Source organism: Micropterus salmoides, unplaced genomic scaffold (genome assembly GCF_014851395.1).
Source record: "Micropterus salmoides isolate LMB-PRFRI ecotype aquatic unplaced genomic scaffold, ASM1485139v1 Ms_hic_scaffold_14, whole genome shotgun sequence".
NCBI lineage: Eukaryota > Metazoa > Chordata > Actinopteri > Centrarchiformes > Centrarchidae > Micropterus > Micropterus salmoides.
Genome location: NW_024040485.1, coordinates 25424944 through 25563133, shown reverse-complemented (window position 1 = coordinate 25563133; position 138190 = coordinate 25424944). Strand labels below are relative to the sequence as shown.

The following is a 138190-nucleotide window of genomic DNA, read 5'->3' as shown; positions in this document are numbered from 1 at the left end:
TAGACAGAAATAGAGGGAGGTTTTGAGTGTGTTTGTGCATGCATTAAAAAGACAAGAGAGAGGTCCTTGAAGCAACCTGCACATCTTTTATCACATCTTTAATTAATTGAAGCCCATAATAGAAGCTACTGCAATTCCACTGAATAGACACAGTTGAATGGAAAACATTCAGGAATGAGGAGACAATCTTATGCTGCCTTGCTTTGTATCAATCCTCCCTTGCCATTTCACAGTCATCTGCTTATACAACATATCTGGCGCTACTGTCAATCTTTGCTTTGAGGATGAAATGAGTTGTGTTGAGTGATTGATTCTTACTTTCGTCTCTTCCAACCCCCCCCCCCCCCCTTCTGTCCAGGTTTTGTCTCTGAAGTGCTGCTGTAAAACCACCATGGTCCTCTTGTGGTTCTCAAGACTCGTCCTGATCATCCTGGCCTGCATCCCCCAACCATCTCTGGGATGCCCCTCTGGCTGTCGCTGCTACAGCCTCACAGTGGAGTGCGGATCTCTCGGGATCAAAGAAATTCCACACGGTGTCTCCTCTGTCACCGAGGTCTGTTGGGCAATAGACAATAAGTTAGGGCACTAGCTTCCCCCTCCCGCATCACCGGTTTTGTATCAGTTGACTGCCTCTCTGATCCATTCTTATTACCCTGAAATGATTGTGGTTAATCAATTTGCTGTGACCCTCTTTGATGTAAGCCTGAGGGAGGGGCAGCACTGTTGGCTGTGTAATTATTCATTCTTGCTCTGAAAGTGACTCTTACACACCGTCTGATCATCTGTTGAGAAGATGTTTAACATTACATCGTCTTTTCCTCTTGGGTTCAGGCCCCCCAACATTACTGCAGCTCATGAATATTAATGAAAGCATGTCCCGGATAAATAGTTCCATTAACCTCAATCAGCAGGTCTATCTCGTTGATCATACATTACCTTATGGCCCATGTTTGCTTCTTTGAAAACATCACCAACTAGGAGAGTGCACTCAGTAGATTGCAGATCTCCACCAGGCCTTGTATCACCAAACAGCGTTCAAATGCCAATGTTATTTCAGGTGTTACTGTAAGCACAACACCTTCTTTACTTTTTGCATGGCATTTCATGCCATTTAGTCTAGTTTAGTAAAAAAAAAAAAAGGGATGCCAGAAAAATACTGTAAAATAACAGTAAATAACTAATATTTTAGCAGCTGGGGCACCAGAAAAATAACGTAAATTACTAACTCGTAAAAATACGGTCATATTGCATAATGACACAGTTTGTAACTTTAATTTGACATAAAATCTTGTGTAATTTGGTTTTTTTTAATGTTTCCTCTACTTCAAACTCATCCATGTCTTTATGGACCTTGCTTTGAGCACTGGTGCGCAGTCATATTGGAACAGGAAGGGGCCATCCCCAAACTGTTTCCACAAAGTCGTGAGCATGAAATTGCCCAAAATGTCTTGCTGAAGCATTAACAGTTCCTTTAACTGGAACTAAGGGGCAAAGCCCAACCCCTGAAAAACACCTCCACAGCATAATCCCCCTTCAACCAAACTTTACACTTGGCACAATGCAGTCAGGCAAGTAGGCTACCATTTTCCTGGCAACCGCCAAACCCAGACTCATCCATCAGATTGCCAGACAGAGAAGCGTGATTCGTCACTCCAGAGAACACGTCTCCACTGCTCTAGTGTCCAGCAGCGTGCTTTACACCACTGCGCTCGACTCTTTGCATTGCCCTTGGTGATGTAAGGCTTGGATGCAGTTGCTCAGCCATGGAAACCTATTCCAAGAAGCTCTCTACTCACTGTTCTTGAGCTAATCCACAAGTGAGGCCACATGGCGTTTAGAGGTCTATAGCTATTGAATCTGCAGAAAGTTGGCGACTTCTGTGCACTGTGCGCCTCAGCATGCACTGACTCCGCTTTGTGATTTTATGTGGTCTACCACTACGTAGCTGAGTTTATGTTGTTCCCAATCCCTTCCACTTTGTTATAATGGAGGTGGAATATTTAGTAGTGAGGAAATTTCACGGACTTGTTGCACAGGTGGCGGTACCACACGTGAATTCACTGAGCTCTTGAGAGCGACCCATTCTTTCACAAATGTTTGTAGAAGCAGTCTGCATGCCTAGGTGCTTGATACACCTGTGGCCATGGAAGTGAGTGGAACACCCGAATTCAATGATTTAGAGGGGTGTCCCAATACCTTTGGTAATATAGTGTATATCGTCATATCGCTCAGCCCTATTTATTAATGGCAGTTAGAGTGTAAATCAAACGCTCTCAAGCTTTTTGGATGTGAAGAAGCCAGTGATGATCATCTGCTTTTTGCTTATTGCTCACACTTGATGGAAGAGCTGGTGGTGGAGTGGGAGTGGTTATCTGCTCTGTCATTTTTGCAGCCAGGTAGCCAACATACTTGAATTTGTCCCCAATTCTGTGGAGAGGGCAATAGACTAACACATCTACAGAATTTGGTCTCCATACCATTATTTGGGGAAACTTACTGACCACAGGACTCAATTTGTACCCTTTTAGAGCAAATGCGTGATCAAAGTGTTCTTTTTTCATTAGTAGCTTAATGTTTGTAAAATACATCAACACAAACTGAATATGTATTCCCTTTTCAAGATAAGTTGGAGGCATACCAGGAAAGTGCAGTGGATCTGGTGGCAGTGGTCAATGAGGAGCAAGTGTCTGCAGGAATTCCCTTTTGAGACTCACCACATGTAAATCATCGTAAACCATCAGGTTTAAATGTCTCACAGACTTTAGATAGATATACTGTTGATTTTGTTTGCTGTTGTTGATGTTTTCCAATTGAGCTACCTTAAGAGGTCGAGTGGTTTCTATAGGTCATCAAGAGGTTGTGTTGTGCAAAGTCAGCCGAATCTGAAAATTTTCTTTGGGCTTACATACCAAAAACTTGCAAACAAATCAATTCATTAGGACTGCCAACAAAAACTTGCATATATTCTACAATGAGTGAGCTATGGCCAGCCGGTGTTTGTTGCGTGAATAGGTATTATGCAAACCATTTTAAGAAGATGAGTATAAATTCACATTGAATTTCAGGTAAATTCTCTGCTTGTGTTTTGTTTGTATCACATTCCCAATTGTCTTTCTCTTTGAATATATTTGCATCTATTTTGTACACCAACTTTTCTGGACTTCCCCAACTCCAGTGTACACAGTTGTGCGCTGCCTTCCAAGGCCAGGTGGACCTAATTCATCATTCAGCTGTAGCTCTCCTGGGGAACTAGAGGACAGAAAAGGGACAGGTTTTGATTATACACCAATCACTAAGACTCTCCAATCAAAGTATCTGTAAAGTGGCATTAAATAAAAGTTTACATTTCTTTTTAAACCCCATCAAAAGGTGTGGACACCAGTCATTAATTTAATGTAATTTTACCTTTTTGGGGCAAATATTTACTATGTTAATCTTTATGTTAATTATAATAAAAGTCAACATCTGTGAAATGACAGTAATTATGGCTCTTTTCAATGATCAAAACTGTGTTTTGACAGTTTACCAATGCTTATAGACATTATGCACTGATTAAAATAAAATTTTTTCAATGTTTTTATTTTCCAAAGATTCATAATCTATCTATCTATCTATCTATCTATTGGTGCAGAAAGCAGCCAACGCTGACATTTTTGATCAGATGATTACAACTGGTTTCTGAGATTATAGGGTCAAAACAGAGCCTCTGTCTCTGAGCATACAGACATAAATGTGCACAAAAAAACATTAGGCTAATGTGTCTAGATATACATACACACACATAACCCTCCAGATCCTCTCCAGGCTCATGCCTGGCAGAGATAATGAATGCACATTACCAATCAAGCAAACAGCCATCTATAATGGATCAAACACACACTCCTGTGTAGCTCCAATCCCTCAAACAGTTTTTGTTTGAAGAGGTTTGCTGACAAGGTCTGTGATGTTTGCATTATTTGGCAAAATAACTGAACCACTAAAAAGAGAAAAATGCTGCACAACCTACATTGTCAGTCATTATTATAATGACCCTATACTAGCTCATCCCACATTGTTTGTATTGCCCACATTAAAATATGTCCAAAACTCTGCACAGCCCATTGAGAGCAGATAGTGATCAAGGTAGCCCTTGTTAATGTAATCTCTCCTTGGTGAATCAATTTTTCTACCCAATGAGCACAGCACTGCAACAGGCCGTGCTCACTTTTTTGTATAAAACAAAACACCAATTCAAACAACACATCCCCTCCTCTGTGTCTCTAATAATATCAAGTTGGGATCACTCTGCTAATTTCATTTGCCCCATTTCCCCTACAGACCATCTTCCTCCAGGACAACGCTATAGTGCAGATCCGTCTTCAGGACCTGACTCAGCTGGGCAGCCTCCATTACCTCTACCTTCAGAATAATAGCATCTCAGCCCTGGAGCCTGGGGCGTTTCTTAGCCAAGGGCAGCTGCTGGAGCTAGCACTCAATGGCAACCTCATCCACCTGGTTACCCAAGATATGTTTCGGGGTCTAGAGCACCTCCGGATCCTATACCTCGCTGGGAACCAGATCACTCGAGTGCAGGACTACACCTTCAGGGGACTGCAGGTTGGTGGGCTGAGATAAAGGAATGAATGGATGGATAGATGGATAAATAAAAGAATGATCAGCGATGTTCCAAAAACCTTAACCATAATTCTTTTGGTAAAGTGAGAAAAGCTTAGCGGGTAGTTAAAGTTAATTAAAGCTAGTCCTCAATGGCAAATATCCCAATTCAATATATGGTATACCTTTTAATGGATTATATGGAATGACATCTGCAACTGTATATCCTATTCATAGCAACATGTCTGATTAATCCCTACCTACAGACTGAGACAGGTGGAATTGAATCATCCTGTCTTTACATTTGACATTTCTTTTCCTCCCCCACCTCCTCTAACTTGCATGCTTTCCTTTGCTCATTTATGTCTTCTTCCTGTCTGCAGCGTCTGCAGGAACTCCACCTGCAGGAAAACAGCATAGAGCTGCTAGCAGAGCAAGCTCTTTCTGGCTTGTCATCTCTAGCCCTGCTGGACCTCAGCAGAAATCACCTCCGCACCCTGGGAGCCTCATCCCTCAAACCGCTCGTCAGCCTGCAGGTGCTCCGCGTCACAGGTAGGTAGAGTGAGGACTGAATTCCTAGAGCACATTATGTCTTCCCATAATGTGACATAATTCTCCAAGATTGAATTCAGGTGGAAGTTCCTTGAAAAATGCTTCCTCGCCACAGTTTTGAAAAATTGACACTGCCTGAGAAAGCACTGCCACAGCTAAAACCAACAGACTCTTTTGACACATTTTACATATCAAAGGGGTTCATCCAACCATAAACCTTTAATGAGAAAGAAAAACCATCAAAGACACAATTTTAAAGAATAAATTGAAGGAACAGCCTCTAAAAAAGGAACCTCCTAACTAGGTCATGCAATGGGCACCAAAAAAGCCCAAACAAAGTTTAAATTATCATAAGCAAAATAAATGTGCTTACCAAAGAATATCACCTCAAGGCCCATTTAACAGCTCAGAGCTTTCAAGTCATAATGATCATCATCAATATTATCTTTCTTAGCAGTTGGAGTTTGCTCAGTTTTCATGTATTTGTTGAAATTAAATTAAATTAGATCAAATATCAATTTAAGCACTTCTGGGTTGTATCTGCCATTCTATCTGCAATTTTGGCAAAAAAAAGTTGGGTTTTAAAGTTAATTCCTGACTTTGGAAACAGCAGTTGACACTTTCCTCATCTACAGAGAACCCATGGCGCTGCGATTGTGCTCTGGGCTGGCTGAGAACCTGGATTAGTGAAGACGGACAGCGTCTGTTAAGCTCTGCTGAACAACGTCGGCTGATGTGCTCTGAACCACCTCGTCTCTCCCACCTCAGCCTGGTGGAGGTGGCTCCCAACAGCCTGGTCTGCATCCCCCCTGTGGTGCAGCTCGAGCCCAGCCACCTGACTGTGCGACTAGGGGAGAGCCTCCGAGTCTCCTGCCAGGCCTCTGGATACCCTCAGCCTCAGGTGACCTGGAAGAAAGCATCCCATGGCAAGCCCCAGCTATCACCTCGAGGCCTAGTGCAAGAGCTGGGACCCAATGGTGAGCTCTTCAGGCCTGGGGCTGCAGGAGTGGTGACTGCCCTGCCCAGCAGTGGAGGGATCAAGGTCGGAGGAATCCAGGGGCTTGTACGTGGGACTGAGGAGGGCGGCGAGAGGGACAGTTTTGATCCGGACATGGGCAGCGGCATGTTATTCCTCAGCAATGTGACTGTAGCACATGCTGGGCGTTATGAGTGTGAAGCCTGGAACCCCGGTGGTGTTGCTAGAGTTACCTTTCATCTGGCTGTGAATATGTCTTCTTCTTCATATTCATCCCACTTCTGGCCTCGTGTGAATACGCACTCCTTTGTTTCCTCTTCATCTAACTCCTTCTATCAACCAGAGGTTCTGGATGTTAGCCAGGAACCGCTCTATGAACAGGACAGCATGGACTTCAATGCTTTGGGCCCTGCTACGCAGACTGCCATTGCTGTTGGGATCTCCTTGCTGGCACTCACTGCGGTTCTCCTCTTGATTATGATCTACACTCGTCACCAGCAGTACAGCAAAGAAGAAGGAGGCTCCTACTGTACCAGCAAGGAAGAGAGCATCCTTTATGTGAACGACTACTCTGATGGGCCCACCACCTTTGCACAGCTGGAGGAGTACCGCGATGACCACGGTCATGAGATGTACGTACTCAACAGAACCAAGCCTGTCCTAGGCTCCACTTCTTCCAGGTGTCCAATGATGAGCGGGTTTGTCCAGCAAAAGGGTATGAAGGAGGCTCTCCTGGACCATGAAATGGTCCAGACATTGACCAGATCAGGCGGAATGGGACTTCGCAGAAACCCAGCAGATGGAGGAGAGGGACCCCTTACAACAGACCCAGAAGAGCTGTTCCTCAGTCAGAGTCTCCTCTTCGGATCACAGGTTGCCTACGAGATTCACTGCTAAGAGGTTTTAATTGTGTTTTAACATGAAACAATATGTTAATGGACTTAATCAATGACATTAAAGGAAATCACCTTGGTGCAATGATTTAAAGCATAAGATTAGTATGTGGTCTTCAAATGAGAGGAGAACCAGGATCTTTCAGAGATTTATTGTATGACATAGGAGGGGACAGAGGAATGGACAGTGATATTTAAAGGAAGAATAATGACTGAACCATTCCTTTCGGTCTCTAAAGCAACCCTTTAAAGATAATTATAAGTGGCTAACAGTATCAGACATGGTTAGTGTGACAGATCATCCATATCCTCACAAAAGAGGCTGAGACTGTGCAGCACATAGTGGCAACTAACAATATGGATTAAAACAGTGAGTAAAATTTTGTACTTATTATTTTCTTTAAGCTCTGTTTTGTGTGTTTTGTCAGTGTTTTGTGTAAATATAATGAAGCTAATTTTCACTGTGAAGTACAGTTGTTTTGTGGACTCTGTTGCAGATCTCATTAGAATTAGACCTAAAGCGATCCTCTTACTGAAACTACATTGTCATTACCCATATGTGTGAGTGGGCGTGGGTGGGTGGATTTGTTTAAAGAGGTTTAGTGTGAATGCATCAATCCTTTTTTTTAAACATTTCTACCATAGCATTGTATTCCTTGATGTTAACATTTCGTGTTTTTTCTACTTATTTGTTGCAATATTAAAAACAATGAATTAACATTTCCATTGCCTGAAACTGAATCTGTAGTGGATTAATTCCATCAGTCTGTAACAACCATTCTAATGTGAATATTTTACATTTTGTCTTTGGTTTCTACATAATAAAATGTATTTTAAAAGATTCAGTGTTTCTTTACTTACAAGGTCAACTGGTTGTTTTAACACAGCTGTTCTGCTAATTCTATAGTCAAACATACTGTAAAAGCGTATTGTTTTTCTCTGTCTTCTTATTCTTCCCTTTAACCCATGAAATGTAGTAGGTGAGTGTGAAAGATGTGTTTTCATAGAGAGACTGAGGGTTTCACTCACTGTGCAGAGGTCAGTCTGCTCCCTGCTTCCAGTATTTATGCGAAGCTAGGCTAACTGCCCCCTGGCTCGAGGTTTGTGCTGAATGTGCAGCCAACTCTCAGAAACAAACTGTATTTCACAAAACTCAACTATTACTTTGAATATAGGTAGGTATTGATAATAGTGGCAAATCAAAATAGAATAAATAAAACACTTCTTGTGTAATGTTCTTTGCAAGCAGAGGCATCCTGTAGTGCCTACTAGAGTTCAGCTTGATTGACAGAGAAATGTTATTAACTGACATTTCTGTAAAAACTCGGCAGTGAATTTCAGATGACACTATGTATTCAACAACAGCAGCTTCACAGCAGACAGTTGAGCTAATACCAGGGACAAAAGTAGAACATTCCCCAAACACAGAAAAAAACTGACCTGACCAAAGCCCATCACAATAGCTCCTCATCACAGATGAAGATCTCACACGAGGATACCCTTATTCCACGTGTCTTATGAAGCAAATATATTTGCTTTGTGTCTGCTGTGATACAAGTCCCAGGCCGTGTCCTCACATGTCCAAAAACGTCTTGCTTACAATAGCTGTCAAAATGTTCAGGGGAGACCAGTCAATAGTTGTTTCATTTTTACAGTGTGCACCTCCTAATCACTCCACATTATTTTCATTGATTCTCACCAGTGTACCTGCAGGCATGTGCTGTTGATTAGAGACCCCCATAATTGATTTAACTGCCAGAAAATTATGCAAAAGTATTACTAATGATAACAGTAATGTGAAAACCAAGGTTTTAATGTACTGCTGCTGTTAAGAGCACCCCATTAAGAAGCATAGTACTTGTTTTACCTTTTCCAAAATGCACTAGCACTTTGCAATGCCACCAAGGTCATTGTATATGGAATGTGTAAGTGGATTATTCAACCACTTGTGATGCAGAAATGTGTCCATGGCTTAAGATTTAGTTTTTAAGAATTTTTGAGTTGAGTTGAGTCAACATCTAAATATGTTTGCTTGTGGGGGGAGGTTACAGTTTTGGTTTGGGGCATTAAAACCATTCAAGGACAGTTGTCAGCACATCGATTCAAATTATTTTCTTTAAAAAAGAGAAAGCAAGATAACGCAGTAGCACTGTAAAGGGGATGCATACCAATCGTTATTGCTTGGATTCTGTACCAATCAAATTTTGATTTCCCTCTTCATAGCAAAGGTTGCCTGCAGTCCCATCAATCAACACAGAAATAGTAAGACCTCATGGTACTGATGCTGATCTACCTTCTTTCAAGTATCCGTTCTCATCTCTTTTCGAACATGGTTCAAAACAAGGGAATAAATTTTTGTATGAGGTCAAATAGGAGATGTCTGGAACTGAATTATTGATGCATTTCTACCTGGCCTCCACAGTGGCTTTTCCCAGAAGGAGGGTTTGTACCAATTTCTTCCTAATGTTCGATGCCACTGACTTTGTGCACAGATGTCAGATGTCGTCCTTGCATTTTTGTTTTGGATTAATGCAGCTTTGATCCACGTTGAATGATGTTGAAACTATGTTTGGCACTGAGCAGCCATTCAAATCAATTCATATTTAACAGTTTTACTTGCATAAAATATATGTTAGAGAAGGGATCCAAATGATTGAATGCATGTGTGCACCTTCAGAAAAAGTGCAGCCAGAGTAGATTCAGTAATAGCAGCAATCAACCTCCTAGTGTGTTGATTCAAGTCTTACAACTGTGTTTTTCAAGGTATGATTTGATTACAGTCCCCAACAGAAATGGTTTACTAGAATGTTCAATTTTATGCATGGTCCTTTCTATTAAAGGCATGAATGAACAGCATGTGATTTATCACTCAGGATTACATGATTGAAAGACGGAAAATCAATTCAAGTCAAAACTATATTTTTTAAACCAATAATATGTCTGTCAAACAGACGACAGATATCAAAATCTAAGAAATGTCTATTTTTCCCCCCACAGAAAGCCTTCAGGGCTGGCAGAGCCTGTGCATAGAAAAAATGTCAATGAATCTGAAACTTGAGTGTCTTGCTTCATATCTGCAGAGCAATTCCATTTTCTTCTGTTGTGCTTTCTGTTCTAAAGGGCCTGAGTTCTTGGTTTGTACCAACAGACTGTATATTACAGATATTATATTATTATTATCATGAGTGTCTCATATTAATTAGTTGTCATTCTGCATTTCACAGTTTTTCACCAGCTTAGCACAATTCAGCAGTGATTCCCAACCAGGAGTATGCTACTACCACAAATAGTGCCAGGTGATATGCAGAGTAGGTACGTCAGTTGTAGGGTAGCTCCACCACTTGCAAAAAATAAATCACTTTTTGATTAGAAAAATATAATATTACATATTTAGTCAGCTGCAACACTAACCACTAGTTTTTAACACTTTAAAAATTTTGCTAAAATCTGGCTTGTTGCCTCTTAACTTCTGGCTGCTATTGGTGGCCATTAAATATCAGTCACACAGCCTGCTATACATTCCTCGAAGCAGGGAACTCATGTCCACATTTATTAGGCAGTCATAAGGCCTGACACCACCACATCCACCTTTGTGAGATTAGAAAACAATATTCAGTACTTGCCGTTAACCTGGTTACAGCAAACTCATAGCTTAGCTACTGTGTGCTGGAATCTAATTTATTAACATGAATTAAAACACATATTTTCACCTTTGTAATAAAATATATTTAATTGTTAATAAGCTCCTGTCATGGAAACACTGGACTGTATGTCTAACCAGGCGAGACAATGTTTTGGATGAGCATGACTGGGAATCATTGTAATACACAGAGGTATAGTGGTATTTGGTCCGGACACACCATGACGCACAAGCATGTAATATGCAAACTCCAGCAACACTACCCCTCTGGTAATACAGTATATGTAAGGTATTGCACATAGGGATAAAGAGTAAAACTTGCAAATAAATTATTTCCTATCCCAGTTCATTGTTTTCAGCCGACTGTAAATAAAATGTAGGTGAAACCTGTAATTGTCTTAGTGACACTGATGGAAATTATATACTAGCACCAGCGCATGTCCTTCATCCCTCACCGTCACGGTGGCTGCTCCCTTCCCATCATCCCTCAGCAGGCAAATGTCACTGTAGTGAAATGTAGCTCTTCTGATAGCTGCCAAGGCTTAGTGGCTAAGGCCGTGTTCAGTGGTTCAAGTATTGAGCCAGTGATGCTGCGTTCCTCTGCTCCACTCAGTCTAATGCTGACCACTGACACAAATGGGCCATAGAAACAAGCATAATCCATATGTTAAAAGAGGTTAACAAAAAAGTAAATCGCTTTGTCACTGCTACACTATTGTTAGGTAAAAAATCTTAAGAAATGTTATCTTTTTAAGAAGTATAACATCCTTTTTTGATGGATCATACACAATTTTGAGTTCATCTAATTCTACTGCGATTTAAAAAGGTTTTTCAAAAAGACTAGAAGTAGAACGTATAATTTTGCAGATCACCGTGTCATTTTTCAACAGAGGCATAAGCATTAAAATGACAAACAGGAGTTTTGACAGAACAAAAATAACAATCCTTTGCAAATAAATAGCAAATGTCATAATGTCTCTATATCTTTTTCCTTTAGGTGGACCACCCCAAGTGGAGTGGTACACCTAAATTAAAACAAATGCAGAATTTTTGGTAATTAGATCCTTGCAATGAATTTGGAAACAACATTTTCAAGGATTTATTAAATTGTTGGACTACCAGACTGCTTTGAAGGTTGGGAGATCCACTGGTAATATTTTGAAAGTACCAATGGATCAAATGACTATGTGTAATGCAAAAGGGGTCGCTGGTAGTGACAAAACCAAAGAGAATTACATCCTGACTCTTTCTGTCTCTCTCTCTCTGTCCCTCCCGCCCTTGTACCTGGACTGATTATGCAACAAGGCATTCTTTTTTAAAATGACCACAATGACTGAAAAAGTGTCTAATGCTCAGATTACATGTTCTTGTAATCTTTTCAGCAGTCTGCCAAAGTTCTACATAGTGCTAGCATCCCCCAGGCAGAGGGAGTGGGTGGTGAATCTGCAATGATATCAGTGATATAAATGCATACAGCATGTAAATATCATATGCAGAACAATGTTTTATTATTCAGTATTCTATAATCATACAAAATGTTTCTGCTTCACTGTAGCTCAGCAATGAGAAAGTGAACCAAGAGCACTACAGAAAGCGCATTGTCCCAGAATCATTAGGCCCCTGCTGAGCTGCAGCTGTATTAAAATGTAAAATTACTGTGTCATTTTCTTGACTGTAACATTAAACCCATGGGCACCATCAGCCTCTAAATGAACCAAACTCACATTAATATCCACTTGTACATTATTGTACAGGTCAAAATTGAGCTGTTGCACCGATAAATTGTACAGTGCCAATGGTATAACAGAAGCATGAAATAGATATTGATCCTGGTGTGTGCTTCTATTTTCTTCACCATTCACTCTCTAGCAGGGGCTGTAGATGTGAGACATTTACTATAGACAAGGGTAATTATTCTACAACACTCTACTTATATGTTCTTTCATTTTGACTATAGCAGTTTATGGTAAAAGTACAAGTACACTTTCACATGTTAAATTAAAAATATTATATTTTCAAACCATGTTTTGAAGACTTGTGCAGTTTGCAAAATATGAAAGCATCATGTTAGTCAAGTAACTTTTAACTTATGATCTATTTACTCCACAATGCAGAATATTTGAGGAGTTTGATAGCCTTTTGTAGATGCAGCTTCTGCCAGCAGTGCACATTCAGCAAGTGAATCTTTTTTCTGGTGCAGAGAGGTTTTTATATGCAAATAACCAATGTCAGGGAATCATATATATTTGATAGGATTCTGAAATCCAACATTATCAGTGAGCACACTGTTAGGACTTAATTCAAACTTGTCAAAGTCAGACTCTAAGGCTGACGGTTATCTGTCGATACCTTTAAAGTTAAAAAAATGTTAAATGTTTCACACATCATTGATTTATGTAATTCAAGGGCACTGTTCAGTCAAGCAAATAGATATTAACTCTACTTTTCGTGTTTTTCTGTCTCTGAATATGGAAGGCACTCAGTATTCAAATTTTTACTTTTAATAGTAGTTAGCAGTTGTCTTCTTCCAATAAAATTGCATGAGCCAGCAGCTGATTTAAGAAGTTTATGTTTTATTCAGTTAAGTTCCATTTTGTGTATTGTATGTCTGCTAAAATGGGAAATAGGCCCAAACATTCTTTCTGGGCACATCATATTTTCTGATGTGTAAGGAAGCAAGCGCATAATTATGTAAAATGGATGGTGAATATTGTCTTTTTCTTCTTTTGGGGGGGAAAGTAGAGTCAGCGTCATATGCACGATAAGCTTCTGTCCACACTCAGTGCACATTGTTATCGCTATGCATTTTCTGCAGATGACGAGAACACAATTCTTCTTGACCCAGTTGGACCACATTGCAGGAATGCTGCTTAATGTTGGCAATGACATTTAAAATCACAATCCCCATTGTTGAAGGAGCTGAACCCTGACATAGAGCATAAGTAGATGGCCAAAACAGTCTCTTTTACTGTGCCATTTTCCAAGACTCTTTCAATAGGAAGCCTCTATCCTGCTACTATTAAAGGAATTCAGTTTGACCTCAATTAAATGCCGCAAGAACTTAAAATGAATGTCTGCTCTGTAGCAGAATATAAACATTTTTATTACACATTATAATGCAATCTGTCAAAATCTGTCTTGTTAGTGGCACATGTAAAAGTACGTGTACGATTTTGACAGAATGTTTGTTTAAAACATGATGAGTGTGAAAAGGGAACAGTTCTGACATCATTGCAAATACATCTATGTATTGTGTTGCGGAGATATCTGAAGTTAGCATGCTAACCAGAAAGCCTCAGCCCGTCCTGTCTTGTAATACCACTTGTGCCTGAGAGGACGACAAAGCAGAGCTGCTCCGAGGGCTTGTCAATCAATGCTGCTGCACAAGCTGCTCTCTCTCTCTCCCTCACCCTCCTCGACCATTCGTTCTTCCTTTACCTCTACTTTTTTGTCTCCTGCCACCACTTGATCGCCCCTGTTGCTGACTGGGCAGACTGGGTGTGAAATTGTTGTTGTACGGAGACACATGGGTGGTGTACCACACAGCACCCCGGAATGCAGCCTGCTTCCTTTTGGCACAACAAATTTTAGAAATAGTTTTACTGCTGTTTGATATTGTGTTTTTTATATTGTGTACTTATTCCATATATTTGAGCGGCTGTGTCTTAACAGAAAGCGACAGGCAGAAGAGAAACCCCTCCCCACAGATCCTCCTATTTGTTTGGGGCATGTGGCCAAGGTACACATTGGACCTTTAAAGCTGCTATTCTCTCAATAACTCAGTGGTTCTATTACCTCAGTGATACTAGACATCAATTTTAAATGTTTACAATGTCCAGGTGTGTACTGGGGTATAAAACAACAATGTAATGTAATTTCTGCAGTACCTTTTGTATGTGCTACAGTTAAGAAAATATGTTCTAGCTATCTTGGTTAAAGCAAGTTAATAGATACAAAAGTGCCTCTTGCAGCACAAGCTGTGGTGGCTGCAAAACTTCCACTGTCAGAGCTAATTGAAATACTTACTATTACTTTACACCGTAAGAGGCTGTAAGAAATAAAGAAAAATGCACCCCACTTGTTCCAGAGACTTCAACCTCATCTCACTGCCCTCAAAATTCAGTTTGCTAAGTTGTCATGGAGATGACAACTTTTACTTATTTTTGTGCCAAAGTCTAGAATAAACTTCATGCTCAACATTGTAATAGTTATAATGACATTATATTGCACCACTACCTTATGTTCTAAATAGGATAGTATTCATGTTTTCTTCTGAACACAATGCATTGTATGTTATCAAGTTATGTTAAATTACTGTGGCCAAAATGAGTATTACAACGAAAACAGATTTTACAGATGAAAAAAAGGGACTTAAAAATTATCCTGGCAAAACTTATCTTTTTCACCTGGCAAATAAGGAACATAGAAAGATCCTCCTGTTCTTAAGTCATAAACAAAAGAAAGAAAACAATTTAGATCAGACTTTTTCTCACTTCCCTTTAAAGGCTTCTGTGGAAAGTGTTACCCTTTACCCAAACAACTAACTAACAAATAACTTTTCTTTTCGCTGGTTTCAAGATGCAGCACAACAATGAAATATCTCAAATCAAACTGACTTTAAAATGTCCTTGTTCGTAAATGCTGGATGCAGCATTTTAAATAAAATGGCATTCTAATCTGACAGATGCGAAGAAAATCTCGATCGATCATGGATCATTCATTGCCTCTGTAATAGTATATATTATGCTCTGATAACATTTTAGCATTTGCGAGGCACATTGTGGTGTTCCTCAGGGATCAATCTTGGGTGTTCTTTGTCTGCTAATCTCTCTAAAACTGTCTCATGAATGTGTGCTAAAAAAAGAAAACGTTTTTATTCAAACTATTAATAAAACTGTTCACAATCGCACTAATCCACTGTTCTTTTTGCTCTGTGTTAAATTAAAAAATGTTTCACCTGAACAGTAACCATGTAAGAATACAGACTGTTGGTGCAAAGTAGGAGAAAACACATCTAAGCAATCATGTAGGAACATAACTAGACATTATTGAATAGGACAGACAAAACTCCAACCCTCCATTCATGGGGGTCCATTCAAGGATCCACTTGGTTTTATTTCATCTGCAGCTTATACTGAATGCCACTCTGTCTTGGCAGTGTATATGGTCTAATTGTTTTTCATAAAGCAGCTCATCTCTGTCTCAAGTTGCTCCCCTGTTTGCTCTTAGCTCTATCAAAACTACATTGGATATTGCATTCTTTTTTACAGATTATAAATGCTGTACCTTGCATCCTTGTTGAAGCTAGAACATCCACATAAACAACTTTTCAAAAAATTCATTCATTCATTATGATGTATCATAATCAAACCTTTCCTAATGCAACTCATCTCTGTCTCAAGACGCTCCTGTGTTTGCTCTTAGCTCTAACCAAACTACACTGGATATCAAATTCTTTTTTTACATAATAAAAGACCGTACCTTGGCCTCCTTGTTGTCCTTGTTGTCCTTGTTGATGTTTTTCCTCACTAGGAGCATCCACATGAACAGCTGGTTTAAAAAAAATTAATTAATTCATTTTGTTAGTTGTTGTGCAAGGTTTGATATAAAATAATGGTTTTGAGATGTACCTTTTACAGAGGGGAGTTCAGGTCCGCACCACTAGAGCAGGAACCCGTGCCCTTTATTTCCAGCTTTGTCATGCTCTCTCAGGGGGTGAGAGGCACTCTGGTAAGGCACAGTGGATCTTGTGGTTGAACAGGATCTGTCAACTAGGTATCATTTAATTTTGTTTTTGTTTTTAACCTACCGTTACTATAGAAACACTGAGGGAAATTATGCCTCCTTCTCCACACAGCTTATTGTGGACCGGTGATAGAGTAACAAGATACAATTTACAATTATAAAGTCATGCTTTACAACCATACAGTCTATGTTTACAACATGCTTAAAATGTATGCATATGAATGAGGGTTTTAGTCGAACAACAATAACAAACAATATCACACCAACAATACTGCACTAGTACTACACTGGTTTATGGACAGTCACGACTGTCCCCAAAACAGCAGTATACTATTAGTTATATTTATGCTAATTTTAATTTAGCATAATAACAAATCATAATCCTCCTGTCCACGTGGGTCTGGGCGAATAAGAATAGTGCAATATTTAATAGGGACTGTGTATGCTTGTGTAAGGCTTGGCTACAGATTGTCACAGAGCAGAGCAGAAGAATCGCCTATCCTTCATCTAGGCCCTCCATGTTTCCCGCTGATGCCTTATTATCTGCAGCAGCTGCGCACAAGGTGAGTACAAATGTATTGATTGTTGATGCCCTCAAATGGCAAGCCTCAAGGGAACGGTTCCAGAAATGTAATTTCCATTACATGTAGACATCAGCAAGAATGTTTTCTTATTGAAGGGAGAGAAATACACAAATAAAGGAATGTTACATGTTGACAACAGCATCCCGTTTATCTTTGCATTTTTCTACAGAATGTCTGTGGTGTTTGGCTAGGAAATAGACACCCACATGCACGCAAACACGCACACATACACACAAGCAATACATAATAGAAAGAACATATTTCATACAGGGTTGACCTCCATCTAGTGGCAGAACTGATTCCGCTTGAAACAGATTTAGATGAATGACTGAGTCCTTGTAATGTGACGACAGCGGGGAGACTCAACTAAACTTAACTGGGCTAGAGAAAAATAGATTAGAACATAATAAATAGAATAGAACAGAGCAGAATAGAATATTGTAGAACATAATAGATACGTAATAGAATAAAATAGGACATAATAGAAAAGAACAGCGATAAATCCAAAGACTCTTCATGATATGAATACCCTGGTGATCAAACATTTGGAGGTTTTCCAAATAATCTCTTTTCATTTAACCTTTATTTAGCATTCTACATAATAACACTAGTAAAACACAAGATATTTACCGCATATGCCTACATGCATGACTGCAAATATTTAATTTCGGCTGTGGCTCAGGGGGTAAGAGCAGTGATCCACTTTTCAGAAGGTCGGTGGTTCGCTCCCCCAGTCTGCATGTTGAAGTATCCTTGGGCAAGGTACTAAACCCCAAATTGCTCACGATGGCTGTTCCATCTGTGTGTGAATGTTATTTCTGTTCTGATGAGCAACTGGCACCTTAGTCTCTGTCATCAGTATGTGTGTGAATAGGTGAATGCGACGTGTAAAGGCACAGTGGGCGGAAGACTAAAAAAGGTGCTATACAAGTACAATCACCATTTAAAAATTAAGAATAAAAGACTCACAACTGCCATGACTTATTAAATGAAATTATCTCCAAGTGGACAATGTATATAGTAATTATAGCCATACAAGTTTCATTATAATGGGATGAAATTAAAGAGGAAAAATTATTATTATGCAGTGGTACTTAAAGAATCATTTTGACGTGTTGCCCTAATTTGACCTATAATTAGCATTTATTTAATCAGGTGAGTCCAACTGAATTTGGAAACTTCTTTTGCAAGGGAGACCTGGCCAAGACTGTAGCATAAAACAAAATCATACAAAGTCAGGCCACAGATTAAACAATACTAAAAATATAACAAACATATAACAATGTCAAAATAAAATAATTTAAAATATATATATCAAAATAGCACTGACAATTAACAAAGGAGACATTTACCATGCATTTCCAATAGTCTGAATTCTGTCAGATATCAGATTCTACACCCTAAATGTCTTTTGTAGAGTATTCAAAATGACTGCGTGAGCAGAAAACAACTTCTGTCCATACATTTGGAACAGAAAGCAGATAAATTGTAAATCTTGTCTGAGAGTATGTTTGCAAAATGAGCTCTGTGAAATACTTTTATTTATACTTTAATTTTCTTAAATATCATGTATGTGGCCATGATAAAGACAAATATTACATCCAATTAAAACAATGTCAGTACTATGCACAGGAAAGACAATATTTTACAGCCACAAAAAAACATTACATGTTACCACTAAGGAATATTTGAAATTTTATTTTTCCAAATAACAAGTATTGCAAACAACAGAATGGCCTTTCCTCACATGAAGGTATGACAAAGTTATAATTAAGAGTTTCCAGCTCTAGTTGGCTCCAAAGCTGTTGGTTTTGGCCGTCTCATTAGCTTGTTCAATTTACAATTCTAACATGTTGTTTGAGGTTCAGTATGAGAACAGACAATTCAAGCATGAAATGTAGAGCTGTTCTCTCTCAGTTAATTTGTGAACTTCTAATGGTTTCTGTCTTCATTTTCTCACTCCTTTCTTAAGAATAAGTATGTCTCATAAGAATGTTCATGTTTTCTGAATTTGCTTCCACAAGTTCCCGGTCAAACAGACTGTATCCATTCATAAATGTGGTAATTAGCCATCTCATTATCTTGTTATGAAATAACACTCCAATCTAGTTCTGCTAAAATACTGTAGAAAAAGAAAACTGAAAATGTACTTCTGTCAGTCCCATGGGCTTTCCATGCAGACAAGATTTACCATCTTGCACTTATTATTCATTCACACTGGACTTATTTCTTCAGTTGGAAGCAACAAACAGTCACAATGCCCACCATCTCGTCTAACTCCATCTTTAACAGAGCCCAGTGTCATCTCTAAACAAGGGGTAGTGGATGTCCTTGACCACGGACGTCATTAGACCAGAAGGGTATATTGTTTCTTGAGCAGCATGATTGGTGTTAATTGTTCACATAATTAAAATCCAATCCAATACATACTGTAAAATATGAGGGATTCTGAGCAGGGCTGTAATATTTTAAATAAAGACTTCTGAGGTCAAGAGTTGATGGCCCCCCAACAAACCCCAAAGAGACCAAAAGAAAACATTTTGTAAATATTATTTATTGAATTAGCTGTTGAAGTATATTTTCTGCAAGTTTTATTGAAATGGTGGAGTGATCCACTGTTTGGCCTCAAGTGTTGACCATAATGAAGAGTTTAAACCACAATTAACCATAAGCTTTTGATACTTATCATGATAATTATCGATATCGAAAGATATGAAACTTTTTATCATGCTAACATTTTTGTCCATATAGTCCAGCCCTGCCTCAATGTCCTTAGTGGTAATCATGACGCTGCTTTTGCCCAAATTAAACAGAAGATCACGTGATTGTATGTTGGTAAATTTGCCTTACATGAGAGGTGCACTCTTCTCCTATACCAGTTGCATATAGAAAGAAGCAAGCAGAAAACAGCGTACATTGCTTAAAATGTGGTTCTATATAACATATTAAAGAAACTTGAAATAAAGCATGTGCTGCATGGACAAAACGAAAGAAATTACATTCATTTATGAAGAGTAACAATAAAAATTGCACTGACTAAGCTCTGTACATATGTACATCCTGGGAATCCTTGTTAATGAAAACGACAGCAGTGTTTTGCAGGTCACCCCCTGAATACTTCTGTGGGAGACAGAAAGAAAATAATTATGATAATTGCTAAAGCATATCCTTGATAATGGTAATTATTTTTAAATAGTATGTAATAAAACAGTGACAGCTATTTTAGTAGGGACTTACATTGAGCCTTGCTTTCGTCTCCAGCACAGGATCCTGCTCTATAAATGATATTAAGAATATTTCAGTCACAAATAATAATAATGCAAATATCTTATGCAAATATATTTAATGCATGTAAAATAGTTCGTAGAGAAGATTAATGGCATGATTCTGCCCAGATTTAATATTAAATGTTTAAAGAAAGGAGAAGTTGCCTTACTGTGCAATTTCCACAACCTTTTCGCCAACATGGCCAAGCCCACAAAGACCATTACAGAAGCACATACCATCAAAGGCTCCCAGATGTGACTACAACACAGATGCAAACACAGTGATCTTATCAGATAGTACAGCTTCAAGAGCAGCTCAGGCTTATACTGCATCTGTTCTTACATAGTAACACAACGGCCAAGATTTTGACAGATAGGCCTACATATTCCCGGGCAAGAATGGGATGATCATTATCTGTGCTTGACTGAGCTGAACTTGAGTGAACTCCATCATGATGGTATGGTGAAGCATCTGTAATGGTTAGTAGTGTGAAAGACTTCACATCATACATGGAAGGTGTGGGAGAGGAGACATTTTGGTGGAAAGCATATTGGTAAGGTTCACTCTTACCTGTAATTGTTCCAGGACTCCTTGGTGATGGGTTTGGGTGGAGGCAGGTATTTGGCAGAGTGATTTGTTGTAGGTGGGAAAGTCACAGACACTGCTGCTGCAGATAAAGATATTATACACTGAAAAATGCGGTACTATTAGCAAAATAGTGTTTGAGGCAGCACCTGCCAAGTTCATAACATCGATATTAGGTATGATAGGTGATTCATAATAATCAATACCTTCTACAGCTGGAGATCTAAGTGCCCCTGCCATCTGTCACAAACACATATTGATTTTTAAAGCTGCGCTTGGTTACTTCTCATTTTAAAAGGTCGTGTAGATGCAGAACTTTTTAATAATTGATTGGCAAGTCTCTCACACCAAAGGGATGTGTCTTATACACTGCACCATCACCACCTAATTTAAAAGGAACTTCTCAGATTTTTTAGTCATGGTAGCGGAATATCTCTGGGGATGGCAACAAAAGTTTGGTAAATATGGTTCGTAATAACGTGCTGCACAAACGACTTATATTGTCATTTTTCTGGTGAGGACAGTCTCCCAAAACAGTAGGTCAGACTCTCCTCTCTGTCTGCTTCTTCAACTGCCTGGCTCAGCTGTCTTGATAAGGATGCACTCTGATCCATCTCCGAGGTAACCCAAGGTCAAGATTATGTTTATTTTGCTTCATTACAGACACACTGACTGGCTCTCTTCAGAATGTTATGCATGTCCTCACTGCTTCAGTGTAGCTTGAGTAAGGGATTTTAGTCTAGCAACCAGTAGGTCAGTTAAGGATAACTTTATATGGAGCACACCATAGACAGTATGGGATAAAACAGGGATAAATATTGTGGACCAGGAAGGCCTCTTAAGATTTGGTGGTTCTACATTGTGTGCTCACTCTTTAGGTCTTTTCTATTGCCTGTCTCTCCAGGTGGGTTTCAGTAAATAACGTTTTGTAAGACATCTTGGGTTTTCTTGAGAACTTCCTCTGAGAGAAGAGTTTACCTGCTCCTAAGAATTTTCATAATATAAGTGTGACATCACTTATAGGTTTCTGAAGAGTGAGTGTGAAGCTTAATGTGATTAGCACCTGTCATAGCCATCTTGGCAATGATGCTCCTAACTCCTGGCTAGCCCATAAAAGGGCAACGGTGGAAAAACAGTCGGTGGAGCTGAGGCTAACCACTTGTGATGGCACCAACCTGTCACTTAAAGAGGCCATGCCCCTAATAATGCACACATTTAAGCTTTAATATAATTTAAATGGATGATTATATTTATATATATTACACCCATACAGTTGTCATGATCAGCAAATTAGCTACAGTGACCAAAACCATTTTTTGTGTCAGGCTGTACACTTGTTTATTTCTACTGTAAATTTGGACATTTTAACATGGGGGTCACTGGGAATTGACTTACTTTTGAAACCAGCCTCAAGTGGCCATTCCAGTAACTGGAGTTTTTTGGCACTTCTGCATTGGATACATTTTTCAATTGTTGCCTCTTGCCAAATACCTGAAAAACTATTAACATTCCCATCAACCTCACCTGTACCTTTTGACAAGTACCAAATAGTAAATGTTAGCATGCTAACAGGCTCAGATGGTGACCAGAGCAGGCATATGTACACGCCCCCTTTTGGGTGAAAACAAGCACTGAGAGAGATCTGTGGCATCAGGACATCCTCATAGAGGATGAAAATAAACTGTGGGTCAATAATAGTGTACTTCTGTAGCAAACACTTCATCACAGGTTAGTAAATGACATGTGTGCTGATTGTGCCAGTAGATTGAAGTCAATCAGTCTTTTTTTGGGGTCTGTTCACTCGAAAGACTGCTGAGAGCAGAGGGTACTTTAATAATTCACATAAACTGAGCTGACCCACCTTCGAATTATGAATGTTGTAAACATCATAAAGTAATGTAGGAAGTGGGACTGGAACCGACCCCTTCTACTTCTCGGTTTGGGGTAAAAAGTTGCGTAATAGACACAAACAGCAAAATAGAGAGAGTGACTTCACTTTTCCACAGCAATGTTACTTTGGACAGTTGATCCGCAAGGAAATAACATAATTGTTTGCCTGAGGATTTGGGCTATTGGCTAAAAAGCAAAATAGTATTTTTATTTTATGCTATTAAATTAAGACACAGAGTCGCTAGTTTGGCTGCAGACTCTTGGGCCGCTCATAGTGACGAAACCACAGAGACTGATCACCTGACTGCAGTTCTATTCTACTTCGGTTTTGGTTCACTCTCACTGCTCTCATAAACCTCACTTAAGCAGCAGCTGTTTTTCACTAAAAAGGCTCTCATAAACCTACTGTATGCAACCTGCCCAGCGCTAAATGTCATTTTCTCAGGAATTGGTGAAAACCAAAACAAAGTAACACAATCTTAAATGAATGCTGATGTTGTTCAGTGAAAGTGCGAAAAGGCTGTTGGCTAAAATGTTTGGCATTTCAACTTTACAAGGTGATAAGATGTAAATTTTGTGTTTGCCTGTTCCACTGCACCTAATTGCCCACAAAATCAATTAATGAAAGTAAACAATCAATCAAATACGTATGGCTCACTAACTTGTCTAGATTATCATTCAGTGCAAGAAACTGATCAACTAAAATATACTTCTTTAATTTTAAGGGTTCTCAGTCAACCTACTAGTTGTGGGTCGGGGTGTGACCAGCACATGCACGGATATCTGCTGCTGTCCTGCAGAACACAAGTACCAGCCGGTATCTCGCATCTGCAGCTTCTTTAAGGTTATAGTGAAAGTCCTAGTTCTGTCATCATTGATGGCCACTGAAGTGTCTTCGTAGCTCCCGTCAGAACCCGTCAGCAGACAGGAGCTCCAGTCTCCACTCCGACACCACTTCTTCTCACTTTCTCTGTTGGCAAGCAGTCACAGGGGAGTCAGTGAAGGCTGGCTGTCCATCAGAATTTGGCTTGAATTGAAGATCTCAAACAAAAAAACATGTTTCTCGGGTTTACTGATACTTTATAAATGTTGGAATCTACATGTGAGAATTCTACATTGCCTGACAGTAAATAACATTGATATAATAGTAATAGTATGAATCAAATACCTGTATCTCTCACTGTAGATGCATTCAACTGTGACACTACTCCCTTCTTCCCCACTCAGTTGGCTGCTCACCGCTGAAATACCTGCAGGAAAGAAATCAACTTACGTTTAGAGCTTGCCTTTGAAATGCATTAGAATTATTTTTTTTCTCCTCCCGCAATCAATTAAGGTTTATCAGTTCAGACTCACTCCATTACTCACCATGAATAACCTTGATGTAAGTGTAAGCCACAACATCAGCGCTCCACACACCGCCTATCTCCACGCCACACATGTACCATCCAGAGTTCTCCTCCTTCAGGTTGCTCATGGTCACAGTGAACACCAGCTGGACCGGATCGTCAAAAATGGTCACTTTGTCCTCTGGATTGGCTGAATGGAGATTATCTGTTCGAGCTAAGCTGGTGCAGAACTCCCTCATTCTCCCCTGACACCAGTATTTTACATAGCTGGCATACTGAGGCTCATAATGACACGGGATAGTGAGGGATTGACCCTCCATGACTGTGAGCTCTTTCCCAGTGGTTACACCGCAGAGGAAGGCTGATGGAAAGTAAAGATGACTGAATGTAAGTTGAACTTCAACTTTCAGTTATCACGCTGCAGTCAGAACAGTAACTAACAGTGGACACTTCTACGACTGAGGGAACAAGAAAGTGACCTTACATAATACACATACACGGTTTCAGTTTACATTGTAACAAAACATATTTACTTTCACTTCCCTCTCTATACTTCTTATTGCAAAACTGGATTAACCCTCTATAATAGGGATTTGGGGGGACAAATTTAACAGGTCATTGGAGACTTGACAAAACACACATGAAACATACTCTTTGCCAAAGGGGCAAACAGCTCAGAAGCTTGGGAGACTTTAAAAAAAACACACACACACAAATGCTTTTTCTGGTTCCCGCAGAAAATGGTAACTTTACCAACCTATCTAGGGTGTCTTCAATAAATGATTAATAACATAACGAAATAGTAAGGTGAAGTAAAGCATAAGAAACATCTTGTTGCACCAGTATTTGACAAAAGCACAATAATAAAGTGAGGGGTTACACCATTATAGACATCCTGTGAACTCTTCTTTTTTAATCAATTATGTACAAAAAAAGCTGCTGAAAAGGCTTATTTTGCAACATTTGTAAGCATATGACCTCAGTAGTCACAGTTATTACCTGGGATCCATGGTAACAGGCCGAGGACAAACATGAAGAAGTGCATGTTTCACCGTCAGTTTGAAGTTTACCAAGTGAATTCTCTCGCCTGTGCACAGACTCCAGGTTCCGCAGTGTCTGTTTCCCCTTGGTCACGTGACCGTATGTTGGATCCAGATGTTCCAGATGTTAACCAAGTAGGTGCCAGTTAGATTTTAAGTCAGGAAACATTTTTAGTAAACATCTGATGTAAAATACTATGATTTATCTATGACTTTCTGTCTATAAATATGTCATGAAACCTTTTAAAGGGGTAGTTGAATTTACTACCACCTAATGTAAAATGTGTGAAAAAATTGTAAATCAACCAAAAGTCTGTAAGGTGATCAATTTGCTAATGCCTTCAGCATCCTTGACATTTGCAGAGGATTTATTTACGTTCTCAGACACTCCCTGATATTCAAGAAACAAGGACCTTAGGGGAATAGTTCAACATTGTGAGAAATAGGCTTAATTGCTTTCTTCCCAAGAGTTAGATGAGAAGATTGATGCCACTCCAAGATTTTTACCACTCAGTGTTCAAAGAGTGGCATCAATCTTCTCATCTAACTCTAAGCAGAAAGCGAATAAGCTTATTTCCAAAGGTTTTCGCCTGTACGTTTAAACATTGTCATCTTTATAATTACATATCCTCCTTTTATTTATTATAAATACATATTTCAATGTTAGCCATCTTTTTAATACCATATTCCAAATGTTGAGAGCCTTTTCTTCCATGAATGCAGAGAAATCATTTGGCAGGCTGCAATGAAATGATTTGATTTTGAAGCCTGAAAACTTTGGATTTGGTCCAGTCGTCATTTGTTGGATTAATCTTCAACACAGTCCCCTCAGCCACTGAATTAACAAACAATTATTTCAAGCCTTTCAATTTGCTCTGTGAAGGGTGTCACGGACGTCCATAAAGTCCCATGCTTCATGCTCTGGCTACAAAGCCTTTTATGGTCATCCATTTCCTGGGAAAATGGAGGCAGGACTCAGAATTGAAACTGACCTCATTCTTATGGCAACTTCAGGCAGATTTGAGAAACGAAGCTTAACTTTTACGAAAGTGATTATCTTCAGCCATTTAAGGTCATGGACATATCCCAATTTCCTGACATTCCTTTTTAGCTTTGTGAAAATCGGTAATGTCTGTCTGACTTATATGTAATACCAATACTTTGCCCAGTAGGCTCTAAATAGAGACTACTTAATGAGATTGTTTTTCTTCCAGTGTAAGTAGAAGCAGTTTAGTCAAAAAGACATATTAGATCAACAAAATAAATTACTTCCTTAAAATACTGTCTACTTTCAAGAAAAAAAGTGGAAAGTACATTTACTCAACTTAAATACTTGTACTTTACATCAGTATTGTAGTTGTATTGTACTCTACTCCACTACATTTCCGAGGCAACTACTGTACTACATATACTTGACACCGTTACTTTGCAGATTGGTATACTTTAAATTGATCAAACATTTTATAAAATAGCTAGAATCAGCTCTACTTGACAAATGACCTTAAAATATTGCTTACATGTAAATGCATCAGTAATAATTATACTAGTGGTGGAAAAAGTACTCAGATCTTTTACTCAAGTGCATTTTTCAGAGGAGATATTAGCTCATCCAACAGATGCAGATGTGATGGAAAGCATCACTTCAGCTTGGAGCTACGATACCATCCATTGAACATCCATTAACCTGAAGATAATGCTACCCCCTTAAATTTGAAACCACAAGTAGCTTCCACTTACCTACCCTATATCCAGGACGAGACATTTACTGCGTGCTAATGTCATCCATTTCATATGAAGAGGTATATGGACTACCTCTTTCTCTGCTATTAAATCAGCATTGCAGAAATTTAGCTCTGACCTTTAAAGAGGAAACCTGGGTTGCCAACATGATTCAGTCTGGTTTTCATCTCCGTATGCAATTTAGTTTCATATCCAGTTCAAACTGGCCGACACATTCACACCCCACAGCTCTGTGCAGTTTAAAGCAACTGACTCTTATCAATTATTCCAGAACAAGTCATAAAAGCAAACCCTCTCATTGCTCTGGGGTGTAATGTTCTTGCTCCCCCCCACCCAACTCTGGGCCTGCTGCTCAAGTAGAAGCCCCACACTCTGTCTCTTTGGCTCAAGAATATACTGCAGTCTCCATTCTTCATTGTAGGTTTCAAAACAAGTTATATAAGGGATGGAGACCTTTCATGTCAATGTGCACTATTTATTTCACTGCAGCCAACTAAAGATGTAGCATGCAGCTCATCCAAAACCTGATGATAAAAGTCCTATATTTGAAGCTGTAATGACTATATGGGGTGGGTTACAGAGGAACTTATGTACAGCACTGTCTGATGCTTGTGGTATTGTTTAACGTAACATACTTACAATGTAATAAAAATAAATAAAAATTTTGTTCCATATGAGCATATTTTCCACCTGTAATGTACAAATGTGTCTTTGTATTAAAACCTAGACCTGTTCCTACTCACTTAAGAGAATACAATGCATTCAAAAGATTTAGATACATCTTTTATAAGTCTTCAGACACAATACATGCTCACTATTCTTAACTTCCTTGCCTTAAACAGTATATTATTAAAAACAACTTTAGTTGTTAAAACTAAAACGGAATCAGTAGGTCTCATTCAAGAACTGCTTCATTATTCACAAGGTCACCATTTCAGTTATTTTATTTCTTCTTGGTGCAAAAAGGGAATGCTTTACAAATTTTAACATAAAAAAATGACGAAATCAACCATTTTTGGTAAGAAAATTGTACTGCATATGTGACAAAACGCAGCTAATTCATTGTTGATGGTGGGATGGGACTCTCCAAATCATTGTCACAAAAGCAGATGTAGCATCATGTCTTAAAGGACAGTTTTGATAACTTCTCTTGTCGTGATCTATGGGAGGAAAAAAACAGAAGAGGTGGCCGGGTTAGTGTCACGGAGGTTACGGGAGCAGTTATTTAGAAGCAATTGGGAGACAAGAAAATGGGAGTATGGCCTTTCCGTCTGCCTGCAAGTCTAAAAATTCAATAACACTGTTTTCTAGTAAAGCAAAAGCAATATGTGGTATCATGTGGATCTCCCCAGAGAAGTGAGACTTAAGCCTATCTTATCAAATGCACTATTATCTGGAGCTGTTCCACTAAGAATGAAATGATGAACTCGCAAGAATGGTTAATGTGACTGAGAGCACCCAAAGGACAAGGGTATACTAGTTTTACAAGCATAAACCAATACACTAAAGCATTTACCCATATAAAAGCCCACTTAAACATCCTTTGAGTTCATAAAATCTCCCATTTATTGTCCATTGAGACTCTACGCTATAAACACTCATTTATATCACACATTACCTTCAAAGTTACTGAAGGTGCAAAATCTAAATTAGATTCTTTAAAGTAAAGTAATTGCCGTTCATCCTTGACCAATTTGCTTTTAAACTTTTATAATGGACTTTTATTCTGAACTAATCAACAGCCTGCCATTCTCTGCCATCTCCCATCAAATAAGTGCAATCTCTCTCATTAGCAGCCCATAGGCGTGCAGGCAAGGCCGTTTCTGTGTTTTCTGATTTGAGAGGTTTAAAGAGAACTGGGGAATACTGAAACGATGAATGAATAAGTAAAGTATTTCATTGAAGATGCAGAAGTGGCCAGAAGACAAGAAAAATGTGATACCTGTTTACAGGAAACGCTGTGATGTCGCTGGGTAAGAGATGTCAAAATGGCCAAATGATATGCTACATGGATGACATGATTTGTTTCAAATATGTGGTAACATTAGGGGCTATATCACAGATTGTGTTGCAAAGAAAGCGAAATTAAGCAAAATGCCTAATTACCTATAGAGTGTATTTCTTGATTTATCAGGCTACTTTTACAATGTAGCGAAATAAAAGTTTTGAAAATGTGTTGTGGTCCCCTGAGCAATATAGTTGAATAGCCCTCTTCTAGGCCCTGAGTGCTGAAAATATTCAGTTGACTAGTGGGCTCCAGAAAGGGCTAGCTGCACCTTGATATGAGACAAATCACTCAAACAAGGAGGTAATATTAACCAACAACTGCAGAAAACATCAGCAGCAGCTTAAAGCACACAGCGGGAAGGAAAACTAACAACTGAAAATAATATAATTAGTGGATGCTGGATATGTTGTATAAGTGTGGATATCTTCACTGTAACTTGAAATAGACTGACAATGGGGTTATAAGCACAAGTGGCTTTTTTAAAAATCAAACTTTAAAAACTCCTAAAGTGAAAAATGCATGTGTGAAATATATACCTCTTGTGAGAGTGGGACACTGAGTCAGATGCACGTCCTTTTCAGCCAATGAAGTTCATCACAACCAGATGAAGGACGGTGTGAGCGAACAGAAAGTCAGCAAAGGCTCTCTCTGGGGAGATAGACAGGAACTCTCCTTTGTTCTGTGGGTTGATCTGGATACGAAGACACACTTGGAAAAAAGCAAATGATACAGATGATTCAGTAAAGTTTCAGCACACCTGAGACTCATAAATAACAGTAAAGGCATTACGACTGCTGCTTACAAATATTTACATTATTATTTCAATTGTTATCAAAAGGATAGTTTATAATTTTTCAATCACAGCACGTATATAGAGTTTCTGAATTGAATCTAAAACTCTGCTATTGTTCCTATGGTTCAATTTTTACAGATTGGTTGCTCTGAATTTAAGAATGATGGTGCATCTGTGTGTTTGCACCTGCAAACAAGAGGAATAAGACTTGTGATAGTGTTCAATTCATTATGTTAGAGCTACTGTTGGAGTTAATTATTAAAACTTATCTCTCAGTGGAGTCACAATTAGACTGTTTGACATAACTTCATATTACCACACAGTAGGGCTGAACCAATTTTCAGAATCGACTATCAAAACGAATGACAGGGGTTTAAGTTACATTCTCTAGTGCCAGCTTCTCTAATGGGAGGAGTTGCAGTATTGCTCTTGTACCTTTGGGTTTGGGGCTGATGGGCTGTCACTTTGGCCTCTAGGGAATTCTAATGGGCTGTTTTTCATTATTCCCTGACATGTTACTTCAAAAAAATGTAACCATGCAATTCAGTGCAATTTACACCAGTATCATGATATCAACCCAAATGCTAAATTGTTTATGCTAAAGTTCACAAATCATCTAGTTATGTCAACATGAGCTCTGAGAAACAGAGCTTTCGCTGTCCTCCACTATGGGAATACACTTTATTCTGAAAAAGTACTAAGAGGTGCACTAAGTTTATTAGCCGCAAATAGATAAAAATGAAGCCATGCAATAATGGCTGCATTCATAAAGGTTAAATGTTATAGTTTTACCGTTCATGAAGATAAGATTTAATGTATGGCTTTTGTAATAATTACAAGATTCGTTTTTGTACCTAAAGTGGAAACTTAGCGTAGTTTTTAAATTCTATATATATATATTCTATATATTCTATTTGTTTCCATACTCAGTAACGTTATACCTTAATTTAGTATAATTTTTATACAATTACAACTCAAGCCATGGGGTTTTAGCTTGGTATGCTAACTTGTGTCTGCACACCGGTGGGCCACAAGTCCACTGACTGACTGAATCCCACGAACTGACGCATTGCAATGTCATGAGCAAGACGAAACAACTTTTAACCTTTTAATAAGTTTTTACCTGCGAGAATGAAAGCGCCCACACATGAGATGAAGCCCGACAGAAAGCTATTGAAGGGGAAAGTGCCGACGAGCAGACAGTAGAGGAATTGCAGCGCTCCTGTCAACAAAATGTACAGCAAATATGCATCCACCACTTTCAGCTTGTTAGGCGTCGTGGTGGTGTACTCCTCTAGAAACCGAGAAATAACTGATATGACCGAATTTGACATGATTTTGCCGTCTAATTTGTACAAAAACGGGTTCAAAAACGAGCTTTGCACAGCTCCTCTTCCTCAATCGAATGAGTGACGTGTCCTCATTAACCGGAAAATGGTGGATTGCAACCGTGACTTGTAAAAGCTGCATACCGCCACCTACGGTACCGGAGTATGTAGCATGAACTGTGCTGATGCAGTGGTGGACGAAGTAAGTAAAAAGTATTAAAAGACAACCGCTTATCCTGCATGCAGGGCCACACATAGACAAACTACCAGTCCCACTCACACCTAAGGACAGTTTACCTAGTCAACCACATGTTTTTGGATGAAGGGAGGAAGCCGGAGAGAACCCAGGCAGACTCCACACACAAAGGCTGGGACGACCGGGGTTCGAACCAGTGACCTTCTTACTGTGAGGCAACAGCTGTCCACTAGACCACTGTGCTATTTTTATTAATCCTTTAACTGATTGTTTTTTAGAATAGTGAGAAATGACACAATTACCCACAGCTGAAAGTGACATCATTATAATGCTTGTTTTGTCTGCTGAACGATCCAAACCTCAACATTATTAACACTATTCAAATTATTAACAAAAGTAAAAGAAAAAGAAGCAAATCTTCACATTTGTAAAGCTGGAACCTTTAATGTTTTTGCATGAACAATGACTTACACGATCAAAAGATCAATACATTTTCTGTCAACCAACTAATTGTTTCGTTTGTACTTGTTCTGTATAAACTGTTGGGTTGTTTAATTTATGACAAAACATCGTGTTTTATCAGCTCTTCATATGTTTTGTGTATAAAAATTTTCACTTGTAAAGTAACTATTAAAACAATATTTCCCTTTGAAGTGTAGTGGAGTAGAAGTAGAAAGTGGCATGAAAAGAAAATACTCAGGTAAAGTACAGGTACCTTTACATCATCAAAACAACAACAACAACAACTAAATCCTATAATACATCCCCATACTTTTCAGATATTGCACAATAGCTTTCTGTTTGTCCTTTACCCCATCTCCTGTTGTTCCTGATAAACCTTCAAGGTTCCAATTCCTTCCTGCCTGACTTATCTTTTGATTAGCCTAATCCTCTCGTCCCTATGTATCCAAATATTCATCTGATTGACTTTGACCCATAAAAAACGATATTTTATTTAACCCTGTATAATCAATAATCAAACCTTGGTCTGGGTAAAATGCTCTCCTCTCTTCTGTTCCTTCTATTCACACCCAGAGCATTGATAGATTTTTGCACACTGTATTATTTCCTTCCACTATTATCCACATCCCACCCGTCCTGTCATTTCCTCATCATTTCCTTTTTCATTATTGCCTTAGCTTCTCTGCAACAGAATAAACACAACACACCACTTTGTATGGTTTTACTTCCTTAACCCAGTGCAGTCCTACAATTGCCATCATGTCTGCCGTGTACACTGACACCATCAGGCAACCTTTTCTCAATGCGTACATTCATTGTTGGTATATATATTCCTATTTCTACCTCATCCTCTTCATCTTTAGACCCATCTGTATAATATTTGTTTCTTATATACTGACGTCCTTCCCCACTCTCGTCCCATTCTCTCTTTAGTTCAATTATATTTAAGTCTATCTCATTTTTTGGAAACAACCAAATAGTTATATTATTAATAGGTGTAGGGGAGTTAAACCAGGTATTCTCTAATCTATATTCCTCTGATTTAGCCTTTGTTACCCAGCCAAAGCCATTACTAAAAGAAATAAACAACCAATGATCCTGAATAACGCTCTTTTCAGGGTTTTCATTGATACATCCACATAAACGACTCCAGTATGTAAGCATGAGTTTATGTCTTCTCAGGTCTGAGGGCATTTCTCCTAACTCAACCTGGATTGCCTTAGTTGGTGTTGATCTCATTACACCAGCACAAATCCTCAATGCTTTATCAATTTCAATATCTCTATCCAATTTCAATGAATGTGTTTTTTAGCTGCTGCTCTATATGCATAGCATCCATAATCTATTGTTGTTTATATCTATAAATATACATCACTGATGTTTTATTTGCTCCTCAGTCTTTCCCCACCACTGCTCTCATTAAATTTATGACTTTGCATTTTGATTCCACCTTTCCAATGTGTATTTTCCATGTTGCCTTTTGGTCTAAGCACAAATTTAAAATGATCTACTGTTTCCATATTGTGGCCTCATAACTTCTGGTTCTGTTTGTCTATCCCTTTCTTTCTGGTAAATATCATATGACGAGACTTACGAGAGAGCTTTTATTGCTTCCTTGATTTTACTTCTCACTGTTATGGGATCTCATCCTCTTGTCCAGATGGCCCCATCATACAGAGCTGCCAAAATCCTCCAGATTCCTAAAAATATCATTAATCATAAGATTAAATAAAACTAGACTAATAACACTGCCTTGTGGAATTCCAATGATAATTTCAGATTCCTCAGACATTTCAGATCCCACTTTAACTCTAAATCTTCTTTCTGATAGAAAATCTAAGACCCAGTTATACCTCTAATTCCCATTTTGTTAAATTTAATCAGTAACCCTTCCCTCCACATGGATTCATAAGCCTTTTCAATATCTAGCTATTTTGGCATTTTACCTTCTTCCCATTTCTTATTAAACAAGTGTAATATTATCTCTAGCACTTTTTCAGGTAATTTCTGGAACAGAACATGACTCAGTTGATCTTCTCCTGTAGCAGTGTTACTAATACTAATACCATTTAATACTATCACTAGTTCATTCATACAAATTTCTGCATTCATAGTACGTTCCTCACTTTCTTTTTAATAAACACATTCCTGTTTTCATTTAGAATCTTCTCTTTTGGTAGTCTGTGAATATCATCTAAATGATCACCACAATGCACACTAGCAAACTTCTTTCCCAACACATTTGTCTTTTACTTATTCGTTATTGTCAGTGTACCATTATACTGGTATTATTATTATTATGTACTTTTTCCCCACTCATTTTCTTTAGCATTGACCAGACCTCTCCTATTTTAACTTACCTCCCTAAAGTAGAACAATAATCGTTTACTAGTCTTAATAACTCTTCGAGCCTTAGCCTTTTCCCCCTAATTAACTATATTCTCTTGGTTCAAGTTATTCCATAACATTTTCATTGCACTATTTTGTTCTTTAAGCTACTTTACATTCATCATTCCTTTTTCCCTCAACTAACTTACATGGTACGCTACTCAATGCTGCATTTAATATTAAAAGTGAAAACTTCACATGCACATTCCTCAATATCACCCTCCATTGGAAGTGACTCTGCTGATATGTATGTCTTAAAATTTTTGCCAATCAGCTTTAGCAAACTCCCATTTCTTATGACCAGGCCTTTCTTGGAAATCTATTTCAACATTTATAGAGCAAATTAATGGAAAATTATCGCTCCTAATACTTAAAGGCCTGCTTTCCATTACAGGTGGTGATGGAGCACTGGATAAGCTACATGCCTTTGGTATAACGGACCCAGCTTCGATTCTCCACTGTGACACATCCACCAATGTGTCCCTAAGCAAGAAATTTAACTCCTAGTTATTCCAGAGGCGTGCGACCAACATACTTAGCAACTGCGTCAGCTAAATGAATATAAATATGTAAATATTACATTCACAAGTTTGACAGATTGTTAGAAACTAAAGTAAGATCACTTACAAGACAGTGTGTTACAGTGTATGGCAATTATTGTGCCATTTCCATTATTTTAAACAAACTAGTTGCCTAACATTATTCCACTGCTTCTCAATTATTATTATTATACAAAGAACATCTTCAGAAGATGTTGTATAAGGATCTTTGGCTCCGCCCAACGAGCAACAGAGATGTGTAAAACGACGAGAGAGGATTTACTCTGGCAGTATTTTTAGATGAGGCGTTGTCAACTGAATGCTCGATTCTGACGAATTGTCTTCGGACCCGAAAGGTCCCAGTGCCCAATCTGTGAATCACAGTCTCACAAATGTGAAGTTTTCTTCACGTTAACCAGTTTATAATCAGGAGGACACACGGAAAGAGGAGCGACTCTTTCAGCGCACCGTTGATGCATCTGCGTAATATACCATCTTTGTGGTCGGTCAGCTGATTGAGGAATGTTTGCGTTTACAAAACATTACAAAGTCGCCTGGAGAAGTGTAATTCCAAAGCAGATACAAAGCAGCGTGTTGTTAACAGCTTAACGTGATTGGACGGAATATAGTCATCGGAATATGTCAACCAATGGATCCTGCTACAACCACAGCTCCGATGCAGAACGACTGTGAGACAGAGTAAGTAATTTAGATAGCCTTTAAAGAGCCGAGTAACCTCCTTCAGCACACAGCTAATGCTGCTCTTTTTACATCACAAGCTAGTTAAACTTTTAAAAACTGAATGTGAATATGTGTCGCTTTCCCTCTTGAAGACATGTAATGGGGTCTGTGTAGTCCTTTACTGTGAGTTAGTGCTGTGTCATTGTACCTACACTATGCCTTGCCTGTTTGGATGTAAACTACACATGTTCTTAAACTTATTAGGTGTGTTGTATCTACTTGACATTGCACTTAAAACGTTTTCTAAATGTAGCCACCTAATTGCCAGTAACCTCGTGTGGCAGGAAAACAATGTAGTAAAATGAGTATTATGGGATTGGAGGTTATTCCAAGTAACCAGGATCCCACAGCAGTGGCATACCGTGGACAGTAGCTTGTCTTGATCTGCCACTCCTCGTCTTTTTAATTGTCATTCACTGGAGAGATTAGAAGCGCAACTGTGAGTCACACTTCATGGTGAGCCAGCTGTCCGGATGACTCAGCAGATTTAAATTGCCCTGTGGTTGCAGACCAGGTAGAGGGCCTGGTGGAGTACCTGGTGTATTGTCGGTCACTGGTGGACTAATTGTTTCAGGCTACTTTTATAAAATTGGGTTGAACTAGTCATTTAAACTCTTCATATGTTTTGTGTGTAAATTAACTACTAAAGCTGTTAGATAAATGTAGTGAAGTAAAAAAGTACATCATTTCTTTTGGAAAGTGGAGTAGAAAGTAGAAAGTGGCAATTAAAATGACAATTCCTCTTTTTGAGGTCAGAGGTAATCATGATAAATATTACTACATCACTGCTGTGGGTCTTGGCAGTGACATTGATTGAAAGCATGAAGGTTGTGAAACATGACACTCCTGGGGGTGTAGCACTCATGCTCCATGCAAATAATGATAACACTGACTTAAACCTTGGACTGTATATTCAGCAGTCACTGAAAATCTCCAGCACTACCGCTTCATTATTTTCATGTCTTTTCTTTTTGTTTCTCTCTTATTAGGTCAACTTCAATCTGGAACTGGTGGCCTTCCTGGCGTCCAACCTCCATGTCCCTTTTGAAGACTACAGAGTCCAAGATTCTTGCTTGTAATATATGCTTTGACGAGAAACTGATATAAATGTAGCTAAGCTTTTGCAATGATGTGTAAAAGCTGCGACCCTTATAAAATATCCCCCATGTTGAGCTTCTGTCACTAGCTATAAAACTAACACAGCACCTCACTGAAGGTATACCAATCATTATTTATTTGTCTGATCTCATCAGGTATTCAGAATGACCTATGGGCCAGGTTTGTGACCCTACCAAACCAGGATCGAATATGGACTCTGACCCTTACCAACAAGGTGATGCAAAAAACTGCAGAACAAGGTGCCAACCTCCGCTCAGTCTTTGGGAACAGCTGTAATTCCACAGTGCTGTATGCCTTTTAAGACCCATGACATTACTCCTCTATATCTTTTATGTTACCTTCTGTTTCCTCTAGCCCCAAAAACTCCGCTGGTGATGGTCCATGGCTTTGGAGGAGGGGTAGGCCTGTGGATCAGGAACCTAGAGGCGCTGAGTCGGTCACGTCCTGTTTACGCCTTTGACCTCCTGGGCTTTGGCAGGAGCTCCAGGCCTCCCTTTCCCTCAGATGCTATCAAGGCAGAGGAGCAGTTTGTCAACTCTATTGAGCAGTGGAGACAGTCTGTAGGCCTGGAGAACATGATTCTGCTGGGACACAGTCTGGGGGGATACCTGGCTGCCTCGTACGCCATCCAGTACCCGTCAAGGTAAGAATACTAATGAAATAATAATATATAAAAGAACAGAACAGAATCATTGCAGCAGGCAGTGAGTTAGTGTTTTGTTTGAGGATTAAGGACTTCAGTAAGTCATGTTTTATGGAAAGACAATAGTGAAGGCAGAGATTGTATTTGAATGGCGTACATTTATCTCAGTCCGAAACATTTTCTGTTGAATAAACTGTTGTTTCATTTGCTGCAGTATTTGTACTTGACAACATAATTTAAATGTATTTATTTAATACAATCAATTTGATATTTATTTTGATTGTTTGGAATGAATATGGCAAATTAAAATTCATGCCAGTGAGATATGATCTCTTTTGGCACTAATCATTTTCCACAGCCTCCATGCAAATCTCTAGTAATTCATGCTGTGGATGTTTTTCCAATTGTTGAATTTTACAAACATTTTATGATCTTGTTTTAGTGGCATTGGTTACTAATTGCAAGTACTGGCAACACAATAAAAATACCGTACTCATTGAGGAATAGTTTGACTTTTAGGGAAATAAGCTTATTGGCTTTGTTGCCAATATCACTTTATCATCATCACTCCTGTGTTTGTATGGTAAATATGGAGCTATCGCCAGCAGCCAGTGATCTTAGCTTTGCACAAAGACTGGAAACAAGGGGATGCAGTTAGTCTAGCTCTGGCCTCAGGCTCCACTGGTTGCCTGCCAACCTCCTAACAAAACTCCAGGAAATGACTTCGTAAGCCAAGAAATAGTCAGGAACATAATCCCCTGTAAAAATACAAATTAAATTAAATCTAGAGGTGCTGGTAGGTGGATTTTGTTACCTTTGGACTGAAACTGGCTAGCTTTTCCCCCTGTTTCCCCTGTGCGATGGACTGGCGACTTGTCCAGGGTGTACCCTGCCGTTCGCCCGATAACATCCATCCAGTCAGTGTGTGACCTGCGGTAGAAGGCAGTCAGCGTGTTCCCAGTTTGAAGAAGTGGAGAGCTGTACTGGCACTGAAGCAATGTACTGGTGTGGACAGGGTCTGCAGCAAAAGATATTTTAGCAAACCAGAAAATCAATATCAGTTCAAGTTTACACTATATTTAGAATATAAAGACAGCCAAGACACCAAACTCGTGCTGTGTGCACTTAAGATAATTATTAATTAAGATATTAATATACTTAATAATGTCTAGTTAACTGACCGAGCAAAAAATTAAAATTGAGAAATTATACCTACAGACGGTGTGTGTTCTGTTTGAAAACTCCAGATTTCAGTGCCTCCGAGTGGTAGTATAAAAAAAGATAATACCTTGTACGTTAAATGCACAGCAGCTGATAATAAGTAAATGCCAGATATTATTAAAATGCATTCTGCTTCTCATTTTTTTTTTCTCAGAGTGTCACATCTTATCCTGGTAGACCCCTGGGGTTTCCCTGAGCAACCGCAGACACAGACCCCTGTGGGTGAAGGTCAGACAGAGGTGGTGAAGAGGCCGCCCCTTCCACGCTGGGTGAAAGCCATTGCAGCAGTGGTTTCCCTCTTCAACCCACTGGCTGTCATTAGAGCAGCAGGCCCATGGGGTAACGTATATCATTGTTTATCTGATGTGTGAAGTTTAATGTGCCGCGTAAAACTCTTTCCACTCATCTTGCAGTATGTCGTTGATTCAGGTCCTGGCTTGGTGAACAGATTCCGTCCTGATTTCAAAAGGAAATTCGAAGATCTGTTTGATGATGACACTATGACGCAGTACATCTACCACTGTAACGCACAAACTCCGAGGCAGGCTAACATACGCATAACTTATTCACATTTTTAATAACAGAACATAATACCTGCAAAAAGCTGACCCATCTCCTACCTCCCTTTCCATTTCCTCTCCTCATTCCAGTGGTGAGGTGGGCTTCCGGGCCATGTCAGAGTCTCTGGGCTGGGCCAAGAGGCCCATGCTGCACCGGGTTCACCTGCTGCCCCCCTCCATGCCCCTCTCCATTCTGTATGGAGCACGATCCTGGGTGGAAAGCTCGTCTGGGGACAAAGTGCTCGAGATTAGGAACCATGCACACACCGAAGTGCTGGTGAGTAGCAGTTCCCTTTAAAGTTGTCATTTTAATTCAGTTCACATTTGTTTTTTCTTCAGTAGAGAAACTTGTGGTAGTGTGAAATTGCTGACTGTTTTTGTCCTCTCTCTATCTTTATCTATTCCTCCCTGCAGCTGATAAAGGAAGCCTCTCACCACGTGTATGCTGATCAACCAGAGGAGTTCAACAGAGTGGTGGAAAATATATGTAGCTCTGTTAACTGACCGCGTGTGTGTGTATGTGTATGTATGTATGTATGTATGTATGTATGTATGTGTGTGTAAAAGAACTGAAAGTGTATTGATAATTCATGGTGTTTTTAGCACAGTAACCTGTGCATGTAAGGCATGCTGGGTGGTTTCGCGTTGGGGCAAATCGAGACGTCATGTAGCTCAACATGAGTTCTTAATCCTGTTCTCATATTAACAAGTTAATGATATTATTGTGTTAATGTTGTCTTTTCATTTGTCAGCTGATATATGCTTTTTTTTTTTTCAATTTATGGTTGTTGGTAAATAATTTATTTATGAACATGATTGGATTGTTTTGTTAATGTGTTCATACAGAGTAATAATTGAACCACTTAATTCAGTGCTTAAGTTCAGTTGCCCATTGTTACTTACTTTTAACAGTAAGTGAACCATGCACACCACTCTGGATGCACTGGGTTTTATGTGGTACTGAGCAGCCACATGGCTGATTCACTTTTATTGTTTTTTTTTGTTTGTTTGTTTTTTTTTACATGTGCCTGACATGAACCTGTACTGCATGAGATACATTTTACATCTTTCACATTGTATTAAACAATTTATATTGTATACCTTGAAAATAATGGAAGCTCATTAGACAAACTATTTCCTTTTGATCTGCTAATGTAGAAATCCACATGTGATGCAGTTTGTGGCCCAACCAGTAGAGGTCAGTAACGAGCGCCATTTCTATGTTTACAGTGTGATTTACGGTTCTGCGTAATCAGCGTGCATTCACAATGTATTTGAATGTATACTATTTATTCAAAAAATTATAATATATGGTAACGGTAATAGTATTTTAATGTTGCAACTGGTCAAGGTAAAGCTAATTTCACTATTTTACATACTGTTGGTTAGTTGAATCTAAAACAGTCATATTTTATAGGATTGTCACATGTTTTTTATGTAAACTAAATAGCTGTAAATAAAGTTAGTGTGTAAAAGGTGCAATATTTCCATCTGAGAAGTAGACATATGAAAAGGAAACAAAGCACAAGCATATCACAATTGTTCTTAAGTACAGTACTTGATTAAATTCCAGTTCCAGTGGCTGAAGAACCATTTAAATCTTCTAGTAAAATACTAGAATACTAGAATGTATAAATACTCCATTATAACATTTCAAACTCAAGCGACAGTACAGAACTTTAAGAATTATAATTTTTTTATAATAATTAAATTCAGCTTTATTGGCTGTTAAAATTAATGTATAACAATTATATAATGTAATTATAATAATTATAACACACAAGTACTCCTTAGGCAGCAGAATAGTCCCTAGTGTCATATATGAATTGATTTACATTTATTATCATTTGGCAGACGCTTTTATCCAAAGCGACTTACATTTGAGGAACAACATGCAAGCATCAACAAAGCATCAAATACAGCACTAGATCTACAACGGACAATACATACTAGTAAGAGCTAATAGCACACATATCGCAACAATGGGGGTTTGATTATTATTAAAATGTTTGTATAGTCACTGTGGGGTTTGTATGTGAAGGTGTGAAAAGAAGCTGGTAAATACATCTGTCAAATAAATGCAGTGGAGCACAAGTATAAAGTAGCGTGAAGGACATAAACCTCAAAATTGTACAGTAGTACTTGAGTAAATATACTTAGGTACACTCTACCTCTGCCTTTTCCTCATGTACATGCAAGTACAGCCAGTCAAAAGAGAGGTTACTGCAATACATTATGCAACAAATAAAACAGAAGTAAAACAAAAGGGGTGAATCAGAATATGGTGGAGACAAGCTAAGCCTTACCTAACCTATAAAGCTTGGATAAAAAGATCAAATACCACTTTCACATGCATGTGTACATGTCCGTCATCAACATCTTGAATGAAGAAATGCAACAAAGGCGTGTCACCTGCGTCAAGCTGCACAGTTGAAATGAGTAACTATATAGCAATACCTCATCCCTTATGCATCCTCAAGATAAAAAAATAAACGTAAACTCGTAACCGGAAAAATAAACTACTTGCTTCCTTTCTGATTTTACCGTAATTTCACCCTCTCTCTCTCCAAACCCATAAAGACTTGTCAAGCGATGGAAAATAACTCAGGAGCCAAGTCATCATGTTAGTGTACGTTTTATTACCAACACATACAATACAAAACATAAACATTCCAGGTAGATATGGCAGATAAATAGTGTAATGTTATAAAATAGTTTTCTTCACATTGTACTTTTAAGTGCTGAGACGAGAAGCAGCTACAGCTAAGGTGTGAATTAAGGCCACCGCGGTCTCTATTCTGTCACAGCTTGCTGGAACTCACATTTGTGACGTATCAAATCTTGCAGGTAAGTTGCAATGTGCCGTTATTATACACACGGTGGAGGAACAAAAACAAGAGAACATCAGGCAGAATTTTTCTTGAGGGAACATTTTGGTTTGCATTCTGCAAATGGAGACGTTTCAGTTTTACAATTTGTTGGTTTTCAAAATAAAACTTGACTTTCAAAATTGAAAATTTGACTTTCAGCAGATTAGAACAACCTTTTAGCCACATCCTTGTAGATTTAGATTTTTGGAAATCGACATTGTTAATTGGCACAGAAAAATGACTTTAACTTTCAGCAATAATTACAAATGTCCCAGTCAAAGCTAACAGAAACATCTGCGCAAATTCTAATGTGCCCTTTGCAAAATGTCAGAGCCAATTTTGTCATCATTCCCTTCCTTCATGTAAGGTTCACTTTGTCTGAAAACACTTTTCACCTCATGACAAGCCAAATGAATAATACACATACAGTTTATACATCATCACAAGAATATCATGACCCACCTTTCTCCACCTTCACATCATTTGTTCAGTGTGTCAAAACACACTAGTATATAATCTTGACAGTTTTATAACTTCAATATAATAATGCTTGTAAATTAAAGCACTTCATTTGCTGTTCCCCTGCTTGATACTTCACCACAGTTTTGACATTTCAGAGCAAGGCAGAAGTGTGAATTATATTATTTCGAGTTAAAAAAAACAATACTGATAATGCTATAGTTATTAATTGTCCGTTCAAAGTTTTAAATACATCAACAATTGAACCTTTGCTGTAATACAAAATAAACAAGATTGTTTAAGATACAGAAACTTTGGACAGTTTTCATATAATTACAGTCTCAGTTTATATTTTATAAAGAAAAATTGAGGAAGTGGTGTTGCTAGCTCTCTCTCATTTCTCAAGAACGACAATATCAGCCACCCCATGCACTTGTGTGAGCTGTTTACAGTCAAGTGACGCCACCAGCTTCCTGGGTCCGGGCTGGGCGGGGATGAAGTGCTCTGTCAGTGTGACTGTTGAGTGACCTCCGACGTCACTGAGAGGGGGGAAAAAAGGAGTGGAATATTAGTTTTGGGAAGAAAATGGTGGGGGAAATGTGTTGGTAAAAGAGATAAGGAGATGTATCATGTTCTTACCCCACAACCACTTCATGGCCCTTCTGCAGACCCAGGCCCTCCACTCTGAACACTACTCCCTTTAGTGTACGTGGCAGGGGGTTGGTGAAGGTAATCTTGGCTGCCATTTCCTTACCAACCACAGCTTCTCCCAAAGGCTGCCAGAAGGTAAAAAAAAACATCAGGAGGGATGAAACAAATCCTTTTCCCATACTTTCCCTCTATTCCAAAGTAAATAATGTTCCACGCGCAAATGTACAGTAACTCAAAAAACCTACCGTGATGCTAAGGTCAGGCGTACGGAGCCTGAAGGTGGTCTGGTTGGCTAATACTTGCTGGGTCTCAGTGACTCTTCCAGACAGAGTCAGCATCAGAGCTGCCTGATCCACCAGCTGGTTTTGATACTGTTGGTAGGGCAGCACCCACTCAATTGTCTTTTCTGTGTGAAGAGGTCCAGAAAAGGGTTTGGGCTCAGCATTCAGCATTTTTATTGTATGCCAACTTTACTTTCTTATGCATTATTAGCTCATTAGCTTAGCATGCAGACTGGAAACAGGAAGCAGCAAGCCTGGCTCTGTCCTAAAGTAACAAAATCCACCTACAAGCACCTTAAAAGCTCACTCATTAAGATGTTATATCTCGTATGTCAAATCCAAGCATTTATGGGGGTGTTACGTGCAGTGTGTGCTGGACTATTTCTTGGTTGGTTATATGACTTCTGAGAATAAAGAAACCAGCAGAACATCAAGGAAGTCATTGCACCAAGAAATAATTCCACACATAAATCTGCAACTTATTTGTTCTTTACATGAAGAGGCTAAGCTAAACTCACTGGCTGCAGCTTCATATTTACCATACAGACATGAGTGCTATCAATGTTCTCATCTAATTCTCAGCAAGAAAGCAGAAAGCAGTGTATTTCTCAGAATCTTTAATTATCCCTTTAATGATATGTTGGTGAAATAAGAATTAACACAATGTGATAAATTATTTTCTCCATTGCTTATCCCATGGTTTAATAGATTTTTCAATCTTTTTCTGTATCTAATCTACTGTACTAATGCCACCATGCAAGTTTTTTGCACATCAATACGCCTGTCAGACTTTAATGTTTGAGTGGCATTTAGTTTCACAGTTTCTTATTAGCAAAGCTCCCCTGGCTGTTCCATTGCATTGCACTGCAAACTACTGTATTCACTTGTGAGAAATTAAACAACACATTCTTCCCCTCACAAATGAAAAGTCACAAGCAATAAAACACACCCTTGCTCAGTATTCAGTATTCTCAGGGGTTTTGCTGCTGCAGCCTTTTTTGGTCTTGTATAACCAACCTTATGGTGGCTATTGTTAACAAATTTACTTAGACCCTAATTAAACGAGCATTTACAATTATCCTGATTATCAGTTGTGGCCACAGTGGTCACTGTTCAACAAGTTACATAAGCTTGTTTAAAACCTGAACTAAATAAGGTTTTATAAACTTTTAAGTTCATACAGCAAAGTTTGCAAATAGTTGCTTAGTAGATATGGAGCAACATTAGCATTCATCAATCTCCCTCTCTGTTTGGCTACTAAATGCTCCAACAGCAATGATCACCAGGTAGTCAATAACTTTCTCTGTCTAATGTTTGATGCTGGGCAGGTATCGCACAGTGGGGTTTTAGATCTGTTTTGCTGAAAACAGCTGTCTGAATCAAAACAATAAAGTTAAAAGATGGTAAAACTCTAGAGCTGAGGGGAACTGCAAAGTGTTCTTCACATTTACATGTGACCATTTATTCCATTAGCATTTACAATGTTATTATAGCAGCTTTAAAGCCTAGTGGAAAGCTAACCTTCATGGGGCAGAAGCTCCACAGGCAACTCCTCCTTCTTGATGGTTCCCTTCAGCACACCGGTGTAATACATGACAGCCACCTGGCTGTGCAGAGTGGTCCGACGAGGATGCGAGCTCAGGTTCTTCACTAGGATGCTCAGTTGGGCATCAGCACCCATCCTGGGCCCCTCACCATCTATCTTCACCTCCACGGACACATCCTCTGCCACAGGCGAGGAGTAGACATCTGGCTTGGTGCCGTAGCGACTTGCAGTCTCTACAGCAATGCGTTCCTCTTCAGAACCTGATACAGAGGAGGGGAGAAGGTGAGTGTACCTCATTTCATCTGACTTTCTGGACAGATACAAGAGCAAACACAGTCTTCCACACAAAGCAAACAGACACACATATTTGCATTTTGTGATGAGCAGGTGAACAGTTGAGGAGTCAGATGTGGCGAATCTATGTATATCAAAATGATCTTTGCAGCAAGTAAATTATTAAATAATCACATTTATAATAATACCAGGCAGTGTAGAAACATATTTTCTAGTTCTGGAACATCAATCTTCATTAGAAATGCTTTTTGAAAAGTACAATATGCTTGCCAGTACCTTCTTCATATTTGTACAGGTGTGTAATGTCTGCCCGCTCGTCAGAACCCACTGCTTTAGTGCTGATGAAGCGGCCAACAGCTTTCTTCTCACTGTGGATCTGGCTGAAAGTACCGTCCAGCTTCCTCTGCCAGTAGATCTTATCACTGTTGACCTGATAGAAAAGTACCAACAAACATGGTCAGCTCAAATATCAGATTACATGAGTTGCTTACCATTCATACTGTTGATGAAGTTGAACCAAAGTATGCATCGCTCTCATTTTATTATCTTCTATTTTCTTTGTAGAAATTGATAGGGAAGAAATTCCTCAGGTGAGTTCTGTTCTTGATCTAGCGAGAATCAGGGATTCAAGAAAGTTCCCTACTTGAAAAAACTGCAAGCTTTTAGAGAAGGCGTCTGATTTAGTTATTCCAGCTTTTTAAATCTGCTATACCTGCAATTTAGTCTGACCGCCATCCTCTCACTTTGGTCATGCAGTAAATGAACCTACAGAGAACTACAGAAAATAAAAAAAAGACCTCTGGTCAAGCAGACTTTTCTACCACTCACCTCAGCGAAGACAAATGGTGTGTCATGTTTGAGGTAGACATGGCCAGAGCGGATGGCGTTGAGAGAGCAAGGGCCGCAGCGGAAAGTGCCCTGGCTAGTTTCCTGGGGAGTGGAGTCAACAGCCTGCCAGCCTCCATGACCAGCCGGCAGGTCTGGTCTCGCCATCCAGCAGTCATTCCATACGTGGAAGTTCCTATGTGGGATTAAATTATGTTATTTGAGGTTTATCTATTTAAAGGAATAGTTTGATATTTTGGGAAACACACTTTTCTGGCCGAGAGTGACATATATATATATACAATAGCTAGCTATGCTCTGTCCACATTTGGAGACTTTAGAGGTGCTGGTGGCTGGATTTTGTTGCTTTTGGACAAAGCCACGGTAAGATTCATATTTAACAGATACAAAGGTGGTATCATTTTTCACTTAACAAGAAATCTAATAAGCATATTTCACAAAAATGTTGAACTTCTCCTTACATGTGATGTGACATAGCATAATCTTCATTTAAACTTTTTCGAAACATCTTTATTTTAGCTTTGTGTACTAAGATTTTATGAACATATGTGCTGGTTAGGAAAAAGTTATTTCAAATGCATGTGTTAGAGACAAGTTGTAAAACGATATGGATCCTAAATTTAACAGTAGTTAATTAAACAAATGAAGCCAGCTACCATTGCTACATTTATCTATGTTGCAACAAGAGTACTTCTGCTAGGGGAGAAAGGTGTAAAAAACACCCTTAAGTTACAAGAAATAAACCAATGAACCACCCATTGAAAATGGCAAGTTTAAGGACACAGTACTACTTATTGAAAGAGCATGACCTGATGTTTCAAGTTAGAGGGAACTGCTTTCGGAGCAGATCTTAATATGCAGTGCATTCCTAAGGTATGGATTTAGCAGCAGGCGATTTTCCTAGCATGGTGTCCTCGCCATGTAAAGTTTCATATCTTACCACACAGAATCAGTGTTGAGGTAGTCAATTGGCTCCAAATTCTCATCAAAATAAACATCTGTAGTGAGGGATACATCAGTATCATGTGCAGACTGGAAGTTGGTCACACTGCGGGCGGGTATGCCGAGACACCGCAGCACTGGAAACAAAGACAGACAGAGATAGATTAATTAAAACTGAATTTACGAGGCTGTTTAATTATTGAATTATATTCCCAGATGCTAAGACTTAAGCACAATGACTTCAGGCATTTCTACTAAAATGGAATTTGCATGGTTGCATGGAACTTTATTACCCGGCTGAAGGAAAGCAACACATGTGGCGCTATCTTTGACAAAACTAGGAGGTATGACTGGAATGCCAATGCAAGGTATTTAGAGCGTACATGAGCTACGGCTTGCTATCAGGGGTAATGCTATGTGCTAAGGTCAGCTAGCTATCATGTGAGGGATCCTGCATGCACGCACAATGAACAAGTATTCTAGAGTAGGGCTAATAAAAAGCGCCTGATACAATAGCCAGTAAGCCATGATTATGATCATTTGACAAAAACAATTCATGTGAATGCTGAGAAACACTATTGGGTATCCTTTGTGGCGTTTTCACATGCACACACACAGCTGTCTCTTCACATGTGTCTATCAAACAGTATAACTTTCCAATGACCAACCAGTCAACATACACACACATTTTTATCTCACACACACCATCACATGCTCTTTACAGTTTTATTTTTTTCACCTGTTGTAGTGACCCCAGAGAAGACCCAACACTGTCCATATGCCACAGGCGTTCCATTGGAGGAGTGGTATTTCCTCAGGATCTCCACACTGCCGCTCCATGCCGAAGGAGAAACTCCTTTAGAGTAATCCCCAGACCAGTTCCCTACCAGAACCCCAAAGTCATCCTGAGCGTTTATCTGAAAAGAGAATAGTGACACAGTCAATTAAAAGTAACTTACTCATTTACAAATTCAAATGATAATTGTCTAAGCAGAACATGAGCGATGTTTAGGGCCATAGCTAATGAAGACACCGTCATGTCTCTGCATTTTTCTAGACATTTGGGGGTTATTAGTAAATTGAAGTACAATTTATGATTATAAACTCATGGAGTGGGTTTTTACCGGGTTTAAAAAAAAATGTATATATACTGTATATACATTTTAAGTCTTTTAGGCCAAACATTATTGTAGCATTTTCACACCAGAATCCTAGCATATAATTACTAGCAGTTAAAAGTTGAAAAGTTAACTGAATAAATGAATAATGAGCACTGATGCATGACGCCAATATTTCTTTGCTAAGCCCATGAATGATGTGATGCTTATATAAAATTAAACTCACCATGGCAGATATGACTCTAACCACATTGACAGCATCCCCTCGACCAGATGCAGGCATGTCACTCTTCTCCAGGATGAACAGACATGCTTCCAGGATTCCTTCATGAAACTACAGAAAAACAGCAAAAAACACAAATCGTCTGCAAAGAAAATGTGTTTATTCAAATGGGAATTTTGATAATATTTTGCAGTTTAAAAATATTCTAAAATTTAAAGTCATGTCATCCAGTTGAAACATTAATATAAAATAACTAAAATAACTGAGAAATATAAAGAAATATTGTAAACAAACAAGACCATAACTGACAGGATTTGAAGCTTCTACCAGCCTTTCTGATTTACAGTATTCACCTTTGTGGATTGGAAGATTGGAAGAACAATGAACGTCAAGTTGGTGGAAGACTGATAAGGCTACTGAAACATAACTTAAAAGCATGTGCCACTGATAATTAATAAAGCAAGAAAAAAACTAGAGAAGAATTTAGGCTTTTCCATGAGAATGGACTAGAGGTACCCCATATTACAGCAAGAGCGTGATGTTTGCTAGGCCTAATAATACAACTGAAATGAAATAGAGTTTTTCAGTCATCTATGGTTGGCCGTTGTCTACTTTGTTTTCAGTAAAGGCAACAAATTTCACAATTAAAGGATATTTCTAATCATTTTTTTATTGTCAACAAATCCCAGTTTCAAATGTTTAAAACCAGTGATTATTTGATCCTAGTAACAAATTGCCTGTGTAGCTCAATCCTGAAATATTTTATTCCTCTGTGTCAGAGAGCTCCTGTGTTGTCCAAAAACTATTCAAAACAATGTTAATGTTACAGTGGCATTTTATTCTATTTGTATTAATCTTACATACACAATCCTGCGGTTCGAAATACTCTAGGGCACCAAATGCGTATTAATCTGCAGCTGAAAATAGTCCCCAAAAAATACAAAGTTAACTGCTGTTTGAGAAACGTTAATAAAAACTACAGTGCCAAGCTGTTTTAGAAAATTACTTTTAAAAAATAAAAATAAATATTTGTGACCGTTTTCCATTATCAGTTGGAAGAAATGTGTGCCACAGATAATGATCCAATGATTATTCAAAAAAAGTGCACTTTTCTTGACAGTCCGTACCTGCCCGAAGTTCCATGTGCGGGCACCTATTTGTTTCTCTGTGCCATAATAAATCCTTCCGATGTCATTCAGAACATACTCCTTCCTCTCCTCCTCTTCATCCATGAACACCGTGTCCTCTGGAAAGACATGACAACATTATATCTATGTACTGTAATCTGGAGTGATAATAAAGCACAGTTTTTCTTCCTTCTTACTTTAAACACAGTAAAAAGTTTTCCTTTAAACTTACGACAGTCATCTCTAAAGTTGATCTTATTAAACCAACCTTGATGGGAAACACAAGAAGACCATTTTCTGTAGAACTGTGGGATATCATTTAATGATATCGACTCTAGCCAAGATTTTGTATGTGAAAGTGACCCAGAAACAAGGCTTTATTCAACTCTTCAGTGACTAAATTAAGAATGTGATTTATTTTCACAAACTATGTGAAAGAGTCCCCAAGGCCAGGAAATAGTTAAAAAGGGATAGGGTCATTTATGAGAAACAGCCTGTTTTGAGGGAAATCAACAAACTGTGTCTTTGTTTTTCCTTTTTTTATCTCTTGGGGTTGCCACCATGATTACCAGTGGGTGTGGAAAAGGAGAACGAAAGAATGGCAAAGCAGTAAAAGTAGAAGCATATTCACGATGGACATGAGAAAAATGTGGAAGGAAGAGGGACAAATGAGAGAAAGAGGGGAAGTTATGCTTAAGAGGGAAAGGGTGGAGGGTGAGTTATGCTTAACAGAGGTTCTTGAGATTTTATAGGAGAAAGTAGAGTGAGGTTAGTCTCACATACTCTGGTAGCTGTGATAATTGTGGGTTTCACTTCTTACTTTTGCTTACTGTTTCTGCAATGTAGGGGAAACACACAGGAGGTCAAGAAGGAGGAGGCCAGAAAACAGAGCAGTGGTGTGAGGATAGGGTCAACAGACAGCAAGCAGAGGGAGCAAGAGGGGAGCTGAGCGGGAGAGGCACATAAAGGCAGGAAATATACATGGAGGCAGTAAAAATCGAGAGATACGGCAGGTTGTCACCTGCTGCAGGATTACTCTGAGCTCGCCCCATGGCATTTATATACAGTAATTGTAGGATTTTTACGTTTATGAGAATGGGGAGATTGGTCTCAGGAAAAAGAGACGAAAAAGGGAAGAGGACATTGGGCTTGCTACCTAATACAACGACCCCATAATATAAAAAAGACAGCATCAGCTTTTTATCAAATCCAGGTCCACACATGTTTTTTATTTTGCTGTGTTCCAAATGCACTTGTTTTCGTATATAGTTATTCGTAATAAAATATGGACCCCATTTCCTAATGCTTTATTAACTGAATAAGAGAATAACTGCAAAATTAAAAATACAAGACTGACCTCCATTTAAGTACAAACATTTTGGAAATTAAAAAAATACAGATAAACCCCACAAACATCTTTTAATTTGTTGATAAGCACAAATTTTATAAATGAAGCCCAAAAGCCCTTGTTTAACACAAGCACCTACCATGTGCTGATCACATGTCACAACATAGTTCGAAGTTGTAATTAAATCTATATTTTGAGATCAACAATGGAAAGGTGTCAAACCCTCTGATAATTATAATCCAACTCTGCTATGGAGCGTTTTAGCGACTTTTAGTTTATTGTGCTGGTTTTATGACTGGCTTTTACTGTTTTGCTTCAGTCTTACCTCTCTTATCAGTATCATTGTCAGACCCAGAGAGACCAGAGTTACATTCAGCTCTGCTACAGGTCTCCATCGTATTTAGCTTTTATGCTACTGGACGTTTTTTTATGTTGTTACACTTGTGTTGTTTAGCTGAATTTTCCTGGTAAAATGTAACTTTTGATTTTTTACTGTTGGCAAACATTTTCTGCTGGAGTGAACAGGGCTGAGCCGTGTGACGCAGTTGCTCAGTCAGCCATGTTTTATGTAAGATAGCCAAGAACTAGACAAGTTTGTGCAATGGGGGGATTTAGACATCTATCATATGTCTGACCATTAGTTGAATCTAAGTCATAGTGAAAGTCTATCTTTGTTAAACAGGCCATCAATGTTACATGACATTGATTCCTCGCGGGAACAAGGTGGCTGCAGTTGTCTGAGTCCGGCGACCACAGCTGCTGCACAAAGTTGGAATCACCTTTTGCCTGATCTCAAGGCATTTGTCTTTGCAAATGCCGTGAGGTCAGTCATTGTTGTAGGTTCACAGTTGACGGCAGTGTTTTTAAACCTCGCCCCTGAAGTTGCCAGCAGCTTACGTTTGACTATCAATTCGGCGAAAGTCAGCCACAGTTATCTCAAATGCACCTATTAACTTCAAGGTGATAATGTTTTTCCGCTGTGCCAAGTGGCCAAAAAAATGTTTAACTAAACATGAGAAAAATACCAAGATGGACCTCTTTTACATATGAACATTTTGAAAATAAGAAAATACTGATAAACCCTACAAAAGTGTTTGATTTGTGCATATAGGTAGGTAGGTAGGTAATAGCTGTATGTGCATACATTTCATACATAAGACCAATGGTCTTATTGGTCTTATATACAAACTGTTTTTGTCACAAACATAGTTCAAGTAGCATAACCAAGTGTGCCAGCAGTTTTGAATTATAGCCAGTAGAGTTACATAACTCCCATAGTTACCCACAGAGTCACGCTGTAGCTATTTGATGGACAGCAACATGCTCATGGATCTAGTTGGCCTTTCTCACCTATGTGTAACATTATATCAGGACTCCTCTCAGAGATTATAAGGCTAAACGGGCATCTACTTTGTGCTAGTATTTCCTATCAGAATGGTGTTCATAATACAATTCGTCATACAGCTGCTATTTTCTGGGAACACTTTTTGCTGGCAATTGAGCAGTTCTTCTCAGACAGTTCTCCTGCAAGAAAAATGTTGACTTTTTTGAAGATATTCCACCTCAAAACTAATAGTAAGCCAGATAGTATGTGAATCATTCCAGACACATTATGTAACCCTGTCTTCCTTCATTTTCCCCCTCTTATCACCTATGACTCGTCTTCTTTCCTTCCTCTCTTCCACATTCCTGCCCCTGTCTAAACCCTCTGACCCGTTCACACCCGCTGCCACTCTTACCTTCACACCAAGGGTTGAAGAGCATGACAATGTTCTTGCTGGAGTTGTGAGTTGTTGCTTCCTTGCCCTTTGAAGAGCTGGTTGTCACCGTGAGCCCATATAGGCCAATCACAGCACTGGCTGGTGAGTTGACGGACAGTTTGATCTTGTTGCCGTTCTGCTCCACAATCTTGGCTTCCCAGCGTTCATCCTCCAGGTGATCCACCAGTGGAACGATGACATGGGTGCCTTTAGACACCATGGGCAGGGGACCTACAGCACACAGGTTATATTTGAGGTTGTGTTATGATGTCAGGTTTTAAATTTCCACCTCTGACATTTTGGGAAATATGCCTATTCACTTTCTTGTGCAGAGGTAAATAAGATGATTGATACCTCATATCTGTCTGTTAAATATGAAATTACAGCCTTGAGACTGTTGCTTAGCATTAAGACTGTAAACAGAGGAAAACAATCTAGCTCTGCCTACAAGCACACTAAATAAAATGTAATATCTTGTTTCTTTAATTCCTATAAAAAACAAAGAGTTAAAGGGACTTTTCTGGGCTGAGCCACACTGTTTCCTGCTGCTTGTAGTCTGTGTGCTAAGCTGTGAACCACCAGAGCCATTAAAATAGCTAGATAGCAAAACATTTTTTTAAAAAATGATTGAAAGTAAATAAAGCTTCAGAAAAAAATGTAGCATAACGTCCTCAATTCAGGACTCCCAAATTCCTCTGCAAGAAGCTCTTCCAAAAGAGAGTGAATGTATACGTCTTCATACATATGCACATAAACATGTGCATTTTCAGTTTGTGTCCAACATATCTTTGAATAACATTTTGCTTTTTATATGTGAGTGTAGTGTGAGTGTAGTGGTGCAGCTAAACAAAGTGCTTTTCAGTTCTCTCCTTTTTGTGATTCTCAGCTAACCTTGAACATTTAGATTAAATAAAATTTAGATAGCAGAGGCACAGTGGAAGGACTCCACTGCAACATGTAGATGTAGAGTAAACTCAGTTATTCACATCATGGTAATTGTTTCGTCTCTTCTGACAGTGAGTAACAAACCCATAGAAAACTGTAAAAATAAAAAACAAAAAATGGTTATGTCAAAGTTTTTTCATTGCTTGTTTTGTCCTTCTAACACACTAGCTGGATTAAGACTTACTGGATGCTTTCCTCTAAGCTATTTGCTTTGTGGCACCCTGCTGGGCTTTACCTGCCATTTACTGAAGCGAATATGGAGTTTATCAAGAAACCATTGTTCTCCATCTAACTGCAGCCATGACTTCCTCCCTCACCTCTGAGTACTTGTTCAAAAGGAAATCAATGAAAAACACAGTCTCTTTTCTGCTGGAAAAACCTCACCTTTTGAAAATTGACTCTGAATCTTTATTCATGCTACAATGATACAAAGCCCTGCTTTTAGTCCAACACTTGGAACCTTTTCATAGCAAATGTGACTGTGCAAGCAAAGGTAATGAGAGCCTGTCAAATGTGGACGGCTCAGATAGTTATGTTTCGATTCTTTTTCTTATCCCCTCTTCCCACGTAACTTTCTAAGCAGCATGTGACAGAAAATCACTTCTCTGTGGTGATGTAATGGCCATTTATTCCTAAGTGTGTAGTGTGCTGTTGTGTATGAGGTCTGTAAATACCAGAGCGAGGTGTCTGGTGTCCTGAGGTTTGGAAACTGTTAACACTGTGGGTTTGTGGGTGGAATCCAAAACCTGTGGTGTAGCTATGGTTGAACTGCTGCTTGATTTAAATGTGTTAAGTTATAAGTAGCATTTGGGCTAGATTTCGCAGGCTTTGTTTTGATTCAGTCGTTCATACTTTCATCTTCTACTTATTTTCATCATTATTATTCAACCTCTGAAAACAGTTGTGTAATATCTTTTGTTGCTCTAGAGCAGTGGTTCCCAACCTTTTTTTTTTGTATAACGTACCCCTAGAACCCTCTCAGATGAACTCATTGACCACACCCATGATGTTCCAAATGTGTGCTATTTCAACCGTTTATCTATGTTATATTAAGCTGTTTATGTTTGATAACTATTCTAACTCTTTATCCATAATTGTGGATTAGATGCTTACTTGCTGACTCAATGTGGGTGGCATTTTTTAAATCAAAACATAATTTCTGTTTTTGGTAGTTGAGGTACTTTACAACATCCACACGTGTCCCTGGTTGGGATTAACTGGTTTAGAGGAACTTTCTCGAGTTTCAGAATTAATAATATCTCGATTGGGCTCAGAACTTCACATTTCTGATGTTACAAACATTGGGTTTGAGTTTGAAAAAAGTGTTGCATTATGGGAATTGTTAGATCCAGTATTCTCTTGTTGGTCCATCAAATTTATGAAAGTACAGTACTAAATTGCTGGTTCTATATATTTTCTTACTGTTTCAGTTTTTAATTCCTATTTTGCCACAGGTTTATCAGTTGATGAGGCACTGCACTGGTTTTCTTTCTGAGTGTGTCTGTAAGATGTTTCTTTGGCCAACTTGGGGGCATTTTTCTGCATTTGATGCAACCCACTATGCTATGCTATGATGTGTTTTTAACCCCTAAACCATGCACAACTCCCCACCTTCTACTCACACAAATATTTTCAGACGCTTCTACTCTCAGACACTTCTACTGCTGCTAATGATCATACTGATGATACTTCTTCTTCTTCTTCTAGATTTTGGTGGAAGGTATGATGACACTCGCAGAGATACTGTCCATACATTACCTACCTGTTTTCAGGTCCAGATGCAGCTTGTCAGTGTCAACATTGAAGCGCTTGTTCAGCTCCAGCTCTATCTGGAAGGTCTGTCCTCTGCGAATGATCAGCTCGTCCCCGTGATACAAGTCGGTGTGATGCTCTTGTCTGTTTTTACCCGTCTTGGAGCTCAGCAGGTCCACAGAACGCACCAACAACTTTATTTCTGACACAGGAAGGTTAAACATGAAATTTTAAGGTGTCTATGAAATCACTGCTGCTATTACAATGTACATATTTCTTAGAATGTATTTTCACATTTTATATTTTGTATTTATGCTTCTTGACTTGCTGTACCTGCTTTATCTTACTTACTATGTTTATTGTTGTGAACCAATATACCACCTACTTGTCAAGAAACCTGATTCTGATACCACAATTTACCCCAAAAGTCAGTGACATTACCTTCCATTTCCTTTGCTTCTCCATTCTCAGGCTTTGGCTTGGCGGGCTCTGGGGCCGGTGCAGGAGCTGGGGCCGGGGGTACGACCACTTCCACCTTATCTGTAACATCACCGGAGTTGCTGTTCTGGCGCTTACAGCAGCACGGACACATCTTCCTCAACCAGCGACGACAGCCTCCCTCCTCCTGTTTCTTCTCGCCCTCTTTCTGAATGGTCAGCTCCACCCTGGTGGGTGGGGCTGCTCCGGGGAAACGCCCCACCTCTGATGTGTCTCTTACTATCAACCGTTCACCTGGCATTCTAGGAGACAAATTAGAAAACTGCTGTTTCGGAGTAATTTTGCAGACACCAATCATCATATTAAGTAATTGCTTTGTTATGTTACACAGAGAAGACAAGTGAATCATACTGCTTTTTGTTTGTTTTTTTGTGTAAAGCATGAAAGGACTGCAGCTTGCACATCGTTGTGCGGTCCTGTGTACGACCTTGTTTTGTTGTAAATGAAAAAAATAAAATAAATTATTGTTGAAATGATAAAGGAATCCAAGCATTTTGTGCTACTGTATACTTAATCCCTAAAGGACACCACATTACTTGACCAGGTTTTAAATATTAGCCTCTGAATAATCCCCAGACTTTGCTGAAAACAGTTTTATGTTTTTCTGTTACTACGCTCTACAAAATATATAGTCCCCATAGGAAAGCTGTTGATTGCATTGTGATCTATCAAGAGAATTGGGTCATTTCTGGAATGAGATGTTGTTGTCGAATTTCTAAATAGTTTGTTTATGCACCACAAGCAAAATTCCATTCATTTCAATTGTACTTGGGTGGGAACATAAATCTCAGAGAGGGATAAATAAAACCAAACCTATGTGCAACAACGAGATGTAAGTGAGGAAATGTTTAAGCCCAAAAGCTCAACTACATTGTGGGTCCAGTAGAGAGAGATGCAAATGGTGGAACAAAACATTGTTTCCACATTATCGAGGTCATTGGTATTGTGCTACACTAGACTACATTTCACACCAGTTGAGACTTTGTATTCATAACAATCTGATAAACAAAACATTCCTCCAGTTCTTCTCCCTTTCCTTCATCTTCCCAACATGAAAGAGCCAATGCAATTTTTCTTTTACTTTTTCCCACAATTACCACAATCCAGATTTGCACAAGAATTCAGGAGTATTTAGCCTTTTGTCCTTGTCAGCTACACTCCCTGAGCAATATCACATACCGCCTACAAGCATCTGGAATCCATCTGCCTCACCACTGCTGTTGCAGAATAATTCAGTTTGTGTGTGTGTCTCTGTGCATGCACATACTGTAGATAGATCATATGATTCTTTTCTCACACTGTCACCCTAATACAGTGAGTGCACTAACAACGGAATTAGATCATTTGTAACGTTGAAGATAAGCCTATCCTTCTTGCCTATCCTCACATTTTAAAATCGGGGTCAAACATTCGGAAAGTGGGGGAAAAAATGTTTACTAGAATGAAAGGCAGAGGGAGGAGGACTTTCCCTCTCATCCTGTTCTTTCCCTCCTTCTCTCACCATCTGCAAGTCTCAAAGCCACACAGGGCTGTGCCACTGCACGCAAAAATAAATGTATATTACAAAAACATTAAAGCACCATTGGAGTTTTGTTGGCTCTTGTAAAACACCAATAAAGCGTAATGAGCTGCAGTGTTGCACACTGTCAAGTGAAATGCAGGATTGTTAAGTAAACACGCGTAGGAGATGTTTGGCTTCGCTAAGCTTTACCCCCCTTACTGCTATCACTTAAGTCAAACTTTCTTTTCTTAATCTTTAGATTTACACTTTTACACGTTTGTATTTAAAATTATTTTGATTATAATTATTTTATAATGTATTTTTAAACTATGTGTTTCACTTTTAAAAGTGAAATGGGTTTGAGGAAGAATAGCAAATGAGTTTGGCAAATGTAACCTATCTCAGGTAAAGAGATTTGACCAGGGTTGTCCAAGTGAGCAGGACAGAGCTAGTGTTATCTTAACCGTTGATGTATGAGCACCTTGGCTTCCACACAGGGAATGTTCTAGTCCTGTACAATGATTTTCCTAACCCTAAAAAGTTATGTAGATAGCAAAAATATGGTAACTCTAAGTTACTAGAGCAGATCACCACACTGCCATTCCTAGATGTGGTGGTGAAGCTATGATTGGACAAGAAAATGGTCAGTTAGTATCTATCCACTTAGCTTTGTGCACATCTCAGTGTCTCCCATCATGTGTCTTTGTTAAGGTTTAGCTTTCTGCTTTGCAAAGTAAAGCTAAATGTTTAGGCTGGCAGGTGATGTGAGGGATAAACTAATAAAGACATAATGACAATGTACTTTAATAAAGTACTACTACCATCCTGTACATTTCGTGGTTAAATATTTGCATGGGATAGTGGTATCATACAGGCTGAGCACACTGGTTTTGAGAAAAAGGCAGTGATAGTGAAGGTACGTGGTGCAGTTCAAAGGGCAGACACCAGCTGAGGAAGAGGTGTGAGGGAGGCGTATAGTGTGTAATGTATGAGTGTGTGTGTGCGTGCGCTCGCTTGCGTATGTGTGTGCGTGACATTTTCACTTCTGCTTTTTCAACTCCTTGACTTCCTGAGTTCATCTGCTGGTCAGATGACGTTCCCCTCAGTTCAACTGTTTCCAAATCTTCAAAAATATTTGGCAAAACCCTTCATAATAAGTATGATTCACACAATGGATTAAGTCAGTTGTATGTATTGCAGCATGATGTCACCCAGTGTCAGGCACTCTGACCCATGTTGCCTTGGCACCATAACTAATTTTACTAAAAAGGAACCAATAATGTGGATTGAAATGAAGTGTAAAGCATGATTTTGGATAGAGAGCAATGAATTTAAGTTTCCATGCCCTTTCCTAGTAACTCACAGACAATAGTTGGGGTGGTAAAATGCAAGATACAGTTATAATTGGCCGAATCATAGGCTCAAATGTAACAACTGAAGTAAAGCTTTAAAGGCTGTTTTGTTAGTAATTTGTGTCTTCACAGACTTTAAAAAAACCCCAGTTATCTCACCACTGCACCTTAGGTGGCCTAAAATTGTCCAATTAGAGTCATACACTCAATACTACTAAAACCATGAAAAGCCATTAGACTATAAACATTTTTTGGCAGCCTTGCTCTTCCCTCACACTTTAATGCACACACGTAGATTGGTTTATAATACAGCCACCAGTCAAGCTTGAAAACAACTGTTGCTTCTTCATCTTTCCTCCCCACTGCTTATCAATACCACATGTATCACTTCTTCCATTATGTTGTGCCCTCTCCCTCTGATGCTCTGCACTTCTCTTCAGTCAGTTTGTCTTGGCATGCCTGGCACTTTTGGTATACCCACTGGTCCCTGAGATAAGCCTTTAGAATTCAAGTCACTGTTACCAAACAACACTACCAGCTTTAAATGGCCAAGCTTGTTAGTCTGGTGTTACTGGTCCTGTGTAAAATGTATTAATTTATTAAATACATAAATAAAACATTTTAGCACAGCTCATTAAAAGCCTTGAATACCATCACATGTTGAAAAAACATGCTGTCAGCTGCAGCTGGTTGGCAACCAACCAACAAGGCTGATGGCATGAAAATACCTTAACTAACTGACTGTGTTCCTCACCAAATTTAGAAAAAATCCCTTTTAAAAAACAGTTAGTATTCTTAAAATACTGCTACCAAAAGTACTCATTATGCAGAACGACCCATTACAGAATAATATTTTACATAATTTTTGGATTATTATTGATGCATAATGTGAACTCTTTAATGTTGCAGCTGGCAAAGGTGGGGTTTTTTGATTACAAAGAAGTTCAATATTTCCCTCTGCTTGTCCCTAGTAGGCTATAAAGTAACAGAAAACGGAAATAACATAAGTAGCCTGCCTCAAAACTGAACTTGCTTTTCACCACAAATGTTTCTTTTTTTCTTTGTGATCGCGTCTCTCTCTCTCTCTCTCTCTCTGCTTCTAATTTGTCTCTCTGTTTCTCCACATCTAAAAGAAGAAACCGTTAGGTCATGCGCGTGTCGCTTCAAGTTTACACTTCACTTAACATCTCGCTTATTAAAATAAAAAACGTGGAAATCATACTTTATCTGTGTGGATTCTTCTCTGGATCCGCGAAGAATTCTCTGCTTCGTCCAGATAGGCCTAATTATCCGTAAAACTTTTAGAAAGTGTTTTTGCTTATCTCGCTCCGTTCCTGGATCAGAATACTTTTATACTTGTTCTGGTACGTGGGCTACTTTAAGATGCCACACACCCCTTTTTCCGCGCAGCTCAGCCCACCCCGCCCCAGAATGTGAACTGTATGCTCCCACTCCCACCACGAGGTTCCGCTGAGCACGGTTCATGAGGCTGAAGAGTGTTATAGTTGCTTTACTTTTCCAATACAGGAAGGGAGTGGCAACAGACAGACAGTGAAGGGCAGGGAAATAAGCTAAGTGATTAGGTCTACACAATAAAACCGAATAAAACCAGATAAGCAGGGGAAGCAAGCAACTCCAGCAATTTACAGCCTACAGTGATTTGGTAAAGCCAACAACCAAAATCAACCAAATTCAGAGAGAAATAGAAGGAACAATGAAACCATACTGTTCCCCAGATAGTTCAACATGTATCATTAAATTTCAGCCTTTAAAGAAGGATAAATTGCTAGCCTACTATCACAGTTGGCGCCAATAAACCAAAACCATGGTTTGAATGATACATCACTCAAGGCTGAATTTCTGTCAATTTTGTTGGAGTAAATAAAATAAATTATAAAAAACATTACAAGATTTATCCTCTGACTCATCCAAGTTTAAACCGTCTGATCAAAAGCCCAAAAGGGTAAAGTTAAAATCATAGGAACACATTCAGAAGATGGCCACAGCATGTTTTTGCTATTACACATTGTTGGATTCAATCCAAAGCATCTACTCAGCAAAAATGCTATTTGATGAAATGTTTACTCAAAATGATTTGTCTCATACATTTCAGGTTGCAAAGTGAACATGTCATTTTTTGGTTTGGCAGGAGATCACAAAGATGACATACCTGATTAGTGATGATGTCAATGGCTAGGGAAAACGGAATCCTCGATACACTCCAGTGTTAGTCAGCGTTAAGTGATTTTCCATTATCATGCAACAATTCACAATAGCTTCCCTCTGGCACTAAATGCTAATGTCAGCATGCTAACATGCTTACAATGGCAATGCTAATGTGCTGATATTTAGAACGTATAACTCTGACCATGTTCAACATTTAACTTTAATGTGTGTTAGCGTGCTAACATTGGCAGTTGTAATTTGTTGGCTAGTTTCCTTGGTATTTGACAAACCGTAATTTTGATGTGATGGTGGAGCTAGATGCAAAGTCATTTGAATTTATCCTCCAGGGACTTTGAATACCTGTAGAAAATAAGCTGAGTGATTATACAGGAAAACCAGTAAATCAGGGGAAGCAGCCTTTTATAGCCTACAGTGATTTGGTAAAGCCAACAATCAAAACAAACCATAATCGGTGAGAAAGAGGGCACAATATGATCATAGATGTTCCCCAGATAGTATACAAAGTGGATCTCTGACTTTAAAGATGGATAAATTGTAGGTCTGTCACAGTTTGCACCACCAAATAAACCAAGACGATAGTTTGAATGATATGTAGATGATAGATCACTCAGGGTTGAACCATGTCAATTTTGTTGGAGTCACTCTGTAAAAAGACATTACAGGACTTCTCCTGCTCACTTTCAGTTCTCCTTGCTCAGTTTACAGATGAGGAATTTCCCATGAGGAAAAACCCATCTCATTTAAGTCCCATCCTAAGTTTAAACCATCTGATCATAAGTCCAAAAGAGCAAACTTAAAATCATAGGAACAGATTCAGAAGATGTCAGAGCATGTATTTGCTATCACGCATTGTTGATTTCAATCCAAAGCATCTACTCTTCAAAAATACAACATGATTAAATGTTTATTCAAAGTGATTTGTCTCATACATTCCATCTTTTCCAAAGTCCTGGCAACCATTGTTAGTAGACAATGTGTATTAAAGTGCATCACTAACTTTGTGGTTTGGCACGAGATCACAATGAAGTCATATGTGATCAGTGGTGATGATGGCTTGGGAAAACTGAAGCCTTGAAACATATCTAAACCTGCCTTCCACTGTCAGTCAACATCAACTGATTCCATTACCATGCCAGCTAAGAATTACAGCAACAGTTCAATGAAGTTATCTAGTTTTGGAGGTGTTTCAGTTTGGAGCCAGGCCTCTAGCATGCCTGGAAATCCTACAGTTATACAAAAAAAATAGCACTACAATGATTAGAGTTTGAATGTATTAGCTGTATGTATCAAGCTTTGTTTTGAATGCTTGGTGGCGGTTTATTCAGCACTCTGTCAATCTGAGACTAGAAACTATTGTTTGTTCTGGTTAATTTTATTATCTCCTGCCACAAAGCAGGGGATGGGTGGTCAAACACTCTGGGTCAGAGTTCGGGAGAATCCTTTAGACAAGATATGTAGGGAGGCATTCAGCCAAATGCAACAGAAAACCCACAGTAAGCAGTATAGCAACAACAAGGAAACCACTAAATTTGATAAGACATGTGGTAAAGGTGTACATTTTTTAAATATATGCAGAATATAAAGATTGTAAATGTTTAAAACACAGACTTATCTACCATGCTAATAGTATAGTCATGTAAAATTATAACCAGTCATTGTCTAAGAGTAGATGTCAGATTTTTAAACTGTATTGTAATGACTATTGAAATGTTGAGGTACTTGTACTTTGAGTATCCATCCATCCATCGTCAACCGCTTATCCTGCATACTGTATCGCGGGGGGCTGGAGTCAATCCCAGCTTACATCAGGCGAAAGGCGGGGTACACCCTGGACAGGTCTTTACTTGAGTATATTACATTATATTTACTCATTTAGCTGACACTATAAAGCGACATAAAATTGCAGAGGTTGCACGTCTCTGGAGCAACTAGGGTTAAGTGTCTTGCTCAGGGACACTTTGGTGTCTCACCGTGGATTCAAACCCGGGTTTCTCACACCAAAGGCATGTGCCTTATCTACTGCACCATCACCAACCTTTCCATTTCTACTCCACTACATCTTAGAGGAAAATATTGTACTTTTTACTTCACTACATTTATCTGTCAGCTTTAGTTAGTGGTTACTTTGCCAGTTAAAATATTTAAATCCAAAACATTTGAAGAAATATTTTTTAAATAAATTACTAAATTGTCAGGATCATGTTCTTTTCTTTATACAGGAGAAGCTCCAGAAGATGCAGGTGGACACCTCCACAACTTCCTGGATTATGGACTACCTGACAGACAGACCACAGTTTGCGCGACAGAGGTGGTGTGTCTGAACGGGTGGTCAGCAGCACAGGAGCTCCACAAGGGACTGTTCTCTCACCATTTCTCTTCACGCTGTACACCTCAGACTTCCAGCACAACTCAGAGTCCTGCCATCTACAGAAATACTCCGATGACTCTGCAGTTATGTATTGTATCTGTGGTGGAGGTGAGACAGGGTACAGTGCTCTGGTTGACCATTTTGTGTTGTTTCTCCTGAACATGACCAAGACGAAGGAGATGGTGGTGGACTTTAGGAGGTCCTGGACAACACTGAACACCATTCACCCTCCGGCGAGAAGTGGTGGTCAAGAATTAGAAATACCTGGGAGTACACCTTGACAACAGATTGGAAATACAGCACTGAGGCCATCAACAAGATGGGCCAGAGCAGACTCTACTTTTTGAGGAAGCTTAGATCCTTTAATGTATGCAGCAAAATGTTCCATCAGTCTGTTGTTGAAAACTCAGTATTCTTTGCAGCCATCTGCTGGGGCAGCAGCATCAGAGCCAGTGACAGCAAGAGACTGGACAAGCTAATAAAGAAGGCTGGCTCTGTGCTGGGGTCTGCTCTGGAGCCCCTGGGGCTGGTTGTGGAGAGAATACTAATGATACTAAACACATCCTGAATATACACACAGTTGCACTTGCGTATCTCACATATGTAAATATGTTTTTGTTAAAAAAATTTTTAAAAATTTTTGTACATTATACCTTAGTTTGTGTAAATACTGTCACAGGTGTGTAGGTTGAAAGGTTGGTGGACCCAAATGCAGGACTCAAGCAGAGCAGGTACAGTTTAGAGGTTTATTAAAGAAACTTAAGGCGTACACACTTACTAGTGGTAGAATTCAAGAATCCAAAATAACCAACTGTCCAAACAAAACAAGTAACCCACAGGAAATCCAAAATCCAAAATCCAAATCCACACGAAACAAGCAGGCAGAGGGCAACACACTGCAACAGAGCGTATACCCGCTACAATGACGGGACAAGAACTGAAGACACACAGCAAACATACACACACAGGGACTAACGAACAGGGCCGGAGCAACACAGGTGACCGGGATCAGGACTAACAAGGCACAGAGACAGCAGAGGAAAACAGAGAGACAGGCATGCAGAGGGATTAGTGGGGGAACAGACATAACCTTGACAGGCAGACAGAGAGGCAATGGGGGAAACAAACAAATAACCTGGACACTAAACACAGAATGATCATAAACCACATCCATCCATCTCTCTCTCTCTACTACTAGGTTACAGTTGAAACGATTGGTCGATTAATGAACTAGTTGATTGATAGAAAATCAATTGGCAACTATTTTGATCGTTTAAGTAATTTTTCCTGTAAAAACATTTCATGGTTCCAACTTCACAAATGTAAAGATTTGTTGCTTTTTCTTTTCATTATTTTAATAATTGTAATTCAGTTTTAATAATGCTGGTTGTAAAAAAACACCTCAAACCAACTACAACAGTAAAATTCCTGCTTTTACATGAATGCATGAGTGATAATATTGATATAATATAAAAGTATGTCACAGGGGACATTCTTCTGCAGTAATTGTACTTTTAATACTTTAAATACATTTTCCTGATATTTGTGTGTAGATAGATAGATAGATAGATAGAATTACATTAATGATGTCTTAATTCCTTTCAGGTGTGCCAGTTTCAGGGTGTGTGAATTGTTAATGGTGGCTCACTAGAATGGCTTACGTGTACTGTGGCATTTAAATGGGACACACCTGTGCTCTCTCTTCTAAAACAAGTCAAAATATCTGCTATAAAAAGGGCTTCCTTTTAAACAAACCCCTTGATAAAAAAACAGTCATAAGGTAACCCTATGGAATTTATTGATAAATTTGCTACCATATTATTTATGATTTTTCTGTAAGAATTGTAGCTCAGAGCCATATATTAACTTTTTGTCACAACTATTTGTATTTTGAAAAATGCAGACCATGTACAGGTCTTATTGTTCATCTTGCCAGCTTGACACCGATATGATAAATGACGCAGCAACGTTTGCAGCTTCTGCAGATCAGTGGGCGTGAGAGGAAACATAAAGGTGACTTGGTTTCGCCGAGTTTCTGAGCATAACAGATGGGACTGGGTCCTTGCTCTCATACTGTACGTGGGAAACCAAACAGCCAGCAGCAGGCCAAAAGAAACTTCCTGACTGTGGGAGACATTTTAGGATTGGGAAGAAATGTGCCCTTTGTGTTATATAAGTTTTCACTGAGAACAACAAGTGAAAAATACAATAATGGAATCAATTGCTGTTATTCACTGTATATGGACAAAATATGAGCACCAATCTTCCTGCAGGCATACAGTACAGAAGGATTGCCCCTGTGTCAAGGAGTGTCAGTGAGAATATGCTTGGTATGTGCTGTACATCTCTGACACATCTCTGTTAAATAATAACCAAGTTCCTCTGACCTTTTTTGTTACTTATGGGGATCAAATTGGCACACACAAGTCAGCACACTCAACTAAATGACCTGGGTTTTATTTGCCAAATAGGTGTATTTGCTTTTTTCACAATAGTAAGATCTTTCATGTTTGCATGCTTAATCTTAAGTCAGTGGCCGATTAGCTTAGTTTACCATAGGTAGCCTGGCTCTGTCTGAAGATAAACACATCTGCATCAGCACTTCTAATGCACACTACAACACATCCTTATACCTAAACGACAGAAAAGGTTGATTGCCAGTGAGTCTCAAAACAATATATATGACTGTTAGAAAGTACCAGCAACAGGTGTACTGGTACTGGTTAGGCAACACACTACTCTACTTGAGTTAGGGTTATGGTTAGGGTTAGATTTAGAAGATCTGTATGTTTCATATGTGACTACTTATCTTAACCCAAACCATGGGGCAGGGGCAAAAAAATAATGAATGAAAACTGCTTAATATTAGTTAGAGTCAGATAATTAGATGAGGTTCATGCCAGATGGGCAAATTATTCTGGTTCTTTTAATTAGAATTATTTCCTAATTCTTAATAAGAATTAAATGTACAAATTTGAGTATTTAACATAAAAATGATGTTGTTGTGTACTTATTATACTTCTACCTACTTATTTTAAGACACCAGAATGCAGGAAACAAAGTCTTTGAAACTCCAATTTTGAAACTCCAATTCTGGCTGTGGCTTCTTATTCAATGGACAAACAAAAGAGTGGTTCCAGTCTTCTCATCTCACTCTTGGAAATAAGGGTAGTTCCCAACATCTCTACTCCTTTAACACCAGATTTGTGGTCTATATTTGAAAGTTTGTTGACGGTCAGCGACTGAAACATCATGACTAATGTAACCTCTGACCCTATTTCACAAAAGAAAAGATCGACAGGCAGCCAAACCAGAGACTGATAAAGAGAGAAGTTACAGACGACTTTCATGAGTGTGAAGAATTTATAACAACTTCATTCCTTCTAAAGAATTGTCCACTTAATTATTTTATTACTGCTGCTGCTCTCATTTGTATGACTCATAACAAGATTCAGCCTGTGACATCAAGAGCTGTGTGTGTTTTACAATGGTGTGATGAAATGTGTCTACATACACCTGTGTGACAAGTCTTAATCAGCAGTGTTCATTCACAGTTTGCTGTGCGGGGGCTGAGTCATGTGCTACTGTTGCTCTGGAGATGAACACAAATAGACAAAGCCAAACCAGGAGCTCTGCCGAACTGATTCATTTACTATTCTTTACATACTTTACATACATATCCCACTAAACAGCCAGTTTTATACTTATTTTGTCCATTTGAGTGATCCATATTTTGTTAAGAGTATACAGCAGTGCCAGCAGCTCTGTCAGACTGTATTTAGGCACAGCATTGCTTTGAGCTAAATGCTACCATGCATACAGTGACAATGCTAATATGCTGATATTAAGCAGGTATAATGTTTACTATGTTAAGCATGCTAAAATTTGTTAATTAGCACTGAACACAATGTACAGCTGATGCCTAAGCATTTACTCATAAAACAAATTCTGGACAGAAATTATGATCTGATGATGGCACTAGATGATAAGTTAAAGGAATCAATTATTAAAATTCATCTTAAGGGGGACATTCAGTGGCAGTCCACCTCAGTGCTTTTGAAATATTTCAGTCAGAACCAATGGACCAATAGATTGACATTCTTAGCCATGAGCCATGAGACTCCTTCTGCCCCATCACCCTGAATGACAGAAAGTTAGTGGGCATGATGAAACCTTCACAAAGCCCAGTTGATATTTTACCCACGTCTTTGCTTTTAAAATCCATACATCTACTTGGCCCATGTTTGGTTTCAATTTTAAACATCTCTTCAGCTGGGCCAGGTCCCCAGCTGTTTTAAGCATTCTGTTGTTCAGCCTATCTTGAAAAAGAACAATCTTGATGCAGCTTCATTTAGAAACTATGGGCCTATTTCTAAGTTGCCTTTTCTTTCGAAAATTCTAGAAAAGGTTGTTGTGAACCGGCTAAAATAATGTTTTGGATTCCCATAATATCTTTGATATTATAATGAAATTTCAGTCTGGTTTTCATAAAAACCATTCAACTAGGACTGCCCTCCTTAGGGTCTCAAATGATATTTTGATGGCTGCTGATGGGGGTAAACGTTCTGTGCTGGTCCTATTAGATCTCAGTGATACTGGTGATCACTGCACTCTGATTGATAGACTGAAAACAACTGTGGGCATTACTGGATCAGCTCTGAACTGGTTTTCCTCCTATCTCTCTGACAGGAGTTTCTCTGTGTCCATAGGAACATATATGTCAGACTCTGCTCCTTTGTCCTGTGGTGTGCCCCAAGGTTCTGTGCTCGGCCCCCTGCTGTTCAGTCTGTATATGCTTCCTCTTGGAAAGATTATTGGTAGCTTTGAAGACATATCTTATCATTGTTATGCTGATGACATCCAATTATATTTATCTTTTAGTCTTCATAGGCTAGACAAACTGTCCGTGTTGCACAATTGCTTAGCCTCCATTAACAAATGGATGGCAGACAACTTTTTGCAACTAAATACAGACAAAACTGAGGTGGTGATTTTTGCCCCAGACAACATTACCCCTAAGATCAGGCAGGCCATTGGGGCTCTATCATCCTCTGACGGTAATGTTTGTAATGCGAAATTTGGGTGTCATTTTTGATAAATCTATGTGTTTTAACAGTCATGTTAAATCTGTGGTTCGTTCCTGTTTTTTCCATCTCAGGAACATTGCTAAGATTAGATTTATGGTTTCTAAAGAAGAGATGGAGATGCTTGTTCATGCTTTTATTTCTTCTCGTCTGGATTATTGCAATGTACTGTACACTGGTCTAAACAAATCCTCCATAGACCGACTGCAAGTTGTGCAGAATGCAGCTGCAAGGTTTTTCTAAAACCAACAGGAGATCGCACATTACTCCTGTGCTTAAGGCTCTTCATTGGCTTCTGATTGGTTTTAGAGTATATTTTAAAATTTTAACCATTACTTACAGAGCCTTGCATGGTCAAGCTCCCTCTTACATCCAGGATCTGTTGCATGCACACATTTCTGGTCGCTCTCTGAGGTCTTCTGCCCAAGACCTTCTAACTGTTCCCAGAACACGTTATAAAACAAGAGGTGATCGTGCTTTGAGATTTGAAAGAAGAAGCCGACCCTGCCAGCCTAATTTCCTCAGGCAAGTTGTTCCAGAGCCTGGGGGCCCTGACAGCATATGCTCGGTCACCTTTTGTTCTTAGTCTGGCTCCAGGAACAGACAGGAGGCCCTTGCCAGAAGATCTTAGGCCGCGGGAGGGCTCATACGGAGTTAAAATATCTAAAATATAATCAGGAGCCAAGCCATGAATAGCCTTAAAAGTAATGAGTAAAATCTTAAAATCAATCCTAAAACAAACAGGGAACCATTGCAATGATGCTAAAACAGGGGTGATATGATCATATTTTCTTATCCTAGTTAGGAGCCGAGCAGTTGAGTTCTGTACGGTCTGTGATCTATTTAGGGTTTTCTGATTAAGGCAAGTGAAGAGGCGGTTGCAATAATCAATGCGTTTCAACAATCAACAGTTTCTGCATCTGTAACATTTAAAATAGGCCTTATTTTTGCGATATTTCTAAGGTGGTAAAAGCTGGAGTGGACCAGTTTAGAAACATGATGCTCAAAGCATAACTTATTATCGAATAGCACGCCAAGATTTCTTGCAACAGGCTTCACGTGTTGTAGCAGGTAGCCAGAAGAGAGCAGAATTTGATTGCAGAGATGTTGGGGACCTATAACCAGGATTTCTGTTTTATTGGAGTTAAGTTGTAGGAAATTATTCGACATCCAATGTTTTATGTCGGTAAGGCAGTCCTGTAATGAACTCAGCATACTAAGGTCGGTGGGCTGTACAGGTAGGTATAACTGTGTATCATCTGCATAACAATGGAAGGAGATACCATACCTGCCTATGATATCACCCAGAGGGAGCATATATATATAGAAAAAAAAATAGGTCCAAGGATTGACCCCTGAGGCACACCATAGTTGGTGGTAGAGAAAGAAGATTTAAAATTATTTATAGAGACAAAAAGACAAAAAACTTCCTATTGGATAAGTATGAGGCAAACCAGTTCAGAGCAGTACCAAATACCCCCACCCAGCGCCTCAGTCTGTTTAACAGGATGCCATGATCAATGGTGTCAAAGGCCGCACTTAAATCCAGCAGAACCAGTATTGAACATTTGCCTGCATCAGCGTTCATTAGGAGGTCATTAGTAACTTTTAAGAGTGCTGTCTCAGTACTGTGATGTTTACAGAAGCCAGACTGGAACTTTTCAAAGATACAGTTATTTTCCATTACAGCAAGGAGCTGCTTAGAAACTATCTTTTCAAGGGTTTTTGAAAGAAAAGGCAGTTTAGAGATTGGGCGGTAGTTATCAAGGATGTTGGGGTCAAGGCTAGGTTTCTTTAAGACAGGTTGTACACATGCCGTCTTGAAGTAGACCGGGACACAGCCAGTAGATAATGAGCTGTTAAAAATTAAAAGCAGGTGTGGGCTAATATAATCCAAAACTTCTATTAAAAACTTTGCAGGAATCAGATCAAGAGAGCTAGAGGAAGGCTTCATCTTCAACATAATTTCCATAAGTTCTGCCATGGTAATAGAAGAAAAGGAATTCCAAGGATCCTGGGTAGGGTGCACAACATCTAAAAAGGCAGGGTTTGGGCTAATACTGGCTCTTAATAATTCCACCTTGCTGACAAAGTGTGTTAAAAATATCTCACAATCAGCATCACAATCAGCAGAGGCACAGGGAGAGGCAGGGTTCACCAACAGATCGAGAGCCTTAAAAAGAAAACCTATTGTATGAAGATAGAAACTCTTTCATGGCCGTGAAATGGACCTGGAGACCTGATTTTTTCCATCTGTGTTCTGTTTTTCTGCATTCCCATTTGCAGCTTCTGATATCTGCATTTTGCTTTGCAGATTTTAAGTGTTGTTTGTTTTCAGAGGGGCTATGAGATCAAGGGTTAAGGAACAGAGGGAATTAAAATAGCTGACAATATCATTAGTGGAGGAGATATCAGGGAGCACATTGCTAAATGAACTGAAGAGGGCACCAAATTGAGAGGTGCTCTGCTCATTTAAACTGCGGGTTTGTTTTGATAAAGACTGGACAACACTAGCAGCCTGTAGTTCACAGTGGAAATGAATGACCTGATGATCAGATATAAAGATGTGCTTAATTTCTACAGCGGATATCTTCACACCCAAGCTAAGGACCAAGTCTAAAGTGTGGCCATAGTGATGAGTTTTGCCCGACACATGTTGAGTAAAATTAAAAGAATGAATGATACTTAAAAAATCAAGAGCAGGGAGATTCATCCGAGATTCAGAGACTCATCAACGTGAAAATTAAAATCTCCACAAATAAGGATTCTGTCCTCATATAAAACAAGATCAGATAAAAATTCAGGGAATTCCAGCATGAAGGACCAGCTGGATTGGGGGGGGGCGGTAGATGACAGCAATTAGGACTGGTGGGGGGCCACCAAGTTTGAATAAGAGCACTTCAAAAGAAGATTAATCGTTACACAGAGTTTGAGTGCATTTAAAGTGCTTTCTAAAAACAGCCACAATGCCACCCCCACGGCCACTCTCCCTGGGGCGGCTAAAATAGTCATAATCCGGGGGGCATAATTCAATAAGCTGACTGTGATCACCAGGACGTAGCCAAGATTCAGTCAGAAACATAAAGTCTAAGTCAGCAGAAGAGATAAAATCATTTAAAATGAAAGTTTTGTTTGAGAGGGATCTAACATTAAGAAGAGCCAACTCTAGTGATCTATACTGTGGTAAAGCAGACGTAACGACCTGAGGCGAGGATAAAGCTTGTATCCTAATTAAGTTATTACTATTGCTGAAACGAATGTGTCTGTCTCATTTAACAGGCCTATGCGAAGTCAATACAGGGATTTTAGGGATGCATGAGGCAGCGATGTGACAAGCCGGCCTCCCAATGTGGACTGAAGTTATAGAAGCATGGCTATATACAGTGAGGAAAATAAGTATTTGAACACCCTGCTATTTTGCAAGTTCTCCCACTTAGAAATCATGGAGGGGTCTGAAATTGTTATCATAGGTGCATGTCCACTGTGAGAGACATAACCTAAAAAAAAAAAATCCAGAAATCATAATGTATGATTTTTTAACTATTTATTTGTATGATACAGCTGCAAATAAGTATTTGAACACCTGAGAAAATCAATGTTAATATTTGGTACAGTAGATTTGTTTGGTCAAACATTTCCTGTAGTTTTTCACCAGGTTTGCACACACTGCAGGAGGGATTTTGGCCCACTCCTCCACACAGATCTTCTCTAGATCAGTCAGGTTTCTGGGCTGTCGCTGAGAAACACTGAGTTTGAGCTCCCTCCAAAGATTCTCTATTGGGTTTAGGTCTGGAGACTGGCTAGGCCACGCCAGAACCTTGATATGCTTCTTACAGAGCCACTCCTTGGTTATCCTGGCTGTGTGCTTCGGGTCATTGTCATGTTGGAAGACCCGGCCTCGACCCATCTTCAATGCTCTAACTGAGGGAAGGAGGTTGTTCCCCAAAATCTCGCAATACATGGCCCCGGTCATCCTCTCCTTAATACAGTGCAGTCTTCCTGTCCCATGTGCAGAAAAACACCCCCAAAGCATGATGCTACCACCCCCATGCTTCACAGTAGGGATGGTGTTCTTGGGATGGTACTCATCATTCTTCTTCCTCCAAACACGGTTAGTGGAATTATGACCAAAAAGTTCTATTTTGGTCTCATCTGACCACATGACTTTCTCCCATGACTCCTCTGGATCATCCAAATGGTCATTGGCAAACTGAAGATGGGCCTTGACATGTGCTGGTTTAAGCAGGGGAACCTTCCGTGCCATGCGTGATTTCAAACCATGACGTCTTAGTGTATTACCAACAGTAACCTTGGAAACGGTGGTCCCAGCTCTTTTCAGGTCATTGACCAGCTCCTCCCGTGTAGTTCTGGGCTGATTTCTCACCTTTCTTAGGATCATTGAGACCCCACGAGGTGAGATCTTGCATGGAGCCCCAGTCCGAGGGATATTGACAGTCATGTTTAGCTTCTTCCATTTTCTAACAGTGGACCTTTTTTCACCAAGCTGCTTGGCAATTTCCCCGTAGCCCTTTCCAGCCTTGTGGAGGTGTACAATTTTGTCTCTAGTGTCTTTGGACAGCTCTTTGGTCTTGGCCATGTTAGTAGTTGGATTCTTACTTATTGTATGGGGTGGACAGGTGTCTTTATGCAGCTAAAGACCTCAAACAGGTGCATCTAATGTAGGATAATAAATGGAGTGGAGGTGGACATTTTGAAGGCAGACTAACAGGTCTTTGAGAGTCAGAATTCTAGCTGATAGACAGGTGTTCAAATACTTATTTGCAGCTGTATCATACAAATAAATAGTTAAAAAATCATACATTGTGATTTCTGGATTTTTTGTTTTAGATTATGTCTCTCACAGTGGACATGCACCTACGATGACAATTTCAGACCCCTCCATGATTTCTAAGTGGGAGAACTTGCAAAATAGCAGGGTGTTCAAATACTTATTTTCCTCACTGTACCTTTCTGTGGAAACTTTTAGAAAACACCTTAAGACACATCTTTTTAGACAAGCTTTTAACTAGCTATATAGTTTTGTGTTTTAAGTGTTGTTGTTATTTGTTTATTTTATCCTATTTTTTACTATGAAGCACTTTGTGACCCCTCTGGTCTGTGAAGGGTGCTATATAAATAAAGTTTACTTACTAGGGTGGTGATGGTGCAATGGATAAGCTGCCTGCCTTTGGTGTGAGAGACCCGGGTTCAATCCCGTACTGTGATCCATCTACCATTGTGTCCCTGAGCAAGATACTTAAACCCTAGTTGTTCCAGAAGCGTGCGACCTCTGACATGTATAGCAATTGTAAGTCGCTTTGGATAAAAGCGTTAGATAAATGTAATGTACTTACTTTCTTAACTATGGAAAGTTTTACATGTCTTGTGTTTCCATTGTAGTCAGAAATGACAACATCTCAACTTGCCTCACTCACGCCTGATTCAATAAACTACATGCCCAAACCTATACGCTGGGGCATGGCACTTCATCATACTGTCATTTTTGTCACAGAGGGAACGGTAGTGGCATTCTTACACAAGTCAAAAGCAGGTCATAGGTCCAAAGTCTTAAATTTAAGATTTTGAGTCGTATGCCTTCCTGACCTGATTTAAGTAAGTTTTAATAAATAAACAACAATAATATAGATAACAATACATAAGCAACGGAGTAGACAGATTTTAGTTAATAATTTTTCCAAAAGATGCTTTGGTTTGGTGGTGTCAATAGGCTGTTTTTAAAGTTAAGTATGTGCCTCTGACCTCAACAATGAATGCATCAGGTTGTGAAAACACGAGTGGCAATACATCAATTCTGTGAAAGTACAGGAAAATAAACAACAATGTTGCACTCAACTAAAGACAAAAAGAGGGAGGAGAGGCATGTAACTATTTCATATGAAAGATCAGAATAAAAGAGCACTGACTGGTTTGGGCCAAACTCTTCTTGTACTTGTTGGAATGTATCTATTAACCATGAAATGAAACATACAGCAAGGGTACCAACAGAAACGCCCATTCTATAACTTATATAACTTATAACTTTTTTTTCCTTAATGCCTCTCTGGTACTTACATAATTGTATAATTGTTCATTTACACATTCGGCAAAACAGGTTCGGGTGACCCTCAAGTTGGCCTACAAATTAAAAAAAGTAGAATCCTTCTACCAGGAAGTAACCATGCTGCCCTCTGGTGTTGACATGTGGTAATTCAAAATTTGGTTTTGATCCGATATTAAGTAAAACCAGGTCCAGGATTACAGATGTCAGTACCAATAGCAGCATTTAAAAACCACCACAAGTCTAGTTTTTCAGATAACTTTGCAGTAGAAGTAGTATAAACGTTCTTCTGGTCACACTGAGTTTGGTAGCAACTGATACAATATCACACATGTAGCTTACTTTTTTATTCTTGAAGGGCATAATTACATATTTAGGTATTGTTAAGATAGTATCTTTCTGAGGAATGGGGGCAAACTTATGGGAGCCCAAATTTGATAAATACATTTGAATTATGCCAACAAAGAATAGATGTTCAAATTTCATTTGTTTTAAATTCCACATTTATGTATGTATTGGTTCCCATACATTATTAATTTCCATTTATGTTTTTGTTTACATTTGGTTATTTCCATATTTATTTCTTCTCACATTTCTTGGCAGCATGGCCCAGACATGTTGGCATTAGCAGTCCAACTAGGAAGTGTTAAACCCACAGATTGCATGGTTAAACCACAGGGTTGAACCTATGACATAGGTGTGTGACAGCTTCCCTTATCATAAAGGATGAGATAGCCTACATGAAAATAAATAAATACACGTGGAAATAAATATATGTGGATAAAATACAATGCAGATTTAAAAAACTGCATACATTAATAAATAAATAATATTTTAAAAGGGAAATAAACAAAAACATGCACAAGATATACAAAAGAATATATCATTATTGCACACTTTATTACTTGGCAAAATCTTAATTAAGTAATATTTATTAAAGTTTTTTTTTTAAATATTTTCTTCTTTAATTAATCACAGCTATTTGTTTTCCGTGTCCCGTGCATAGACTGTACAAAAGAAGTCCCGTGTTTTGGGTTAGTACACAGACTGTGTTAAAAAGGGTTAGTAGTAGTTGAAGTCAGACGGCGCAGCCCAAATTACGTCATCACCACGCGTCCAAGAAAGACTCGAGTCTGTACGGTCTCACACGTGAGTTAAACCATATTTTTTTGCCTTCCATAAACTGTGTTTGCATTGATTCATATTTTTCTCAGATTACGCTAAATGTGTTTTTTATATGTTCTTTAACAATTTGTTAACAACTTGTTTCAAGAAAAATCGAGCTGGTTTGTGTTGCACTTCTCGTGCTGGGACTTAGCGTGGACTCAATTCCAATGTTAGTGTTTATCTTGTCTTTAAGACCTACCTGTGTTTATGAATATGTCAGTATAACATGTCACAGCATATCGGCAACCACATTGATCACGTAAAATACGACTTTTGACATTATCTGAATCAGTAGTCAGAGGAAAACTCGACATACATTCAACAATTAAATAGGTCAGATATTCCCCTAAAATCTTTCCACCACACCATTAGGAAGTATTGGCAGATCCAAAACACAACAGTCGCTACAAAGACACAAAATACTAAATTGTAATCTTGCCTATCCACAAATAGTATAATAGTATCATTTAATTTATTTCTAATTAGTCAAATAAAGAAGTCAAATAAAGAGTTAGCCTTTTTTATGTGAATTTCGGATAGCAGTGATCTGCATCAGTGAATAATTTCAAATAATTTACTATTTGTAGGCCTATAGGTAAACAATATTCAGCATATTGATGCACTGAACACTGTGTATAAAATAATCTAATAATAAAATAAGTACAGTGTAAACCACTGTTAATACATGCTGTTGCTGTTTGGTGAATGTGGGCTTGGCCATTAAATCCTAATGATTACTTCATGTGCTCCCTAGACCCTCCCTAACAAGACCAACAAATTCTACTTGTAACTTGCATGTCACCCAAGTTATGTTGGCAAAAGCAGACGAAGGGAAGCCACAGAGAGGAGGAAGAGGAGGAGGAAAGAAGAGGAGACACCCTGCTGAAGATGGAGAAAGTGGAGACAGGAAGCGGAGGGGAGGTGAAGAAGACGACAAGGGCCAGGGAGACGGTGGCAAGACGCGCCTGGACGCCCTGAGTGTGGGTTATTTCCGCAGAGTTGGGGAAAGACTCAGTGAAGGCTTTGAAGATAATGAGGAGAAAGGTGAGAAGGATTATTTTTCTAGAGATCTGAGCAAGCAGTTGACTGTGTGCAGCAGAAAGGCACATTACAGTAGTACAGCTCTATTATTTTGCTCTCTTATTATCCCATTAATCTGCCTTTCACATAGTTTAGCTGCCAAATTTCAAAACAGTCAAACTGAATGAAACGCTTTCTTTTAATCATCATATTATAACAGGGTTGTGAATAAAAAGCAGTTTGTGACTGCCTTCTGCTACATAGCACACAGTATACAACAGTCATAAAATGGTAAACTGAAGTAAACTATGTTGTATGGATTAGTGCTGAGGATGAATCTGGATTTACAGTTTGACTGACAAGTGCTTAAAGTGTATCTTAAAGCTTTTTTTAATGATCAGATTGGTGAGACAACTCATCAACTGGATGTTCACTGATGCACAGAGTTGGATGTAACCATTCCTGGCATTAGAGGAGGGCGTGCCTTTACATGCACGAAAGTAACCAGGCTACAGTCAGCTTTCTCCAGTAGGCTCATTTCTTAAATTTCATGTAAACGAGAAACCTGGTTACTGTATAGGGGAGTTTTTGCATTCCCCCCCCAAATCTAAGGTTAGAGTATGCTGTACAGATTGTAAAGGCCCCTGAGGCAGATTTGTGATATTGGTGCTATATAAATAAAATTGACTTAAGTAGAGACACCAGATTTGTCCCAGGTATATTTCTCCTGGAGAACGTTGTTTTCTCTGCCATTGTATACTGTACGTCACCAGGTTTATAATCTGCTTTTTACAAGTAACGCTTAGCAAAGGATGAAAGGAGAGATAATTAAAGAGCGATGCATTCTCATATTTAAAACTAGAAGGGCACTTGGAGAGCGCAGACTTACGCCGACCTATCTTGCAATGTCAATGGAAGTGAAAAATAGTTTAAGCAAATGAGCGAGGATGTGAGGAATCTATAAAGTCAGTAGTGTAGGGAGTGGATGAGTGAAAATGTGCTGTGTGGATGTTTTGCTGTCAAAACAAAGAATAGGAAACCAGGCACCACATCGCCAAAATGTGAGATGATGTTCGCCCAAGGACCCGCTGCTGCTCTGGCTTATATGATGATTACCCTACCAGTTAGGTCTGGAGACAGAGCAAATCATCAGCAGTGTAAACCAAGCAGAGTAGCCGTCACGCCATCTCTAATTTTTTCTGTCTTGTCTCTTTATGTTTCCATTATAGAGATGTTTGTGGAGAATGTTCTCACAGAAGTTAAAGGTAAAGCCGCCCTGGTGGCGATGGACCGGACAGGGAGCATCACTCTGCAGCGGCTGCTCCCACTGTCCAGTCCTGACCAGGTGGGGGAGGTCCTGGCTGAACTGGGTGGAGAATTGGGGTCAGAGTTTAAGACGGTGTCCTGTGATCGGTGCGGCGGCCATGTAGTGGAGAGCGCAGTCAGACAGATGTCCAGGTGTATAGGTGAGATCACGTGTTTCATTTCTGAGTGGTTTACTGCTCGTTACTGTATAAACTGCTTTGTAGTAAACAGCTGAAGTCACACAAAACCAGCATTAACCGTCCATCCTTTGTATTCATGGACTTTTAGAGAAGGAGCCGTCTGCTACCACAGAAGAAGAAGGCGAGGAGAGTTGTGGAGTGTTGGAGGCGCAGGTGTTGTCTTTAAGTCAGGTGGTGAGAGACAACAGCGCAGAGTTCATCAAACATGTTCATGGCTCACACGTCGTCCGCACACTGCTACATGTGCTGGCAGGCTGCCTCGGACCCCCCCGCACTGAGTCTCGTCCAGGTACGCACACACACTAACTAAAAAATATTTCTAGTGCAAGTTATTTTATTGTCATATGTACAACAGTTAAATGAAGGCAGTTGTTGGCTATGAAATTCTTCAGCAATGCTCAAACAATATGAAAATCAAGCAAGTCTGAGACATACAACATAAAATTGTGCCGAAGTTTAATATATAGGAATAGAATATAAAATCAAATATAAAACAAAAGAAATGTGTGGATGACTTTGAGACTGAAGAAAACTTAACAAAATAATGATTCTCAGTTACAGGGAGCATCTGTATTTGTTTGATATCTAAGCGGACAATAATGATGTCCTTGTGTAAGTCCCACTGAATCTGAAAATGTGTGTATAATGTCTGACTGAGTTATGACTCTGAGAAGGGCTATGAATTACGATGCAAATTGCTGTAATCTGGCCCTAAGGGTTTTCAAATACTCCATGAACTCCGCTACAGCTCCCACTTCTTTTCTTTTCTTTTTTTTTCAGGTGCAAAAGAACGCAACATTCCTCCTCAGCTGACAGACTTTGAGATTCCCACGTCATTTTGGTACGAGCTGAAAAGCCTTACAGAGACATTGATGGACAACATTAATCGTGAGTCATCTTTCATCAAACCCAAGCATATGCATCGTCTTAATCTTCATAGTTTTTGCAAGAACAAAGAAGACTATATTATACTTTATCACAGAAGGAAGAATCTAGTATTGCAAGGCAAAGGGTGTTATCTGTTTTTATTTTAGGTTGGCTGGGTGCAATATGTGTAAATTAGTGCTGCAGCTAATGATTATTTTCACTGTCGATTATTCTGTAGGTTATTTTCTCGATTGATCGATTAGTTGTTTAGTCTATAAAATGTCAGAAAATGGTCAGTCAACATACTAATATACAACAACTAATCAATTAATCGATTAATTGTTGCAGCTGTAGTGCAAAGACAACAGTTTTTGAATTGATTTACTTCCTTTGTTATTGCTATTGCCATTATACATTTTTGGGTTTTTTTTGTTTGTTTTTTATGACTTATTATTTCAAAGAAACATGTATGTACTTAGTTCCTTAGTAGTTCTGTTTTTTTCCATATTTATTTTAATGTAGTTTAAGAAACATCTTCCTGTTTAGTTTTAGCTATAGTTTGGAAGCCAGAAAGAGGAATGTGTGCAGTAAACATTTTGAATGCTTAAAAGGGAGGATTTCAAATCTGGCAGATATCCCCAATTTAACAAACACTGTCAGCGGTGCTGCCTCCCTCTTTTTGTACTCTGCTGGCTGCTCTGACATTTTTCATGGAACCAGAAAAACATTTAAGCCTGTTAAATGCCTAAACTCATAGGAGAGTCAAAAGGGAAGTGCTCAAGGGCAGCTGTTTGGAATAGCACTCAGTCTAGATTGTGTGTAGAATTTATATGATAAATCCAGCCTTGCAGTTTTAATATCAAAACAAAATGAAGTAGTCATTAAATAGCCTTGGGGTGTGTGCAGAGAACCCTAAGTGGCTATTAACGGAGCTGTCCTGCACAGGGACAAAAGAAACTCTGTTTTGTCCACAATTTGGATGGAGGCTGTCACAGCAGGGGCTATTAAATACAAGTTTTACAAGCATCATGATGTAAATTCTGTTCAAATGAGAGACTTAATGCACTGTGATGCGAGTATTGAGGTAAACAAGTGCTATCCTGTAACTTTGGCACACGTTTCCTGCTTTTGGTTAGTAATTATCAGGGAACAAATATCAGCCTGTAAAGGATTTGCCTGTCAAGAAAGGATATTCTCTGTGTATTTGTTCACACTTTTGACTTGACATTCCTGCCTCAGATTTCACGCTATTGCACTGATCTATATTCGGTGGCAGCGACGGGCAAAGAAGCATAGCAATGTGCCCCCAAAGGCAGCGAAGAAGAAGACTGCAAGCTAGAAAATGTGGATGTAAACAATAATTTATTTTAAATATTCAAAAAATTTACTTTGCAAATGTGTTAATAGGAATGCAATCTGGCTAAAAGCTATAGTGGACTTTTCAGGCCGATATTTGTTTTTTAAAGAATTCTGACCACGATAACTACTGAGCAAAACATTTTTCATATAAAAAACCTACTTGTCAGTGCTCTCTAGTAGGCAATCTATGTAACGGTGACTCTGATCCTTGTTTGACATTTCTATCTGGTGAGAAACACTGAATGTAAATATATCTTTAAATGGTACTCTTTAAATTGGCAGAAAGTTTTAAGAAGTATTCTTCTATCCCGTTGTGTCTCTTCCATTTCCAGTAAGTGTGACAGATGCGGCTGCCAGTGCAGTGTTCCAGATCATGTTAACTGTGTGTCACAGAAAAAGGCCCAAACTCTGCAAACAGCTCCTTAAACGCATCATGGAGTACCTGACAAGTCGCAGCGCCGCTCCAGGAGTTAGGTCAGAGATGACCCTTGTACTGTTTTTCCTTTTGTCCAAGAATGAGTCGCTATGCTGTGAAATGTTATGTAACCGCTGGTTTTGTTTTTGCATTCCTCTCAGTCCGCTTCTGGTCTTTCTGAAGGACCAGGCCTCCAGTCGCCTCATTGAGACGATGATACAGTTATCCAACAAGTCCCTTCTCCGTGACCTCTACAAGAACCACCTCAAGGGTCAGCTAGTTGACTTGGCCCTCCATCCTATTGCGAACTTCCCTGTACAGAGGCTAACTGCAGCCACAGCCAAATACAAACTGGTTGGTCATGATGTCTGCATGTCACATGGTGCGGGATTAAAAAAGGATTCTGTAATTGCAAGGGTGTATCTTTTTTCTCTCTCTCTTTCTCTCCGTAGTTCCTGAGGTTGTCTGATGAGCTGATTCAAGGTGTGGAGGCCATCCTGGCCACCGGTCACATGGGTGTGATCATCCAACTGGCAGAAAGCTGTGCAGAAAGTGAAGTGAAACAGGAAGAATTGATGCAGTGTCTCCTCCGTGTAAGTGTTTCCAATTGAGATGTAAAGGTCCACATGGGTCTTAAATCAATATAACAATACCCTTGGTTCTATTTATTTCGCCTTCTTTATGACTGAAATCAAAAGTGCATAACAACATAATAAAGGTACTCGGTGTTTGATTTATGGGTAATGGAAACCCTGTTGATGTGCTGCCTCCCAGGCGTTCCACTGTGCTGAGCCCGGCTCTCGACACGTCAGCTGCCTCCCTCTCTTCATGTCCCTGCTCACCTATGAGGTGTATTACCACTCTGACACAGCAGAGGGCAACATACAGACGGAGGTAAACAACTGAGAGAAGTCAATTCAAAACATTTGTGGCTTAATTGTAATGTTGACATTTAAATTCAATTACTATAGCATAGCTGCACCACAAACCCCAAACCCTTTGAAAACTGGATGCACAATATTGATATGGGGGGAAACGTTGCAGATGCACTGAGGTGCAGTTCTGGTGTCCTTCTGTAGTGGTGTTCTTCAAGAATTTCCCTTGGGGATAGATAAAGTACTTCTCATTGATTATCTCTAGGTCCCGTTGTCCTCCATCTGTTACCATGGTTCCCGACTGGTCCAGGCACTGGCCAGGTTCAAGGAGCGCTCACTCCTCCTCAGCAGCCTGCGCACTCTAACCCCGGCTGACCTCCTGACGTTAGCCTCTGACCCCTCAGGCAGCCACGTCCTCCAGGCCCTCATCACCACATCCAGCGACAAGGGAAGAGGCAAGATCCTCAAGAGACTGGAGGTACGAGTGCAGGGGCCTTATTAGAATATTATTCAATAGGAAGCTGTTAGTGGTTACTGCATTGCAGTTTTAAATACTACTACTGACTATTAACTTTATTCAGTAGGAATAGCAACATGCTTTAATAAAAAGTGTAGTGGGATTCTATATTTCCCTTACTGTCAACCCATCACATGACCAAACCAACAATGCATTGATCCTAGTATCATCTGTGCATCAAAAGCCTGATGCATCTTTTTCCTCTGTGCACTGGGCGACATGTTCTTTCATTAGTGTTAACATGAGCACTGTAGTTTATGAAGAGTTGATCTGACATACACCTGTTCCTGCTGCCATAAATACTCATTTGCGCACCAAATCAGCAGCTAAAAATAGTCCTCAGTATATTCTCTAGTTACTGTTTGCTGAAAACTACAGCAACCAGCTGTCTTTAAAAAAAAAAAAAAAGTATATATTTGAAACATTTTTTATGTGATCATGTAAACAAATGCATCTTGGGGCTGAGAGCCACAGACAGGCTGAGGAAGTTAGAAAGTACTGAGAGGCAGACCCATTCTTTCTTTTAATGGGATTTATGAAACAATAACGCAAAAATACAATATCAGCTGTATTCATTAATATGCGTTAGTCTGTTGGTTCTTTGTTGAGGGATTGAATTTCACAGAAACTGCAGCTGTCCACTGCCAAGAGACAAACTGGAGCTTTCTTCAAACGCTGCTGCTGCTTCTTATAATTATTCTAAATATGCTTCCAGTCTCTATGTAGCCTCTACTCTCTGGAGGAGACGGTAAAATAAATTTCCCCCTAAAAGAGAGACCAGTGTGAAACCAGTGTGAAAGTGAAACCAGAACTTCTGGGTTCTGATCCAGGAGTAACCCCATTGAATCATATCAACATTTGTAACAAAGCTAATAAATAAAATACAGCCTCACAACACAACATTTCTACAGTACATTGTGACATATCTTTAGCCTAATACAATTGTTAATTGTTAATTGTATAATAGCATCGTTTATTCAGCATTTGTTTTTTTTAGAGACCTTAACGAACACCCAGGGTGAAAAACATCTCAACACATTAAAAACTCATAAGAAGTGGAAGTAGAGAGACAATAAGTACATCAAAATTACTTCAAGTATATTAACATATCAGACTACTGGATGTCATTGTAATTGTGTTCCCTGTACTCAATTCTTCCATGTGAGATAGTTTGCGTTAGTGTGGAGAAGTGACGTATTATTAAAAACTGTAGTTGATTCTTTTTAACTGTCCTATGTAGGGCTGACCCCAAATAGTCGAAGATTCAATGCTTCGATGGGCGGAGCCTGATACGACTGTCTATCTCACAGTCGAAGCTTCACAACGAAGCAAGGATCATGCCAATTTGGCAATATGGGGGTGCTCAACATCTGATTTTACATAGAACTACCAGTTTTCTCCCAATAAGCTATTTTACAGCCTATTACAATATACTTTTCAACGCTTAATGCTGTAAATAAACATGTAAAAAGAATAAAACTTTCTATAAAGGTTTTTAAAGTGCGTAAATAAATCCAAAATTGTAACCCTAACCCTGAGTTCTCAGTGCGCATGTGTAGGCATAGCGTGCATGTAGCGGCAGTCAGATGAGGAACACTTGCTGAAGAGACTGAGCCCCAGCTTCACTGGTGTTATGCCGACTTGTCCGCACCTCGCGGGACTTTTGGATAATGTATCACCGTTGATAAACCACACAAAGAATATTAGATCCTTTTTAAATAGCCGGCTACTTGAAATAGGCCTGCGAGGAACTGCAACTGCATGCAGTTGTCGGCAGCATGCACACTAAACTCTGCACAAGACCGGTGAATGGCAGGCGAGAGAGAGAGAGAAAAAAAGGTCTTCAATAAGCCTAAGTTTAGCTGGAAATTTACAGTGTAAGTTGAATGAATAGAGACTAGAGCGCTGCAGCTTCTCAAGATTAAAGTGGAGCTACCCTCATTTAGTGAATAAATGAAATGAATCAATAAACAGAGGTCGCACGCCTCTGGAGCAACTAGGGGGTTAAGTGTCTTGCTCAGGGACACATTGGTGGATGTTTGAACCCGGGTCTCTAACACCAAAGGCATGTGTCTTGTCCACTGCTTCATTACCACTCATAGATAGATAGATAGATAATATTTTTTCATGGATCATCACTATTTTTCCATTTTTACCATTTGTCCTCCCAGGGCCAGTATGTTCAAATGGCCTGCTCCAGGTTGGGTAGTCGGGTGCTGGAAGCTGTATGGAACAGTGCTTCAGTCAGTCAGAGGCAAAGCATCGCACAGGAACTAGGTAATAAGACAAAAAAAACACAAATCCTGATATTTTTTTTTTTCTTTGCCTGTAGTTCGTATTCCCGCTAACAACCTCCTCCTCCCATCTCGCCCTCCCTTCCAGTGCCGAGTGAAAGCCAGCTGAGGTCAGATCAGTTTGCTCGCCATGTGTGGGCCAAATTTGCCCTCTCACACTTCATTCACAGAAAACCCCACTGGCAGGAAATACAGACCGGCGAGTCCAAGAAGCGGAAGCTCTTCAGTGACATTCTTGAGTAAAAAAAAAAAAGATAAACATATTTAAATAATCACTTTTGTTTTGTTTTTTTTTGTTTTTTTAAATGAGATTGGATAAAAACAATAAAACCTTTTATTAGTGTGTTTATTATCAACTCGGATCCTTTGAAATGGCAATGGAGTTCTATTCACATTTTTAGTGTGTGATGTATGGAGCATAGTGGCCACTAAGGGGTGCTAGTGTAATGTTTAGATTTATTGTGAATCTTATTCTCCCAATGGTCCATATCTTCAAATGAAGAGAGAAACTCAAATATGCTGAAATGTGTGAACATAAGAGAAACTGAAACACTGAAGACAAAAAGCTGACAGTTTTTTAAAGTTTGTTTTTATTTGGTTTGTTAGTGATGTTGCTAAATAATAGTGACAAAAATAACAGTGGAGAAGAAGCACAGGGCCAGAAGCCACTCTGCTGGACAGCATGTTTTATCAGTGTAGCAACAACAACAAAGGCCAGCATTCCCCTAAATGTATTGTCAATTCATATAGTTTGATTTGACAACATAGGATGCATTTTTCCATACTAGAAATACTATACTGACAGTTTCCCAATATGTAAGGTGTAGACTGCCATATTTATAACATCCAGGGGCCTTTCTACATTATTTTAACCAATTTTAACAAAGAAATTTATTCATATTCAATCCCAAGTTCTTGAGGCAAAATAGTCATGTTGACGTGTGAGGCAGAAAACTAAAAATCATTATACGTAGTTCTCCCAAATTTTACTTTTTAGAAAAGTCTGTTGAGACTGATTCAACAGAGAGGTGCTGATTCAACTGTTGTGAGGTTGTGTTGGGTTGCTCAATTGATTTGTAGAATGTTATATTTGTGCACTTTCATGTATGTGAATTAAGTTGGGGAAAAAATACAAGTATCGCACTATACATTAATACCTAGGTACAGTCTCAAAACATAACTAAACACAACTTTTAAAGATAACTAAAGGTGAAGCCTTCCCAAGTAAGGTTGTTATTTAATGAAGGTTCTGCATTGCACGGAATTACATCATGAAAGTATTTCTGTTTTTCTGGTCACTGAGTGTACATAATGTACAGTGATACACTTGCTCACCACAAGCGCATGACAACCTAGAAAGCAAGTTGAAACTGCATCTTTCATGGAAGAATATTTGAAGCATTAGTTTACTCAAATCTGGAAGAAGAAAAAATATCTTCCCACTTTCCCTGAGTAATATTGAACTCTGAATTTTGGGGGGTTTGTAGTGAGGTTTTGATATGTGCCGACACCCCAATAAAATTAAGCTGAATGGAACTTTGTTTGCAGTGATCAAAGCAAGTAAAAAGGATTACTTTGAAAACTCAACATCAAAGTGAAATACGGTCATGGTTGCTCAGGATAACCCACAGATGATGGACCATATGTATACTTTCCAGTAGACAAATCTTAATGGGTTTTTTTTGTTGTTTTTTTTCCCCCCAGGAGATTCAGATCACATGCTTAATTAATGCATATACAATGATTGATGGATTAATAGATCATCAGTTAATAAGTGTTAACTCATAGATGCTTCATGCATGAATTATTATTCTAGCAAATGAGTTGGAATCCAGTTAAAAAGAAAAATATATTTGAGACTCATGCATTTGATCGGCCTCTCTGAAAGCAGAACATTACCTCGTGGAAATATGAAGCTTTCTCTTTAATCCAGCTGGTAGGCACAAGCAGCATGTCGACAAGTCGCAATCAGACTTCTTACACATCATTAATACACACCAGCCTTTTCTCGCTTCATTACTATGTAAATTGTTGATGTATGCTTAAACAAATCTGTCCATTCTCTACTGGTCTGACAACTGGCACCTGCTACATATTTATGGAATTTAAATTAATATGAACCAACTGAATTAACAATCAGTAACTGATGATCCATTGAGCTTTGACTAATTGCATAATCTCTTGATAATTTCTTCATACATGATGATTGCATAATGCATTCATTCATACATTAAATCATCATGAGTGATGCATTAGTTATGCATTACTTTAGTGTGTCATTTGAATATAAAGAGTTCACAGATATTTAACAGTCAAAAGATCAGATTGCTTTGGAATTTGCACAGCATAGTAATTCTGACATGGAGATGAAATGGCCTTTTGGCACAGTGCTGGTATAGCGTACTTTAGGTGTCCCATTGCATGCCAAGCCTTGATCAGTTGAGTTTTGATGGCAGCCTCACATCAGCGGAAAGCAGCAGTGTCCAATGATATTGCTTAGTAGCAGGACCAGCCCCTTGACAGCCTGTTCTCAAACCAAGCTGGGATTCTTCACTAAACTACGTGGATCAAAACGTTGTTGTGCAGGCGACTAGAGAAAAGGCTCCATTTTTAAATATCTTCATGTTTTCAGATCTCAGTACTTTTAGATTGTGACTGAATCTCTGTGCTTTAGAGTTTTGTTTTACTCCATCATTGATGTTCATGCTTTTATTTAGATTTTACTGAACCTAAAAACGACACATTGCGGTTTTACCAGGATTATGTGGTGAACTACATCTCGGCTGGGTACAATGACCTGTGGTGGCCTTGGATCAACAGGTCCTGTGTTTGATATGGTCACAGTCTATCCCTCGCAGTGACGACTCCAAGTCCATGCCCGAAAACACTCCCTTGTTCACTTACTACTGTTGTCTGTCGTCATATGTAACTTTTGCATCAAAAAATGTTTACATTTCACATTGTGAGATTGTTAGCTGGAAGTAGTGTACACCATGGACATTCTTTTTTTCCTCCATTGAGGACATGTTTGAGGACACAATATAGTGCACAGCATTTATACTTTTGGCCACACAAATTAAATATAGTGCACTATGTAATAAATAAGTTGGAAATCACTGCTTCTGGCTATAATATAGTCTCGCAAAAATCCCTGTAAAACCAGAACGTTCTTACACTATAGAGGTGCTGGTATGCAGATTTTGTTACCTTTATTCAGAGGCAGGCTAGCTGTTAGTTACAGCTAATGTCTCCTGGTTCCAGCTTCAAAAATGAGATTAGTAGCGATCTTCTCATATAACTCTTGGCAAGAGAGCCAGTAAACATATTCCCAAAATGTCAAACTATTAATTTTAAGAATGTAGTTTTGGGTATTTGTGAGTTGCAGTCATGTTTTTTCAGTTGTTGATGCTTTGACATTCCCCATTACATCCATGTAGGCTAATGTCGAGATCAATACTAATCTCGTGACCGCATCTGGTTATAGTTTGCCATATTTTGCTGAACACATGGTTCGCTCTTAATTTTTACCTGCTGTTAATCCACATTACTGGAAACGTGGAAAGCATTGAGCATTGAGGCAGATTTTTGCCTTCTTCTTCAACCTGCAATTACAATCACTTGGCCTGATGTTTCACTGTGGGTTTCCTGCTTTGACCAAACCAGTTTTAATTACACATGCTTCACTCTGAGCGTGATTTTCAAGTGAGACTGCTCTGGCTTATTATTGCTCCCTTTTGTTGTTTGGTTATTATAGTTCTGTATATGTATAATCAGCTCTGTGCTCTCGAGAGACAAAGAAGAGAAACAGTGACCTTTGGGGTGCAATGAGCCATTGCTCCTTGAAAACAAATCACATGGATTCCCTGGAGATTTAGCAATGCCTCCTTCAATGCCACTCCATGTCTGGCCACAAAAGTGTATGGTCGTCATTGCAGCCTCCAGATGCACTGGTCTATCCCCAGAAACACTACACAGTTCGTTTCCACTGTTACCTCCTAGCTAAAATGTCTACACCCACACTTCAGGAAAATATGCATCTCATTATTTATGCACAGTGCTCACTGAAAATAGTCTTTCTTTGGTGCAAAGTGAGGAGTAGGTTCGACAGGCTTTCACTGGCACACAGTAGGTGGCTTTTTGTCATTTAAGCTCCCTCTGTCTTCCCTGTCCTGGATAAGTATTCGTTTACCCAAAAATCACAATAAATGCCTACAGAATGAGTCAGCGACAGAAAGACAGAGAGAGGGAGGTTTTCTGTCATGATTTGAGAGACTGATAGGGTGTCACAAAAAGAAATTGTATCATATTGTCCTCTTTTCGCTCTCTATTTCCTGCAGGCTTCTGTACCACTGTCAAATGCACACTAGTATCTGACAGTTATCTGACCTGTTTAGGCATGATAAAATCCATTGTGTCATTTTCCATTCTGCAAGACATATTGTTTAAAATCCAGACTGTTTCCGTTTGAGGAGTTCACCTTATCGGTGTCTGTCTCTTAAAGAGCGAAAAAAAAAAAATAAACCCTCTTCTTTCTGAAAATCAACATAAATATAGGACATTTGAGATGCCAAAGGACTCTAGGACTCATTGTCTCCTTGACAACAGTCTCCAAGCAACCATTACTCCTCAAAGCATTTCTCCAACCCCGTCTCTCTCTCCCCAACCCCTCTGTCTCTTTGCCAGTTTGCCTTCCTCTCAAGAGTCCTCCCCTTTATCCACTCCAGATAGTTACTGTACCAGCATCACACTCTTAAAGCTATCTGATGTGACTGACTGTAGGGAACAGTCTTGTTTTTTAGCCTGAGGCACTTCTCTACACCTGTTAAAACCTAGGGTGGAGCAGAGAGTGGGAAGGCTGATAGAGATGTTTCATACGTTTTTTTGGGGATTTCCAACCAGTGAACTAAATGCTTATTTGGTGCATTGTGTGTAGTGATGAGGAGTCAAACCTCAATTCCTAGTCGATTATCAACTGTGGTACTCAATACTAACCTATTGTACACCATTTTGGATGTTTTTTTGATTCATTAATCATCCTAGTTACTGATGTAACTAACTATTTCAGGTAACCAGCCAGTATATAGTTATAATATATATATAATATATTATATTAAATAATACCTGAAATCTGTTTTTAGACACCAGACTTCATGGAAAAAACGTCAATCTTATCAAACAAGTATGAGGTAAAACTGCAACAAAACATTGGGCGCTTCCATTTATCTTGAAAACTGAAACTCATGTTTGTATCATGTTTGATATTTGCATACAGTTGCTAGACAGACAGTGGAGGTAAGGCAAAAGTCTGTTATTCTTGCACTTTCCATGCCATAGTGCTTTCAGAATAAATCTGCATAACCTGAGCCTTGATAGCCTAGCAGTATCAAGGCACTCGTTGGTTCATTTAGCAGACATTTTGACTCATGCGGGACTAAAACCATTTACAATACCTCAAGCACTTAATAACGTTATTAGTTACACCTGTGTTAGACAAGTTGAAATGTCTGCTGTGAAAAAAGGGCTATTAAACTAATTAGTGATTGCCAACCAGTAGATTGTACAGTAGCTCAGTTAACTTGGAAAAAACTAAAATAACAATTAAAATAAAATAAAATATATATATCTACATATTGACTCAGCTAACACCTCAACACCACATGTTGCTATTGAGTGTAAAAACTAGCTAGCGAGTGAGGAGTTGGCTAAAAGTAATGTATAAAATAACTTAGTTGGCTTATAACGGTTGAAGTGGTCAGCCAAAGAAATTTAAATAGTTAACAAAGAGCAATGGACAATAAACAATTAAAATAGTTGGTTGGTGGTTCAAATAGCTAAAGTAATGGATAATGGATGGTGTAGCAACTTAAACCTGCAAGTGATTTTTTTTTTTGAGGCAGCGGAAATAAATTGTGAACACAACATTGATATATCACCTTTTAAGTTGATACAGCAAACCGTTTAATTCCTTACTTATTTAGACATCACAGAGCAACATTACCATTCATTTGGAGTCGTGTATCTAGCCACCTTATTAAATATTCACTCTCTTTTAGTTCTGTTTTTGCTCTCTACCATCTCCTGTGGGAAATATCTGTCTCTTTAGCAGCTAAATGCTCCACAATGTTCACCAGTTAGTAGCTAACTGTGTTTGTATGCAGTTTGGTGCTGAGCAGGTAGTGTTCAGTGTGTTATGAGAGCATTTTAAAGCGAGAGGTCCAAAACAGTGAAACTGGACCGGTTAACAGTGAGGTGAAACTTTTAGGTAAAAATTCCCTGTAGGTTCATCACCACAAGTGACCTCTTTCACATTGTCATGTTGATTTCACATTGCCATTGATACACTGTTATTATAAAAATTTTCATTGAAGCCGTTTTGAAGTAATGGATAAACAGTTATGATAGTAACAGTGAGCTACATAGTGGATAAACGGTTGAAATACCTAAGAATGGAATGGAAACATGGTTAAAACAGTTAGCTAAAAGTAATAGATAAACAGCTCAGATAGAAACCTAAACACACCATCTGTAAAGGGCTGTGGAGATTTACCAGGCAAAAAAGGTTAAAGCACCACTGCCATAGAAGACCATAGTCAAGGTTGTTTTTTACATTCTCAGGACAAAAACTTGATCTCCCAAAATGCAAGTATCTGTACATATTTTGATGTCAGGACAGTTCATATTGCTTTGTCTTGGTTCATATTCATACTCTGCTACAATCTATTTTCAACCTGAGATTTTGTTATAGCCACACAGACTGTCCTGAAATGCCATCCAAAAGTCTGTCTAGAGGACCTGTGAGGCATCTGATGACCTGTCATGCCGTCTCTCAAGACATTAATTTCATAATATTGTTATAAAAAAGGACAAGACACTCATTCAGGATGTCAAACAAAAATGTATTTATTCTCAGTGGAAAGACGAGAGTGCTTAGTAGATGGTGACAAACAAGAGTGCTTAGTAGACGTGACGCCACCACGCTTGACGAGCTATCCAAACAACGTTTCCAGAACGTTCTCTTTTGGGTCACCTGTGTGGCCAGCCCCCACAGAATTCAGTCTCGACACACATAATAATGCCAGTGGGTAAAAAGATAAAAATGAAAACATCAAACAGCCACAGGTAGATTAGGTTTTCTCTTATTTGTCCTGCTGTGCTTCAAGAACATCCCAGCGTTCTGTGACTCAGCTTCTATTGACGAAAGGTTCAGTCTGGTCATCCCTGCTAACGTCTTATTCCTCATAGCCATTTTGACCTTTTTTCTTTCGCTTCACATCCTATGGTAAAGGGTTCTTTGTGCTGAGCGCTCATGACGCATTCAGCGAAAATATGGCTTGTGCGCTGATGTTTTTATCCTTGTATAAAAATCACAGATGAATGTATGCCATTGGTGGTATCATCAAACACTTTTTCCAATCAGCATGGGACACAAAAAGTGGATGCAGTGGGAAGATTGTTAAAAAATGTGCACAGAAGGAGCATTTTTTAAATATAAATAAAGGGTCTTGCCATTGAGAGAGCATTGCTAGAGACACTAGCTAGTTGTGCATTAGCTATTGGCCACTGAGGTACAGTCATTCCAGTATCGTGTAACTGTAAAACCTACAGGGTCATGTCTTGGATCATCTACTCTGCATGCTATAAAACAGGGTTTACAATAGGTATACATTAGATTGCTCTCAGTCTCTACATAATCATAACGTGCTACTTGAGTGTGTGTTTATTTGTGACCCCCCCCCCCCCCTCCCATTTTGCCACAGTAAGGGTCCAATCAGCATCTTGCTATCTTTTGCTCTCATCAGGTAAAGAGTGCTCGCTGATTCACACAAGCTGCTCACCTCCTTATCTGCTTCTGTATTCTCTCCAACCTCCTCAGGTTTAGTGCTGCGATCCAGGCTGATTTCAGCTCTATCTATCCAACTTTCTCTCCCTTTTCTCCTCCCTTGCCCTTGATCCACCATTGCTAAATTTCTCTCTTTCCATCACTTTCGATTTTCCCACCCAAGTGAGTCTCCTCCGCCTCCTTCTTGTCCCTACATGCAGTCATCTGCTTACTATCTTCCATTTTACCCTCTTCTCCTCCTCCATCTTTTAAACCTCCCTTTCGCTCTTATCCTTCATATCTGGTGTGTGTGTGTACATGTGTAGGAGTGTGTCTCTTTGCCTGTGTGTGTGTATGCATGCATGCATGTGTGTGTCACAGTGCACTGAGGTCGTGACAGGAACGAGACTTCTGGCGGAGGATCTTGCTGCCCCTGTGGCGGCTCATCTCCCGGTAGCGGCCCCGATCGCGGTCACGGTCCCGACCGTATGAGCGCGGTACAAGCCCTGCCAGGAAGCGCTTAGCTCGGCTGGTCAGGCTTTCCCTGCGGCCTGCCCCGGGGTCACCGTCGGTCCAGCCGGGGCCCACGCAGTCGCCCCTTGCAGTCCGTATTGCAGCCTCCAACAGCTCGTTGGTGCCGTGGTCCAGGGAGGCTGAGAGCTCCATGTAGAGGCAGTCAAACATCATGGCACTGGATTGGGCCTCTGGTAAAAGAGTGGAAGATAGGTTTTCAGAAACATGTTTGTATAGTGCACATTTTAAATAATTGAGGCTTCACACGCTGGCAGCTGCATAGGGCAATTAGAGGCAGCAGTTTGAAATTTAGGGACATTAGCTCATGAAACCAGCAAACTATCCATAGCCTGTCAACAACCCAGCTGCTGTGTGATGTGTATCACCACAAGATAATACCTCTGGATTGAAGGCTCACCCAATCCTGTTTGGGAGACTCTGTTAGACTCTTAAGTGTTAATTTGGTGCTTCTTATCTACCAAATTGTGACAAATGGAGTCAATCTACAGCATCTCCCCTTGTGGGTAAGGGATACTCCTCTCTGTTTAGTGTGCTTTTGAAAGCAACAGTGAAAGAGAAATAGTCAAAGGGTGAAATTTCCCCCCCGGGTGTTGGATTTAGGCCTGTTTTCATAATTTCATAATTTATTTATTTTCTTATTTAAAATGGTTCACTTACAAGCATTTTTCCAGAATGGAACATATGGAGTTTGCTTAGTTGTTAGGGAGATGGATCTGTTTACGTGTGACCGGGCAACCTCCATCCACTGATAAGGACTGTGTTAAAGCAACAAAAAAAGCTAGTAAGTGATTGTTTTGTCAAACTGCAATATTTAAAGGTCAAGACATGAGCTGCGGATGAAAACATAACAGCTACTGAGCTCACGTCACCATATCCATTTCCATGACAACTGAGCAAACTCCATCCGCTTATGACAGTGTGATGGTTAAAAACTTTGTTTAAAGATAACAAGTTGACCTTCAGATAAGGTTAAAATCAAGGGCAGCTGGACTTGGTTTAAGATACTTTAATACATGTCAGCTCTTATCCAAGAGGCTTCTCCAGTTCTAGCTGTCTGGCAGGGAGTTCCAGCTATTTAACATTATGTAGGGTCGTTATCAAGGTGATGGATAGCACTGGTTAATTAATGCTCCTAGCTGTTGTAACAACAGTTGCTGTGGTCGTTAAGAGTTACCTGAGGCCACATCTGAACGACTGTTATTGGTATTGTCACATGAGGCCAAATGTGAGCGTTTGTTCAATCTGGTAATTGATGAAAGAACAGCATTGTGGATAAGTCATGTCGCAAACCTTATTCCCTGTTGAGGATGGTTTCTCTACTTGGGTGTAAATGGCCTCTTTCACTCCTCTTTCAAACAATCTGTCCTCCCTATCCAGAATTGAGCAAAATAGTGTCCTTTATCTGAGTTGGCCCTTCTGTGTTGAGCAATGTGTAGTGGTTGTTTAGTTTCTCACATCATATGTGTAGTGGTTGTTTAGCATACACTAGATTGTTTTTCTTGTGTTTGGTTTTGCCATCTTTCTGGTGGAGCAGCATCTGGCTTAGCGTATTCTTGGGTTTAAAAAAGACAGGGATGTGTTGTTTGTTGATTTTTGGAAGTCACACCGTGGTTTCATCCGTCCTCAGACTTTGGAGTTTTGGAAATGGTGAGGTATGTTGCCGACCAAAAGGCGCTAGGAAAGTAGATATATGTTTTGCCGTGTTGTAGGTCACCAAGTTAATGCATTGATAATGAGCCTGAGGTCATAACATAGCGACTGTTGTTAGAACAGCACTAACAAACAAAGTGATATCCATCACTTTGAAAATGACCCCCCAGAGGATAAATACCTGGGACTCCCAGCTGGATGAGAGGCGAAAAGCCTCTTCGGATAACTATGACTTGGATGACTGAGAAGACAACATGACCTTCATTTGGATTTTTTTGTTAGAGTTTTGTCAAATTACATTAAATGCCTAGAATTCAGTTTTGACCAATTTTCACAAAGATGTGAAAATATGCAGGAGATTGGTTGAAACTGATTTTCATCCAAAAAATGGCCACTGTAGTATAAAGGTTCTCCAGCAAAGAGTAATCTACTGCTCAGTCAATTTGCAGTTAATATCAAGTGAAATGGAAAATGGGAGGAAATTACAAATGAAAAAGCTACAAAGCAAGAAATGGTTAAAACTAGCATCTGCAGCGGAGACACTACCAGTAAATTTGCTGTACTAATGGTCATCTTAAAATCACCTGGCTTTCTGCAATGTCGATTCTTTTCATAACAAATGTCATCTGCTTTTTAATATTACATTAAAATGAATTACTCTTTATTTATGATTTGTCTCTAGTGCATTGTAATGTTTCTTAAATTAAAAAATGTGCATTCCTTTTGCCAATCTGTCTTATCAAAAGTCATAAACTAATCCAAAGAGACCGTGACAGCAGAATGGGGTTAATGTTGCCACAAGCTGAGTTGTATAAGCTCAAATCGCTTGGCTGCAGCTCAAATGGGAAAACGGTTTCTATCTCAATGTGACTCTTCTGGATAAGGACAGGTGACTAAACGTGTTGTTGACAAGGCTCACTATCTCAGCTAGAAGAGCCTGTTTGTCCCTGGTCAAACAAGTCTGAATGATAAGGAAAGCTGACAGATGCAGCAAATGGGCTTTATTGTCAGCTCAACTGCAATACTATACTTCAGCTTTTCTGATCCACTGATCTGCTCGGAGACCGACCTCCATAACAGAAAAGGCTTTTAAGGTTTATTAATGGTATTCATAATAACTGTATAAAACATTGCATCAACTCAAAATAACTGTGATTGGCAGCAGGGAGAGGTTGCTGCCATAGATGAAATTCGTGTGGGGTTCAAAAAGATACATTTTTAACAATTACCCTGATTCTGGGTATTAACCTTGAAAAAGTTTTCAAGTACAGAATATACCATGTAAATACTGATACAAAATTCAAATCATCTACTCGCAAGACAATAAAAACACAGGTCAAAAGTAAATAAAATAAGATAAGGACTCCAATAAAGAATGATTATAGGAAAAATAAGTGTCTAAGGCCCAAAATGTGGTTGAAAAAAAATCTGCCAAAAAAAGACCCAGGATGTGAAATAACAACATTTTCCTGTACGGTTAGATATGAATATTTAAGTCTTAACTCTAGGTCTTCATACTAACCTTTCCAGAACTTTTAACCACACATTCTTTATTAGTGGATGGAGCTTGTCATTGAGAGAGATCTGTTGCTTCACGCCTAAACGACAGAATAGGTAATTTGCCCATGACTCCCAGTTCCAGCAGACTTTTTTCATTATGGTGGCATTACATTGTTGACGTTGTGAACCGGTTTAGGGTTTAGATAATGGTTTGGGTTCAAATAAGTATGTTAGTTTCGTAAGTTTAGTTGTGTAACCTAACTTAATGGGTAACATAACTTACGAAACTAATGTAAATATGGGTCTGCTTGCACAGACAACCTATACGGCCATATTTTTGGGGAGGACGGTCTGAACTGGTGACATGAGACTGAACAAACTCCAATTGATGATGAAGACCATGTGATACAATTAAAAGCTACATAAAAACTAAGCAGTTCACAAGCAGTGATGATTTACCAAATACTCCACATCCCTTATTAAATCTGGTTAAACCCTTGTTACTGTAATATTCTGAGCTGTGGTCAGTGCAATGTAGCCTATTAATCTGGTTTTATGTGGCAGAATTTGCACAACTACAGAATGCCCCAGAGTTACACAGGTATTAGAAAAAACAGAACTAGATTTGATTTGGGTGAAATAATCTCAGCTACCCAGCAGCTGTCGACCCACAGCAATGTCACCTGATAGTGGATGATGTAAGAGTGGGAGGAAAAACAAACAAATCCCAAACCAGATCAAGAGGGCTTATCTTAATACCTACGACAGCTGATTGAATTGAACTGAGTCCTTGTAACCTGTTTAAAGAGTGTTTGGGAAATTGAATTGGAGATGAACAGAGGGAAGGAACTAAAGGAACAGAGGAGAATAGAGGAAACAAGGAGATGAAACAGAGGAGAGGAGAGAAGAAGAAGGAATATAAGGAGAGGAAAGAAGAGATGGAAGCAAGGAAACAAGAAGAGGAGATATTAGGAAATGAGAGGAGGAGAAAAGAGCAGAGGAGAGTAGGAAACAAGTGGAGATGAAACAAAGAGAGGGGAATACAGGAATTTTCACCACATGACTTCATTTGCTCTATTTGAAAAGAATAAGCATCCTAGAATTATTGGGGCGATTTTTGTATGGGGAAAATCATAGTCTGTGTATAAAAAGGGAAAAATGCATATAAAATTAAAATATATGAGCTGAAAAATTTAGTTTTACTCTTTTTTGAGTGCATACTTCTCCATACTATATCCTTTCTTGAGCATTAATGCTGTAAACATAAACAAAATGATGAAAATAAAAATAAAAGCAGCCATACACCAGCCCCCTGAGTTGTTTACAAAAGATGCTTTCTCCTGTTCCTCACTCCTTTTCAAGATGTTGTCGACAACTAACGGGGGCAGGGCCAGCTTTGGTTGTTTGACAAACTGATCAAGATCAATATTGTGATTGGTGGTTTGCTGTGCATGCAGAGCCCGCTTGTCACTCACTAGCAACAAACTCTGTGTATCAAAAATCGGAGTAAATAATAAGACAGATTAGTCACGGAAAATGAGAACCGTGCGAGTTTTCCTTTTGTATCGAGCAGCAAGAAAGTTAAGGGGTTTGAGTTAATTTGTCTTGCTTGACATCGCTCATCCTACGATGTGACTATTGCGCATGGGCACATTGCGTTGACAATGCTGAAACGATATATTGTGCAGCCGTAGAGGAAAGGAGGAAGACGCCCACCCAAAGGTCCCTAGTTACGCGTGTGCTGACAAAGAGAAAAGAAACAAGGGATTGAGAATCAGACTGAGCAGAATGAAGTGAGAGAGGCATTCAGACAAATAGGAAGAAACATGTGAGTCACTAAGACAGGAGAAGGAGATCCTGAAAGGAGATGACAGATTAAATGAACAAGCAGGAGGACAGGAAGGAGACCGAAAGAGACAGACAGACAGAAAGAATGTCGACTAAGCAAACAGAGCCAGAGTGTATATTAATCAAAGTCCTGAGGAGCAGGGCCATATTGGGCAAATGATTAATACGTCCCCAGTGTGACAGTGTGTATGTCACTGTGTGTGTTAAGGATGGGGAGATAGATCTAGCAAGAGGGTAAGGTGAGAGACAGCAGAATAAAAGTGTCACTGTACATGCCATAAATAGACTTTATGACTGCATTCGACAGCATTCTCAGCCAGGCCCCAGGTTTTCTGAGAAGGATGTTAGCTAGCCGGGCAGACCAGTCGGCTTCCTCTCTCAGGCTCACATATCAGAAAGAATACATGTGGTCTCTCCAGAGAGAACATTAGAACATCCTTGTCAGGCGCCCTGGGAACAGAGATGGGGCATTTCCATATCGCTGACCACATCGCTGCTCCTGGGTTGTTGGGTTGTTTTTTTTTTTATGAAGAGAGAATATGCTGAGTATAGGCATCTCTCATTACACATTCCTCGCCTCCCTCTCTCCCCCTTCCACTCGTGTCATTAAGTATATACCGAAGCAGTGGCCGAACTTGTGTCGACAGCAATGTGCATGCACCGATGTGGACACATTTTACACTTGCTGCCTCTGTTTAACTTGCAAAACAATGCAAACCAAACAAGATTTGACCTCAAACTGTTGTTTCTGCACTCACACAAACCGTTGTTTTCGTATGTCCTTGTGAGAACTTGCCACCGACTGTATTCTTTCTCTCAGTCTCAACCCTCACCATTACAAGCTTAAAGTGAACCCCAAATGCACTTGAGCCTTAAATAATACCATTAATTAAACCTTAATCTTGTTAGAACTCTAATCATAATCCTAAATTTAACCAGACTTCTTGTAGGATTAGGACAAAATACCAAAGGGTTAGAATAATACAGGCAATACAAATTTGGGTAGTAGTGTATATGTTTTTTTAAAACATAACTGGTCATTATGTACATCCCCAAACTCATTCCCTCTGGTAATCATATTATTTGAGAAATCTCTGTCACTGCAGATTAACATTTGAGGGTTGACATTGACTCATCAAATGTAGTTAGATTGTCACCTTGTAGTTCTCAACTAATATCCCTCAAATAAATTAAAAAATAATTTTTGACCATGTTACTTGGCCTCATTCTCTTGTCCAGATGTTCTGCAGTAAACACACAACTGTGCAGTCAAATAAATAATTAATGCTTCCTCCAGAATTATTTTTACTTCCTGACTCTCTAGTATCATGGTCTCTGATATATGTTCCCGTTCTTTTGATTATGTCTTTGTAGCTTACATCGCCGTATTTCCCAATTACCTCACCAATGTGTGTGTCCCATGGGCATATAGTTTACAAATGCTTTCTGAAGCACCAGTGAGGTTTGAAGCATCAGTCACGTGGGATTCTTGATTTGACACAAGCTCAGACACAATGTAGTGAAACAGTGTGCTTCACACGTGTGAAACAACCTTCTGTGCTTTGGTGTTGTCCGCCCACCACCAGCTCACAAAGTTGTTCTGGCTGACGTGTTTGCTACTACACACCTAGTACACAGTGAACATTAGCATCCCATTTGATTTGGTTTCTGGCCTTTCCTTTAAGCTCTGCTTCAGCCTCCACCAGGAGGGATATTAGCTGTCTATATGACTTATCAGCTACTCATTTACTTTGACTCTGCTGTTTTGTGACAGCACTTGAGCTTCAATTTGGTTTTATATTGTGTCTTAGTGGTCTCATTCATACAGCCTATGTCTATCTACAGCTGGAAAACCAAATGAAAGAGCTACACGTAAAGAGCTAAAAGATGAGTGTGACTAGCAATCTTAATACAATCATTTGCATCATAATTCTTTAACATTAAAAGCTCAGTCAAGTGACAGCTAACATTACATTACTATCTGGACTAATTCTTGTAAGGAGTTATAATTTAAACTTCAATATTTGAAAGTTGAGTTCACATCTGGTCACTGACAATTTCTACAGATTATAGATGAGAGAATTTAACCTTTAAAGCCTCTCAGGACCAGCTGCAGTGGTTTAGGGAGGTAATTTAGCAATATCTGAATTTCCACTTAAGTTCAGAAACAGAAAGTGGGCAGGCCAGGATCATCTATAACCTATTTTATACTGGCATGGAAAGATATGGAGACAAATACTTCAAAGAGGCTTGACATCATTACTGTGATGTATGGAACCCTAGCTATACAGTCTCCCTTTGTCCCCAGTCTGAAGGTCTAAAAATGTGAACAAAGACAATAAAACAAGCTCAACCACACACTAACAATGCATTCCACACATCTCTTGGACGTCCATACACACACCATTCTCATACGCCGTTCCCTCTGTCACACCTCTTCTCCTTGTCCCTCTTATCACAGTCCTCGCTTTGAAACAGCCTCGCTGACACCATGCAGGCAGCAAGAAGATGGAGAGAGTCGAGGATGTGTGTCTGCTTGTTTGGGCGTTAGTGTCTGTGTACATGCAGGCAGTTGTGCGAGTATGGCGAGTACAAACACATATAAGCAAAGTAAGAGCAGCGGGGTCATGTAAGAGGGAGATAATTCAAACAGAGATGTACCATCTGGGAAAAAAAAGCAGAACAAAAAACCAAGGAGCCGACTCAGAGCACAGAGAGATGGAGCCCCTCACGAGGATTAAATAGGGAAGGATAGGTTTCCAACAGCTGCAAAATATAAGTCTTTTTATTTGATATATGTGGCAGTGGATACATTTACAAACTAAATGTACACTGTGAGTACATATAAATTTCAGAGATGGCCATGAGGTTTTGAATTTATATACTATATATGCCATAAATGCAAGTTCAAAATGAGGTCAAGCTGTCAGTCTTTCCTCCATTTCAAAGACAGTCACTCCGCACCCACTTTCTATTTCAAACATTAATGAAACGCAGACACCGAGATGACCTGACAGTGTTACATAAAAAAGGTCACCCATAAAGTCCTGAAGAATTAAAACTTGCCTTGTGGTTTGATGTCTGTTCAGTGTATTTTCAAGCATCACTAAATGGATTTAGTGCGTTTCTTCCTTAGTGAATTTGTTTTGCCAAGACCTTGCTTCAGTGTGGTGTGCCAAAATATAAAAAGGTCTGGTAAGCTTGCTGCTCGACAGTGATATTTACCAGAGTAAAGTGAGCTCTTAGATTGGCAGGATTTATTAATTTTGCATTGTCAATTGTTGTATCAAAACAACACAAAAATACTAATCCACATGGATTTTTCATGTTTTTGTAAACTTTATATTGAATCACAGTGTATGGAATTTGAATTTCTTGAAAACTACACCTCTCACACAAAAACAAATCTCACACGTATCTAAATTAGATACGAATAAAACACAAAATATACTGCATTAAGTATTCATCCCCATCCAAACTGAATGGGGGAAACTTTGGCAGCAGTTACAGCCTTGAGTCTACTGAATGTGGATCATCTTCTATCCACTTTGCTTCCCCAGACACTCTTGTTTATTCCCATTTATGATTGTGAGATATTCAATAATCTCATGTTGGATTTGTTTGGAATGCGTCAATGTCTTCATGACGTAATTAATAGTCATAGTAAGCCTAAGTGCAGAAATGTCCAGCTGAAACACATCATAATACTAATATAAGCTTGCTGACAATGACAATGTAAATTGCAAAGGGTTATTCACACAAAACACAGCTGAAGCTGATGGGAATGTAATTTTGTGATATTTGGTCATAAGTCAAATAAACATTCAGATGTAATGATGGTACTAGGTGAAAAGTCAGGGAATCACCAAAGTCTTTACATTTCACCCTGTTGGGGACGTGTCTGGACCACATTTTATAGCAAATAAACAGTTGTGATTTAATTTGAAGCCATATTTGTCAGCATGCTGGTGCCGCTGTAAAAGTCAGGGATCAACAAAGTAATTTTGATTCATCCTCTGCAGTCTGGACTGACAGACTGACTGACAGTGATGGTTGACACTTTTTGTGTGTTTTTGTCATACACATCTACCAAAGAGGTAAAAATGGAGTAATCATTTACTTTACATTTTATTTGTACCAAATGTTGACCAATTGGTTGATTTGGTTTCATTTCTCACAACCCTAAGCACATCCAGTGTAATTCAGTGTGGTAAAATAATAAATACATAAAAAAAAAAACCTGGTGGAAATGGCTTTACTGACTGAGTGTATATTTCCACCCATTTACAACAATAACGGATGACAGACTTTTCTTCCCATAAGGAGTTTACCAACAGAGCATTTATCCCTAGATATTATAAACACTGAAGAAATTGATTTTGCTGATCAAAGATAGATCCGCCAAGAGTCTTTCTAATGGAGGCGATGCTTGGTTAGAGGAAGATTTATGGTAAAATACAGCAGAGAGACAGATGAGCCAAGACAAAAAAGGCAGTACATTGACAGTATAGACAAGTAATTGCACAAAGCACAATACCATTGTTCTCTAGGGGAAAACATATGTGTATGTGTGCTTGTGCCTATCAAGTACACCATTTTAACTAGCAGAGAAAACCATCACTATCAGAAGACCGTAATTACAAAACATTTTCCATTTGAGATTTTCTAGATGGAGAACTGCTACAAAGGCATTTCAAAGAAGCAAACCAGAGAGTGCGTTTCAAATCTTTCTTGTATGTTTCTTGTCTTGCATCATTATCCCAGCAGCCTGGCATTTATTCATTGCTTGTGTCTGGCCAGATGCAAACTGTTTGCTAAGCCCATCCCCCCACTGGTTACTTTTACTATGCCTAGTCAAGCTTTCAGTTCTCATACGGTACATACAGTATGTATTTAATAATGACAACGTTGACAGCTTTACTATTTGAAAGTCTTAGTCGTTTATGTAACAATGGATTCTTGTTATCAGAGAGAGGTAGACTGACACCACTTGTGTGCACATGGAGAAACCCATAGCTTGACAGACCTGCTCTGCCTAGTTATGGTTTCTTCAGCTATGATTAGATGATTGCTGTTTGGGGGAGGAGTTTGGCAAAAGGCTAATAGCGTGCATTTTTGACAGGTTGATATTACAGACCATTTCCATCCCTCTACCTACCCTCAGAGCTGATTTCACGGGAGCGAACGAGGTCGCTCTTGTTGCCCACCAGGATGATTGGTGTGTGTGGCTGGGACTCCCTGAGAAGGAGGCGGAGCTGGGCCGTGCGATGGAAACTTCGCCTGTCAGTCACTGAGAAGACCAGGATACACACATCACACTGCAGAGTGGAAAGGTCCTGGGGAATCACAAACACACATACACATTTGTAAAACAACACCTATGTGGAGCAGATCAGCATTGCAGATCCAGAGACAGCTGAACAGGTGTGTAATGTCAATGACAAGATCCTTTCAGCAACTTTGTCTTTTTTTTTCAATTTTTAAACTCAGATTCCTCCTCAAGTCGTCGTTTTGTTGTGTTGGAGCTTAGCCATTGAAAGGACTTCAGTGCTAATGCCAAGCAGACGGCACTCAAGTTTTTTATCACTGTCCCATAAGGGAATGCAGAGGAGGCTTTGCTCAACTTGACTGTATGCACGTCATGCTTCACTTTGAATCTCCTGACCCTTTTAACAGTGACCACCAACATCCCGTCGGGGCTTCCTGTCACAGTGGCTTAATTAGCCCGAGTGGCTCTAGCAGAAACAGCAGCTTGGAACTGCCTGGGACCATCTTTGTCCTCTCTCGCTTTCTCTCCCTGATTCTGTCAGCGACATTTACATTGGCCTGAAGGTGGTTCATGGGTGTAAAATAGGTGACGACAAGGTTCTCCCAGCTGTAACTGGAATAAAATCTCAACTAAACTGATAGTTCATGGCCAAATTCCTCCCAGATACTTATTTACATATACACAGTTTCCAAATAATAATATCTTGTCAATATTGTTATCAGTCAAATGTCTGCTCATTTAATGAGTAATATTAGATGCAGGGAATTTGCCATATGGTTTAGGGTTTAGTAAATTTAATTCCCTGTGGATGTGAACTGCAATCCAATTTTGGATTTAAGTCTGAAGCCTGGGGTAATGTGGATTAGGTATGCACCATTTTTGTTACACATTGTAGCTTTTTATACGATTCACTGTCTTTGTTCAGAATTTGGCCAAACAAGGTACAACCTTTTATAGTTCATAGTATTCCCCTTAAAGCTGCACAAATAAATACTTTTATATGAACAATATGTCAAATGACTGTGTGCAATAGGAAATGAGACACACAATCCACCGAGATCTCTCACCCACCAACTCAGTTCCCCTCAACTCATTGTTTTGTTGTTAACTCCTCCTCATCATCACTGTACTAATCAGTTGTTTTCAGTGAAAATAGCTCTAATAACTTACTGTATACTACACGCCCAGCACCAAACATCAGACAGACGTTAACAACTAGCTTAACTTAGTCAAGCATTTGGGTGCTAAAAAGCCAGATAGGTTCCTTTTGGAGATGGTGGAGACCAAAACGGAGGTGAAATAAATTAATTGTATCATTTTAATGAATGGACATAGAATTAGGGCTGTGCGATATGGCAAAAAAAACCCATCACAACAACAGCATGTCTTGGCAAAGTATAAAGTAATCTGTATGTCCGTGCGCAAGACATTAAACTTTACCTGAGTGACACACATCATGGCTGGCACTGCTTGATAGTGTGGCTCGTCCATTATATTTAGTGCAAATTCTATTCCAGAACGGACCTGTGAAGTTAGTTTCAAGTTGGATATTTTACGTTGGACATTCAATAGACGTCGAATTCCAATGTAAAGCTAACTTCACTGCGGTGCATAGCGCTGTTTCCTCACCAAAATATTAAGGGATAGTGTGGAATTTGTGACACAATGACATAAACAATAGAGCATAATCGGAAACGACAGACGTCTTAATATCGTCAAACTATAGATATCGTCATATCGCACAGCCCTAGGTGGAATGAAACATGACTCCAAATGCTAACATTGTCTGCTGGATGTGTAAATGGGCTAACACATTAGCCTCATGATAATACTGCTTTAAAATTCCCTTGAAGTAACTCCAAAGTTAGATGCAAAAATATTTTAACACTCTGGTTGACAAAGTTGTATTTTTATCCGCGCAATCCAAAGGTTTAGTGATTCTACAGAACTAGGATTTGTTTTTTTATAAAACATTACCATATTTGAACTAGACGCTGGAGCTAACGGCTGAGTGGAGCTAGGTGCATCTGTAATTCACCTTAACTGTCTTTTTAATAGGGCTGACAATTTTGTCTAGTGAACAACAGTCTTAAAACTAAATGTACAGCCAACTCCTAATACGCTTTTTCAACAGCGCTGGTTAAATTTGCCGTGGGTACGACTTACTCTATCCTGATTGACATGGTCGCCATGACTTGTCAATAACAGATAATCCCGCTCTGAAGCATACTCTGCTTTATGGTCTGTTTTCCCCTAAATGGGACCATAATTTACTAACTGAACATCATATTCTATTGAAGAAGACTTAAAACTAGCGATTGAGACCATAAACTCATTATGAAAGTGTTTACTGAGGTAATTATTCAGCTGAGAAGTAGAGTCATTTTACCATTATTTCTAATGGAACTGGACTTCTTTTTGCAACCAGAAGAGTCGCCCCCTGCTGGACGGTTTGTGGGACTTCCGCACTGGCTTCGCGTATCAAACCAGAAGCCTCCCGCTTGATCACCCCAGAGTTACACAGGCTTTCAGCAGCGGAGCGTGCAGCCTGACCCACGATAATGACTTGTTTTTAATATGTTCTTTTGTGCTTCTACTATATTCTTCACAGCTCTCTGTGGCCCGCTTTCGTTCATCGTCTTGACGGATGCATCTAACAAGTAGGGAGCATTTCAGAATAACAGCGTTTTGCCTGCTGGATTTTGCTGACATGTTTAGATTTTGTTGATTCGGTGATTAGTGATGCTGTTTGTGCTTCTACTATGATTAAGAAGGCTACATAGTATTATTTCTTTTTCGTCTGATTTTATTTTGAAAATTGACCAGATTCTCTGCCGTTTCTGTGTGTGACTTCCTGCCCGGTTCATCTGCTCTATGCTGCTTGTGGTGTGAGCACAAACATTTACTAGAATGGCTGCGATCAGCTCTGGCACCAGCGAAGCAGACGGACTCAGTGGACTTTCGGAGTGAGTCCGGGGTCATGTAAACTTTAACTTTACGTTTAAATGACTTGGTAGCAGGTGGTAGCTGAGAGTCTAGCTCCACTCCTGCATTTAATGGAAAATATTATAAGAAAAGCCATGGCACCTTCAGTGTACTTAAGTTTTTACAGTTTTTCTCATTCGCTTTGGCTCAATCATCAAATGCCTATTAAACTTTGTCAAACTATATGATTTTTTATATGAACATTAGGTCAGTTGTTCACATAACTATAGTCATTTATAATTGCTTTGGCACAAAATGCATTGAGTAAGCCTTGCAGTTCAAAATAGTTTGCATTCATTTGCTGTTGAATCATAATTTCTCTCAAATGCAATTATACACATTGTGTAAATCCTGACATGCTAAAGGCTAAATAGAGCGACCAACAATCACAATAACCTTATATTATATAACAATCATGTATCTAATATAACACATATATTAGATACATGATTGTTATGTGTATTGTTCTAAAAGTTGAACAATTCAATTTCCTCACATGCAGTCATTTGACAAGATGTCTTTCCTATCTGTCTTGGTAAGCAATGTGAAAGGAACCTTTTGTTTTGATTACAATTATTTAGTCATTGATGGATTTATTTACATTTGGAACACGAGTTTTGATTGTTTAATCACCTTTTGCAGGTCACATAGAGTGGTGTGCTGACTATACCATGTCATGTGAGGACTATGCTTAGAGTTTTGACAATTGTAGTTTTGTTTCAGTAAATGTGCCAAATCGATTGAGAAAAACTGTAAGGTGGGTTTACCAATGCCATTCCACTCTAGCACAAGGCCTGTGGGGTTTAAATAGGTTAAAACAAAATACCTTTTATCTAAAGTTGGATGAGCTCAATCAATAAACTATTTTTCTCCCAAAGACAGAAACCTGAGACCAGACTCTACAGTGTTATGCCAGTCAAAGTCCCGTTCGTTGAAAAGAGGCCCAGTATAGAATTAGAAGACTTATAGGAAAAATTGTTTTATATCCAGGTGGGTTTCTTGTAGTGAAACACAGACTGTGACTATAGTCCTCAAAGGAAATCCAAATTGTTACCAATGTGGCAACAAAGTATTTATGGTCACTGGGTCAATAACAGAAAACAAAGTTTATCTTACAGTCTGGAAGTCAGAAGCTTTTTACTTGATTTAACTGTAAACATGCTCAGTACGAATTGGTGCATTTTATTTGAGAGTTGGTTTAAGCTTTAATCTATAACTTTCCATTTTGTTATTTCTAACCATTGCACAATTATGACCTGTAGAACTGCAAATACAATAAAGTTGTATTTCAACTGGAAATAGGACTCTGGAGGCATAAACACTGGTGACTAAATCAATAGGAAAAAATGCTATTCCCACCAGATAACCCAATCTGCCTTCTAGCTGTGGACTGCATATTATCGGTGTGTATGTGTGTTTACGCAGATGCCCTTGCCCTACATTCACAGCCCCAAAGGTAAATTCCTGCCCTCCAGAGAGTTTCAGACGCCTGAAAAATTCACATTGTCTCAAGCGGCCAAGTAGTATCGGATCAGACCCTGGAGCAGGAAATTCATGGGGAGCCCCTTGGCACCATGTCTGCTTGACGGAGCACAGGAAAAGACAGGGAGCTGAGGAAGGAGGGAGGGTGGGAGGCATTGGCATGGAAGGCGGCTCCGCCACCTGTCACTGTCTGATTTAGGGATGAGGAGGAAGAATGAAAACAACAAGACAGAGGGAGATAAACAGTGAAAGGGAGAGAGAGAGAGACACAGAGAGGGGGGGCTAATGTTTATAAGCAAAGGAGTACAAATACAAAGTAGACATCGATTAGGAGTGTGATGGAGCTCTTCAGGAGGAAAACTGTGACCAAGTAAATACGCCTCTCTATCAAACAGACAACTCAGGACAGTGCCAGCTCTCTCCCCCTCTTTCTTTCTCTCGATTAAGCAGCTCCTCTCTTGTCCACAGAGAGTGGGCCATCTGTCAATACCTACTCCACACATAGTATACACACACATTCACACACATACATTCACATGGACTAAGACACAGACATAAAAGCCAAGCCCACATGCAGTAATATTCAAATCATATGCAAATACACACAGATCAGTAAGCATTCAGGAAAATACTGATAAAATCATCTTAATAACAAAGAACTCATCCGGCCTAAAACATGGATGCTTTGTGAGGTTTAATTGATTGGCGTCTTTCTGTATACTCCTCACCTTGCTACAATACATGGCCTAAAATATGGCACATATTCTGTATACATGTATCAGTGTACTATTGGTTTGGGGCTGCTTTTCATGGGTGGGTCCAGGCCCCTTCTTTGAAATTAAGGGAAGTTAATCGTAAAGGCCCTGAAAAGCTTTCCTTCTAAATCATCTCCTTACTATGAGCATTTTTCAGCCAGACGTGTTGGGTGTTTAACAAAGGAGTTTTCTGTCTGATGATGCTTTCCCTGGTTTGAAGTGGGTGGGACTCGACTGGAAAAAGGTGATGTCACGTACTTCCACACACCAATCTTGAGTGATGAGTGTTAAACTAATAATAAATAATACCTAACAATGTTAGACATTACATTAAAGTTTAAATTTGTTGCACATTTAGCTGTGATGTTTGGGGAAGGCCCTTTCCCATTTCAACATATAGAAATTATTGATGAGTTGTTTTGAGGAAGAACTGGACTGGCCGGCACAGAATCCTGACCTTAACCCCAACACCTTTTGGATGAATTGGAACGCCAAGTGTGAATGCCATCCAACATCAGTGCTCAACCTCAGCAATCCACTCCAAAATCTGGTCGAAAGTCCAGAAATAATTTGTCCATCAGTCGCATATTGCTTTAATGTTCAAGTGACCACATGCTTTTGTCCATCTAGTGCTCTAATGCTTCAGTATATATGAACAGCCGCATGTTCACTGAAATACTGACATCTGATTTGTATTCAAAAATACACTTGCAATGCTGGCTCTATGTTGAAATTAGGAATAAATAATGGCCTTATTTTTGGTGGGAGGTTGTTGCTTTGGGCTACATCCTGGAATGTCTTTGCCAAATGCCTTGTGTTTTTGCCCATCATTTATGACTGTGTATTACTATCAATCTTGCTGATAGCTTTACTTTCATTAAACTTACCATTAGTGCCGAATTGCTCAACTTGCTAATTAAAGCCATAAACATAACATAAAAAGCATAACATAAACAAGAATCTGTAATAAGGATCCCTTTAATGTGAAGAATTGTAACAATATACTGAGCCAGACATGTACAGTAAAAGAAAATCATTATGTAATGGCTGTAATAAGCAATAATCGGCTGATAATATACAATGCTATATTAGTCGATCTCTTCTTACGGCTGTTCTGCAGCTTCTCACTCTATTTTAAACATTCAAACCTTCAAACAGCATGATAAATGTTTTTTTTTTTTTAAAGTAGGAGGCTCACAGTAGAGTCAGACAGGTCTATCTATTCTACCAATTATAAGGGTCAAAACCAGAGGATTTACATCCTTTGACGCACATGAAGATAAAAAAACATCTAATAAAACCTGTCAGAAAGCATGGTTTCTAAACACGTCTTTATCAGTGTAACATACATTCATGATTTTTCTTTTTCAAAATGAGTGAACTTGTAATGTAATGTAATGTTTCGTGCAGACCTTAAGTACAGTGAGAGGCCGCAGCTGAGTTGGGGTTGAGAAGCAGCTTCCAACATTATCAATAAACTGGAATGGACTTCAATTTTCATGTGCCACAAGCCATTTGTATGTACAGAGACAATACACATTATACACACATTAACATACACTCAAAAACACACTCACACACCATCTTGCTAAATCCAGGCACTACATCAGCAACCATCAACACTGAGGACAATGAATCACTTATCAGACATCATTTGCATAACATGCTGTGGCTCTGCGAGCACTCAAAACTATTATTCCTTCCAGTGTGAAAAAAGAAAACACAGCATTTGTCCATATTTTGACCGAGTGCATGAGTGTGAGAGAGAGAGAGTGAGTATGTGTGTGTGTGTGTGTGTGTCATTATTATACAACATGCTCCCCACCGCCTGGAACACAGAACCTGAACTATTGCAGGCTATAAGTCATTTGCTTTGCAGAACAAGAGACAGGAGCCAAGCAGATTACTTACATGGAAACAAAAGGTCAAATACATCTCCACCTGCTTGCACAAACATTGCACACACATGCACGTATAAATACATAGACGCTCATACTACCATGTTGCTTTATCAAAGGCAAACACTGTTGCAACCATCTGAGTCTTTGGCTAGTGTTCTATCTGCCTGACTGCCTGTCAGAGCCAAATGAAAGAGCAAGCGGATCAATAAAGATATAGGGGAGACAAATGAAGGAAATGAAAGAAAGACAAAGGAAGGAAGAGGAGGGAAGAGCAGAAGCAAGAAGGTGAGACAGAAGAGCACCTTGCTCTGGTAGCTAAGTCAAAATCTGATAATAGGATGACGAAGCTTAGAGCAGATGGAATGCTGAGTTGGTGAGTTTGCTCTTTTTCTCTCTCCGAACTTTCTGCTGCACAGAGACAAGGCTTCCCTAAGGAAATATATTACAGAGGCCATCTGGCCTGCACTGGCTAAACCACACACATGCACACACACACACGTAAGCAATGTGTAAGCAGAGCACCAATGACTACGAATGACTACGCCATCTCCAAATGAAGCTGACACGACAGCACACACACACACACACACACACACACACACACACACACAGTAGTAAGTGTCCCTGTATGACCCAGATTCAAGCTTTTATATGACAGCATGTGGAGCCTCCACCCTGGTGAAGTGTTCATTAGCAAATCCCCAAATCCCTACCAGTTTCAGGGATGTTGTTCAGTGGTTGACCTCTGACCTCACTATGGAGGGAGGATAAATGAGGATTTTCCTCCAGGACACAAGTATTATGTAATTTGTAAAACCATTTTGTAGCCTCATAATTAAACGAGTTATTCACATGGAACTATTCTTTGACAACATTTTGTGTAGATTTACTGTATTTTTACTTGCACTAATGGCCTTATAATTTGAAAAAATAAAAGCTTCTGCCCCCAAAGTAATTCTCTAACTTGGTTCTATAAGGGTCCAACAACCAATCAGTACTTTGCATTGTACACAGGAGGACCAATCACTTCTTGCCTGTGCCTGCTCTGTGACCAAGGTTAGAGGAGCAGAATAAATCATGAAATAGGATTCACGTTTTAAAACTTAAAGAATATTTGTGATCATATATTAAGCCATTGTGAGTGACACTGTGACAAATGACAATTAAGATGAGAGACATAACTTGTCTTCTTTGAACATTTTACTACTTTTTATTATTGGCAACCATGTTAGATAGCTAATTTACAAGTGTCAGTTGCACAGATCATGCTAACATTTATTGGCTAAATGAATGTCATGTTAATTTCATGACACTGAAACAGTGAAAATGACAGTTTAGTAGTCATTTTTATCTTGTTTGAACACAATGAAAAGGTGATTTTAACCATTAGCTACCATGCTAGACAGCTAGCTTACTACTGTCAATTTCAACGGTTACCAATTTGTTACCAAGAATTAAATTTCATTATTAATCCAAAGTTACAGTGGCAACTTTAGAGATAATGCCAATTAAAGCAAAAAAATAAATACATAGGGATGTTAGATACATTCAGCTTTCTAGCAGGCTAGATGTACTGTATCATCACATCATGTTTTAGTAACATGACGCTAACTCTGCTGTGCTGTGTACATCAGACATGAATTATGATGAAACATTCAGAGCTCAGACCCTACCAGTGATTAGTACGGTTTTGAATTGCATTATTGATCAAACTTAATGCTGTTTATGCCTAATTATCAATGAAAATCTGTCAGTGAAAATCTCTGACAAACAAACGTTTTAGTGACAAAACTTAAAACTTGTTGCCCATGCCCAAAATATCTTAAACATAACACCAGAAATTAATATGCTGATTTTGACTATTCAAACAAAGGAGCAAAGCTGTTTTTTTTTTTCAAGAAAAGCTAAGATTCCTGCAAACCACCTGATCTTGAAAACATTTAAAATTGTACTAAGATTTTTATAGATATTTATCCCTTAAATACAATGCAGCAGTTGAGATTTCAACTTTAGCTTTTCTATTTTTTGATTATAGTTCACACAGAGTATTAAATTGAGTACTCCCAGCAGAGACTAAAAACAAACTGTTAATAGCTTGTGTGGATTAGGGCAAGAAATGAGTAACTGTAAATAGTCCAGAACGACTCTCATAAGGCTGCAGAGTAGCAAAACAGGAAAGAGAAAAATTTCCAGGGAAGAAAGTCCCTTGATATAGCAAAATCTGTCTCTGTTCCAAGAAGTGGATGGTGGAACGATGTTTTTCTTCCCTCCTAATCGTGCAAAAGAATGGCCAAGCAACAATTATCTTCTTGCTAAATTACATCCTGGACTTTTTCTGTAATTTGTTTAAACATAATAAAGTATCCTGTCCTTTGGGGCAGCAGCACATTCTCACTGCACGCTGATAAATACACACATACATCACCAGGCCTCAGGCTGCCCCTTTTGGTTGTCTTTAATAAATATTTTAATTTCAAGCTATCAAATAATAATGGAAACTCAGAGCTCGGAATAAATTCAGACACACGCACAAACACAGACAGACAAACACACATTAGCGAAAAGGGTGAGAGGGCCCTCTGGTCCTCAGTGACCTCAATCTCCCGCTTGGTTCCCTACATACAGAACGCAGTTCACTGTTTAAGAGATACATTACACAACCAATGTCTGTCTAAAGGCGAAGGACAGCATGGGCCGGCTAGGTCAAGGCCAAGTGTGCCAGTGTTTCTATTTTGGGCACATGGATGACTTATTTAAACCATCAAACCCCCATGACATCAACAACACTCACAACGTCCCAGCGTCTGGCTGAGCAGACTCTCAGCCTTCTGTGCATGTGTATGCATGTGTGTTTTACACATTCGCCGATGAAGCATGTGCAAGTACACGCACGTCTGTATATGTATATATATATAAATTTGTGTGTTTCTGCGTTTACAGTAAGCTCTACCTGTGGTTTATTGTGCATCAGCCCCCTGCACTGCAGTTGTGAAAATTATGACTCCAGCTAGATCTCCATGTGTCCATCAGCAGTTAGTGAAGCCAAGAAAGCACTTGAAGCAGCAATTGCTGAATGTCAATGTAACAGTTTTTCATCTTTTTTTGGCAATTTGTGTTGCAAGGGAATGATGAGGCGCTGATCGGAGATCAGCTGAAGCCCCACAGCCAATAGTGTTGGATGCTGACTGTTCTAGCATGATCTCATGCGTGAGTGAGTGATTAAGTCAGCCCTGTATGTGCATACATAAGAGTGTATGTGTGTGTGTCTTTGCATGTTGCTATGGTAACTTTGGTGTAGGTTGGGGTGCCCCATGGAGAACACTTACAGCTCGCTACAAGGCCAGAAGCCCTGCCTCTTGGGACTGGCGCTTAACACTGTGCCAGTTCAAGGCCACAACTCATATTAGGTCTCCACACCTGACTCTGTGTGTGTAAGTTTCTATATGTATGTGTGCACATTCGTGTCTTTTATCTATGGGCAGTAGCACAAAAAAAGCACAAAAACATGAGCATGAATTGGCGGATGATTTTGGGATGCTGTCCAGTCCTCTTTGCCTCCCCTCACTGCTGACGGCCCTGGAGTTATTCCAAGCTTCCTGCTGGCCTGCGTCTGTTGCTTCAGCCTTAATGCCCTGCCTTGTATTAACACGCACAGAATAACAAATGTAATTAACTCTCAGCGAGATTTAACCACAGCGGAAAGGGGCCAGTGGAGAGGGCCGAGTAAGCGCCACAAAAAAAGCAACCAAGAGAGTGAATGGACATGGAGAGATAGAGATGATGGCAGCTGCAGGAAGGAAGGGCAACAAAATTGGGGATGAGAAAGGGTGAAGATGGCTTACAGAAAAAGTGAGGAAGTGAAGCAATGAGCTAGCTTTCAGTAGAGTTCCCCATAGCTAAATGTAGCTGTGTGTGAATAATTTAACCTTAAGGGAAGAGCCCATGAAGGCTAAGTGGACATCAGGAATAAAACGTATCAGGGATGATCCACCCTACACACTAATTAGAGTGCTCACACGTTCCATCACATTATTAATATGCATTAATTACTGCATGCTTTTTGATTTCGCATTAAGCCCTCAGTGCCACGAGGAGCTTTTTGACAAGTTGATATTGCTCTATGCCTGCTCAAACATCATCGCCAAAGGGTCGTTTTAACGCATTTACACTGTTCAACTCAACTCAGCTCAAAGGTTGATGACGCATAGCCGTAGCAATTTTAGCCCTCGCCAAAATGTTCTATGGATTTGAATTGTAACAAGTAAGGTTAACAAGAGAGTGATTTCCATGTTTCTGAATGAGAGAACTTCAAAAAGCTCAAGTACATTGAGCACAGCTGCTCCTGCAGGATTCCCTGTACAGTAGCACACAGACAGACACAAAAGCACAAGTGTGAACACACTCTTTTCACTCGAATACACACAAACGATTCGCCCATCGCAGAAATCGAAGAAATTGCTTTTTCCATTTCTTAAGTACAGACAAAGAATGTCAAAACCAGAAAACGTAAAAGCGGGCTTAGACAGCAAGAGATCACCAAAGCACAGGAAGTCAGTCTAAACTGAATGAGACAAACGCAACAGATCGAATGAGGTGTGACGCTGACAGCCAGTAACTCACCTGTTTCCAGTTGTCAAAAATTATGACTTTGCTGTCCTCATCGTCGACTGTTACTGTGCACTCATAGCCCTCACCTGCAAGCAAAAACCCACATGTCACACACATCAGCATACTGTGTGTCTGACACTGTCATTAAATACTAGGGGCTAAATTAATCTAGGTCTCAAAAATGTTCTTGACCTACTCCAGAAACCTTAAATCGTTTTTAAATTGGGTCATGTGGCCAACTGACATGAAATGTCTGAAATGTTACTGCAACCAATTTCCAACATTTGACAATTTTTACTCCAATTTAAAGGATAAACCTGGTAATAATATTTATTTTTCTTATTATCAACAAATCCCATAAATAAGTTAAATAAACCAAAACTAACAATGTTTTAGCCCGTTTTCCATACATTTCCACTTTCCTACCCTATCTGTAGCACCCGCCGCAAAGTTGTACATTTGTTAAGATGTACATATTTTTAGTATTCAAACAATATTGATAATATTAATATTGCTGCAATATCACATTTTTACTGCAGCAGGACAGTGTACGTGAGACTCAAAATATTCTACAGATAACCTACCAAATAATCTAATGAAGGAAAATGTCACCCCGTGCAACTTTAGCTCAGTGCCATGTTTTTAATTGTTTTTGGACAATAAAGAAGCTCCATGGCACAGAGAAATAAGACATATCAGGCTTTGACTACACACACTAAAAGGATCAATTCTTTGTTGGTTGTGGTTTTACAGAATACCACCAGACTATCCGTTTAAGGAAATACTTCAAAAGGCTGCCTTTTACATGAACATTTAAAAGAAAAACTTGTAGTTATTAAGTAAAAAAGGTGAAACTTTAATATGGTAATTAACCATAAACCCTGTATAGTGTCTTGTGCCACATCATGAGCTGATTATCAACATATCCCTAAAAAATACAATACCTACATAATTGCATGGCATCTTTTAAAATACACATTAAACCATAATAGCTTGAAATAGGTGGAAAAAAACCCACAATACTGAATGACATGTCTATCTTAAGGTACATGCATGCCACATCTCCTGGTGTTAATCCATGGCTATCTTTTGCTGGTAATTAGGGGACGCATATTGATTGGTGAGGTGCTATCCCTCTCACATAGGTAATATGGTGCTGTAGCATCTGTTCAAAACAATCAAAACGTGTTAATTAAATAGGTGTCAATTAGTGTTTTCTTACGTTTTGAATCTGGAATAATTTAGCACATTGCAAGAATTCCAGATGAGAATGACAGCGCCATCATGAAAACATGTTCAATGGTCTTAGTGCTTTTTTGTCCATTTATGATGCATGAATCCAAGTGTACTACATGGCCAATAATGAATACTGCATGATGTGAGTCAGGGGCAAGTCGCTTTATGCTAAGGGAGTAGTCGGCTCTTAGTGACACTGACTTATCGATTGGCTGGTTGGATGGTTAAGGACCAGAGCTGATTATCTTCAGTGTTGCAGTTGCAATGACAGACAGACCCACTGACTGACAGGCCAAAGCAGAGGGACAAGGAGCTCAAGGCTGTTTTCTAGCAGCTTTAAAGGGAAAATCCACCTGCCAATCAATACCACTGTTATGCCACTACACTAAATATGTAGTTGAAGCTAGTAGCTAGTTACTGCTACTGGCAGTAGCTTAGCATAAAGGTTGGAAATGGGGAGAAAGATAGCCTGGCTCCATTGCTAAGAAGTCACTTCCCCCATAAATTGTTGTCCTTTTTTACACTTTTGTACATATTAGAAAAACAAAAGATTTAACATGTAAACTTTAGAGCTGCTGGTACTGGTAGGCAGATTGTGTTTCAGGCTAGCTGTTTTCCCACTGTTTCGATTCAATTAATGTGCTCATCTAAATCTTTGAATGGAATTGTGACCATTTTAACTCAACACTGTGTGTCTAAATGAAGCTTTTCTAAGGTTAAATCTTGAGACTGATTTAAAAAGGTTTCTCAGTCCTTACACAGGTGCACATGCACACAATCAAATAACACACTCCACCCATCCCTATCCACGTCTTTACCACATGCTTGTGTCTCAGAGTCTATAGAGAGGGATCTGTCCGACTGCCCAGCCAAAGATAAGGCTAGCGACGACTTGCCCACGCCATTCTGTCCCATTAGCACTATCCTCAATGCCCCGCCGTGGCTGTGGTAAACTGACTGGCTTGCTGCCGATTGGCTGAAGGACTCATCCCGAGGCACCGCTGTGTCACTGATAGGCAACGTGGCAGGCTCCTCCAAGCCCGGGATCCAATCGCAGTCCTCGGACACGGCTTCTTCCCTCCGCAGCTGATGTTTGACAGGCAGGGGTGTGCTTCCACGCCGGAGGGGGGGCGCCGTGGTGAGAAACATACTGTACTAGAATGAAATTGAAACAGAAAAAAAAAGACATGTGTAAGTCTAAAAAGGAGCCACTGGACAACACGCAAGTACTTGAAAATAGTCCAAGAGATCGAAACAGGCTGCAGATCTACCTGTAACACTGTCTATTCTGGTAAATGTTATCACTGATGAATGGGGGAAGGGTGTTTCCACTGTGTGTGCCTATGTGTAAAGAGGAGGGAGGTGATAACAGTGGAGGTGAGACAGATAAGTGGCAGTGTGAGGGAGATGCTGATGAAGACACAGAGTATGTCAAAGGGGAACCTTGAAGGGGAGAGGTGTGTGTGGGGGTGGTGGTGGCTGAAAGAATGACAGAAGATAAGAAGATGCTATAAGACAGCAGGTTGATAAGGACCCACAAAGAGGAAGACAAGAGGAAGAGGAAGAGGTATATTGAGAAAGAAACACAAGGGAGGGACAGGAGAAGAGCTGTAGCTGCTGCAGCTGTGTGTGTAATAAGGGCATACATGAATCAGGTGTCTTTACGTAGTCACTCCAGCATGGATTCACACAAAAATAGGTCCGAATCATAAAGTGTTGATCTCCATCCCGAGTTATTTGAAAAAGGAAAAGCTGTCAGTGGTTTTCTTAGTTGGGCTGAGAATAATGTGTTTGGGTAAGTGTGCATTTGCATAATAGTGTGTGAGTTTGTAGCCACAGCATCCAACCATAGATGACCCTCATCAATATTAATACAGCAATTAATCTAGGTCCAGCTGCACTCCTGGGCATCTGTGGCCCAGTGTCTGCCTGTGGCAAGGCTGAGTCCAGTATTGATGTTAAATTAAAGGGGATTGACACAATAACAGGAACAGCACAGAGGAAAGTCTCACAAATTACAAATAGATGAATCAGTACCTCTCTGACACAGTGTCAACAAAACTAGAGAGTCTAAACTTCACACATAAGGATGTATCTCAGGGCTGTTGTATTGGATTGCATTAGATTGTTAGATTGTACATGCATTTCTAATGATGGTAACTTTATCTCCTGGAGCATAGACATTTCACAGTTTGCTTTGTTTTCATAGCATCCTTTAAATGCTGTCCAATTAGCTTAGTACAGTACCATTATATACTGTAGCATATATGCCATAGAATAATAATACACTTCAGAAGTGTATGTATTGCATAGTAGGCTACAGTATAGTTGAGTACAGCAGTCTAGTGTGGTTTACTCTGGTATAGTGTAATTAAGTATAAATATTGTATCGTATGGTACAGTGCTGTATAGTATATGGTGCACTGTATTGTTGTAGTTTAATATAGTATAGTATAAGTGTAATGTAATGTTGTGTTGCACTGTGTAGTGAAGTGTAGTAAATGGCATTCTGTATGGTGTAACTCTACAGTACACCATATTACATGTATAGTACAGTATAGCGTTGTGTAATGTGATGTACTGCAATATAGTATAGTGTATTGTTGTTTAGTAGTATAATACGACTTTATAGTATTATAATTTCATGAATTCAGGTGAGGTGTGGTTGCTTGTGACACAGTTATGTAGCTGCTTACACACTCTCTCTATCAGACACACACACACACACACACACCATTACATCATTCACACAGGCTCACTCAGGTAGCTCAATTAGGTTAATTGAACGAGCTAATCAATTAGGCATAGCCTTCATTGTCAGCGGTGCTCAGGGGAACTAGGAGAGACAGGAAACTCGACCGCGGGCTGAGCCTGCGTGTCAGGGGTTAATCTCCTTCTCCCGCCAGGATGTCGAGAAACTAGGGCAAACAACAGTGCACAATACAAAATTAATACTACTGGCAATGTTTTTATTCTTCCGTCGTTACAGCCCAATTACACCGACTGCTGCAGTCTCGCTGTGTGTGCTTCTGATTCTTTCAAACCATGTGAACTGTACAGCTCATTATTACTCATTTTAAAGTATAGCCTATATCAAATGATCTATGGGGAATGAAATGGTTCCCCCAAAGACAGAGACAGATCCATGGATCGACCTCCTTTACTAACTCCAACCCTGCATGGCTAAAGCATTACAGAAATATTGCACAAACATCACAGCAGATCATTGAACTATGACAGAAAATCCGATAAATAGGGCGTAAAAATACTACAAGGCACATAAAGGTTACTTTAAAGTCAGTATAGAGTCGCACAGACACAATGGAAGTCCCTGTAATAATATTCCAAAAATCATATCCTAAGGCAAAGATGAAAAAATGCTCCACATTCTAAACAGAAATTCCCACACAGTGAAATAGTGTGAGAGGGAGAAACCAAAGTGTGCTGCATAAAAAACAATGCTTAGATCACGTTAGAGGGTGTGTTTAGTACCTGGTGTGTGCGTGTGTAGTCTAGGCTATTGTGCCGAGCGCACGAGGTGGGTTTAATGGAGGTTGAGAATATGTGTCGCCTTACCTGGTCAGCCATGGTCATCAATAAGTCTTCTCTTTATAGAACAAGTGCTGTAGCAACCGCCTCTGCCGTCCGGTTCAAGTCATCTGTGCTGGGTGCACACCCGGCTTCACATTCACAACCGTGGTAACAGACGGCACACAAATGAGACGCACCACATCTCATATAGCAAGATGTTATTCTTCCCACTCCGGCGCGTAAAATCCTCCTCTGGTGACTTGAAAGGAGAGGTGCGGCGCATGGAAAATTGGAGATGGGTAGTGGTAGGCTGGAGGGAGGATAAAGAGGCTACACCTGCGTCTCCGTTTGGAAGAAGAGGCGAGTTCTTATGGGAAGAAGAAAGAGAGCCATCCGCACAACACATCCCCTCCTATTCTTTTGGCGTCCCAACGGCGAGCAACGACTGCGCTTTCCCCCCACCTCCAGTTAATACCTGCATCTCTCTCTCTCTCTCTCTCTCTCTCTCTCTCTCTCTTCTGCAAAGTCTATTCGGGGGCGCGTCCTTCAGTGAGCGGTAGACTGATCTTGCTATGAGTTGGGTTGGAGGTGGTAGGCGGGGTGGTGGGGGTGAAGGAGTGCGCCCTAATTTCCTTCCTCCTAGATCAAGCATCAGCTCAGATGCACTGGTTCATTTAAATATGTGCCTTTGTCAAACACTGGTCTTTTTTCCCGGTGAGTTTTTTTCATGTTTTGAAGGTAGGCTATAAAGAGTCAGTTTTTGTGTGCTGTGAGGTTGAGCAGTCGCCAGAGGGAGGCAGAGTGAAGCCTACTGGAGAAGGTGCCGCCAATTAATGTTTGTACACAGGAATGAGATTCAAACTAAGACCATTAGTAGATAAAACAGCATTCTTAATGACGTACAATCATTTATGTTTTCACCATATCTTTTGATAGAAAGACTGATGAGCTTTTCTGAAAAGGGGCACTCCGCTGAGTTTATGGGAGACCATGGCTGGCTGGAGCAGGGGTCTATTGTAACAAGTCCAATTTCTCCAATCAGGAACAAGTGCATGAGTGCCATATGTCTGTCACCACGGTGACGGTTCAAGACAAACGAGCACAAACACACACACTAACATTCAGTTGGTGCACATTTAAACATTTTGTTACATTTTATTATTATGACTGACATTCGTTCCACGTCATATCTATCTTTCTTCCAATTATTTATGACAACATCTACAGTGTAAGCTGAAAAAATGTTCCCCAAAAAATATGGCAATTTGTAGGGAAGGATGTTTCTGAGTGACTATGATGTTTTATACCACTAAGCTATCAAGTCCATCACCAGTGCTTCTAACATACCACCCCTCTGTGACTGTGTGCATTAGCTAACAGGCACTCTCACTGGAAAATTCATTGGTTCAATTTATTTACAAAACCCCTCTTGCATCTCAGTCCCAGATCATAGCCATCAAAAATGTGAGAAATAAAAACAGCTTCCCATAACACATCTAGCATTTCCGTCATATTCTGCCTCAGACTTTAAACCTTACTCCAGTTAGTATGCTAGTAGTAAGTAAGTTATATTGTATGGCAAATGCTCTCAGAAGCATAAGAACAAAAGCTTCCCTATGAATTTGCTACTATTGCTTTTAGTCATGTCCTTGTTGTTGATGGCGGTATGCTTTTAATGTTGTCCGTCTCCAAGCTGAGATTATACCTGCACTACCATTAAACATCACAGTGTTTTAATGCTTTCTGTTGCTTTGTGCAAACTCTTAACCTTTTTGTCTTATCTCACTTTTTCATTGTGTACCATTTCTCCAACCTGCTCATTAAGACAGTTCTTGCCTCTTGCCATACATGTTGCAAAACCTATTATTACTCATTTACTTGCTGTGTTAAGCATACGGTATGTATGTCTATGACATGTGTCCAGTACCAGTACCACCTGGAAGCTGACCTGACTGATATTTGCAAGTAGAACGCTCATATCTACCATCTTCAATATGAAATAAATCCAGCATTAATGTGAGTGCTCTACCTCATCTCCCTTACAGTTTACAAAATATTAACTTGTAAGTTTCCAATTTATAAGCCAGGGAAAGACAAAAACTGCAATATATATTAGTGAAGACGTTCACTTGCAGTATTGTATAGTTTACCACAAGGATACAAAACAGCATGTAGTAGTAACAGTAATATAACAGTAAGCACCTTAAACATTCCAGACACTGCATTTTAAAGAGAAATTACCTACTTTTCCACTGTTGAATATGATACATTTGTTTAATAACTCAAGTTTCTTCAGGTTAAAGTTAATTCTTTTGCTGTTTCAACTCTTCAAAAAACATACTGAACACCTTAGAGGGTTTAAAGCTACGGTAATCAATATATTTTTTATCAACAATGAGCCAAGTCTGCAGATGATCCTGCCAAACTTTGGGGTTGATTAGCCTAATGTTGTTTGAGAAAAGTGAGACAAAGTCGCAAAGACCACTGGAGCAAAAATGCAGATGCCAAGCCATTTTTAAAATAATTTTAAAACGTGAAGTTGATTGTTACAGCTTCCCCATAAGGTCAGTGAGTAATCTTTAGTAGTGGATGGACTTTGCAACCCACCTGCAAATTTTCATGGGGAAAGAAAGAAAGAAAGAAAGAAAGAAAGAAAGAAAGAAAGAAAGAAAAATGATAACAAAAACAATAGGGCTCCAGTAGCTTCACTGCTTGGAACCCCTATAACGCGATTAGCATCAAATTTAGCAATTATTCAGCCATCAGGGAAAAAACGAGAAATATATTCATATATATTATATTGTAATTCATTCTCATGCTGCTCAGAGTAATCACAGTCCACAGCTCTTCTGCCAATAACCTATGGTCTTTCCCTCTAATCTTGTGACTTGTGCAGGCAGTCAGTAAGTGTGGGGCAGGTAGGAGGACTACCTGGGACGTTGCAGGCCACTAAGCTTTAAGCAAATTAATGCACAGTCACATCCTAACAACTTTCATTGGAAAAGTGTTGGCAACACTGGTGACAGTAACAGAGTAACAGAGAGTCAATCATGCTGTGTGAACATGCTGGCCTGGCTAAAGGCTTATTTGTGAATCACTACTGGTGTATAGCTCTTTGTATTAAACAGATCCTCCCTGTGGGATTTAAATAGTGTTCAATAAATGAACGACCTGACAACCTATCAAGGCTATTAGGTGAAGTGTTCTGTCACACTCAAAGAATCAATACCTCTACAAAATGCCAATCTAGACGATGAGAAGTCCCTTCTGTTACAAGAAGCAACTCCTGAATCTCTTGGATATTAATCTCCTCTCAATGTCACCTGCTCTTAGCTGGCTGATCCCATAGTGTTTTCAAAATCTACAATCCGCCTCCAGACATGTCAGGGCCTCTGTAAACACACTGAAAGGAAATGGAAAGGATCCTCTCAATGGGCCTGCTGAGCATGACTTATATTTTAAGCTTTCACTAATCTGCAGACTTAATTAAGTCTCATCAGGACATCAGAGCTCGCTAGTGCCTTGCACTGTGTGAGAGGATCACAGCGCAGACAGATGACAGAGATAAGTGCTCTCATTAGCCACCAAGACAGTATCAACGAAATTCCCGCCTGCTCCCTGCTAATGGAAACAGATCTGGTCTGTCATTAGAATGTGGAGCGGTGCAGTCTGGGAGATGTCAGGAGGTTAAGAGCCAAGGTAGGATTTATGGCTGCCAATAAGATGACACCAGCAAGGTCAGAAATTAGTTTATGTATTAATCATCGTCACATGCCTGCCATCCACAGATCCGGAAGTGAATTACTTTTTGCCATTCAATGAAATGAAAGTGTTGTAAATGCAAACTGAACTATGACTACCATTAGCATGTGAAAACGTCCCCCAGTATTGATAGCTTAGACAAACTTAACTGTCAGTAAACCTGGAACCTACATCCTAGTTTAGTTTAGCTTATCTATGTGTAAAGACAGGAAATGGCCAGCTAGTCTTCCTCTCTCTGAAAGTAACAAAATCCTCTTAAGCCGGCATACAAACGGAGATGTTACTGCTCCCAGCCATGAATAGCCTTTCACAACAAAACAACATGTTTGGGGGTCAGTTGTTATGCTAAGCTACACCAGATGTGTTATCAATCTTGTCATGAATGTTGAACTATTGCTTTAAATGCAAATTCCCAATGAATTTAATCACTGGTTTACATTTCTCAATGTGAATGGCCTGACAACTAAAAATCCAATTTGTCCTCTGCCAATTTGCGAAAAACAAAGCCACTAACCACTGCAAGTACATGACATACACTTTACATTGTGATATTGAACCACTCTGGATGCAGATGTCTCCACTTGTTAAGAAGTAATTTCCCCATGCAGTCATGTGATCTTTCATGTCAAATCCGTATTTAATGAGCACTTCTCTGCATTCAGTCTCAGAACAAAAGCTTCTTTTAATGCCTCTCATAAGTCAGAGGCCTCTTTTCACAAGGTTATGAAGATGACATTGGATTTAGATCATTTGCAACCAAAAGCTTCACAAGGAGCTTTACAGGGAGGCAGGCATGGCATGCTGTGTCCTCAGTGTTTTTGCTCTGTCACACAGCTTAGTAATGGGGTTACAAGGTTGTATTGCATGTCGTAATGTACTAGATGTAATGTAATGATGTCCTATGAAGGCTTCTCGAAACAGGCAAAGCTCTTTTCATACTGTGCACACGTTACACACGCTACAGTCAATGTCATACTCTTTTTATTGCAGTTCTGGAATGGTTTAAAAGCAGACGTCCTTCAGTCCCTGAAAAAGGCTGTTCAGATCCCATGTGGGAGCTCTTACGACGGCTCCTAAAGTTCAGTGACCTGGATTTATAAATGGTGATGTGTGCTTGATAAACTCCTTTGTTTTGCTGTACAATATAATTTTAAATTGTTTTGAGTTGGCTCTCCTCCTCTGCAAGCTTCAAACTGCCAGGGCAGTGAGTTGCTTAGTGACTCTGGCATTGTGATGAGGAATATAAACCTTCTGTTTTTATGGCACATAATTCATTCTGTTTATGACACCATGTCATCTATCTGAGAGGCTCACACACTATTGCCTGGATCCTTTTTATACATTTACTGTAATGCTGCAAAAGCAAGGAGGATGTGGCTCTGACCGCACAAGCATCAAAACAAATGGCATATATTTTATACAAAACATGTGACCCATATATTTGGATGTACATTGTTTCGTGTGATTGCAAATATGAGTAGTATGTCATGGGGATATGTGAGTGAGCATAAAAAACAATGAGACAAAGTTCTGCTAATGGGAGATGCTGCTGAGTTAACAAAAGGGGACATAATATTGACAAACTCAAGTGCATTATATATATAGCCAGAGTACCCCAGCAGCCATGAAGGTGAGAGATGATGGCAATACAGAGGAGAGTGGCCATGTAATACACAAGGAAAGCAGGGACCTGGAAGAACAGCTGACCATGTGCAACCCCGAATCAAAGTCAATGTAGGTGACCTTGCACAGGCAATGCTATGGTTACTGAGACCAGCCCATTGGCTACATCAGTGCATAAACTGTGGAAGAGGAACATTTGAGAACGTAAAACTTTGACACCCCTTTAATACCCGTTTGTATTAGGGAAGACACTGTGGCAGACAGCAATGTATGTACATGTTCTTCAAAAACATTTTAAATTTGCTTTAATCACAGAAAAAAAAATATATGTTGTGACTTTAAAACCAGCTTATGAAGTTGACCTGGTGAATGTGACATTGTTTTTACACAACCAGAAGAAATAGAAGAGAATTTGATTTGTTATTTAGCTGCTAAATGCTCCTCTAGATTGACTGACTAGATGTTAGTGGGAGCTAAAACCAAATTAAAAACATGTGCCTGCTGTGGCTGTAAACAACGTAAGTGGTGAGAGTGAACCAAAACAGTAAAGTTGTGAGCAAAACAACCAAAACAATGAGCTGAAAGATTCGAAAACAAGCTCATGGAGCTGAGGGGGAGTGCAGAGTCAGGTGATACTTCTCTTTGGGTTCATCATTTTATCCATTAAAGAGGTGGTATTATGCTCATTTTCAGGTTCAAAATCTTATTTAGGGGTTGTACCAGAACAGGTTTACATGGTTTAATTTTCAAAAAACACCATATTTTTTGTCATACTGCACATTGCTGCAGCTCCTCTTTTTACCCTGTGTGTTGAAGGCTTTGCTTTAGCTATGGAGTGATACATCTTGTCTCTAAATTATCTTTGTTTGGAGTTGCACATGCACAGTTCCTAGTTAAGGACTACTAGCCAATCAGAAGCAGAGAAAGGCGGGTCAGCGAAAAGACGGTAAACAGCTTCGATTCAGCTGTAGGCTACATGTTGCCGACCAGGTTGGCAATTTGGACTGGAGCAAGAGTTTCAGAGTGGTGAGTTATTAATCTGTAACAAAAGCATCTTTCATCCATAAAGTTTTAACTGAGCTCTGTCTCTACATCACAGTAACAACTTCATGTCCATTGATGTGTTTGGAAGAGAGCGGAGAGGTGTGCTGCAGCTCACTGTTTTTCCACCGGTGTTTTTGAGGGCGTCGGACTAGTTGCTCAGCCAGCATTATGACACGTATTTTCATTGTGACGTCACAAGAAAGGGAAATAAAGGCTGGACTACAAAGAGCTGTTTTCAGGCAGTTCAGAGCAGTGCATTCTGTGGGAGATCGGAACTCCCTTTGGGTGGACTTTGGGCTTTTTCACTTTGCAAACCTATTACATACACAAAAAAGAAATTTAACTCAATAGGGAGAGGGGAAAAAGCCAAAAACCATAATACCACCTCTTTAAAAATACTGAATGGAATAGCTTTAATAGATAGCTCCACCTATTTCTTACATAACATACACACTAAAGGCCTTGGGACATTCTACTGTATACTACTGTATGTGAAAACAGTTGTATAAAGCATTTTGTGGATCCAGGGGGAGCTGCGAGAAACTGATAAAATGCCTCAACGTTTGAAGATTAAGACTAAATGTTTGAAAGTGAAAATAAATATGGGCTTGTGGAGTTAGAAAGCACTAGACCTCTGTAGCCCGCTCCTCATCTGAGCTTGAGCTTTATGGCTCAAAGCTGCATTAGCCACTAGTAGCCTACTGCACCCAAATCTGTGGCAGAGTTTTATTGTAGATAATGTAGGTATATAAGCTTTGAAGAACAATGTATGGAGAAAAAAAACAATCTCTGGTTGTGCTGCATCGATTTTAAAAATGTTTTTAAACTGTCTATCACGAGTCACCAGTGAGCATGGCACCAGGATGGTCAGTGGGATCAATTCATTCTTGTTATAAGACTTTAATACTCACACTCAGTCTCATGTGTGGTGCAACAATATGATACCTCAGCCAGTTCTGCAAACTAGCACTCAGAAGAACGTATGGCAGGGTGAGCGCCCTACGTCCAGGTCTGCCAGGCTGAGGTTGAGAATCAGGGAGGAGCTTGGCTTGGAGCGACTTCGGGGGCTCCTCATCAGCACCAGCCACAGCAAGGGGTGACCTCCAAACCCCACCAGAAGAGAAACTAGGCTGACCATGGGCAGCACCACGGTGAAGGAGATGGTGGTGTTGGTGGAGACGACATTGAAAAGGAGGTTGACTATGACTATGGCTGTAGCAGGTGTGATAGTACAACGTGTCAGTGGGATAAAGAGATAAAGACAAGAGATGAAAGATAGTTGAGCAGACGGGGAAAAGAAAGAAGAGGGTGGAGGGGAGGGACTTAAAAAAAACCAAATTGGAGTAATTCTAAAAAATAAGATTGTGGATGAAAAGTGAAAGGCCAGATGAAGGGAATGAATACACTAAAGGGGTTGAGAGAGGAGAATGTGAGACACAAAATGAGATATTACAAATGAGATGAGAAAGGAGCAGCAGAGAGATGATGAAGCGAAGGAGTAATAAAGAAAAGGATATTTTTCGAGGTGAAGAGAATTACCAACAACTGTGAGAGCAAGATAAGCAAAATCAGAAATTTAGAGAGACACGCAGAGTTGTAATAATCAACCATCTCCCATGTATTATTCATGTTTATAATAGTTGCCGCTCCGTGGGTCCAAATCACCTGCAATTCAGAGCTCACCAGGCCTTTCCTGTGACTGACAAGCCTGATGATTCAGATGAGACAGTCTAGTCGGCTCTCTTCTGTCTCAGGAGACTTAAGCAACAAAAACTCAATGACATCAGCAAGTCGACTGCATCACGACTCAAACAAGACAGCTCACCTCGGCGGGCACAGGCAGACGCATTACACAAACAGGAAGGGAGCTTGTTTGTTCCCAGGGGGATAAACAACACACATTGTGCAGAGGTAAAGAGCAGGCAGTTGACCAGAGTGAAGCACTGCAGGTAAACAAACCACTTATTCCCATAAGTAAACAAGCAATTTATTTGCTGTTAAAGAGATGACTTGGCTAACTACGCACTGACATTTGGGATTATTGATTTTACATCAATGTCTGAGCAGAATGACCAACGTTTGCCTCTTTAAAACCCCAATTGCACAAACAGGAAGATACCACTAAATTTCAGCAGTGTTACAGATGGCTTTATGAATCAATTCTCTCCACAGAATCCCAGCAGCACAGCCTAAACAAAACAAAAACAGCACTTTGAAGACAGATTAAATGAAAGGCTTTTTAAAATCAGTGCATAAATAATAGATTGTTATAGTGAAGTTAGAGCAACTACAAATCATTCAAACACTAGTTTAACTCTTGAAAAACATGCTTTGTCAGATGAAGATAAAGACAGGATGCAGAACAGCAACAGCTAGGGCTGTTCTGTCCAAAATGAAAAGCAACATCACTAAAGCTCACTAATTAACACACTGTATATGTTTAACTCGTGCAGAAAGAGAAATGTAAAAATGATTTTAGGGTGACGTGTTGTAACTATTTTGGTATGGCCTCTCTTACATGTGTAAATTCATCATTCATTTATGATTTGAATGTCTACTGTATATATATATATATATGTTGAATTGTATGTTCACCCATAGACAATTTGCCCACTTTTTCATGCAGCTATGGTGGCTTAGCATTTGATACGAATAAACTAAATGCTCGTGTAATAATTGAACTAGCATGGCTTCTATAATTAGTGCAAAATGACATAGTATTAGCAAGAAGCATTACAGGAACTAAGAATTCATGGATAGAGAGGTTTCCAGTTATTTTTGTGCCTGCTGTGCCCACTGATCCTACACGGCAACCTGCCCTATAGCCAGAGACGCTGCGAGAAGAAGCAGATTCAGCAAGCAAAGTCATAAGTTGTTGTTTACATTCTGTTTGTTTATGATTAAACATATACAATAGTGAGCTTTAGAGTTATTGGTTGGTGCATTTTTGTACTTTGGACAGAACCATAGCTTAAATTAAAAAAAGAGGATTTAGCCACTGTGACGTCACCCATTGGTTTGTGGTCTACGGTTTAGAAGCCTCGGGTTTGGCATTTTGGCCGTTGCTATTTTGTTTTTTTGGAGCCAAAAGTGGCCATATTTAGACGAGAGGTAGGGAGGGACACGCCTTTCTTTTTGCAACTGTGGAGTCACCCCCAGCTGGCCATTAGAAAAATGCATGTTTAAGGCACGTCCTTATTGGCTTCCCTTTTCAGACGTGGAGGTTTCCGCTTGAACATAGCCTGGATAGGTGTTTCCCCCAGTTTTCAGTCTTTATGGTAAGCTTGGCTAACCGAATCCTGACTCCAGCCCTGCACAGGCATATGGGGCTGATATTGATCTTCACATCTCATCCTCTGAAAGATGCAAATAAGCATGTTGAATTGAGAACTGTTGGTCTGCTTCACAGTAATAGCCTCACCATTTTTTGACAGTTGAACACTTTAAATGTTGACTTAATGACTTAATGCAGCTCTGACACAGTATGAAGAGCGTGAACAGTGATGTTGTTATCAACAAGATAAAAGAATTGCTCTGGATTACATGTATGCATGTTTGACCCTGTGGATCCATTGGCTTTAAGTAATCTAAATAAGGCAGGAATGGAAGACTCTGCCTCTACCAATAAAAACTACTATAGACAGATAATTACAAAATATGGTTTCTGTATTTTCTGGTCATGCTTTTGGAAAAGGGGAGCTGTATTAATGTGTAAGCAACACTTTAATGTTGTAGTTGGTCCAGGTGTAAAAAATTTATAAAAATAAGTATTTCATACGTCATTACTGTTGTGTTGTTTAATTTAAAATGCTGCATTATATTTTATAAACAGATCACATCTTGTTTATGGAAAATCTTAATCTGAAAAGTGACTAGTAAATATTGCTGTTAAATAAATGTAGTAAAGTAAAAGTATAAAGTAAAATACCTTAAGTACCTTAAAATTGTTTTCAAGTATAGTATTTGAGTACTTAGTTACTTAATACTACTGACAATAAAAATGTTATGAAAACTATCTAGCATTCTCTATTAGCTCCATAGATATGCTATTTAACTGTTAATTGTCACATTATCAGCATAATTTGAAAATGCCAGAGTGTGGTGATGGGATGCATCATTACTCCCACTTTTGTCAAAACCTGGTCAACTGTGTCTGTGATATTGTGTGTGACGGACAGATGGACAAGCAAATGAACAAATGTTTGTTCATTCCTTCATCCATCTGTCCATTTAATGCAGTATCTCACTCGATTAACATCCCTGTCCAAATTTCATCTTTGGGGGTGGGTGATAACGTGCGCTTTACACACAAAGAAAAAAGGTCAGCAGCTTTGGTGTTTTGAACAAGGAGTCATCACTACTTTCACTATTATTATTGCCTATGTTGTATACAGGCCTTATATGATCGTGTTTATAGGGGAAATAATTTATTTGAGGGGATGAAACGAATTAGCAACCTGCTTCGGGCCTTACTAAATTTGACTTCACACATTTTTCTTGTTTGGTTTTCTTTGTACCACAGAAACTGACTGAGGAGTGAAGAGCAGAAGTAATGGAAAAGGGCTAAAAGGGAAAGCTGTAACGTGACAGATGAGGAGAGACAACCCAGAACAGAAGTGATGGGAAGTACAGAGACATAAAATGAGCAACACAAGGCCAAACTAATTGCGTTTCATTTTAGACACATTGACCTCCAGCTGAACTGATTTAGTGATTTAGAAGTTGTGACTGGCTCCTGGCTATTTTTAGTCCAACCACTTTCACTCCCCGGTCACAATATGGATTTACATACATTTGAGCATGAAAATTAATTGATCCAGGTTGTGGTTTTAAGAGGAAAGAGGAATGCTGAAGATGCTCATACACAACATTTAATGGTTTCAAGGGGTCATTTAATGGTTTCATAATGGTTTGGGTTTGGTTTTAGGACAGGTCGCCAGTTGAGGGGTAAATACAAATCATATAATGCAAATATTATGAAACATATTGTCTGGCCTACAGTCACCACCACTACATTTAGTTGAACACCCATGGGTCAGGGCTCCAGACTAATTTTTGATTTTCACCTCTTAAATACAATATTTTCTATAGACTCTTATACAAGTGAACATGAACTTTAACATTAATAAGAAATATAAAAAATATAAAATGTAAAAAATAATAAGATATAATACTGAACTTTGGCTGTGCTGCCTGGTAATCATTACAGTCAATCAATTAATTTTAAGTAAGTATCATTCCATTGAAACATATTTAATTTTACAACCCTGTTTCCATCTCGCATTAGTCCAGAGTTGTAACTAAACCATGACTGAGAGACTAGATAATCATTGTCTTGTTTTAAAATGATGTGTGCCTATGAGGAGTGCCATCACAGCCATAAATTAACTGACTTTAAACATGTGGCCCTAATCCTCTTCCGTACATTTCACATTATATACACTGATGGGGTTTTTTTATGCAAAAAAACGGAGGGTGTATTTGCAAGTCGTACTGGTGCTGTGGTAGCACTGTCTCCAAAAATGGTGGCAATATGGACCAAATGGTCGCAGTCTGGAGCCCTGCCTATGGGATATTTTGAAGTTACGTCCTAGACACAGCCCTCTCCACCACCATCAACACCAAATGAGGGGATATTTGGACGTATTCATTCCTCCAGTGGAGTTCCAGAGACTTGGTGAATCTACAACAAGGAAGCTGTTGTGGCTCTACACCTTACCAAGACAATGTTGTTTTCTTAGCCATGCTAATGGCATGACTCTAGAGATAGTTGGTCCGCCAGTTGGTACACTACTATTTCACTCTTTAGCCACACTGTTTAATCTCCAGCCATCTTCATTGCTCTTTGTCTCTGTCTCTGGTACCCCAGACCTGCTTAAGCTGTCCACCAGATGCCCTTGGACTTTCCCTCTCAACTGAGTTCAATCTCAAAACGTTTTGAAAAAAATTCTCTATGTTTTTGGACTGAATGATATGTTTCCTCGAAAACAGTGTGCGCAATGGGCTTCGAGGTAAATTTTCTACCATTTGGGGTGTGTGTCAGAGGTGTGCGCTTGTGTACACAACAGAGTGTTGAAAGCACCACCGTTTCCATTGAAAAAACATTGTGCTACGTTTTGTCAGGGCTGAACTCGGCCCTATTCTCACTTCCCTGATCTGCTCCGCAGTTCCCTGGCCCACTCCGTCCACTCCTCACCTGCAAGTCATTCCTTCACCAGCCACTCACCATATATATCAGCTCATGTCCTTTCTTCATGGCCAGTTCATCCTAGTTGCCTTTTGCGTGTTAGTTTCTGTTACCTGTATCTGACTTGCTGCACCTGTCTGTAAGCTAATCACCTAATAAAAAAGTGAACTGCACCAGTCTGCCTGCATGTCAGTCTTTGGGTCCAATCCCCATTGCCCTCCAAACCATGAGATGTCCACTTACATCTCATATCTCAGCAAGTATTAGTATTAGTTTTTATTTAAATAGCACTTTTTAAAAGAGCAATATATAGAAAAAATTCCCTGCCAATTGTCACGATCCTATCCTGAGCTTGTCTGGGTTATATTATTTAGGCCATGCCTTCTCTTTGTTTTGATTTTGGTTTCTCTGTGTCTGGGTTTTGGGTTTCAGTCCTGTCTGTCTGTGGTCTTGTATCCCGTCTTCTGCTTGTTCTATGTGGTGGTTCTGGTCTGCTCTGTCCTGTTATCCCGGTGTCTGCCTTAGTGCTTGTTTAGTTCTGTTCCTGTCTCTCATGTGTTAGTTCTGTACCATTGTGCGTGGGTTCTGTCTGTTTGCTAGGTGTCAATTTATGTTCTCTGCCAGTTTCATTTATTAATCTGATTTTGTTCATTTTGCTTTAATCTTTGTTTAGCCTTTATTATTTTATCCATCCGCATCTTTAAGAGACTTCATATCTGTCTTGTCTCGTACCTTAGTTCCTAGTTCGGTGTCTTAGTTCTTAGTCCTGTACCTTAGTTCCTGTACCTTAGTTCATGTCTTAAGTGTTTACTCCTGGTCTGTGTACTTCTGTGTTGTTTTTCCCATGTCTGCTCTCAGTTCTATTTAAATCTTAGCTTCAGTCTGTGTTCCTTGTTATTAGTGTATTCGTGATCTGTCTGCTTGCGTCTGGATTAGTTTGTTTTTATCATTCTGATCTGTTACTACTTACTTTGATATTTTCCATGTTTAGTGTTCTGCAACTTGTGTTATGTCTGTTCCCCTCCAGTAATTTGCCAGCCTGCCAGTCTCTGTTTTCCCTGCTGTCTCTCTGCCTGCCTGTCTGTCTCGTTAGCCCTGATCCCTGTCACCTGTGTTGCTCCCGCCCTGCTCGTTAGTCCCTGTGTATATATACCTGGTGTTTCTGTTCATGAACATTTTGTCAAAATGTGACAAGGTGTTAAATATAATGAGAAGTCTGGCCGGATGTGACTGGGGGACAGAGAGGGGCTCCATGCATTTAGTACATCAGGCAATGAAAAGGGCCCTAATTGACTATGGATGCTTTGTTTATGGTTCTGCAGCCCAGTCGGTGTTACGGAAGTTAGACACTCTGCTGGCTAAGGCTCTGAGACTCTCTTGTGGAGCTCTCAGGACATCTCCAATTCCTGCTCTGCTTATTGAAATGGGTGAAATGCCCTTATATTTACGGTGTATTAAGTTGGGAATGCAGTATTGGGTCAAATTGAGTGGGTCTAATCTAGCACTCCCAGCTAGGTGCCTTTTGCAAGGATCGTGGACTCTGGCAGAAAGATAAGAAACAAATCATTTTTTGAATGCATAAATCAGTGGACAAGAGAATTGAGAATGATGCAAGAAGACGTGGCCACACAATTCATCTACCTATTCCTTATTGGTTAATGCAAGAACTGGATATTGATTTAACTTTTTTACAAGAAAAGAACAAACAATATCTGAACAGTGGGAAGGGATCATATCTGAAATTTTTTACAGATGGTGCCAGGGAACCAGAGAGTGGGAGAGCAGGTTTTGGGGTGTATATAGCTCAACTGGACCTTGGGATTAGCAAGAGAATTACAGATGGAAGTTCTGTCTTTACAACAGAGCTACTGGCAGTTCTTTGGGCTCTGTGGTGGATTGAGGACATGAAAATAAGAGAAGCCTTAATCTGCTCTGATTCTGCAGCTGCCCTGATGGCCTTGAAAGGCGGTGAAGCAAAAGCCCGTCCTGATATCATAGGTGAAATTCTAGCCCTATTATTTAGAATTACAATGATTGGTAGCAATGTGGCCCGGGACATGCTGGAATTGAAGGAAATGAAGTAGCAGACTTTTTAGCAAAATCAAGCTTAAAGAAGTTAGAGACAGATATAAATATATCATTGGGAAGAGTGGAACTAAAAGAAAAAATTAAGCAGAGTATTGAAGGGGAATGGCAAAGATTGTGGGAAAATGAGACCAAGGGGAGACATTATTACTCTTTGCAATCTCAGGTTAAAAAAGTCAGGCAATGTTATGGATCCACAAGAGATTCTGTTAAAATCTGTAGGTTAAGACTTGGGCATTGTGGGTTGAATCAGTCTTTATATGTCAAGTTCTGTCATTCTAAGTCAAATTTATATTGGGTCAAAATGAGAACCACCACTTGATTGTCAAAATAGTATTATAGTTCTTACACGATACAGGGCTATCTATAAAAATTTAAAGCAATAAGGTTTTCATTATGGCTACTTCCTGAGAAAGGCAGTAATACGCCTAGAAGCGTCTAAACTGCCGTAAATCCATATGAAGAAGAAGAAGTCGTCTTTGTCCGGTCATTGCAGGGTTTGTAGCGTGAATACGCTGTCAGATATGTTGTGGATATATTCAGCCTGTTTGTTTTCCCTGCTTGTTCCTGTGTATTTTGGATTTCTGTTGGATTACCTTATTTTGGATTTGTCTCTGATTTGTCTTTGAACTGTACCTGCTCCGCTCTACGTCCTGCATTTGAGTCCACCAACCTTCTCCACACCACAACCATGACACCAATAGACATGTCCCTACCAATATCCAGCTTCTATTGAATTGTCCTTACAATAATTTTTATCAAATCAATTAAATATAACCACTGTTGTCCATCAGCGTTTTGTCAATGTGTTTGGTACACAAATGGTTAATAGCTCTTGTTCTCTACTATGAGTCCAATGTGTTTTTAAGTTTTGAAAGATTGTCCTCCCCCTCATATGCCTGACAGTGGTTTGGTCTGCTGCCTAACTTTTTCAGACCCTCAGCAACATTATTTATAAAACTCTCCCGCTGGGAGATGTTTTATTGTCCCCACCAACAGTGACACGAACTATCCACTCTTAAGTTGACAGTCTGCTGATCTAACAGAGGGGAGGGACTGGGTCAGAGAGATGGGGCCCTAACAGCAAAAGTCTTTATTAGTCTTTAGTGGAAACATTTCAACCCAGCACTAAGTCCTTCTCAGGCAAATACCCACATCAGAGAGATTATATAACAAGATGACCAATCATATCGTAATCACGTAATCACATTTATATGTGCCAGGACATCCTTATCCTTCATCATTACTATGAGTAAGTGAATGAGTATAACTTACATATATGTGTTACACAATACTTTAGTCAATAGGCCACAAGAGAGTCCACAGAAAATATTAAAATACTAGTTTCATCACAACAGAGTAACAAAATGTCAAACCTCAAGTGAGTTAAAACAGAAGAAGAAGTAAATGCAGAGGTCTAAAATGCATGCAGAGCCACAGGGAGATACAAAGAGGTTAAATATATAGTATGTGCCTCACTTACTACGACATGACCTGAACAAGGGAAAAGCCCTCTGCTCACCATCAGCTGATGTGCTGTACAAAGAGGAGAAAGACAGGGCACACACCTGTGCTATGATATGACATCAATCTGATCCCTGAGCTCTGACTTCCGAGGTAAATGAAACGCAGTATTAGTCTGTGTGTTCCTTAGTCTCCGTATCCCCTGTGTTTTCCTAGTGTTATTGGACTTCTTCTCTTGGACTTTGCTTCTTTTATGGACTCTGGTTAGCCGACTTGACAGTTGTGACACACTGAACACATTTGGGATGAATTGAAATGTTGACTGAGAGCCAGGCCTTGCACATCTAGTCTGCAAGTAGCAGACTGGATGTGTAAGTATGTTAAGTCAATGTCTGTGAAGGTTCTCAGTCATCCTGAGCAAGACACTTAACCCCTAGTTGCTCCAGAGTCATGCGACCTCTGATATATAGCAATTGTAAGTCGCTTTGGATAAAAGTGTCAGCTAAAGGAATTAATGTAATTGTGTATTTCTCACCTCAAATATTTTCATTTAATTTCAAACATATTTTAGTGGACTGTTTAGCTGTAATATAAGAATTTGTGACCGGATTATTATTTATTCCTGCTGAAAAACGTAACCTGAAAGAAACCCTGAAAGGAAGGAACCTTCCAGAAGAAATCTGCTTCAGTCTAGCTGCTCAACGCCTGCATTTCTAACATGAGCAAAATTTAGAACTGTAACTTTATTTAACTAACTCTGAAGGCCACCATGGCTCCATCACACCCAGCCATATGGGGTTGTGTGAAGATGTTATCTTTCTTCTGGCTGAGAGACAGTCGACTCAAGCCAAGTTGCATGGGACCAGAGGGATCATCTGCTGCCCTGTCCTTCCAGTGTAACTTCTTTCCTGGCCATCTGAACCAAAAGGTGACATTTTACTTCACCTCTGACATTGGGGTTATTGCTATAGATAAATGTTGGGACCACTTAATCAGTGTCCTACAATCCTCCAGGTATTCATATTGACATTTGACCTGTGATTTCATCAGTCAATAACAAGGGCTCCTGGACTGTGGATGGCTTGTGGATATACATGACGGTTTCTTTAATGTTGTAGAGTGAATATATTGCCAACATCTCCTATGTAGAACTAGCTATTGATGGTAATTTTGGTCTTAGCTGTAAAGAGGTGGTATTATGCTTTTTGCCCTTTTCCCTCTCCTTTAACGCTATAATGCTCGCTAAGTGGCTAGTCTGACACGCCCTCAAAAACACAGGTGTAAAACCTTGAGCTGCAGAACACACCTCTCCTCTCCCTTCCAAACACTAGCTACCCTCCAGGCAGTCAACGGACATAAAGTTGTTACTGTGATGTAGAGACAGAGCTCAGTTAAAACTTTATGGATGAAAGATACTTTTGTTACAGATTAATAACTCACCACTCTGAAACTCTTGCTCCAGTCCATGTTGCTAAATTGGTGAGAGGAACATATACAGCTGAACCGAAGCTGTGTTTATCGGCTTCTCACTGACCTGCCCTTCTCTGCTTCTGATTGGCTAGTAGTAACTAGGAACTGCGCATGTGCAACTCCCAACAAAGATCATATAGAGGCAAGATGTATCACTCCATACATAAATAAGCCTTCAACACAGGGTGAAAAGAGGAGCAGCAGCAATGTGCAGTATGACAAAAATATGGTGTTTTTTGAAAATTAAACCATGTAAACCTGTTCTGGTACAACCCCTAAATAAGATTTTGAACCTGAAAATGAGCATAATACCTCTTTAATTTAATTATTGAGTTAAATTCTATTAATAATATTTAATATGAATATTGATGAAGTATTTCACTCGTGCTTCCAACAACCTCAAAGCTGCTGAATGGTGTATTAAGGTGATTTTACTGGTTTGTAATTTTTTATCCACGTAGTGATTTCCTGTGTTTACACAAGTTAATACAGCTTGACAAGATCATCTCTGTGTCAGAAATTGTATGTTGCTTATGTAACACTTCATTCAGGTGTGTCTAAATTGTTCATCATGTATTCATATTGTATTTATTCATGGTTGCAGTTATCTAAAGTAATTTGTGTGTCTAGTCATTATTAGGTGTGTTGTGTGGTGTGCTGTCTCTGAGGCCTTCACTAAAGGCAGAGTTGTACCACTGTAACGAATTGCTGTAGTGTCAACAGTAAAAATTTACAGTAACTGGTCATTTTACAAAGGTTAACTGTAAATCACAATGCAGTATGGGCACAAAATAATTACAGTTGTTGACTGCATTTTTCCACAGTGATATATTGTATAATTACAGGCAAACTGTGTTTTAACTGTAGATAATAGATATTACAGTTCTTTTTTAAGATACATTGTTGCCATAGACTGTATATACAAAGGTTACAAAGGCACTCTCATTACCTTGGCTGTGTGTACAAGCACCTGATATAGTTGAAAAACTGTATTGAATTTTGATAAATTCAATACAGAATTCTACAGCAACATATTGTACCGTGACATTTTAACAGCTGTTTACTGGCAACTCTAGTTGCTAGGTAATTTATGTAATTTGAACAAGATACTGTTGTAAATTAGATTACAATTAATTGTTTTTATTGTAAAAACACCAGTAAATTGCTGTAATTTATATACAACAAACACCTGTAAAATATATCCTGTAATAAACTGTAATTTCTTTTACAGTATTTGGCAGCATTTTTACAGGATTATTGGCAACTTTTTTGCCAGGTATTTACTGTACATTCTACAGTCAGTTCGTTACAGTGTAGGGTACCACTATCCCTGGATAGAAGGTTGTTAAAATGCAT

At 39.4% G+C, this 138190-nt stretch overlaps 7 protein-coding genes across 11 annotated transcripts in view; 3 read left to right on the top strand and 4 right to left on the bottom strand.

Moving 5' to 3' along the window:
- lrrc24 (leucine rich repeat containing 24) overlaps positions 1–7818 on the top strand; it is a 15871-nt gene extending 8053 nt beyond the window's left edge. The window contains exons 2-5 of the mRNA XM_038718758.1: positions 359–553; positions 4318–4596; positions 4977–5145; positions 5781–7818. Coding sequence (XP_038574686.1) covers positions 392–553; positions 4318–4596; positions 4977–5145; positions 5781–7018 — 1848 coding nt within the window. The 5' untranslated portion in view covers positions 359–391 and the 3' untranslated portion in view covers positions 7019–7818. The remainder of the gene's footprint in view (positions 1–358; positions 554–4317; positions 4597–4976; positions 5146–5780) is intronic.
- Positions 7819–18516: 10698 nt separating this feature from the next.
- Positions 18517–25222, bottom strand: pigr (polymeric immunoglobulin receptor). 3 transcript variants are annotated; one of them, XM_038718757.1, is made up of 8 exons: positions 25074–25222; positions 24094–24435; positions 23894–23975; positions 23469–23695; positions 20821–20917; positions 20420–20508; positions 20221–20258; positions 18517–20100 (listed from the first exon to the last, which is right to left on the bottom strand). In XM_038718757.1, exons 1-8 carry the CDS (start codon positions 25117–25119, stop codon positions 20020–20022), a joined length of 1002 nt encoding a protein of 333 aa, XP_038574685.1. In that variant the 5' UTR covers positions 25120–25222; the 3' UTR covers positions 18517–20019. The 3 variants fall into 3 exon arrangements, with proteins under 3 accessions (XP_038574685.1, XP_038574684.1, XP_038574683.1); XM_038718756.1 differs by having other exon boundaries at positions 18517–20103; positions 20821–20914; XM_038718755.1 differs by having other exon boundaries at positions 18517–20103; positions 25074–25221.
- Positions 25223–27776: 2554 nt separating this feature from the next.
- On the bottom strand, positions 27777–31087 carry dad1 (defender against cell death 1). Its single transcript, XM_038718754.1, has 3 exons — positions 30779–31087; positions 29399–29570; positions 27777–28014 (listed from the first exon to the last, which is right to left on the bottom strand). The coding sequence occupies exons 1-2, from the start codon at positions 30987–30989 to the stop codon at positions 29440–29442; spliced, it is 342 nt and encodes a 113-aa protein (XP_038574682.1). The 5' UTR covers positions 30990–31087; the 3' UTR covers positions 27777–28014; positions 29399–29439.
- A 4015-nt stretch (positions 31088–35102) lies between these two features.
- On the top strand, positions 35103–40331 carry abhd4 (abhydrolase domain containing 4, N-acyl phospholipase B). 2 transcript variants are annotated; one of them, XM_038718752.1, is made up of 8 exons: positions 35103–35267; positions 36299–36384; positions 36563–36667; positions 36783–37071; positions 38447–38631; positions 38722–38833; positions 38943–39129; positions 39267–40331. In XM_038718752.1, the coding sequence occupies exons 1-8, from the start codon at positions 35218–35220 to the stop codon at positions 39354–39356; spliced, it is 1104 nt and encodes a 367-aa protein (XP_038574680.1). In that variant the 5' UTR covers positions 35103–35217; the 3' UTR covers positions 39357–40331. The 2 variants fall into 2 exon arrangements, with proteins under 2 accessions (XP_038574680.1, XP_038574681.1); XM_038718753.1 differs by lacking the exon at positions 35103–35267 and having other exon boundaries at positions 36323–36384; positions 36563–36642.
- A 1140-nt stretch (positions 40332–41471) lies between these two features.
- On the bottom strand, positions 41472–59745 carry tgm1l1 (transglutaminase 1 like 1). Its single transcript, XM_038718751.1, has 14 exons — positions 59588–59745; positions 55456–55754; positions 55025–55216; positions 52297–52548; positions 49210–49328; positions 48086–48193; positions 47481–47658; positions 46740–46878; positions 45782–45974; positions 45230–45383; positions 44635–44919; positions 43078–43238; positions 42821–42957; positions 41472–42720 (listed from the first exon to the last, which is right to left on the bottom strand). Exons 2-14 carry the CDS (start codon positions 55751–55753, stop codon positions 42576–42578), a joined length of 2361 nt encoding a protein of 786 aa, XP_038574679.1. The 5' UTR covers position 55754; positions 59588–59745; the 3' UTR covers positions 41472–42575.
- Positions 59746–75134: 15389 nt separating this feature from the next.
- LOC119902513 (nucleolar protein 9) lies at positions 75135–84437 on the top strand. Of its 2 annotated transcripts, none has more exons than XM_038718748.1 (12): positions 75135–75211; positions 75984–76273; positions 77479–77715; positions 77843–78043; positions 78535–78642; positions 80313–80454; positions 80557–80749; positions 80848–80988; positions 81170–81289; positions 81536–81748; positions 83959–84064; positions 84170–84437. In XM_038718748.1, exons 2-12 carry the CDS (start codon positions 76039–76041, stop codon positions 84322–84324), a joined length of 1851 nt encoding a protein of 616 aa, XP_038574676.1. In that variant the 5' UTR covers positions 75135–75211; positions 75984–76038; the 3' UTR covers positions 84325–84437. The 2 variants fall into 2 exon arrangements, with proteins under 2 accessions (XP_038574676.1, XP_038574677.1); XM_038718749.1 differs by lacking the exon at positions 75135–75211 and adding an exon at positions 75384–75398.
- Positions 84438–90956: 6519 nt separating this feature from the next.
- On the bottom strand, positions 90957–119755 carry rem2 (RAS (RAD and GEM)-like GTP binding 2). Its single transcript, XM_038718750.1, has 5 exons — positions 119245–119755; positions 116487–116823; positions 114445–114518; positions 102591–102768; positions 90957–92604 (listed from the first exon to the last, which is right to left on the bottom strand). The coding sequence occupies exons 1-5, from the start codon at positions 119260–119262 to the stop codon at positions 92276–92278; spliced, it is 936 nt and encodes a 311-aa protein (XP_038574678.1). The 5' UTR covers positions 119263–119755; the 3' UTR covers positions 90957–92275.
- Between the last annotated feature and the right edge of the window lie 18435 nt (positions 119756–138190).

Excerpts from the sequence above, each read along its gene's own strand:
- rem2 (XM_038718750.1), bottom strand. Across the intron at positions 114,519-116,486 it reads CTCTGAGACACAAGCATGTG|GTGAGGGCTATGAGTGCACA; the intron begins GTAAAGACGTGG and ends TTTTGCTTGCAG. Across the intron at positions 102,769-114,444 it reads TTTTTGACAACTGGAAACAG|GACCTTTCCACTCTGCAGTG; the intron begins GTGAGTTACTGG and ends GTGATTCCCCAG.
- pigr (XM_038718755.1), bottom strand. The coding sequence starts at position 25,119 with ATGCACTTCTTCATGTTTGTCCTCGGCCTGTTACCATGGATCCCAG. Across the intron at positions 20,918-23,468 it reads CACACCCCGACCCACAACTA|CAGCAGTGTCTGTGACTTTC; the intron begins GTAGGTTGACTG and ends CTTTATCTGCAG. Across the intron at positions 20,509-20,820 it reads GAGTCCTGGAACAATTACAG|TCACATCTGGGAGCCTTTGA; the intron begins GTAAGAGTGAAC and ends TCTGTGTTGTAG.
- LOC119902513 (XM_038718748.1), top strand. The coding sequence starts at position 76,039 with ATGTTGGCAAAAGCAGACGAAGGGAAGCCACAGAGAGGAGGAAGAGGA. Across the intron at positions 77,716-77,842 it reads ACAGATGTCCAGGTGTATAG|AGAAGGAGCCGTCTGCTACC; the intron begins GTGAGATCACGT and ends ATGGACTTTTAG. Across the intron at positions 80,989-81,169 it reads TGATGCAGTGTCTCCTCCGT|GCGTTCCACTGTGCTGAGCC; the intron begins GTAAGTGTTTCC and ends GCTGCCTCCCAG.
- abhd4 (XM_038718752.1), top strand. The coding sequence starts at position 35,218 with ATGGATCCTGCTACAACCACAGCTCCGATGCAGAACGACTGTGAGACA. Across the intron at positions 36,385-36,562 it reads AGAGTCCAAGATTCTTGCTT|GTATTCAGAATGACCTATGG; the intron begins GTAATATATGCT and ends TGATCTCATCAG. Across the intron at positions 36,668-36,782 it reads GCAAAAAACTGCAGAACAAG|CCCCAAAAACTCCGCTGGTG; the intron begins GTGCCAACCTCC and ends TGTTTCCTCTAG.
- tgm1l1 (XM_038718751.1), bottom strand. The coding sequence starts at position 55,753 with ATGCCAGGTGAACGGTTGATAGTAAGAGACACATCAGAGGTGGGGCGT. Across the intron at positions 52,549-55,024 it reads GCATCTGGACCTGAAAACAG|GTCCCCTGCCCATGGTGTCT; the intron begins GTAGGTAATGTA and ends TGTGTGCTGTAG. Across the intron at positions 45,384-45,781 it reads CACCATTTGTCTTCGCTGAG|GTCAACAGTGATAAGATCTA; the intron begins GTGAGTGGTAGA and ends CTTTTCTATCAG.
- dad1 (XM_038718754.1), bottom strand. The coding sequence starts at position 30,989 with ATGTCAAATTCGGTCATATCAGTTATTTCTCGGTTTCTAGAGGAGTAC. Across the intron at positions 29,571-30,778 it reads GGGCGCTTTCATTCTCGCAG|TGTGTCTTCGTATCCAGATC; the intron begins GTAAAAACTTAT and ends CTTTTTTCCAAG.